Raw genomic sequence first — 114,947 nt, forward strand, 5'->3', positions numbered from 1 at the left:
ATAATTATAATAATTATAATAATAATAATAATAATAATATAGCAGTATTAGCTTCCATTTATATACTTGTTGACAGATAGAGAATACAAATATGTAAATAATGCAATTACACATTAATTCCTTTAATTTAGCAGGGGAAAATAAATATTAAATGCTGTTAAACAAAATACTATTATTGATTAGCATATGCTACAAATGCACCATTTGGCCCACTCATTGGAGCTTTGGCGCCACTAAGTGGTGAATTGATAGAACAGATTCCTAATAATAAAGATAATAATGATTACTGTTTTCATCATTCTTTAGAAGCTTTTGTACGCCTGTTATTTTTAATATGTTCTCCATATTATCGGGTTATACGAGCAGCTTATGAGACCCAGTCATAGATGCTGGTGCATGATTGTGATTTAAATGAGCTGGATGAAAACCTCACATTATTATAACGTTTGTGAGCGTTTTATGTCTCGTAAAACGTTACAGAATACAGAATAGCGCTTCTGCTTGAAAAAAATAAGTCTCCGTCTTCTACGGGAAGTACACTAGGACATTCTTCCGACAGTACGGGGCAAGGTTGCCATGGTAGCAGTTGTTAAACACTGTTGAAGAGTAGCTAACTTTTGCTATTGTAGCTAGTACGCGTTACTTTCACGTGTTTTAAAAATACTTTAGTAATAATAGTAATAGTAATTTCCACAATTTCCTCTGTTTTTCGCGGTCAGGGCATCCATGTCAAAGTATAAGGTAAACAGAAAGAAGCGACATTGTTCCCATAACAAAGATGTGGATGTGGCATTGCCTAGCTGCTAGAGTTATAACTTACTTACGGGATACACAAGCTAATAATTTAATAATAAAAGCAGAAGAGTGCTGTTCAGTGTAGTATTCAGTTGTCTGAAAAACACACTCGTTGACCTTGGGTTATCCCAACTTTGTGGCCTTAACACTGAAATAAAATAGTAACACATGAGAGCCACAAATTAGGAGGAAGTTGGGGTTAGCAACTTGCCAATTCTGAAAAAATGCTTATTGACTACATTTTTCAACATCTTACAACTTCACACTCAATTAGCAATTGAGCTGGAAGTTGTCATGTGTTTGTAAAGCTAAATTTTGTCACTCCTCACAGCCACTGAGTTCTTTTTGCTTCCTTTACCTTTACAGGCATATGGATACAAAGGCTCATATGAAGAGCGGTAAGTGTTGTTCGTAATTTGATTGTACATTTAAAAATACATGTACTGGCAGCATTGACTGTGATGCAATGTTTCCTCAGGGAAGGAAGAAGCTGTGTGCGCTACAAATGTGGCCTGCCTTGTAACACCATACAAGATGTCTTGCACCAAAGACCAAACTGGATTGAAGTTAAAGAGTGAGTAGATTGATATTTTAGAAAGACTGTGGAATTATGTGCAGGATTGCATATATAGAAGGAAATCAGGAACATTCCCCAGAGAATGCTACAGCAGGGATGGATGGCAGTGGTGTCTTTGATCCTGCAGCTTTCTTTTCTCCTCCTCACAGTGATGGTGAGTGGGACTTCAACTGGTGTGATGTGGGATGGCTGAGGGAGAATTTTGATCATACATACATGGAGGAGCATGTAAGGATAAACCACTTTCGCAACCATTATGAGGTGAGTTATCATCAGCCTGTGGTTTCATGTAACTGTTAAATGGACATTTTAGTGGTAAACAAGTCATTTCCTTTGTTTCTATGTTTTGCACTACAGCTGACTCGCAAAAATCTTATGGTGAAAAACCTCAAGAGATACCAGAAACAGCTTGAAAGGGAGGTTGGTCGCATAGAAGCATCCAACTGTGATTTTTTCCCTTGCACTTTTGCAATGCCCAGTGAGTATCATCTCTTTGTAGAAGAATTCAATCGAAGCCCTGGCAGCACCTGGATCATGAAACCGGTTAGTTAAAAAAACAAGCAAAGAAAAAAACAAGTAACCAGGTTCAAAAACAACAAAAAAAAAAGTTTTTATGACCTCAGAAAGTAAAAATAAGTTATAACCATGCTGCTCCGATGCCATGAAAATATCTCTCTTTTGTCTAGGTTGGAAAATCTCAAGGCAAAGGCATTTTTCTGTTCAGAAAACTGAAAGACATCATAGAGTGGAAGAAGGTGGGGTTATGTAAAGAACTGGTTGTAAGCTAAACTGCTAAAAGGAGACATTTTGAGAGTCTGATTGATAATACTCACACAGGATGGTTCCCGCTCAGAGGAACAGAAGGACGGAGTTCAAGTGAAAAGCTATGTGGCACAGCGCTATATAGAGAACCCTTATTTAATCAATGGTAATGAGCATGCTAAAATAATACAATTTAATATAATTAATTTACAGTTTCATTTAACATACAATGAAAATTGACAATACTTTGTTTAGCAATGTTGACTGTTGTTGATGAGAAAATAGAGGCCCATATCCTTGCTTCATTACTTTTTATGCTTTTTTTCCCCAACAGGCAGGAAGTTTGATATGAGGGTCTATGTGCTGGTCACATCAGTATGTACTGATCCCTGTAGCTTGCATAGTTTTATATAAAATGAAAAATCTGCTGCATGTTAAAATCAGTTTGTCTCTCTTTCAGTATGTACCCCTGAAAGCCTGGCTGTATCGAGACGGCTTTGCGCGCTTCTCAGGCATTCGCTTTTCCCTCAGCAGTATTGATGACAAGTGTATCCCTTTTTCTGCTGTTGTTGATTTTTTATTTTTTTTTGCATTAAATTGAATGCTGATACATTTACTAATATACATTTAGCCCTGGGTTATCAGCATAATAAATTTAGGCTCTGTCTAATGAATTGTCATGTAAAAATACATTTTAAATAGCTCAGTTTGGCCACATTTCCGAGACTGTCACATCCTAATTTTCTTTTTTTGCTTTTGTCCATGTTGAATCCCATCAGTAAAGTTTTCTCCTTAGCACCTATTTTCAGATATGCATCTCACCAATGTGTCTGTTCAAAAAACAGCACCTGACTATGATCACGAGAAGGTGTGTAATTCAGGAACCTCAAAGAAAAAGAGCTCGTGTTACTTTTATGTTCTGAAACATGTCTGTTTTAAGCAGCTTTTATCTCTTTATTGCTGCATTGTTTCATCCAACGATAAGCAGGGATGCAAGTGGCAGATGCAACAGCTTCGAAGATACCTGACTGCGAAACACGGCAGAGAGGTGGTAGAAACCCTGTTTAAAGAGATGGACAACATCTTTGTCCGCAGTCTGCAGAGTGTACAAAAGGTCATTATTAATGACAAACACTGCTTTGAGCTCTATGGTTATGACATACTACTGGATCAGAACCTCAAACCGTAAGTCTATAAACACATGCCAACATAGTGCACTATCATATTTACGTGTATTTCTAAACATACACTACTAAACCATGCATGCCTACGCTTAAGAATTTTTGGGTTTCTCAATGGCCTGAAATAACTTGTATTACATATTTATAAAATAAAACTGAAATAAATACCTAAGGTAGGAGAATTCACTAGAAATGCATGAATAACCACAAACGAAATGCTCAGCATATCTGATAAGCTGAGAGCTGGGCTGGGCTAAATTACAGCACACGGATTAATTAAAGCACCTATGTCCACTGCAAATACTAGCCATCCTTAATGAACTGTTTGCTGTACTCGTGGATTGGCCCACAGTGGCATGAAAGTAAATGTTTGCTGAACATAATCAACCCTTCATCTTTTCCGCAGGTGGTTAATTGAGGTGAATGCCTCTCCATCACACACGCCCAGCTGTCAGGAGGATTACGAGATGAAATGCAGACTGCTGGAAGACACTTTGAATGTTGTGGATATGGAGGGAAGGTAAAGACCTCGTTCATATGTTTTTCCGTTTTGTCATTAGGGAGCAGAGTTCGAGGGCTTCCCTTTCCTGCAGTCATTTTATATGGTCTGAACCTGGATTATAGCACATTTAAAAGTTAAGAATGTGGGTGTGAAGAAGCACTTTTGAAAAGCTTACCAATATTAAACATCTTACTTCCATTTCCTTTTTTTGCATACTGCGTTCTAATGGACTGTTTTCTCCTTAGGCTCACTGGGAAGGAGAAAAGAGTGGGTGGCTACGATCTCATGTGGAATGATGGTCCTGTCTACAGAGAGGATGCCAACCTACAAACATTTGGCAGCTCAGGTTTCACAGCCAACACACACCTAGGTAGGCTAAATGTGCTGCTCTTGGGGTTTTTTTGTTCCTTTTCTTTTCGAGGCAACAGTAATTCCCATTCTAAGAACCTCTTCTTTGTTGCAGGGTGTGTAAACGACAGAGAGAAACAGCTTCGCCAGCTTCTAAAACCATTTCCATGCCAAAGGAAGGCATAATCAGATTGAGATTTTCTACTACAATGCTGCTACTCCAGTACTTAGTGTTAAAGATTGAATGATCAGGGTGGCATTGAGGGGTCTAATTAAGCGGCCAGCTACGGGGAAATACATCTCCAATGCTTTATACAGTTATCTGTGCAGATCTGATGCTTAAAATCTACTACAAACCATGTAACAACCCTACATTACATTCAACAAGAAATACACCAGTACAGAGGGTTTTTCTTTTGAATCCAATAATCAATGTGCTTGAATGGCAGCATGTGTTTGCATGCACAATGTCAATGACAAAAACACTTGTGAATCTGGCACCATTTCTTTAGGTGCTTCAAAGAATGACCAACAGACCAGTGCCGCTTGTGTGCAAAACATTTATTTCTATGCCTTACAAATACTCGCATTCAACATTGAGAAAATACTGTACATACCACAATCTTTCTGCGTGCATGTCGATGTAATGTACACATTTAGAACAACACTGCCACTCCAGGCCCCTTATCTATGGCTTTGATAGTTTACATAGATATTTAAGTTAAGAGGTGCAGTCAGAATAAGTAGCACATTTACATTGGTGTCGTGTTTTCATGAATCAAGTGCACATAGTAATCACAAGAAACAGATAAAATACTCATGTAAACACAGTGTCCTACAGACGTCAAGTATGGGATATGGAGGTGATATGTAGAACATTACAGCTTAGTAGCTATGATCCTCTGAACTTCCATTGAATCCTGGGAATGACACAAAGTTACATTCAGCTCTTTTTCTTTGCGTTTTTGTTTTGTGCGTGACAGTGTAAACAGCAATGATGATGGGGGGAAAAAAGAAGAAGAAGAAAGTACAAGTCAACCACAGCACTTCTGATAAATATAACTATGGCATATAAAATTTGGAAAAATATGCATTTACATTCGTAGCAAACATTACACCGTCTTCAATGATAGAAAGAGCTCGGCTCTATGCAAAATACAGTATATTATCATAACTACAATTCAAGCTGTTCAAACATGAAAAGCCCTTGTAACCGAAAATGTAAAACCATATCACAAATATATCTGGAACAGACCACATTACTGCAGTACCCCACCACTTACTGTGCCTCCTTTTCACCTAAACTTGCTTTAACTTAAAATGTGTCTTAAAACATGGAGGCACCAAAGGAACAATAAAAAGCAACACTGAGGAAAAAAAAAAATAAGAACATTGAAAACAAATACATTCCAACATTCAAAAATTGCACTGAAACAGCTATGGTCGTATTTGATGGTTGAAACATAGTGACCTCTGTTTATCTTCACTGTGGATTACTTATGCTGAAAACTGGCCAGCGGGACAATAAATGCTTATTTTAACATTAGAGGATTACTGAGCAATGACTGTGCAGTGCAATAGATTTACTTATTTATTTATTGTACACAAAAGCTTTACTTTTTTGAATAATAGCAGTGTTCAGGCTCATAGTGAGCCATATAACTATAACTGTACATTTGGAATTAAATGCAGCGTATATAGTTCTGCTCTATTTAAATGTCGAGTTATCTTTGCTGTTTATTTTCTGTATTCTAGCTGCACGATTGCTGATGGTTTCGACCTTTAAAGGCTGTACACCACTTACTGATTTAGCTGTACAACAGTTAGAACATGTTAGTATCACACAGTTTACACAGAAAGCAAGCATAGATTCAAGCTCCTGTACCGAGTAACCTCTAAGGAAAGCACTATATTGCAAGTATACAGGGGTTACTTTGCGACAAAGTGCACATTTTTCGCTTTGCCGCACTGCTTACTACTGACTGGGGCTTTGGGGAGAGAGGACAGGTCTTTAGCAGCTCTTTTCATGGCTGTTTTAGAGGCCTGGCCTACTGCCTCTGTCTTCTGCCAGTCCCTCTCCTCTTTCTTGGATGTCATGGTCTCTCTCTTACTTGCAGCAAAAGCACGTTTCTCTGCACCGGTTGCTTTCATGCCACCAGCCTCCTTTTTAACATCTGTCTCAGAGTTAGCTCTGACACGGCTTTTCCTCGCCTGACCTCTGCTGTTTGGGTTAGTGCCTGATTCCTGGGGTAGCTTACGGGCATTGCCTGCAGCCTGCATTTGCCTGTGGTGACTCTTTCCAGCTGAGGGGCTAACTGGGGTGTGAGCCCCTCCCACACTTCCACCTTGCCCTCCTGGGCTCCTACCTTCTGTGGAGGGAGCTCGGGTCTCACTGCTGCTCCTTTTTGTCGGTGCACCGGGTCTGGCTCTGCGCTCAAGCAGTGGGCTGAGTCGTGAGTGGCGCTGGTAGGCGTAAGCAGAGCAGCTTCCATTGCACAATGGGTAGCGAATGTGACAGTGAGGACAGACTGGAAAGCGGGAGACTTGGTGCTGGGTTGAGGCAGGTGATGGGGGGTTGTTGACGGGTGCAAATGGGAATGCTCGCTGGGTGTGCCGCAGCCCTTTTGGGGAGTTGAGTCGGGATGGTGGAGCTGTGTGAGGCCTAGGTTGATGAGCTGTAGTGGCAGAGGAGAAGGCCTGTGGCCTAGGGCGGCTCCCGGGCGCACGGCTGCTCTCTGCTTGCACCGTTTGAATCTGGAGCCACTCCAGCTGGAGGAGCTTCTCCAGGTACTTCTCTAAGGGCCCTACTGGCTTAGGCCGGGGGGCACCACGACCCTCTGTATGCAGAAACACTGCCAGCTGTCTCAGACTCCAACTGTTAAAGGGAGGAGGAAGAAAGTCTGGGTAACTGTAGCTGGGTTTCTCGTTCTCATCTTCATCACCCACTGCCCCATGGGGTCCCGGAAAGTCTGGGGGAAAGTCGCTAGAGTTGATGATCTCTGCCCGGAGGTTGAGATGGGGAGGGGTGCAGGGAGTACATGGGGAGGGCAGAACTGGAAGCCTCTCAGAGTCCGACAGATCACTTGCACTGTCTGTGTCATCATCCTTGTGGTTGTAGTGCTGCTGGAGTGCCTCGGGAGTGGGAGCTGGGGAGTGCATCAGGGGCTGAGCCAGTACTTGCCGTACTCCTGATATCGGAGAGAGAGGCAGTGAGAGGGCTCGCCGATTTTTTCCCATCCCCCCACGGTTTTGCTGGAGCTCGCTGCTGCATTGGGACACACGTTGATTTTCTCGCTTTTCCTCCTTCCTGTGTGCATAAGATTGCTTGCGGAGCTGAGGTCTCAAATCCCCTTCTTCATCGGGGCTGTAAGGAGACAGACGAGGAAAAGCTGTTGGGGATTTAGGGATTTACAAAGTAATCGCAAAGCATGCACACCCCCAACTCCACTCTTACCTGGACACTTTGCTTGTATTGCGTGTAGTGCAAGACTTCACTCTGGCACCTTTTGATTGTGCACCCTGTAAAACAATCTCTCATTACTTCTGCTTTATGTACACAGGTAGGAACTCATGAGGCAACACTATCTTGCTATCAAATAATAAAAATAAGAATGACGTTGTATACATTTACATCCCTTTAATTTATCAGGGTATTGTTTACATACCCTGTGCACTGTTGTCACCGTGTCCTTATCTTGACCTGGTCCTGGGAGACCATTTTTCATTTGGCCCACAGATTTCTTCGTCTTGTTACCCTTCTTTGAACTGCAAAAACATAACACGGGTTTGTTAGGATCGCCTTCGCGTCAAGGATACAAATAAAACGAAATAAAGAAAAAAAAACGTGCAATACCCGTCAGCGTAAACGAGGCCTACCTGGTTACTGTCCCGCTATTTTCGGTATTTTTCACCCGAATCTTCTCTTTGGAAACGACGCGTTTCAGCGTCGTGGATGCTGTGCGCTCCTGCATGATGGGCCCCATGTTGCAGCACAGTGGGGGATGATTGTTGCTTTCGAGTCCGACGCAGTTAAATCACACGGTAGCTAAAGAACCCAACCGACATCTCGGATCACATATTCCAGTCTGATAATGAGGCTAAAAACACCCATTTTCTCAAAAATGCTGCAGTGCATCGTGCGTAGATGTCAAGCGTCCCCTGTATCCGCAGGTTGAAACGCGTCCTCCTAATCTCCGTCGTATGGCCCCGCTGCTCGATCGCAGATCAGCTTTTATTTGAATCGCTTGCTGACAGCCGGCGCGTCTCCTTCTCCGATGTCGTCCTCATCGCCATTACAAATGCGAGACGGTGACACGGCGCAAACGCTTTGTTTGGCTCGCCGTCCCAGTCAGATAGGTTTGTTTACCTGCTGCTGACTGGTTCGCCTGTTCGTGTCGAAGCGAGCGTCAGCGGTGCATCATGGGACTTGCAGTTAAAAGCGCGCTGGCTTCATTTTAAAGCGTTTGCTGAAGCCCCTTTTTTGCAGAGTCTTGCTTGCAGTCGATAAGCAAATGGAGTGCACAAGATGGGATCCGATGAGGACCGTGTCCCAGAGAAGGAGTTAAACAGCGTGAACTCGCACCCGCTTCGTTTAAAGTACTCAATCACCCATGCGACGTCATTCTGGTCCGCGTGTAGTTTCCTGTTAACTGCGAGCACGTCAGCTGATCTGTATAGACCTCACGTTGAATGCATGTATGGGATGTTGGAGAGCGATGAAGGCAGTTAGCAGTTACAAATCAGGCTACGCGGTTGCGACCAATAACAGGCACTACACGCAGCACTGATAATACTACTCTGCATGGAGGATCGAGATTGGGCTGCTTCCTACAGCTTATACGTGACTGACTCTTCGCATCTTCACATGGTGAGGTGATGTCAACGTCTGATTGGAGCAAGTGATGTTAAAGGCAGTTTCAGGAATACTGCAGTCATTTAGAGAGGCAGAAAAAGACCGTATGCATGCATGCGGGCACGTACTCCCCGAGTACACGCCCACTCTCTACTGTTTAAACGTCAAAGTTGCTTTGTTGAAAGTTGCTTCACGGCTTGTTGCATTTAGTAAGCTGATGCTGAAGCTTATGCTTTTACTTCCCAACTTTACAGGTGAACTGAACCCCTGTTCTCACCACACATGGATAAAGGGTGGTTTATTGGACTTGAGAGGATTCCTCCAGCACAGTCTGAACAGAGGAGGTCGTGTGTTACTATTAACCTGACTGAAATGCTCCGGGCTGACAAGCCTAATGCGCAGAAGAAGCCAGTTCCAATCCGCCCCCCGAGCCCCAGAGTTTCGTTCCCAAAACAACAGTTTCACCGCAGTCTCTCCTGTGAACCTACGCCTAAACCCATCATCCGTCAGCGGTCGCACTCGCTGCCTTCTGCCACTGACAAGAAGAAGCAGTGCAGAAGTGTTGGCGTGCGGTTTGTTGACTCTTTGGGACTGGACCTGGAAGACGTCAAGATTTTTAAATCGGGAGAGGATCCACTTGTGCCCCATCATGTTACCTTTAGACTGTTGATGAGTGCAGAGATGGCAGATGGAAGGCATATGGAGATTTCTTTGCCATACCTGAAGCCAGCATTTGCCCAGCAACCTGGAGACCATCCAGGATTCCTGCATCGTCTCTATGAGCAGAAAGTTTGCCTTGAGAGAGTCCTGTGTTTTGAGTTGGGGGTCATCGGAATCACCCAAGTCCTCAATTTGGACTTTGAGAAAGATGTGACGGCTCGTTATTCTTTTACAGGATGGAAGAGTTGTGCAGAAGCTAAGGCCTCTTGGGTGTCCAGCATCACTAAGAACTGTGAGGGCAGAATGGGCCAAATTAGCTGCGATACATTTCGTTTTCATCTGCCTGTACCTCCATTCCTGCAACCAGAAGCAGTGTTAGAGTTTGCCATTCAGTACAAAGTCTGTGGTGCTGAGTACTGGGACAACAATGATGGAAAGAATTATAAATTAATTTGCAAGAACTACAAGCTCTCTGTGCCCAAAGAATGCGAGGATAGCATGGTGCACTTCACTTAGTTAGTATGCACACAAAAAGGAGAAGCGTTTGAGCATTAGAACACTTAATGATTACATGTAGCAATATCTATACAAAAAACACTCGGTAAACACATCATCTGTCAAGGCCGTTTGGGGTCATTTTTGCAATTTTTAACCAATCTGCATAAAAATTACATTTTTGAGCGTGCTACAGCTTGCCATAAAATCCTTTGGGATTTGTCTTTTTGGGGGGTATTTTATGTGTAATGTTAATGGCAATAAGATAAAGAAATGCACTGATGGAGGCATAACCGCACACAGGAAACTGTTCATGCTCTTAGTAGTGCTGGCATAATAGCAGTTTGAATAAAACACACACACACACACAAGTGCACTTACACCTGGTGCCAGCTTTACTGCCACTTGTATTTTTGTTTGTAAAAATTGCACTGAATTGTTATATTTTCCTAATAAAAGTTGCACTTCAGTGTGGGAACATCCCATACAAAATGTTTGGGTGAAAATGAAATTAATGGACTTCACAGTCCAGGCTTTCTACCAGCTGGATGTTGGTCTTCTGGACCGGTTTGCTGAGTTTTTTGGATCTGTATTTGGAAGTAATGCCATTGATACAGTGTACATGTTTCTCATGTGCTAAGCCATATTTAGCTTATGAAATGCAGGAGTCCTGCATCTCAAATGGGCTTGAAGATGCCTTTCTAAAAAAGCTGTTATGTATATTCCTAATTACAGAATACTCTAACAAACATATTTTGTAAATATTTCAGCTATAGGAGAATAAATGACTTTACTCTCGAGGGAAATGTAATGTTTTATATTTGCAAAAGTGGCAGATTCTAAGTAGCAGTAGGCCTACCACACTGTGAAAATACCCACTACCAGCTAAAATCCTGTATTCTAAATCTTACTTAGGTGTGAATATGCAAGTATTATCGCTGGAAACATGCTTCCTGATTGTGTTTTCCTTTTATATGTGTTGTTGTTGTTGAATTGCTGTTGCCCTGATACCTGTGTGTATTGCATTTCACTGCTGTAATGTTGAAAGTGGGGCTAAGTTTAATTGCTGCTGCGTAGTTTATTGCAGAACAATGGGTTCTATAGGAAGATGTTAGTAGGGTTTCCCAAAAATTGATTCTGTTCATCTAGACGTAGCGTTTTCAGTTAGTAGTGTTGTTGTCTTGTCAGAAAAACAACCATGTTTTTAGCTTTGTAAGTTTTTCTTTTTCTTTTTTAAAGGTGTTTAAATACACTATGAAGACAAAAGTATTGGGTCGCATGTCTCACTCTTTGAATTCATGTGTATAAAACCAAGCATCTATAGCCGTGTGTTCAAGCTTAGCAAACATTTGTAAAATAATTGGTAGGTTTGAAGAGCTCAATTTGAATTTGAGCGTTGTATTGTCGGCTTGTATTGAATAGAATGCCACATTTTTAAAGAGTAATTTCCTGGAAATTTTTCCCACCTAGATATTCCAACATTAACCGTAAGAGGTATTTTTGAAAAGTGGAAGTATTTAGAAACCACAGCCACCCACGAAGTGGCAGACCATATAAAGTTACACACCGGGGTTGCTGAGACTTGAGGCACATGGTCCCTAAAAGCTGGCAACGCTCTGCTGACTCAGTAAGTGCAGAACTCCAAAACTCCTCTAGCACTAACATAACACCAGGCGCTTCTTGATATGGATTTCATGGCCAAGCATCTCCTGTAGGTGTAGTTTATCAGGAAGATATCAAGTTAAAAATCACATGGGGAGGATAGTATAACTGGATAGAAAGGCAAGATCCTGAAAAGTAAGTGATAAATAAAGCAGTCAGACAACTGTAGTAGAAAAGAAAGTTTAAAAATGTGAACAAAATTAAGTACAAATACTTACAGTTTACCCTTCAAAATTACTTACTATACCGCAAAACAGAAAAAAATCTAAACATGGTTCTCTTTTCCCTGGTGAATAAGCAGATCTATTTCAAATCAATCAGACTAAAGAGCTGCTGAGAAACAGTGCCTGTATACAGGATTTTTAAAAAATGTATTTAATGTTGTCTTACTGTATTATGAACGGAGTCGACAGTTCCGGCTGGACGTAAACCCTCTCGCGCGTGCGCAAAGAATGCAAAGACTTCGCGCGCGTTGTGGGGATCAACTGAAAAACTTAAAATAAGAAGCAACCTGTCATGTCCTCTTTTTGTGCCAAATTTGACAGCACAGTAAGTAGAGCCGTGTATATAATACACGCCGATATTATCTCCTTAAGGTATGTAGTAATCCCGGGCTAGCTGATGGTTATGGTCTGAAATTATTGTTGGCTAGGAGTTTAGCTTAGAATAGAAGTTTAGCTTTTAGCATCAAAGTTAAGCTAGCTAACTTCAATAAAGCCTGATGAGGTCATAAAGCTTAGCAGCATATCTCCTGACATAGCTCAGATTTCATGTACCACAATACATTTATATAAAGCATCTCACGTAGGTTCATGTGAAGATAACAGATAACTTAGTGTTTAGCTTTTTGATGGCAAATTAATTAAACTTCTGAAAATTACATGTTAATATATAATTTATATAAAGTGAGGCCTTTTCAGATAGGCCTATGATTGGTAGGTTTATGTCTGCTGTTTTTGTTTACAGTCAATTTAAAGAGGCTAAAACCTTTTCTCACAAGGATGGCACCTGCTCAGAACATGCAGGTGGGAAATACATACACTTTCTCCCTTTGTAAATATTCCTATCACTTAATTAATCAATATTCAGGCCTAATGGTGAAAAGTAAATTGTATACTTCAACCTTTTAGTTGGAGCACATAATCAGTGAGGCGGTAAAGTCCGGAGATGTCCGAGCACTGGATGTGTTCTTGCAGAGGGAGATTTATGAAGAGACTCCCATGAAATGCTCTCAACAGTTTCTTAGCAAATTGGATAAACTTATCTGCAGGGTGAGATAAAACTCAAAACACCCAGTTACACAATATGATGCTGCGTTATCAGTGGAATTAATGAAACTATATTTATGTTCCTTAGGGTTTGGTTCAAAAAGACCCCAAATTGGCCAGTCTGGGATTTGCCAGTCTTTACAAGTGTGGAAAACACCTAATACTACCTGGTGGTGGCCAAGGACTTTCGGGGTTAATAGCACAGGGTCTAATAAAAAAGATGAGTATACACGTAATAATACATAAAGGTACATACTATGTGGGTTCTGTAAACTTATGTAGTCTGATTGAACCCTTTTTTGTGCAGATGGTGGAGTGGTTTGAAAAATGCAGACAACTGTGGATTCAGTGTGGGCTGCAGTGGGATGAGAACTTATTAAACCTCTCTGAAGACTTTTTAAATGCTTTAATGGTGAGCTAACTTCTAATAAGAAACACACTTTGTAAAGTCAACCGTTTCAGTATTCTTAATTTGGTTTGTTTTTACTTTCTCTATGTTAAAGGTGGTTCATCTGGCATGCGAAGAGGGTATGGATGTACATATCTCTATGTACTGTAGATAATGACATCTTTTTTATACTGTTTAAAAAAGTAAATGGGGACATATTTAAGTGTAAGATGGATAAGAGTTTCTAACTTAAAAGAGGTTTCTAATAAGTTTACAGCAATTTTATGATGACTCTGTATACAAGAAGAAAGCATTGACTTTGTCTGCTATACCATGTTTTATTTTATTTTTGCAGGGACATACAAAATCACTGAGTCCTTTCTGTATCCTACTGGCCAGTTGGCTGTTGACCCTAGAATCCACGTCCTGATCCAGAAAGAGGTTTACAATAATTTTTCTAATTTTTTTTTAGAGTAACACTGAACCTGAAAGACCTCTGTTTGGTACAGTTGATTAACTGCCTAATAATGTTTTAACAGGCAATTCGGAAATTCAACTTAATTCTGGATAAAATCCCAGTGGAACTTAAAAAAGACACGGAGATCCTAATGTCACAAGAGGCCTCTGATATCATGTATGTCACTGTAGTTTTCTTAAATAATTATTAACATTGAATTTAATACAATTGGAAACATGAATGATCACAATCAAGAATGAATTACCACATTTACTTATTATTAAGAAGTAGATTGCTCATTTGATTACAGGATCAAACTGGCTGATCATATAATGGATGTTGGTGGTAAGCTTTCTTTATACATTTCTCTTTACCCAGAATTACTATTAAAAACAAAATATGTAAAACACTGTTTCTGTTTCCCCCTCAGACTATGACTTTCAGTCCTCCTTGATGGAGGCATTGTGCAGAATGGCCACAACTGACCAGAGGAAGGAACTTGCATATAAATGGTTCAGAATGAGTCTTGTGGCCAGTGCATTTGCCAAAATACGTGATTCTGAATTTGAGACGGTAACATTAGTCTGTTTTGGTTTATTTTATATTTGCTTTTGATTTTTGATGTACTGATGCTGTTGCTGATGTTGTTTATGCTGAAAGGCTGCATAAAATTGAATGCAAGTCTGTGTGATTTCAGGCTTGTCGTACGTTTCTAAACATGGTGAATGGGATGCAGGGAGACAAGAGAAGGTACTTACATAACGGAGCTCAGTGCTATACAACACATGTGGTTTCATTTGTAACTTTCATTCTAAACCTGAGTTAATATGAATTTTCATATGTTTGTCTATTTTTCTAGGAATATTGCATTTTACAAATTCTTTCGCCTGTCAAGCTCTTTTAATAAAAAAATCTCTAATTACATTCTGTATTTGGGCCATCTTGACTGGAAATATTTACTGAAAGTTCTGATGACACAATTCTTTGTGCACTGTAGGGTGTATTCCTACCCTTGTTTGGAAGCTTATCTGGACAGCAGTGAGGTCAGTATCAACAGGGATTCTGTTCTAAAATGTGAAAAACAAAACTGAATTTGAAACAACTCAGTTATTAATTGTCTGAACACACATAAGAAATCTCTCACCACACAGTCCTAGTCTGTTTAATCTAATAACAGCTTATGTCCAAATTCATGCTGTATTGTTAATACTATAAGTTGCTGTTGTAATAAGGTTGTGGATATGTTGTCAGCTGTTGATGCCTTCGGATGAGAAACTTGAGGAATTTTGGATTGACTTCAACCTCGGCAGCCACAGCATCTCTTTTTACTTCTCCTTGGCTGATGAAGAGGTACAGATACCTCAAATCAGTAATATACACACACATACAATCTACACAGTAATATACACATTAAAAAACTCAACTTTTGCTTAGCACCATCAACATCTGCTTAACAAATTTTGGTTTACCCTCAAAGGATAGCCACTGGGAAACTATATGTCTCAATGAGCATGAAGTCCAAAGCTACACTGTAAAAGGTAATGTATACACAAAGGCCAATGCATTTGTGCCTGCTCACATTCACTGAATTTTTATTTGCATGCGACTTTGCCATTTCGTATAAGTATTTGCTCTAATAAAAAAATTCTTAATGTCCAGAGGAGGGTAAGAGGCAGGTCTTGCAGATCAAGCTGTCAGAGGTGGTCATTGTTGGTGCAGCTGAAGGATCCACTCTTACGATCCATTTCAGCTCCTCACTGGACATCCTGCAGGCTGTGCAAAATGTCTATGGACACAGCAAAAATAAAGTAGAGTCCATCTGTCTTTACTGAATTTTCTTGCTACACCACAATAGAGACATGACAAGTAAATTCTAAGGTATACATTAATGTTAAAAAGACTTTCACACCAAGTGGAAAAGTCTATATTTTCCACTGATAGAATGGGGCTCCAAACAGAAGCTAAACTGTGGTCATGATGAATTTAAGCATTTGGATTAAGACTTTCTTCTTCCGTCAGGGCTCATCTGTAGTGAAAGCTACAGCTAGATCTTTAATGGAGAACAACACTCAGGTAAACATTGGTTTGTAATGCTCTTATTGTACTTCTGTAATAATTAGTTCTCATCTCAGATTCCAGTGTTTATTAAACTGTCACTATTTGAGCTGGAGTTGGGTTTAAATGGTAAATTGACTGGTTCCTATAGCGCTTTTGTACTCTGATTCTCAAAGCGCTTTATGCTTCAGTGCTTTCTGTCCGCGTTCAACTTCGGGTTAGTATCTTCTCCAAGGACATTTGGTAGTGTAATATATTGAAATGTATAATATATTGATTCCTGGCTTATTTAAATCGAAATTATAATGGGTGCAAGCCTTTGTGTGTGGGTTTTTTTATTCATGTGGTTTTATTGTATCAGAAATCTTTTGTTAATGTCTAAAAAGATTTTTCATCCTGTATGTTCATCTTTTTTCAGGTTGTTCCAGAGAGCCAGGTGTCTCTTGGTGAAAGTGAAAAAAGTACTGTCAACTACGCTTTACCTGCTACAGCTGCACCAGCACAGGTAGAGATTTAAATTGTAAATTACAGACAGTTTAGACTAGACAGGAAAATGGAGTGGGAGCGGGGGCATACCATGATTGATATCAACATAAAGTTAAGTCCGTGAAGACAGTGTTTTAGCTTACTTTACAAAAGTGTGCATATTTATCCTGGTATTTCTGGGTATGAACAAAATTCTGCTTTATAAATTAAACCCCACTGAAAACGTTGGTTAAAATACTAGCTGCTTCTAGAGATATGCAGGAAAATCCCTGTAATGTGTATAATATTATTCAATGTGGCAATGCAACACATACAGCACATGCAACTACCTGCAAAATAAGAAGGAAAGCAGAAAAAGATCAGTTCAGAGAAAATGAATGTGTCAAAACACAAGTTGGAAGTTAGCGAAGATTGATACAACAAACAATTCCTCAGCTAAAGTCAGTATTTGCAATATCAGATGAAGATAAATATTTATCCATTTATTAATATAAATGCTAACAGCTACACTCTAACATCTTTTTTAAGGCTGGCATCAGTTATATAATGAAAGCGTAGGACAACTCTTGGTTGTGATACTTCAATAGAAAGGCACACCCGAAACTTAACAGCAGGGGGTGCACACAAGCCACCAAATAAATATTGAGCAGTATTTTCCTCACCATGGGTTAAACACTAAATTCCTCTTAAACACAGAAGTTATTCTGTAAAGACTTCTGTGTTATTATTGGTGTGAAATAAAATCTACAAAACAAACCATCATAAAGATTGATAGACATCTGATTTTCCCTCCAGGTGGTCACCCCAGCCAAGATGAAGATTTCTGAGGCCACCGCCTTTTTTAGCAGCGGCGGAGCTGCAAGTGTGCATCGTTCCTTCTCTCTTGCATCAAGTAGGTGACAGTAGAAAGTGTGAAGAACTGCAGCCACACCAATTCCAGTAATTGTACTAAGTTACAGGCTTTATTTTATTGGTGAGAGAAATAAATGGGCTATATCACAAGAATAAACATAATCACAAAAACAACTAAATATACAAGTTGTGAAAGAAGACAAAAAGAACACCCTATACAAGTAATTTTTGCTTTTTTTAATAGACTGTATTATAACTCTTAGGAGAACGGATAGAGTAAACATGTAAAGATACTAGAACTGAATCAGATTCCTCATGTCCTTTGGGGTTAGTTTAGTTCGTATGTAAATACTAAGTAGTCCTTATGTGTCCAGTTGTTTCATTTGTGCTCAGTTGTATCATTCTCAACCACTGAATAAATCCTGAAGGATGAATGAGTATGATATTTTTGTCCTCCTTTTTAGACACTCCAGCCAATGGCATTGGAACAGAAAAGTCATCTCTTGAAGTGGTTAGTTCACATATCAACACTGTTAAGAACTGCAGTCATAGCAGCTAATCTTTAATGTACTCAGTATTAAGTTTTAGTTATACTCTGATTATATTGCTTTATACTGTAAATCCTTGCATACTGCACAAATAGTGTAAAGTAAATGTTCATGTTTTTGTAATGTGTACTGTTTAGCCAAGTTAGAAGTAGTTATACACCAGGTCCAGGAAATTCAGTTATTCAGTTACTATCGATGTGATGCATCTCTACAGAGCACAGCCTCTAAACAGGCCATCAAGAATAAAGGTGACAAATACAAAAAGGTACAGTCTATCTATAAATGATTAAAAAAATTATTATTTTTTTACTACTGTTGCTACTTTTGCATGATCTTTTTAACCTTTTTGATTAAAGGAGACCATAATACGATCCAGCTGTGTAAACAGGTTTTGCTTTTCACGTTTCTTAATAATTCGATGTTTTAACTACCTAGACTTATCTAGACCTCCTCTGGTCACCTAACCATTGAATTTTCATGAATCTGGGTCTTTTTAGATATAATGGTAACTTTCCATCAGGGTACTGGTTTGTTCTTTTTTTGTTTGTTTGGTTAATGCTCATAGCCTGATGTAAAGACATAATTTCCACACAGTCAGAATAAAGTGATGTAAAAATCGTTGCTGTTGGGTTCTTAACAATGCAGTTAGTGCAGCAATTATAAGAAACAGAGGATTTAGTATGAGGCACAAAGTAAATAACTGTGTTCTGCTAAATATGAAATATCATACAGTTTCATTTGCTGTCGTTTGCAGAGCATACCACTGAAAGATGCTGTGAACATGGTTCTGGCTGAACAAGGAGGAGAAAAATCCAGAGGTATGATATAAATATATTTTCATTGTTTTTTGCTTAACTCAGAAATAAACTGTATTATCTTTGTTACATACAGCTTTATTTGTTTAAAGACTCAACCCATTACTGGCTTTTTCACTTGCAGAGGAGAATTTTGTGCCTGACACCCAACCCCAAACTGGGAGTAACATGCAAGTATCATGAAGAACCTCCAGTCTGTTTGCATAGCTCATAGCCAGTGTTCTGATTCATATCTGTATGTAATGGGTCTATCTGAGTATATTTATGTTTTTATTTAAATTACAGGGCTTCTAATTGGCACAAATTTTCAGTTTCAAAAATGCTGATGATGCCAACACAGAAAACGAGTTCCCTGCCAAGATCTGGTAAACTAAGGCAGCAACAAATATCTTCAATATCGCTAAAATTATGAAACTGTCATTGTACATTACAGCTAGTAAAATATACAAAAACCTAGCTAGTTAAAGGTTAATGCCATTAACAATTATCAGGGTTTTGATTACAGTTATTTTCCTCTCTTTAGAACCTTGTTCAGCTATGCTGCGTCCTCAGGAGCGCTCCTTATCATCGAAGTGGTCAGTTTCAGCCTCGAGCTCAGTCTGCCAAAAGCAACTGCATAGCCAGCTCAGTGAGCGACTGCAGCAGGTCTTTAAGGAGAGGAACCAAGAGTCTCCACCTTCTGAAGCATCTGATATCAGAAGGGACTCGAATGAAACAAATGCAGAAGACCAGTATGTTTCCTCATTATGTACTTCCAAGCCGCAACATGCCCAGAGCAATGGCCGTGCAAAAAGGAAGAGCAAGGGCCAGACGTCACTGGAGACTAGTGCTGTTCCAATGAAACCATCAGTGAAGACCTCCACAACTAAAACTCTAAAGGAGAAAAAAACACTGAAATCTGAAACTGAAAGTAAGAGGGCTCAATTAGACAAAGAAAAGGTATGACTTCTGTAAAGTTTATGCAGCTTAATGTCAAGTCCAAAATTGTTGTTAAGAATTAAGGGTTTTTTTGTTTCTTTGGTTTTTGTTTTTTTTATTCCTTGAAATTTCTGCTCTCAGAGAGACTCAGAGGCTGCAGGCAGCATGGTGAAGCTCATCTCTAGCCGCTATAAGGATAATGGCCAATCTAAAGAAAAACACACTTCTGAAAAGCTCACTCAGAACTGGTTTCCTTCGCTTGTCAACAGGTATGAACATTTAGGGCTGTAATTTTTCCACTTTAAATTTCCACTTCAATAATGTCATTAATGGAGTTGTTTTTGTAGTAGACCAATCTTCAATATGAGCTGGTCATCAACTGGAAAAGTAAGTGATCAATATTTGAATTATGTCTAGGATTAATTTGAGTAATTTTTAAAGTATAGTTTTTTAAAAAACGTTGAAAGCACTTTTCTGTATTTATTTTACTAAAGATAATTTATTGATTCATTTGATGTATTTTAGAGAGAAACATCCAGAAACCCAATTACATCCTACAGCAGAACCAAAACAAACTCTGTGAGGCGGAGGTAATCTAAGTCGATTAAAACATTTCAAAGATATTTGAAGATAGATTTGTCTTTCAGTGAATGTAATAGTTTTTTCCCCTGTTGTATAGAGATGACGTTTTTGCATTCAGGACCAATACACCCCTCAGTTCTGAGGTAAGTGTTACTAATGTGAGTCAGTTTTATGTATTGACATGTATCAGCATGAGAACTTAGAAAATTCAGGATTAAAGTTAACAGTCTTGTTTCACTTATTTCATTTTAGAAGGAGAACATAAGCACCTGTGGCATACAGAGCAAGTAGGCCCCATTGAGAATGTTCTGTGACTTTTATTTGTCTTAAATATTAATATTTTGTTACAAATCTATACTTCCCATATTGTTTGACAGTGGCATCCACTCCCCAGTACTCCTCAGCACAACCAAGAAAGAGCAGCCTGTGGCGAAAGTAGGCATTCATTGTATGTCTGTGGAAACATTTTCTTCATGCTTGTGTACTCATGTCTGTCCTCTGCTGTATTCTGTGTTACAGAAGAAGGGGCATGTAAAAAAGCACCTGTTTAGTGACACAGACACAGAAAATGCCACAACAGAGGTCAGCTGGCTGAGAGAGTCAGCCACAAAGTCCAAGCCCAAGGTTATCAAATACTCCAGGCAGGCGCCCATCAAACCTAGACCTGCTTCTGGTAGGCCATTAAAGTTACATTCAGACTCAAAGTCTGAAAATTGTTGCATCACGACTGTATGCCAATAAAATTATTTGAAAACATCAGTAATTGCATACATGTTTTGTTTAATTACAGTTGAATCTCCAGATTTAGTCCCAATCTTTCCAAGAGCTGGACTGGGTAATAACAAACCAACTCAGGTAAGGAATGATTAATGTTTTTGTAAATTGTGTGCTACAAGCTGCACTATTTTAAGTAACCACAGTGTGTCACCGTTGCATCAGAAAAACGGCCGCATGAAAAGGGACCTTGGTCAGCCAAAGGGGAGAGTAAAGCTAGCAGCAGCACCTAGCAGACAACATGCAGCTACTAAGAGGCCCAAGAGAGTTGCAGCCACCTCTGCCAGAAGCTACAAAGAGCCAGATACTGATGACAGTCAGCCAGAAGAACCTGAGGATCCTCCTGCAACCAAGGCAGGAGACAGACTTCTTTTTCTTAAGCATTGTTACTGTTTTTTGTTTTTTTTTTTAAACAGTTAACATGTACCACTTTGCTTTTTTAAGCAATCCTATTGGCAACAGTGTCCAGAGTAAACAAAAGATGAAGCAAACATGTTTATTAAAACATTTTCTAAATATATATAGTGTAAAAAGGCAAACTTCATCCCGCCTCCACACATTATATTGATTATCAAAACGCCTTTTTTCATGGACTTTGGCCATCCTTTCAATACTCTAAAGGCATACAATTTTAAGCTCAGGTGTAGAAAATATATTGCTCAGTCACAGTGTTAATAAACTACTCACTAAACCATAGTGAGTTTTAAAAATACACATTTCATCTGGTGAAAAGACAAAAAAAACAACAACTTTCAAGCCAGTGCAACAATAATAATGTATATTTTGCACCTTTCTTTTCTTTATAAATAGTACTCATTCTCTGAGAAAACTGAGGAAGTTCATGGAATTCAAAAGAAGAAGAAAAAGACTGACAGCACCCAGCAAATGGAAAACAATATAAACCCATGCGCAAAGAAGCCAGCCACTTTACTAAGTGGTTATGTGAGAAATGGCTGGAGCAATATCATATTTGTTTTTCTTCTGAATTTCAACAGAAATATTTTATAGACCAGCAGAGGAAGCATGAGAAAACCTCTGAGCAAGCAGCTGCTACCTACAGGAGAAAACGCAACAACAACCAGTCAGATTTTAAAAAACCTTCTGTACTTAAGGTAGGACATCAGTTCTGCACAGAAATGTTCTTATTACTTGTTGTCTTCAACTCACAGCTTTACATTTTTGCAGATACTAAGTGTTTATACACTTATATAAACACTTAGGTAATTCAGACTTAGATCATGTTTGATTTTTATAGAATTTACACAGCACATGTATAAGCAATCATGAACAAGTGGTAAATTTAAATGAAAAACAATGACATTCATAGGCTATACCTGCTTTACCCCTTTGACTCAACAGGGGAAAGCAATTTATAAAGACGTTAAACTATCAGCTGAGACCAGAAACTCACTAGAAAAACCCCAGATTTTTCTTATCAGACCTGGCAGCTATGTTTATCATATTTATACAGTCTTTGATCTGAATATATTTCAGTAGTTTATTATTTAACGTCAAAAAGAGAAATTTAATAATTAAAACAATTTTTTTTTTTGGGCTGTATTTAGCTGAGACTATGCTGTGGTCTTAAATCTTCATCTGCAGGTTGTGTTTCTGAATGTATTTCACAGTATAATATGTTGTCATAAATAACATACTTTGTTCTCCAGCAGAGGCCTGAAAATGTTCCTCAAGAAACTTCAAAATTGAAAAAGACAAATGCCCAAGAACAGATGAGTTCATTGAAGGATTCCTGGGTTACTTGCCAGACCTCTTTCTGTCCATCCCCTCCTCTCATGGAAAAGATGAGATGTAAGATACAATAAAAAACGACTCTCTGGCGTCAGAGTTAGATAAGAGCCATTTGATCCCTCTGACAGCTGCTAATGTCTATTTAATGTTTAATGTTTGATCAAATGGTTTGTTAATTCCATCACAGTGGTGACATGTATCATGACCCCAATCCCCCCCTGACAACCTTAGACACTGTAAAATGTCAATAAAAACAGAATGCAGTGATTTGTAAATCGTATTAACCCATATTTTGTTCACAATAGAACACAGAAAATAACTTATTAAATGTTTAAACTGAGATATTTTACTATTTCATGAAAAATAATAGCTCATTTTGGATTTGATGGAAGCAATAAAAGGCTGGTAAACTAAGTGTGCTGAAATGAAACCATTGGAGAAAGATTATGCACTTAATTAGATTGATTGGCACAGGTTAGTAACGTGATTTGGGGGTAAAAAGTGCATTTCTCAGAAGTAAAGATGACAGGTTCATCTGAAATACATTTCAAACTGAACTTGAATTTTTTCTTAAAATGATACATTTTTCATTTCTATTCTGAATTAAATATGGGTTTATGAACTTTTCAAATCATTGGATTGTGTTTTTATTTTTCACTGCAATTTTTTCCGAATTCAGGTTGTACTTAATAGCCATTTTAACATTGAAAAAAAAAGTTTTCCTTTAGTGACACATATTTTTCCTTCAGCAGAAGAGTGGATGATAATCTTTGATTTTCATTATTGTGTAGAAACATTGACTGTTTAACTATCTCAAAAGGTGAGATCGTCAGAAACGCTAACTTAACGATGAGTCTCGTTATCTTTCTTAACATTTATATTTGTAAAAAATTATACTCTTCACGCAAAACCCCCTTTTTGTAACGCTGGTTCTTTATCAGCTGTTAGATATTTGTATAAACCCCTGTGAAACAATTTGGTGCCAGCAATGTGTGTTTCCATGGCAGTGAAACCTTTTCACTCTAAACACTTTATGTAAAGCATTGCATAAAGAAACCTTTTGCTCTCCAACCTCTATGTAGAGGAACTTGTGTATATTGACCTTCTACTCTTTGTCCAACTTCTGAAGCCAGCTGTTTGAACATCTGTGCTTATTTTGGATCCCTGCAGCTGCTGATAGGTCAGTCCCAACCTTGGACTTGACCTGCTCCCCTCTTCTCACCCCGCGGGGATCCCCGCTGCCTGCCTCCCCTAAGCCTTCTTTCCAAGACACCCCCTCGCCAGTCCTGCTGCTACCCAAACCTAAAGTCAGAAGTAAAGAAATGTGCAAGTCTTCTTTCTACACTGCAGAAAAGAATCATGGCTCATCCAAGACTCATTCTAAGCAGTCTGTCCCTTCTCTCACTTCACTTGGAGGACAAATCCCTGCACCTCCGACTGAACTTAGTGCAGCAAAGGTACATCACCTTTCTGACATATTATGGCACTGTGGTAAGGTATCTGTCAAGGGTTAAAACAGAAAGAAAGTGTTTTAGGGTAGAAAAATACTTGTTTCACATTCACCCTAAAAAACGACACAGTGCAAAATACGTGAGTATGAGTTTTTTCTAATTTGTTGAGTTGAAAGCATATTTTTTTATTTCTGAACATTGCTTCAGCAAATAGTGGAGTATTCCAGTGTGGGTGGTGTTCTGTTATTAAAGAAAATAAATAACAAAGTAAGAAGATGGAAAGGGTAGTCACACCTAACGAAAAGGCCAGAAGGGAAAGAGTGAGGAAGCCTTATTAATTTTGTCTTTGCTCCTCTTTGTATAAAGTTAGTCCAGTATACTGCACATCTGTAGCGATCTGCCGTGGGCTGTTTGAGTTGTTAAATTCATCTGGACTCACCATAAAGATGTTTATACACTCATTTTGGCATCTTTGTCAGGTCTTTAAGCTATTCATGCACTAACTCTGCATAGATGTTATTGATGTCAGTCAACAGTCTTGTGAGAATCAGTAGCATAACTTGAATAGTAGTGTGAGTTATTATTTCACTGAAGTAAAAACGTAGGCCACTGACTTAAGCCCGACAGGCTGAAATTCCCAGACTGTCCGAGAAAAATGTGGATAGGGATGACTGAAAATATAACTCCCTCCCCTTAAAAACCTTATTTTGAACCTTGTCCTTTATAAGCAACTGGAAAGTTTGATTTGCAAACTGCTAAATTCTTCTCCAGACAGTTATTATCTCTAACATGAGATGGCTACAGCTAAGCTAAGCCATTCTTATGAGTTAGCCATGTGAGGAATTCCTAATAAATAGATCTTTTAATTATGGGGAAATGCACATGATGATTGAAATGACCTACTTAATGCTGTACAGAGCGGATAATGGCTTTGCAGCACTTAATCTGTGCTTCTTCATGCATTGTGTGAAATGTCTTTTTCATTTATTGTCACTTATCTATGGCAGACATGATCATTAGCTAACCACAAAACGAGTTACCATATTTTTTTTTGACATTATTTCTCATCACTTTCTGCCGCCTGCAATCTTCTATTTGTTTCCAGATTAGTACAATCGAACAGCATCTTTCTTCAGCACCTCATTCTCCTTTGTCCACTCGACCCCTGCTGACATCCACACTCCTTGAGCTGGACAAACCACCCTTGCCTTCTCCTGCTCAGTCACCATTTCCAAATGACACAATTAGCCATGGCCACCGCTGTAGTTTGAGTAAAGTGTCTTCAGTATCCCAGATTTCACTAAGCTCATCATCTATTAACTCATCAGTACTCACCAGCAAAGTTAAGGACGGTCCCACTGTTGCCCTGGCTCTATCTGTTAAAGCAGAGGTATTGGCTCTTTACTGATTTTTGGTTACTTTTTTTGATTAATGTAACTTTACAGCTGAAGAACAAAAAAAACTTTAGGAACACTAAATCACTCTAATGTGGGTCTAAGTTGTTGTAAACTAACTCATTACTGTCCTCTGGATAGATGACGCCACTGTCAGACCAAGACTCAAAACTCGCACAGTCTCATGTTTCAGGTAAAATAAACGTTTAACTTGTTTTTTTTGGGGGGGGGGGGGGGGGGTTGCCATAAATTTCCTGGTTGCTACAGTTTAATTCCACTGTTAGGTCCACTCTGCACCAAATTAAAGTTGCGTTTCATTATAAAATGCCATTGTATCTAATTGTCGCATCTGATTTTTGAAACAGGGCCCAGCCGCAAGCGCCACATTTCCTTGTCTAGTCATTCAGAAGACGAGGAGACAGAAGAGAGTATGAGAAGCAAGATGAGAGGGAATCACTCTCCTCATTTGAAGCCACGGAAATTATTCAAGTCGTGTAAGACATATTCAGAGTCTCTTACATAGATAAGCACAGGAAAACCTTAACTACACATGCCTTAATCAGACAAGCTAATATGTGTTTCAACTTTGGCACAGGAAGTTTCTTCATGTGTTTTATTCTTAGATCAGGATTTTACTACATCTAAATCTAATCTAAGGTGATCTATCTGAATGTATTTTTTGGAACTACTTTGTTAAAAATGCCCCTAAAAAGGTTTTTTTTGACGGTGTTAAATTATATGTGATGTAAAACAGATACACAGGAATTTAAAATATTCCTTGCAGCACAGCCAAAACATCTTTGTTTTTTATAACTATATGATTTAGGATGTAGTGAGGATATTTAAGATATCAGTGGAATCTTTAAAAGATCTGGTAAAAAAAAAAACTATGAAACATTCTTGAATCAGAATTTGACTCTAATGTTGTCCTTTCTAATATGTTAATGTTCCTGTTTGTTACCTACAGTTGAGGTGCCTGCTGTGGATGAGTTGAGCCAGGTGAAGTCTTCCTCTGGTCATTGGGAGGGTGAAGTAACAGATGGAGACGTGGACATTGATGAAGGTTTAGATTCACCACAAATTGCTGTAAACCCAAGAAACATGTGTCAGCAGTTGAGCTCGGAGCTCAAGAAGAAGTTCCAGGTTGGAAATGTGTCCAGACATACAACATAGTTAGAGAATAGTGCTGCACACTACATTGCATCTGTCCTGTGTTCACAATTTAAAGGAACACTTCATGTTGTGAGAAATCTAGTATGTGGTAAACATGTATTTGAGACAGCAGCGTGTACTGCTGTTGAATGATTACTTACAAAACTGCTACATAACCATATATATTCATGTTCAGAAACGTTACAGCATGATGGAGCTTTACAACAAGCAGTCTTTGAAGACCGTCCAGCAACACGTCTCTTCCATTAATATGCAAATTACCAAATGCAGGTCAGTTAGTTTGTCAGTGTGTAAATGAACTATAAGTCTGATCTTTTCGGTTAATATGCAACATTTGTTATCGCCAACCTTTAATTAATTTGATGGCCGATAGCACACTAACAGAGAAGTCCTGAAAGGCAAGTGAGAATCTATAGTGATCATTTTCTTATTTTAACCTAAATTATTTTCTCTTGTGTGTTCATAACTGGAGAATATGAAAAAGAAAGATTTGGCAGAATAATCTATTCAAAAAAATGTGTATCTGGGCTTCTTCAGACAGGGGTCCTTAGCAAATGTGAAATCTAGTTAGAAGTCAGTTTGCTGTGTTAATAAATCCTGTTTATGTTTTATAGGCTACAACCCTACAGTGGTCTTTCATGAGTGTGATAGGGCACTGTAGCCTTTGTTTGTGTTTCCTTGTAGATTTCTACTTTACTGGTTAAATGTCTGTCCTCCCTACAGGACTCAGAGGCTTAAACACATTCAGAAGGTCCTCCTGGAGGAGATACACAAATTGGAGCAGGATGACACTGTGCTGAAAACCATGGATAAAGACCTCACTGTAGGTTATTCTGACTCTGTCTGCCACATAGAGAAAATGCAGAAAGTGATATTAAAAACAAAATATCCAGCCATTCAATGTTCTGTTGAATAATACCTGCCGCCAGGATGATCTGTTGTAGATTTGACCAGTGCCAATGGTTTTTCCTTATACAGATGTACTGGAAAAAACAGATGACGGCTTTCCATTCTTACCAGAAGCAGGAAATCACGAGGTGAAATTAAAGCGTGTGTTTGTGTGTGCTTGAGTACTAAAAGAGTCTTATAATTCCTCTTTCCACACTCTGATTAATGGTGTCCTTTCAGGTTTAAAGAAGAATACACAGAATTATATAATGTTTCTGTTGGAAGAAAGATTAAAACTTTTGATTGGAAAAAAGCTTTTTTCATTAAGCTTGAAATCATCAACTAAATACACGTTCTATACATCCTATTCTTCTTCCTATCATTTAGCTGTGGTTATCTTAAGCATTCCCTCCATAGTTACACTGCTAGTAGCTGAAAATAAAAATAAAGCACCCCCATTTATCAACTTTCCAACCATTTGTTAATGGTAATTAACACATATAATCTATACAGTCGTTTCAGATATGTCTGACTTCGTCACTCAGTGAGTATGAGAAACCAATATCAGTATTATTCCTTTGATAAACACATATTTTATTAATTGCCATTTATGCCCTCTGTTTTTAAAAAAATTCCATATGCAGTTTATTATGCTGCTAACTCCTCAAATCTGAGAAGGGATTGTATGGGTCCTTTAGCCACAATACTCTGCAGTCCATACTTGTGTCACTAATTTGTCGTTTGTTCTTTGTTATCTTGGTAGTTCCATCCTGAGTGACACGATTGCCACGAAAATATTTAAAAATGTGTAAAAGAAATCAGATATACAGCTCCATGGTTGTCTGTCTCCTTATTTCCAGAAATGAGCTCCTGAAGAGAGCGCTTCAGAGTAACACGTGCAACAGCTTGGAGTATGAGGAGAGAATATTCACATCTGAGGTGTGATCCTCATCCATAGACTTCACAGTATATCTAACATTTGCTTCATTGTGTTTGAACTCAAAATTCAGCTTTGAATAATCAGTGTTTATATCTTTTAATTTAGAAGAGGTTACCTGCCTGTCAAGCTGTCTATCAAATATGACTTTTGCTGAGTGGCCTTTGTGACATTTTGCTTATCTCTTTTATTCTCCCTTTTATTCTGTGTCATAATCTTTATTACCACTCCCAAAAACCCTGCTGCTGTTTGTGCTGTTTTCAGATGTGCACGATCAGAAAAGACATGAAGTCAGTTCAGGACAAATTCCTCAGTGAGATGGTGAGTATGAACAGGTGAAACTTCAGGAAACACAGAAGAGCTGGGCTTGCATTGTGTCTTGAATGTTGTGTCCATCACTCTGTCAAAAGAACAATGGTTCCGTGAAAGCTTGTGCATAAGCACGTACCATTGAAAGAAAAGTATGACTCAGATGATGTTGTGTAAGATCTCAAATTAAGCGTCTTTCTCGAATGTTTCTTTGTGTCCTTTATAGCTGGAGGGAGAGCTCCAGAGTGTCAAGAAAGGACTGCATGCTTTGTTCTTCCCCTGATGAGGGAGCCGGGTTTGAGTTCAACACTGTCCCGGAACGCAATAAAGCAGGTTGTGTGTTTCGTGCTGTCCTAGGCAGTTCTGCTGTGCTCAAAGTATTTTCATGCAGTGTTTGTTTTTCTGGATTCTGCTTTGATTCCATGCAGATGTGTTTGGTTTATTCTAATGGTGCGTTGTTCCAGTGTTTGGGATTTTATTGGAAATGTTGTGTTCTGGTGTTATTTTATGGCTTTTATAAATTGAATAAGTTTTGGTGTTATTGTAAGCTTTCCCATGCTATTCATTGACTTGACTCTATTTTTAACCCTAATTCTTGATTTATTCATTGAAGCTTGTTAAGTACTAGAAATGGTCAACTAAACTTTCAAGATCTTAATTGTATTGATTGTTTTTTAATAACTCATCTACCATATTGTTAAATGAAAATAAAGTTGTTTTAAAAATAAATGAGGCAGCACAGTTTAAAAAAAAGGCCTTGTATTTTGAAGACAAGTAAGTGCTTACAAAGGTATTTCTCTTTTCAGTGAAGACGTCGACGGTCCCATTCTGATTGACATACTGTATGTACAGTTAATATCAAATTCAACCCCCAATGCCACCTCCCCCACGCTGCACAGTCTTTACACAGTCTTGACACATTATTCATCAGTTAAGAAAAGGTGAAGCTGGTCACATGCACAACTTCTTCCCACTACACAGATTCACACAATCTTGTCAGGAGTCCATGAATTAGTACAAAAAAAAGAAAAAAAAAACAATGACTGAATGACAAGATTGTTTTGTTTTTGTTTTTTTAATACTCTGCTCTTGTCCTGAGAGTCAGAGGCTCCACCAAAGTCTCTTCCACCTGCCAGTTTCCACGTTTGGCACTCAGCAGTCTCCGGGACACGCCAGTGCTAACATTACCATCATCATCTCTCCCATACCCGTGACTTCATACTGATAATATGATGGTCAAGGGTGGCGGAAGATTCTTAAAAAAAGGCGCGCCGAAGACAGAAAGGCTCCGGGCTCTTTGAACTGTCGCCACTGAGCAGCTTCTAGCAGCTTCAGGAAATGTCAAAGCTCAGCATTTCTTCACAGAAGAAACTCCACACTTTCACGGTCGGTGGAACCTGGAGAGACAAACACAGAAAGAAAGGGAATAGAAATAAATGGTGAGAGCCAGAGGGTGCCTTTGTTACCAGATGCCCTTCTGTTATTGCAGCCATTAATCAGTTCTGTGGCTCTATTTTTAGCACAGCCGTTTACAGTGCTGAGAAGCAAGGCACGTACACTCCCTCTAGGTCACTGTTACAACTCACGAGGTCTCGTGCTTTTAAACATGATTAAGCCGAGGACACGGTGGCCTTTCATCATGCTTTGCTACCTGGCAGTGAGAAGTCTCTGGAGGACATTCTCCCCCTCCCCATTATAACACTCCCATCTATCTTTAGCTCCTGCATGCACCTCTGTATGCTCAAGGAGAGCTAAATTTAGACTGCTGCAGCTTAGAATAGAGCATCAACCCATGCATGCATGTTCTTCCAAGCACAGGCAGGCGTTTCCAAATGCTGACCTCGTTAGATGTTTGCTTGAGGCATGCACTTCCATCTCGGTGCTCTTAAACTCGTTCAGCTCTTTCCGGATTGCAGCCTGTTGGGAAGAGGAAAAAAATTGCATCAGTGCATCAAGCTGCAAAGCAACAACAGGAAGAAGGAAATATATATATTTATGTATAAAATCAGGCTAAAAAGTTTAAAGAGGACGGGATTTTGTGAGATAAGCTGATAACAGCAACTTGCAATGCTGGATAGCCTAAGTAACAGGTCAATGGGGAATTTGGGAAAAGATGTTGGGTATTTGTTTAATCCGACTGACTTAAATAGTGAAATTGATTTGGCGATAAGTCCTGAGTGAGTGGTGGCAATAAGACATAGAGATTAACGTGATGTGACTGCACTATCCAATACATACCTTGTCTGCTGCTGACAGACGAGTCCAGGGCTTGTCTGCTCTCCTGTCATAGTCCTGAGCTTTAGCTACCTCCACATAGTCACTGAAGCGGATGAGGATCTTTCTGTCCCGCAGTTCATCTACCGTCGGCCGCTGGTTGAGCTGGAGGAGACAAGAAGGTGCCAAACATTTGTCACCGTCTGTTGTTTACGTTGAAGTAACCAGAGCATCAGAACAGTGTATTTAATAGAAACGGAGTCTCACCTTTCTGTTTAGCCGCTGTTTGATCTCCCTCCTCTCCTCCTGTTCTGTCTGGTCGTTTCTCTCTAAGAAAGTAAAAACAGCTCCTTTAAAAATTCATAATTCAATTTCTTTTAAAAAATGAAGAAAAAAGTGTACTCATGCGTTGTTTACTGCGCTGATTAGTGCACGCGCTTGATGTATTAAATACGGGATGCCTCTGTGAGATACTTCGCTGTGAGTGAAATATTCGGGAGTAGTTTTGCGGTGTTTGAACTCACGTTTCAAAATGTTCCGACTCTCCAGCTCCTCCACATTCGGTCTCTGGCTCAGCCTCCTGCGGAGAAACACCAAAACCACGTTTTGAACCATCGTATCTTCAGATAACCTGTCCGGTCCTCTTTAAACGGGCTGCAGCTTCTTCGCTGTGCGCGTTCTCGAGAGGAATCCCCTATGTTTCCATCTCGCATCCAAACCGCGGCTGTGAGACTTCAGCGGAGGCGCTCCCCACATCTGGAACAATCAGCGAAGCTAATTCTCCTTTTTTGTTGTTGTTATTATTATTTTGAGAAGTCTGCTAATTATTTCTCGGGTGCTGTGTGCTGCATTTCAGATGCGATAGTATCTGCTGCACAACGCCGCAGCAGTGAAGGCTCTCCTCTCTACTACTCGCTACACGCGCTTTTCAACTGGGTCGTGATGAGCTGCTGGGGCGCGACTCCCCCCAGTCTCCCTGGTTACTGCATGCCGAATTAAGGGAGGCGGGGCATAGCGGGCTCCCGCTAAAGGCATCCCCAGCCTCCTGATGTGCGCTGGACTACTGCCACAGTCATCTCTCACCCTCTTTGTTGCACCAGTTGAATTCAGTTTTTCCTATTTTTTTTTGTTTTTTAAATGAGGAAATATTGTTATAAGAAACAGAATTTACTTTGTGATATGATACAATCTCTCAGTGGTGGTGCTCAAATGACTGAGTTTAGGCTCCCACATGCTGACCCATCACCATCAAAGAGCCCAAAAGGTCTTCAAAGTTCAATATTTTTTGCTGCTGCTGACATTTATTGTTTATACAAAGGTCTCAGCTTCAGACAGCGTGCGGCACACATCACAGTGCACCTCTACAGGTGGAAAGGACAGAGAGGTTAGAGCACAGCAGGGCTGTCTTTATCCTTTTGACCAAACCAATATTTGGACTCTTTATAGTTCTTGTTCTGTCACGGATCAAAGTTAAGTCACATAGAACGAGCTGAAGGAGGTTTTGTGTTTATCGCTGGGTAGACGGGCACGTAGCAGCCAATTAAATTGTTGTATTCTAAAAGTCTGTTAATACAATAGAAAACCACATCTGTGAGAGAGCTGTTTTCACCATCCATGCACAAACTATCAAGGTCTCTGTTGCACTGTGTGATGAGCATTAAGCGCAAACTCATTTTCTTTACATGCCTTTTAATTAAGGGACACAAAACTGGCAGAAAAAAAAGATCGCGGAAAAATCTGGTGTGTGATTTTTTTTTTTTTCAGATGCTCTCAAATGCTGTGTTTTTACTCAACGCTGCATAGGATAATGAGTACATCCAAGCAACAAGTCTTTGTTAATTAACATGTGTGACCAGACACGGCACGTGGAGTCACATTAGGAATTATTCAATAGCTTGGCTCCCTTGGTGAGGTCTCCTCTGAGACGTGTGATTAGAATAAAATAAGGATAATAAGGAGAAGGGGAAGGGTGTCTGATTACAGCATTTTGTTCCATCAGAATATGAGGATCCCATCGTTATAAACATACACATGCACACATATATATTTATTAAGCCTTACTTCATTTTTTAATGTAAATTTGTGTGAATGCCACTATCTTAAAACCTCATCGGGGGGAAACAGCCCAACGTGCTGCTTTTCTTTGCCTCATGACTCTTCGATAAACAAAAACAAAGTGTTCCCACAGCTCCGAGGATATTACATTTTAAACACATGGAACAGGAATATCGCTTCCAATGCCCTAGTGGGCACAATATTATTGACCTGGTCGCCTTGTTGCTTAGCAACGATACTTGGTATCCTTAAGACAATACAGTCTTCCTGCACAAATTCTCTCTTCTGCCTAGTAACACAGGGGAGGGGATTTCACTACTCCAGAAAGAGCCCTATGCGCTTTATGCAGAAGCTGTGGCTATTTTTAGAAACAGCCCCTTGACTCTATCTTTTTGGTCTTTGTGGGTGAGTTGAATAAATAACACATTACTGTCAAGATTGGATGCTATTTTGGTGGGCAAATGAGATTTCCTTGTGAGATGTATGAATCACAAAAGCTACGTTACCCCTCTGCTCTCAAGTGAGGAGATTTTATATTTTGGGGAACCCTGAATATCCATGGATGAGGTAACACTCTGACTCATAACTGTAACGCTGCATCACCCACCGCTTTCTGAACGAGAAGAAGTAAGATGTTTAAAAGGGATCCCCCAGAATACTGCAATGACGCATAAACGCCCATCGGTTTAGGGATCTCCATTAGACACTTGAGTTGAGATGTTCGCAGAAAAATGAGTTAAAATAGAAAACCTAACTATGCCTGCCGGGGGAGGAATACAAAAAAAATCAAAACAATAGAAACGCCCATGTGTGGTTGACGGAGGCGCTCGATCTTTTGTTTCAGCTGCCAACTGCAACAAGGAGACGAAATTGGCCATCCCAAGCTTCCTTCATGTTTCAAGTACAGTAGCAAACCCCCCACCCCCTCCTGCTATTATTTCTGCTGCTATAACTCCCCGACATTTATGGAGAGGAGGGACCGCACGGGGAGATGCATTATTGAACAGTGTCAGGAGCTAAGATTGGAAACAGCACAGTATGACTGCAGCACAAGTGCCAGGTGGTGCGATTCTAAAGATAGAAAGGTCATCTATCACTGACAGGATGGATGATCATTCAGCATGAGTACAGAGAGGTCGATTTGTTTTCTCTGCCGCTTAACTCATATGAATTGTATTGAACCCAGATCATTCTACAAACCTGGGCAATGCAGAGGTTCACCCAAATAAGACTGCTTTGGGTATCCCCGCTGATGCTCCTTTGATTTATGGCTGTCTAAATTCTTTACAAAATGAAATCAAGAAGGAGTAGTTCAGCAAAAGCCAGTGCTCTGTATATAAGTCTTTATGTAACAACTGCTGTGCTACAAGTGGAACTTCTCCGTCTTGAAATATAGACCCTGAAGCGCTTGTGTAAGCTACAGCCATGCTCCATCCTCACCTTTGCGTAGAGTGTTTTTGCTCGAGAATGCTTTAAACCTGTTTTCCTCTCCCCCAAATAATAATATATTTTCTTCCAGTAAATCTAAGAAAATGAGGAGGCGGGAGTATTATTAGTTCTCCCGCAGACAGACTGTAGATCTTGTTCTTTAGAAAGTGTGGGTGGCACTCTGCACTTGGCTGGGAGTTATTGCACAGTGGGTTATGCAACACTGTGCCGTGCCCCTGTTTGATACGCCTGCGTTAAAGAGCCCCAGTCTTGTGACACGAGACCTCCGCTGTTAGTCTTTGAACATCAAGTTTCTCACTTGCATTAGAAAAGAAAAGAAAGAAAAAAACAACAACAGTTGTTCTGTTAATGTCCTGGCAGCGCTTTTGTACAGAGACATTTCCTGGAAGCACTGTCTGTCTGTACCCGTTGTATTCCGGAAAGCTGAAGAGTGGCAAGTTTTTAAAGGCATCTAAGAATAAATTAATATTCTTAGATGCGGAATAAATTAAATTGTTTTATTCAGTTTAGCCTTGTTTGAATAGATGTACTATTACCACAATGGGTAACTTCTAAGTTTAAAACTAAGAACATAACAAAACATTCCAAAACTAAGAACTGACCTTTAGTAAGAAAAAAAAAGAACTACACACAAGCAATCTGAGCAGATTGTGCAAGGTAAATCAAGTCTGTGCAAAAGACTCGGATAATCCAGTTAGAGCCAATGTTTATCTCACACCTCCACCTACTCTTAGCTGTTGTGTAACCGAGGCAATTAAGAATATACGTTTACCCTGGAAAGACACTGCCCAGATGTTTTTTGGGCTTACAGTGCATTACATTACATACATAATTCGTTACATAATGAATTACATGGAGACTGCACGACACTAATATGGAACCATGGCTTTAAAACCCCCCAGCAAAGTTGGTGTTACTGAGTTAAAAGATATCTTCACAAGGCAACATACATAAACTAAACTGCTATTTCTAAAATGTCCAAGGTTTTGTTGCAGGTATTATGACAAATTAATCACTAATACTCCACAGACAGCAGTCAAAAGAATATTTCATAGCTTACTTGGCGAGTTTCATCTCAATCTGCTGGCGAATTTCCTGGCGCTCCTGATCACTCCTTGCTGGGAAGATATTCCTGTCTTCCAGCTCCTGCTTGCTGGGCCTGTTTCGTAGTTTGAAAGCCAGCAACTCCTTCCTTAGCCTGCGAGGAAGTGTGCCTACAACCACGCATGCAAGCATTAAAACACAGAGCGCTGTCACTTATTTTTAAACTTTGGAGAACTTTGTAAGGGATTTCTTCCTATTCATATCCTAACAATGGCTGCCAATGGCTACTTTATCTCATCCAAACCTCCACACTAACAGATAATTGTTCACAGTGGCGTTTGGAAATATTTGGGCAGAAACTTGTTGGGTGTTTTGCTGTGTAGTATAAGACAGTGGATGACACGTGGTAAAGTTCATACTTGAAAATGAAGTGTTCAGGTATTTCTTATCACCAATAACCAAGCCCTCATGACTCCTTATCATGCACAACATGTGAATAAGAACAAGTGGAACAGGACAGTGTGGATTAGAAAAAAATGAGAAATGAATTCAAACTTGTGCACCTAATTCTTGTTTTTAAAGCGATTAAAGATGTATACTGTACAATCACTCCGCTCTAGAAAAGAACAATTAAATGAAATCATTAAAAGCCTGAAATGAGCAGAACATTTGTGCCCATAATGAGTGTAAGCTTACTCGAAAATCCTAAAATTGATGCAAATGCAAGACTTTCATCCCGTTGAGTGTAAATGTTTCATTTGTAAAACAAGTGCACCCTGTTCAAAACCAGAACGTGCAAACTCTGCATGCGCTTTTACATTGGCCAACCCACCAGAGATAACAGACTCGTTCCAGCCGTCCAAGTCGGTGGGGAGGCCTGAGGTGTTGGAGAAGCACTGGTCCAGCCGCACATTCTCCTTGTTCTCCTCTGCCTCCTTTTTGGGCCAGTCAGACCCTCCAAACCCCACACAACTTCCCCCCAGAGACGATGTGTGTTGGTTGTCCGAGCTGCAGGAGCGAGAGAGCCGTCCGTCGGAGCACCACATCCGTGGGGGTGAGCCCTGCTCACACCCATCGTGGACACTGAGGAACATGGTGCGGATATGGACAGTGGATTTAAAAGCAACATTTTATTTGAGGAAATTATAGGCCATTATAATTTACAAAATACTATCACAGTATATTAGACGTAGACTATATTACGATGAAGTCATAAATTGACGTAGTAGAATAGTGATAAACCAACAAAAGAGCTCTGTGGCAATCCAGTGGCAATGGTAAAAGGCAAAATCACATGTAAACAGCTGTATGCGTTCACTTCAGACTCACCTCTCCTGTCTGTTCTTAGAAGCGAAAGCTCTTTGCAGTTCCTCCATTATGCAGCTAGGGGGCATGGGAGGGTGTATCATATTGCCTATATGTGGGGACCCTGAGGGGTTGGCCAGAGGCCCTCTTAGTGGCAGGGTCATTGAGGCCAGACTTTCTGTGGCCCTGGGTAGAGGCTCCTTGGGGAGGTAGGAGTTGGGCAGATGAATAGGGAGTGATAGAGGACCTGAATCTGAAAAATGAAGACGAGCAGGTTAATTAATGTCTTCTTATCTATCTTTAGCATATTATTTTATTTCTTTATTATTTGTTTATTTCTTGACATCTGCTAAATATGACAAGAGAATGGCGTGTGTGAAGGAAATGAGGTTTTTGCAAGGATTTCGTGCAAAGAAATGAAATTGATATTTGTGCTCTGCAGTTTTTATTGAACCACACAGTGATGTGAAAAAGAAAGTACACTCTCTTTCAGTGCTAAGGTTTAATTTATCGGGACATAATAAAAAAAATTCATATGGTCCTTAGCAGGCAGGTATAGTGTGTTATTATTCATTTACCAAAAGCTGCACAATACATGCATAAATCCAGAAGCAGTGTGTGAAAAACACTTTTACTGATTAATATAAGTAGCAGCTAGGTTTTGCTAGTCACATGCATTTGATTAACTGCCCATCAGTAAATGTGAGCACCTCTCTTGTATGGAATTATACTTTATGACAAAAGTATACGTTTGAATTCAGGTGAGCATCAGAAAAAAACTAATATTTCAATAGAGAAAAAATGCATTTTTTATTTGTTTGATATGCTTACTTGACATCATCTTTTATATTTGACATTAATATACATGTGAAACTAATATACTGCCAAAGATTAAAGCACTGGTAAGACTGGATTTTTTTTAAACAAATGACTGAGGTAATATAGGGTCTTGATGTCTATGACTAGTTAGCTGTTTCACTAAAGAGACATATTTCTTCAAAATCTCTAAATAGTTTTTAAAACCGAAAGAAGTAATATAATCCGATATTTCAAAGAAACGAAAGACAACATATAGAGAAATGTTCAAATTTGTGTTTAAATGATCTGATGAACCTTCAGATTTTTACTTTGTGAAGGGGCTTGACCCCTTGACACATCACTACTGAACAATTTCTGCCTAAGTACATTCGCAGAGGAGTTCAAGGTCTCCATCATCTCCACCTTGACCACCTAAAACAGCAAAATCCTACTTATACACTTCAATACGCCTTACTACTTAATTTAAAGATCTAGAACTATTACTTTTAATGCAGTATTTTAAAACTGTGGTACTGGTACTTTTACTTAAGGAAAGGAAACAGTTCCTCCACCACTGAGTGGTGTTGACGGTGGAGGAAACACTGTCAAGCACATCTTCCAAAAATAGTCCATTGGTATTTAATTGCATTGCACTGTGTTGACTCTAAAGGGTACATTGATATCACATTTACACTTATTAAAAATAAATGTCTTTGCTTGTTATTTTGTTTTAATTGTATTTACCAGCATACAGTTCAGATAGAGATATGCTTTATACAGCTCTGACAGTGCTGCAAAAAAGTATTTGCACCCTTTCTGATTTCCTAATTTTCTGGTTGCACTTGAATGTTTCAGATCACCAAACATTTTTTATATTTTAATATTAGACAAAAATAACTTAAGTAAATACTAAAAATATGAGCCATACCCTGACCTGCTGAATCTAGAAATCACTTAACTAGAACATGTCTGACAAAGTGAGGTTGGCTAAAAGACTTCAAAAAGCAACCCATCATGCTGTGATCTGGAAACAGATGAGAAAGTCATTGACATCCATCAGAGAGAAAAGGGTTACAATGTCATTTCTAAGGCTTTGGGATTCCACTGAGAGGCATGATCCACAAATGGAGAAAACCTGGAACAGTGGAGAACCTTCCCAGGAGTGACTAGCCTACCAAAATTACTTCAAAAGCCCATCGACAACTTGTGCGGAAGGTCACAAAACAACCCACAACAACATCTGAAGCCCTGCAGGCCTCACTTGCCTCAGTTAATGTCAGTATTCATGATTCAACAATAAGAAAATAGGCAAAACTGGCAGAAGTGTGCTGAGGAGAAACACAGCGCTGCCCAAAAAGAACACAAAGGCTCGTCTCACATTTGCTGAAAACATCTCAATGATCCCCCGGGACTTTTGGGAAAATATTCTCTGGACTGATGAGACAAAAGCTGAACTTTTTGAATTATTTTTTCAGTAAAATCTGGTGTGAACCTAAGACAGCATTTCATAAAAAGAACATCATAACAGCATTCAAACATGGTGGTGGTAGAGTGATGGCCTGGGGCGGCTTTGCTGCTTCAGGACCTGGATGACTTGTTCTAATGGATGGAACCATGAACTCTGTTCTGTACAGGAAATCCTGAAGGAGAATATCCAGCCATCGGTTCATGCCCTGAGGCTAAAACACTTTGGGCTATGCAGCAGGACAATGACCTGAAACACACCAGTGTACCTCTGGACGGCTCAAAAAACACTGACCTAGTCAAAGTCCAGATTTAAATCAGATTGAGATGCTTTGGCATGACCTTAAACAAGCCACTCAAAAACCCTCCAACGTGGCTAAATGCTCCACTCCACTGTGAGAGACTAGTAGCTGTCACAAATGCTCGATTGCTGCAGTTCTTGCAACAAAGGTTGTTTAGGGGGAAATTACTTTTTCACACAGGCTGGATTGCCTTTCTCCCTTAATAAATTAAATTATCCTTTAAAAACTGCATTTTGTATTTGCTCAGGGTATATTTGTCTAATATTAAAATGTATTTGATCATCTAAAACAAATTCTGAAATCAAGAAGAGGGTAAATATGTTTTCACGCCACTACATGTGGATGAAAATGACAGTTATTTACTCAGCACTCACCATCTCCAGTACTCAGCTGGGGCAAAAGTTTTGGAGGTACTTGTGGTGGGGAAGTTCCTGGAGGAATCTCTTCGTCTGATCTCTCTTCCATCTGTTCTCCCATGTCTTGCAGTCCCTCAGGTAAATCCCCTGCAGGGTGCACCTCCTCATCTCCCTCCTCCTCCGGTAGTCGCACATTTTCCTCCACCCGATCACAGTCTTGGAGAGGGGCGGCTACTGAAGAACATTAAAGAAGGAGGAAAAAAGGCATTTATTCAAAGAGTCTCAATCAAAGAGTTTCACAGCAAATAATCAATAAAATGTCATTTTGATTGATTCCAAAAGCTGGAAACAGCTCGTTTATGGACTTTTGTTACAGAGTGATCATACTTAATATGTGTGGAGAAACCATGCAAACTCTCATTTACTTTGGCTAAATACAAAGTAAATGAAAATTAAAAGATTTAAAAACTTAACACTTAAAATCTGTCAAAGCCTCTCTTTAAAAAATTAACAAAATGTGCTTATTTGCTGCACCAGTTCCAAACACATCCAAGCATTCACAAATTTCCTAGTTTTGTAATTATTCCAGCCCTGTGTAGGCTGAGCACGAAGATTAAAATCCCTTTGCCTTTGCTGCCCTCTACTGGTACAAAGTGCCGAAAACGGGTTCATAAACAAGCATCTCAGTTTCATTTGAGAAAGCCAGCACAGTGGATTACACTTGCATTGCAAAATGTTTACATCCAACTCAAGGCTTTCCTTATGATATCTTGCAATACATAAACCAATAATTTAATTCTACAGTCAACATACATTTGTGAGCTTTTGCAAGAAAGTAACAAAATAAAGTTCCTCTCTTCCTTTCGTTTTTCCCTCCAGACAGCATTTTATCAAATTGCAGCAACATTATACCATATTGATCTTTTGATGCTGGGTTAAAGACATCCAGCCACGTCCACTTCACAAATCCATTTCCCCCCTCATCTGTTGCTTTTGCAGTTCCATAATATCCATTGATTAGTTTACATTGAGTACAGCAGGAGATTGTCCTACCTGAAGGGGGATGCTCCTCCTCGGGACCAAGGTATTCCACACTGCTTACTGTGAGGTTTGGATTCAATGGTCCCCCAAATCCTCCAAGTAAGACTGCACCATCCGAGCAGCAGCCTTGGGTGGGGGAGTTTGGGTCGTGGCATAGAAGGCCACTCGATAATGCTACATCTGTGAATGGAGAATGAAACTGAATGTAGTTCATTTGTTGGTGAGAGTAGTTCATCCATAAGAATACACACACGTGATATAAAGCTAGATAGAATTCGTTGTTAAGTTCTTCCAAATTAGCTTTGAATTTATAGAATAACCAATCAGATTGCAGCTCTTAACTAGACATGGTGTCCAGTTAAGAACAGTTAGAGAGCAGTTATCAGCAGGATGGGCTGAAAAACACTGCTGCACACCTCTGATGTGACCAACTGTGATTTCCCTAAATGACATTCACTCTTTCCGTCACCTTCATTCAACATCAGTCTCCATTACAGCAAGGCCATCACATTTAGTCTTGTCTTCAGCAAATATTATGCTGCTTTTAAAAGCAGACACACAAGGTGACTCGGGATAAATCAATATTAAGGTCTGTATACTTTGAGTGGATCCTAACATTATGATCGCATCTAAAAAAAAAATAAATAAAAAATTAATAGAAAAATAAACATTAAATGCATTTTTGCAGCAGCAGCAATCTGATATCGTAGCCATTACATTTTAGCCTCAAAATTTGAAGATGGTTGTCATGCAGCTATTAATTTGCCCTATACAGATTTTGCTCACTCTGCTTATATTTTAAAACAAAATACAATGTTTATAATTAACTTTTTTTTTAAGGAAAAGGAAAAAGAAGTTTAAAATTGTTAATTAAAATTAAAAGTGGGTATCAATTTTTTTAAAATTTAGAAATATTAAATCAAAATATAACAAATATTAAATATTGTTTAATAAATGAAATTTTATACATTTTGTATTTAGCTTTTGGGATTGGTGTAAGGCTGGGATGTCTACATGACTGTAAGTGATTTGCTTTCATAAAGTGTTTATAATTGTAATCTCTGCCCTGAACTTTTAACTATTCTTGTCCGTATTATTAAAAAAAGACTTGAACAAATATCGAGAGTAATAAAAACTAAACTAAAATGAATGATTTTAAAAGATAGAAACTATAACTCTACTAACAAATCAATATATTCAATTATGAAAAAGTTTAAAATCCTTTCTCTTGTACAGCAGGCAAAATATTCCAGCCAGATGGCTACAAGTCTTTGGGGACTCTGGTAATATGTTTTCTAATAACAACATCTGATGTTTACCACTGTGACTAACTGAAAGGTAAAAGTAAAAAAAATGGGATGTAAAAAACAGGAGATTATTGATGTGAAACACTGAAACATAGTTTAAAACATTCAACTTTGACATGTGATGCGATGCAAGAAAAAATATTCTAATTGACATTATGTCACACCTACAGCTTTGCTCTTATAACAATCATCTGATTCAGTGAGAGTAAGATTAAAAGACATGTATCAGGTCTTTCCTTAGTATAAACCATGTTGTGCTTCTCATCTATGTGACTTAAATAAAAAAAAAAAAAAATTATACATTTTTTGCAGGTTTCACGTGTACGAAACCTGGAAATACAAACACATGTTCTCATCTTACCTGTGGAACTCTGCTTGAGCTTCTCGTTTTTCTTTTTCCTCCACTTCCAGGGCTTGAAGATGCGCCCCAGGGTGGCCAGCTTGCTGTTACGTCGGATTGGCGGTGTGTGCACCCCAGTCACCAAGCAACCTGTCCTCAGCACCCTCTGCTGGTCCACCACATCTACTGCATGATGACAGGGGGGTGGAGAGGTTTTACAGTAGGCGAAATGAGTTGAGGACGGAGTGGGTGGGGATTTGAAGGTGAATGAAACAGAAAAAAAGAAGGCAAAGAAAAGTCAAAGGGGAAGAGGGGTGGAGGTGAGAGATGAAACAGAGAGAGAGAGAGGGAAAGAGAGGAGCAAGGGCCCAATTAGTATGCTCACCTTAGTGAATAAACCATGATAGAGTCCAAGTGCTGTGAACAGATTGAATTAGAAAGACTAATTTGATCAAGGCACGCTCCCTGATGGCTGCTATTTCCCTGTGAATCCCCTCCCACCCAGCCGTACGTCATGCATCAAAATAAATCTCTCTCACAGTCCAAGATATGGCAAAATATGAAAGCACAGAGACACAGACAGCCTCACAAAACTACAAAAGAAGCATTTCCCCAAAGACCAACAGGTGTGCCAGTTTTGCTCTTTTCCCAACAACAACAATAGTATCAGAAGCCTTTTAAGGCAGGGCTCATCATTTTATTGTGTCAGCATTCTTATTTCTATTACACCACTCCTGTGCTTCATGTTGATATGTCACTTGTTGTATCTCACACTGCAAAATGTTCCATAATGTCCAAAATACAGCTGAGATGCAGTATATTATGTTTTTTGTTACTACCCAAAATACAGGCTTCTTTAATTACATGTAAATTTTCCATGTAATTCTATTATACAAGTACAGTGTAAAATTTTACATTTTATGAGATCTGGTCAAGTGAAATGAACTTGATTGGTGTACATTTAGTAGCACTGTTGCCTCATCTGGCCGTGGCCTTTCTGGGTGGAGTTCTCTCTAAGCACTCCAGCTTCAGCATGCAGTTAGTAGGATTAGGTCAATTGGTGTTTTTCTAAATTGACCAATAGGTGTGACTGTGAGTGTGAATGGTTTCTTTCTCTCTGTGTCAGCTCTGAGTCAGATTGGCGATCTGTCCAGGGTGTACGCCTCTCACCCTATGGTAGCTGGGATATGCTCCAGCACCCCTCGCAACCCTGATAAGGAGAAGATGAATGAGAATGGATGGATGGTGTACATTCAATTTATACCAAGCACATTTTCCTTAAGATCGTTTATCTGGATAAATAAACCTTTGATTTCATATATTTCAGTTGCATTTTAAAAAAATGCTTCATTTGTAGTTTGTACATCTGTATTTTGTCTTGATCGTCCTATAAACACACGATACTTTAATACTATGTAGACTCTTGTCTGTTTACATTGTGTCTGAGGCTGGTGAACCATGAGCTTGTGTGTTTGTGTTGAGTACTGCAAGCTGTAAAAATGATACTGAATGAAACAAACAAACAAACATCTCATTTTTAAAAGAAAAAAAAACAGTTTTAGAAACAAATTAAAACATATGGTAGCAATCGACACGGTCCATGACTGTAACGATTTATTTATTGTGGTAAATGAGTTGTCCCTATTGACTGTGGCGCTCTGCGCATCCTTCGTAAAGGAAGTTTGTATTTTGAATGAACGGCGGCGGCTATGACTCATGTCTGGAAAAGTGTGGGTCTACAGATTCATGTGCGCATATTGCTGCTGGCTTGCCTGCATTTTCTTACAAAGAGAGCCAAGAAAGCAGAAATATGCTATATGTGCTACGTGTTTAAGAGCTACATGCGTCATTGTGACAAAAATGAAGCAATATCTGCCTTCGCAATGCCGGGAGTGTTGTTCAAACAATCAGCTGAGGAGGAGGCAAGGATTTGTGATAAAGGAGGTTTGGGGGGGAAGAGGGGGGATTTGGAGAGTGGCTCAGGGTGTGATGTGGAGTACAGTGATGGAGGAGGGTGGATACAGCTGACTCTGTTTCAAGCCTCTTTTTTTTTTGCAGCCCTTGCTTCTTTCTTGAAGCACATGGGTAGGGAGAAGAAAGTGAAAAGCAGGCCGTGGTTGGGGGAAGGAAAATAGAAGAGGAGAGGCAAAATAATGAGAATAAGAAGCAAGAGAAGACCAATAAAAAAAGAAAAAGAAGAGAAGGAGGTTAGAAAAACAGTAAAAGAACAGATTTAAAAACTGAACACCGACAGAACAGGGGTCGTAAAAAGGCAATGGTGAGGGACATATGAAAGAAGCAAATTTCTAGTTTGGCATCTTGTCCCTAAAAGTTCCTGGAAACAGGTCAGTTGACCATGCATCTCAGCATATCATCATCACCACTGTCACACATGCAGCGTTGCAAATGTGGTGCCGCACGCAAAATCCAGGTCAAGCTGGAAGGAAACGCACCCAGTCGCTCAGAGAGAGAGAGAAAAAAGCTTAAGAGAAGGAGAGGGGGAGTAGGAGGGGTATGTCTGCGTTAGGGGGAGAGTGCGTGTGTGTTTGAGGAGAGAGAAGAGAAGGGGAGAGGAGGTGGGGTCAGGCCCGCTGCTGTTGCTATGGCGACCACATCCAGATGCTGCCGCAGCAGTGGGTGCCGGGTGGACAGGGGAGGAGCGAGTCAGGCCGAAGCAGAGGAGAGGAGGAGAGAGAAGAGGGGAGAGGAGCCCCCTATACAGACACCGCCACATCTAAAGCCAGTGGCGGCACCCAGTGCATTGTGGGTAGATGGTGAAGCCACATGGAGGACGAGATGTGTCTGCATTTTGAAAGAGGGAAGGAGATGGAGGGGAGGAGGAGAGAGGGGTGGTGGGGGGTGGGGATTCCAGGGAGAAGAAGAGGCGAAAAGAAGAGATGGGAGGGGGGAGAGGGGGGTCTGTTGCTATACGGAAGAGCTTGCAGTAGAACCCGGCCTCGTCCAATCACAGAGCAGCTATTTATAATGCATATCAAGTAACTGTTCATTTTTCATAGAGGGGGTGGTTATTCAGGGAAAATGACAGGAGTCTGGCGAAAGCGCGAGAATTAGGTGAAAACACATGCGTGCACGTTGAGATTTCCTTTATCCGCTGAATGGGGATGCATCGAAATGTGTGTCAGATAAGCATGAATGGACGACATGCACCGTGTGGGGATGATGCGCGATTTTAATTACTATGCTAATGTAAATAGGATTTATTAAATCCATGTGTCATGCTCATGCAGGGGACCAGTCAGTCGTTTGCTCTGCGCCTGCCTGCAACTTCAGGCTGCACACAGTGTAATTCCAATCATGTGCCGGCATCTCATAAACCTCCTGACCTTAGGAGTACAGGTAAATATAACCTACAAATGGTAGACTCTAAACAGCATCAGTGAAGTCTGAACTCAGAAATGATTTCGGAGTGGAAAAAGGAAGGCAATATGATAATGTCACTTGGAAAGGAAACTAAAAAACAGCGCTTTAGTGTGTCACTGGGGACTACACCCCACTTAACCAGTTTGTCAGCACATTCTGGAGCAAAAGATGTCACCCACCCACCCATACACAAACACACACACATCTCTATGTGTACACACACATAGAGTCCCTAGTTGAGAAGAACCAATTATTTTAAAATAGAAAGTAAAAAAATTAAAGTGCAACTATAAATAAATCCCAAACATTTAATGTTATGTTGTCACACTGATAACCACGAAGCAAAAGAGCATCAGTGAGCAATAAATACAACTCTGAAGCTTTTTGTGAGCTATTGAATGAAACTGATTCATTCTGGGTAGTAAGATAATATCAATGACATAGTTTCGGCAGTGAGGTTACATAAGGCAAAGCCTTGCTTTGCTAAATACACCCGATCTGCTCACTCAGTGACACTGACACAAATCAAAATAGAAGTGCACTGCACAATTAAGGCAACAGTAACTAAGAATCAAACTGTGCCAATAATAGTTTGCGTTATTTCACTGCCTTACAGCTAAGACTGCTTATTTTACAGGCAGGTGTTTAAACCTGGAATGCCAATGCTGAAAAGGCCTTGAAGTGAGGGAGAAAATACGGTTTGTCCATCATGTTACAATTTTAAGTTACAACTCAAACAGCAAAATGTGTGTGTCTGATATTTGGGCCACAATGTTGGTCCAGACTACATCAGAATCAGAATTTTTTTTACCATGTATCCATCAGAAGGTAGATACACTGTGCTCATAACTGGATATACGTGGTCAGCAACAATAACCAGGTCAGATGTGACATTTAAATGATGCCCATTTTTGACCCAAAGTATGTCAAGATAATATCTCCGAACCCATTACACAACCACCACTAGCCTGAACCGTTCATACAAGAAAGATAGATCCATGCTTTCATGTTGCTGACAGTAAATGCTGACACTACCATCTGAATGTTGCAGCAGAACTCGAGGCTCATCAGACCAGGCAACAAAAGGTACCTTGGTTGTAAGTGGTTATTTTTGTTATATTTGCCTTCCTATAACCTCAAAGCAGTCTAGCCATTCTCCTTTGACCTCCAACATCAACAAGAAATTTTCACACCGAGAACTGCTGCTCACAATAATTTTTTTCCTCGGTAAATCCCAGACATGGTTGTGCATGAAAATCCCAGTAGATCAGCAGCTTCTGAAACACTCAGACTAACCTGACTAGAACCAACAACATTCAAAGTCACTTAAATCAAGTTTCTTCCCCATTTATGACTCTCAATTATAACTTAAACAGGTTGTCTTGACCATGTCTACATGCATAAATGCTCCTGCCATGTGATTGGTTGTTTAAATACTTGCACTAATGAGAAGCTAAAAAAGTGTCCTTTGAGTGTTCAATACAATGACTAAAGGCCCAATACCAACCCCACCAAATGCTATTTTAATTAGAAAAACTTGATAGTCTGCATTTTAGTATGTTGGCATGTTTATGATTGAAACATTATGACTCTCATTAGTACACTGCTCAAAATACTGTGAACATCTCAGAACCAAATCTTTAGCATTGGTTGTCAGCAAACAACTATAATATATGTGAGCTTCACTGGCCTTATCACATACATCAAACCTCCCCCTTGGTGTCTATCATCCCTGCAGACCATACAGAGTCTCATTGTGAACGGACAGTGTGCCCTTGAATGGAGCACCTCCTTACCACGCCAGCTAACCTCATCGCTTTACCCCCCTGGCTTTACAACTGTGCTGCCATCTGTTTGTAGCCCCTCTGCCTCAGGGGCCCGGCCACAGTCAGGGCACACAGCTATCATCTCGCAGGGAGAAAGTGAGGAGCAGAAGGGCTGAAGCAACATACAATGACCAGAGTGTGAATGAGAGGGAAAGGCTGAGACCAAGAATGGCAGCGGTCAGCTATACTGAAAGAGGAAAAAAGGAAAGAATTATGAACATGTCCAGAAGATGACTCCATTCATGCTTCCCCAGGCATGCCACAGACAGATTAAAGCCTTATTTCTTAGCTCTCTTTATTCTACGAAACATATTTTTCGTCTACATTGACCCCTGACTCAAAGGAAATGGCACAATGTGCAGATTTACAACATTAGTATCCTCCTGATTGACCTACAGCAGTACTAAATTATACATTTAGAAATGATCAAAACAACATTCTTGCTTTGCCGATAGCTTCAACAGTGAGCACATTTTGCACCCCGACCACCACTAAGGACACAGAGGTCATGTCTTTGTTATCTTCTTCTTTTTCATTTTTCATACAATACACTTCATTAGACATGACAGAGTCATCATTTCCGTAATGAAAGCCATATCTAAGAAGCAGCATTCTCATTTTTACCAACTAATAAATTATTAGCATGTTTATGCTCTACTGATTGATCCATTTTAACCCTGATAAATATGTTCTGGCCTAAACGTTTAATTAGATAAAAGCGTCAGTCTGACGCGTATGTGGTGTACTGTAACTTGTTTGGGAATATAACTTGCGTCTGGGGAAACGGGGTATCGTGGTGCAAGGCTGCAAAGGTCAAGTCTCTAGATCATCAAAGCAATTATAGCCAAAGTGTGAAACACCAGCGTGTGGGCATCAAGCGAGCGAAATGATGTCAGCGAGTCCAGGAGCCAATAGAAAATGCCCGAGGCCCTTCTTTATTACCATATGGTAGAGCTGAGAATGGGGACTGGTGGGTGGCTTTGCTTGTAAGCCGTTGCTGCATCATCAACAAGGAACTAAGAGTTTAGTTTATTTTCACTTTCTGATGAAAGGCTGCTCCTCTGTTTTCACTGTTTCTACTTCCATCTGTTTAGATTTACACGAGCGCTATCAGGCGCACAGATGTTAGGCACAAACGTACTGGCATTTTGGTGCTGATTGCTGTAAGGTTCCCTGTCGCGTCTGATTACCAGTGAGTATATGCTAATATCTGTGTGACATTATATTATTTAAAAAAACCCTTTAAATAAAGGTGCATTCCCTCAGTGTTAGGACTACTAAGCATAAACTCTGTCATAGATCGTCTTTTCATTGTCCCACAGGAACCTTTGTCAAGTGTGAAAACAAAGACTCCTAGTGACATCATCAGGGTTATGTGGGTTCAGCTTGGAGCCTCAAAAGCGATGTGTATCAGTGATGCCTAGTTCATTTTAACAGTATCTGAGACTCTGCTGCATAGCTGAGCATTTCCAATAAAATCAGTGCACACAGGGCTGAAAACTTTACTAAAATATTGTATCACTATAACGCACCTTTGAAACTGTGTCCCATGTTCTGAGAACACAAGCAAATGACACAACATACACTGACAATTATCAAGCGTGAACATATTTGTTGTCATTAAGGAGTAAAGTTAGAGAGAATGTAGAAACTGCAACCCAAAAAAACAAACCAGGCTATCTTTGACTGTGAAAACCTCCATGTATCTATCGCATCCACCCAGTGGGCTGAAAATGTCCCTGCTAAAAGTGTTTCCTGTTGCCCACACAACAGGGGGAGCCTCAGAAAATTTCATGCCAACCTTCACTCCAGAGAACTACCAAATAAAGGAGGAGAACCCATCCAGGCATGCTTCACATTCATATTTAAGTTTTGGGCCACGTTCTCTATACCGATCCCAAGAAACGTTACTTCAGCTTTCTGAAGTGACGTGTTCAGAAAGCTTCCCTCCAATCACGTAATGGAAGTCTTGGTTCACCCTTTGCACCTTGGGCTGCTCCTTCAGTCTACCACATTAATCTAACAAACTGGGAAATTCATATTGACTCTTTAGCTCCTTTTATATCTTCATAGGTGCTGCTTGGAAAAGACTTTCCTCTTCACAGGGTGATGATTTAATTATAAAATTAAACTTCCCCTTCCTGCTGAATGCTTCAAATTCTCAGAAAGACTCGTGTTTAAAAAGGTCACCGTTTCAGTACAGAGTGCGTCTCTCAAGTGCTTTACGCAAACTTGAACAATAACTTGAGTAATCGCTTACTCAATGATGTAACACTTTTCGCCACAAAAGTTTTTGCGCAGGTGTGTCAGAGGAGGTGCAGTTAGTTAGCGACTCGAGCAGCAGACACAGGCGGGTGAACTTTATTGCCATTATTTCCACAGATTTGGGCTCTGTTCATGAAAATGTAATACAAAGCATGTCGAGTGTGTCATTGAGATGGAGAGCCCAAAGTTTTTCTGTCTGCACTTGCTGTTAGCCCGTCTCCGCTGGGCTCTCATTGCTCTGCTGGGAGGAGAGCACAAGCATGAAAGACAATGGGAGGTGCACAGAGGAACAGCACAATTCACCACTGTTAGCACTGTAATTTCCAAACACGTCCCACAGCAAGGATACACCTCGCATTCGGTTCCCTCGTGTGTGTGTGTGGGATGGTTTGGGCTTAAATGGAAAGCAGAACAGGGAACCACAGTATACAATAGTGTGCCCAAAGCAGCAACTTTTCAAGGGAAGCACCGAATTAAACACAGAACACTTCCTACCATGTTATTGATGGGAAAGCAGGTTTACATCCCATGCTCTGGACTTCATAAAGGGTTTTGCAGGCAAAGGATCAACAGTAGAAAAACAGCACTTTTTTGTGACGACAGATTGTGCAGACACGAGTCAATGTGCTAACTGTCCTGTAGCCCCATTTGCCATGGACATATGGACTACTTAAACAGGCCAGACATTAAATGCATGTTCACATTTTTCATTATTCCAAGAAATAGCCATGTCAACAATCATTTCATGCATGTTATGGAAAACTATTCAAGGGCACATTGCATTCAATAAATGCATTGCCTTTTGGTTGTGAAGAGAGAGATGAGGGTATGAAATATGCACATTAAAATAATAATTAAGCAGCAACCCTATAACCTTAGCAGATTAAACCTCTACTCCTTTCTTGGTTTTTGAGAAGATTTCATGCGTTGTTTTGTTTTGCAGGCTCACCATATAGAAAGATAGTTTCTAAATTTCCCATGATATAATACAAGAAGAAAAAAGCAGCATGGTTGTAGCAAAAAGTAATCAAATCTGCAGTACAGTCTGGTCGGAGAGTTGTATGGGACTGGCAGCATAGGAAAACTGTCAACAAAAGATTTTGTCCAGTTACTGAAACACATTCATTAGTGTGATCACACAAGCTTCACAGCAGTTGCTCTGTGCCACAGGGATGCTGTGGTGGTGTAAAAAAGGCATTACTGTATCTGGTAGCTAAAAAGGTGTGGGCTCAATGACGAATCTGTGTTTATTAAGAAATTGCTAGAAGCCACTCAGTTATCAATAACAGCCAAGTCACCGTACTGGGCTGGCCACAGTTCTAATAGTGGTTTTAATGGGATTGGATTTGAGCTTTTGGCTTGCAAACTGTAGATGTATCCGATGATTACATTAAGTGGAATTTGTCCCTCAAACTGCACAATGTGCTTTCCTCATTAATGTGTCGCTGCAAAAAGTATATATATAAAATTTTAAAAAGAGGAAAGAAAGAAAAACTGGTAAAAAAACAAAACATGCTGGGCTTCTTTCCCAGCAGATCAAGGGCTCAGTTGAGTCAAAGCATTTGAGATCCAGGACAGACTTATCAGCACACAGAACACGGCTCTGCTCAGTTCAGCAGCCTGCCGCAATGCAAAGACTGGCTCTGTCCGTGGTGCTGAAACTCACCCTGGTGTAATACAGCAGAGTCAAGTTTGAGATCTCTCGCCATTTGTCTTTTTGCATCATACTGTTTGACAGTTTGAATTCTTAGTCTGAAAATTAGTCACCGCTATCCCGTAAAAATCACTAACACTGTAACAAAAGTAGAAAGCCTTGTTTTCAGCTGTCACTCAACAAATGATTTCCATTTTTTTTCTTATTTAATCAGTTTGCCAGAATAAACGCCTGCCAGTTGACTAACCGATTAAACCTTTCTGCGTCATAGATGGAAATGACAGTTTTGCGAGAATCATCAGTCAGTAATGACAACAATTATGATCACGCATAAGCGCTAAACTATAAACTGCTCATGCTGCTTTGGGCTGCTGATATTTCCATTCATGATGACGATTGGCTAGGAAATGTGTAACCATGGGCTTTGGAAATTTCTAGAAGGTAGACGTTTAAGGCGTGACGTCTACTGTCACTATCAGCTAGATTACATGTCATCGTAGTTACGTCTACATTTAGATGGCTTCCCAATGCGAGGGTGCAGACCTGAGCGGCGTCTGAAGTAGTTAATTTACACACTCCATAAAGTTGTCACAGTACTGAATAGAAAATAGTAAATATGGATTTCAGTCAAATGGATTTTGACTGTGTGACGAGTGTCACTTATATATACGGCTTTGCTCAAAGTCACAGGGTGCAGTTTCTGAACTTCAAACCTTTTCAAAATAACCAAAACTTGAATTTACCTCAATCCCTGACAGATAACCTCAGTATAAATAAATGTGTGAAACCTTTTGTTCACTGGAACTCAAAACAGAGTATAAATGGGATCTTCTTTAGCTTTAGGCCAATTTAAAACAAATTATAAAGAGTAATCATTGACTTGTGAAACTTTCATTTTGTGTTTCATCTGGTATGTTTATGTGTTTGTATTAAAGCCCATCACAGAAACGAGGTAAAGTTCAACATCGTGGTATTAAAAAGTGACAAATGGAAAAGCGAGTAACCTGTGAACCAAAGTACCAAAGTGGATAAACATACAGTCAGACTCTCTAACCTCCACTCGCTTTTTTTTATACTCACTCACTGTCTGTCTGACAGCACAATGAAATGCTTTAATTCATTTTCTTTTTATGACTGTATTCCTTCTAGTACAGTTATCTGATCTGGCTATGCATTTAATTTACCATCTCCTGAGTGGCCCTGGCAGAGAGTGTTCAATAATGCTGTACTGTAAGTGGCTATCAAACAGCCTCAAACCACTTTCCCTCCTCTCTGTGGTGGTTCAATGTCTGTCGCTTTGCCATAACATCATACCTCCATTGTGTTAGGTACACGAGCTTTACCTACTTTTAGTTTATCTTTGCACTTCCCTACTCCATCACATGTGCTTAGTTTCTTCCTGCTTTCTGTGCTTCTCTGTCACAGACAAGAGCTTTTTTGTGTTGTTGACGGGGCCCAGGACTCGCCTCTTCTCACTTCACTGATCTCAGACTGAGTCTGGCAAATTTGATAGGGAAGAAAGAAGCTGGGGATATGAGCAGGTGTGACGGGTGCAATGCATGACTTTATGTCTGTGTGTGTGTAAGAGAGAGAGGGGGCTCTGATGTGAATGCTGCCAATTCAGTGATGCTGAAACAAGCCAGACAAGACTTTATAGAACAGCTTTCTTTTTTGTGTCATCCAGTGTTGCTTAAAAGGGACACCCTAACAATTTAATCACTCACTTCCTGACATGGCTGACAACAGTGTGAGACAGACTTTAAAAGAACAGATCTGACTGATGAGTAGTCCAATAGATCTTCACTTTTACCCTCCATCAGGGGTGACGCATGTCCACGTTACTATTACTGATCATTCCTCAGAGCAGAGACGTTTCAAGTTCACCACATCAATCAATTATCAATCGATGAGAAAATGTAAACATTTATAAAGCCTTAAACCCGACTCTCCTCTTGTTTTGTGTCTTTAATATAAATGTTTTTAGGTTTTCAATGGCTTCTCACACTAAACAATCAACTTTATATTTGCCATTGTGGGCTCTGGGAAGCAACAATGAGAATGATTTTTAGTGTTTTGTTAAATTTTATTCATTTAAAAAAAATGATTGAAAAATAGATTAAGATCAGTGATGAGAACCATTAGCCGCAGTCCTGAAGAAAGATGAAACCTAAATTACATTTTTGATTTTCGAGCTTGATAACTGAACATACTGGCAAAGAGTTTCCAGACAAGTGACTGTAACTAGATTTAATAAATTCAGTCAAAAGCTTTTGAAGTCTTTGCAAGTTCATTTTTATGTCTGTCGAAATGAACGTTTAACTAAAAGGAACAGTTCAATTAACTAAATTGGCTTAAACGTCTGAGGTAATTATCAACGAGGAAAATGATAGAGGAAAAAAAATCTGGCATATCAGCATTCTTGGTTTAACTGCATCACTTTAGGGTCTGTATAGGATCTGTGGAACGCTGTAGAGGTCTTCCAGCCAGAGCCACACAGTCACTGCCTGCAACTGGTCTCTTACAGCCTATCCATCATCTCGCTGTGGCCAGTTTGCAATTAGGATAACATCTTGGCTTTCTTTCAATAAAAGCTGCCACCTCCTCCTTTCTTTCTCTCTCCTCCATCTCCTCTCTGCCTCACTAGTTTAGCCTCCTTCTCCTTTTCTCCCCAGCATTTTTTTTCCTTTTTCTGCTTTCTTGCAAAATGTATTTCCACTGCTCCACAGAGTCGATGCCAAAAGGAGTTGTGTCTCTTAGATTTTTTACCCTTCACAACATAGTGCATGCAACTTCCTGAACTCAATTTAACCCCAGCCTTTAGAGGCTTAATAGCTCCATTACATGCTGCCTTTACCCTGGGGTCTCTGAAAGGTGCGCGGGGCTTTTCGAGTCTTTGTTCTCCAAAGGGTGACTGTCTTTTCTAGCACACACTGTGATTTTTTTTTTCTTTCCACGTCTGCGCAAACCTGCTACATCTTCTGCAAATGAATGCATACATGGATTGACTTGCCAAAAAAAACACAGAGGCACACGGGTGTCAGCCATAGCAACACATGGCCCAAACAACAGCCGCACTAACACATGGCTCAAACATTGTCAAATGCCTAATCTGGTCCCGCATCCACAGGGAGCATGCATGATGTAGGACTTCTGCTGCTGTCGTCATTTAATGCGCTCCATTTTCGGGGGCAACTGGGAGACTGTAAAGGCATCTACGGAGGGCAGAGCTCAACAAAGCATCTGCATGCAACATATCTCCTTAGCTCACCACTCAGCAGTTGTGGATCATAAATGTGACAGAATTGTTAGCACAGTGTTCATTTTGGTTCCAAATGAAGAAAGGACTTTTGTTTTCTTTTACATAGGGCTAACATGACTTTTTTGTGGCCTGATTTGGTTTGAAGGAGAAAAAGCAATGAATTTAGTTGGTATACTGTGATGACTTGGTATAAGCATGAGATCCCATCATCATCGTTTTTTAACACAAAGAGACTAAATGACTAATAGACTTCTCAGTTTTTTAGGCGGGAGTGTTGAGTGATATGATACCTAGGGATGGGAATTGAGAACCGGTTCTTGGTAGCCATTATGGACATTACTTTTATTTTTATCTTACACATGGACAAGAGCGTGATGGTAAAGTGTAAACTGCATCTAGGACAGAAACAGCTGCATTATGCTGCTAACATAACGTCAGCGCAAGCACCTGCACAGACAGCATGCTAACACCAAGCTAGCCAAACAGCAAGCTAACACTAAGCTAGCCAAGAACCCAGAGTGCTGATAAAGCTCAGTAAAGGCTGACCCCAACCCAGCAGCCAGACCCTGAACTTTAACAGGTAACAAACTCATGTTTCAGTAGAATCACGGTGGCAATTGTTTTAAAGTGTCTTTTTGCTGGTTTTCATCTTTGCTTTTTGCTGTCAGCTTTGTGTTCTACTAAGAGAAAGATCATGTGTGTGTCCTTGTTGGGATAGGGATTTGTGTTGAGTTACTTTCTTGAGTAATGACCCCAACACTGATCACAACAAAGAGGGGAAATACCTGCGCAAATATCTGACCACACAGCATACATTAACGTGAACAGATGTAATGTCTTTGATATTCTGCTTAGAGATTGTGTTGACTCTCAAAGCCGAGCTAATGATATCCCAAAGAGAATCGATAGGTCACTCTGATAATGGAGTCGCAATCGCTAAATTCTTATGAATTCCCATCCTTAATGATACCCAATACTAAATGTTGATGATAGTAATTCATGATAGTAAGAATCATTATTTTAATTTTAAAACTGGTGAAAAACATTTGAATATATGAAGCCCACGGTTTCTACAGTGACTGTGCTGAGAGCCTGAGAGTTTTCTGTGTTTAAGGCAGCAAAGCTTTTTTTCCCCCTCCATAGGGATTTATAGTGAAATCTTTGTGAGGGCCACAGGTCTTCGGATTTCTGATGTACAAAGTTTCTTTCAACAGGTGGATGTTGCCACTGTAAGTAAAAAACAGCTCCCGACTTTGATGTTCCCACATCTGATCTTTACTTTATGCTCAGTGCAGTCTGGTTGGAATTTTCCCGTGGTTTTATTTACACAAATTTGATGCCATTAGATCCATGTCAGTTGAATTATTATTTGACAAAGATGGATCTCAAGAACCGCTATCATGCTGTAGATGTTTCTTTGATAATCTAATTATGTCTCATTCTTTGAATGGATTTACTTTGCCAAATGGATCATCGCGGCCTTGCCATATCGGTCCATTTGATCGACCTTTGTTGTTATTATTTATTTTATTTTATTTTCAGTTGTTACAGACGGGACAGACATGACTGAGGGATAGGAAAGGGAGAAAGAAAGATGAAGGAAAAGAAAAACAGAAGGGAAGAGGGACAGTGAGAAAGGGCACTTAAAAAGAGGAAGAAGAGAAAAAAAATCTCCTGAATCACCTGTTGAGAGAAAAAGAAGAGAAAACAAGAAAAAAAAAAACAGGGCAACATACTAAACACAGTGGTGAGGGGAGATAGGCCTTTGGAGGGCCTGGGAGTTCCCAGAGAGGTGGAGTGTAAGACCCGACCTGACGTATAGACACAAACAAACAGGCACACACAGACACAAACATGCATTCCCCCCCTCATGCACACATATACAAATACTCAGCACTCACCCAACGTAGGGATAGACATACATGGACACTGTACACACAATCACACTCCCCAAACAAACTCTATACCCCAGGTCCAGGTACCCTCGCCCCGGGGAAACGGCACATAGACCCAGGAGATGTTACCCTTTCCCCCGGGGTGGAGGCAAGCAGACCACCCCAGGCTCCGCAGCAGCAGGGAGGCCCCGCATCCCAGATCCCAATTGGACGGCCAACACCTCCTCCCAGCCCCCCCGCCCCGATGCCCAGCAGAGAACAGGGGTGTGTGTACCCGTTAGTTTTCATTTTACTCAAGACAAATTCTTCCCTTTTTATCGTTTTTTAAAACAAAATTGTGGAATGTTAACTTTTCTTTTTGTACAGCCAAATGATGCTTGACCCTTTCCCCTGAGCTCATTTCACTTGTATTGGCCATGTTGCAGTTGCCTATGACTAACTTGTTCTGAAGTAATTTATAGAGAATGAAAAGCCAGTTACGCTCAAGTTCACACAAGTGCCCCTAGCAGAGTAGTTCATCACATTAACAGCGGGCATGATCCATTAGGTTTGACAATCAGAAATGTCTGAACATTTTACATACAAAGGATAAGTTAGCCTTGAGGGCGTTCTGCCTGAAAACTTGAGAACTTGGCATGTTAGCATGTTACTGTGACAATACATATATATATATATATATATATATATATATATATATATATATATATATACATATATATATATATATGACATGTGGGCACTAACAGTGCTCCTGGGTGAAAGTCTGACTCAATATTTGTTGAGATTCTGAATATGACAGATACCTTTTATGGCAACCAGAAGGCTCCTCTCAACTTGACATTAGATGTACTTTTTCTCTTGGCCTCTGAAGGGACCTCTGTGCATCGTGGAGGGAAGAATGAATAGCTCTCCAGTGGCTACTACTAACAGGTGGCCTTGACTGACTCACAGTCCCTTAAGGCTCACCGTGATGAATGAGTCGTGACTTCAGCGTGAATTACAGCTTTCCTGGCTGAGTCTGATAAAGTTGCAGGTTCTAAACAAAGAGCAAATCTATAACAATATGTTCTCGTTGTCCATCCAGATCCCTTGAACTTGTTTATGTCAGCCATACGTGTGCATGTAGTTTGCTAGATTCTCGGGTTTTACAGTTTTCAACTTGACCGCAGCTAAAAAACAAACAAATAAACAAACAAAATTCAAAAATGAGAGACCAGTATTGAGCTGCATGTGCATGATGAAGTTTATGTCCTGTTTAAATTAAAAGTCTCCACAAAAAACCAACCACATGAATAAAACTCGAGGTTGTGTTTTGCATACTGGCGACCTATCTAAGCACAGACAGCATGGTGTCACGGGCTAAACTGTAACAGAGGGATCGTTTTCTGTTTTCTGACTTGTATCCACTTCATGGTCACCGTCGCTCTCTCTTTTGTTTTAACCACTTAACACGTACGACCCGCAGCAGAATACAACAACTTCACACCCTTTTCTCTGCACTCTTGAGGATGTTGACAATCACTCGGTGGGGAAAAAATAGACTCACAGGAAGACAGAATGTGTGGCTGTAATGGCATCACATACCGCTGAGCGCCTGCCTCTTAATCTGTCTTAAATGAAAACTGCAATTTCAAACAGTTTAATTTACAGTTAATTACTCGGAATAGAAAATAATTATAAAACTGCCCCAGATACTGGTGGAGTTTTGCTCATCACAAAACCTGTCAACACGGGCAAGCCCAACAACTCGTCCCAACAACTTGATGAACTACCAGTAGTTTGGATTGATAGCTAGATAGTTACTGTGTGCCGTGTAATTATCTGTTTAGAGCCAGCGCCAGTTGAAGGCCACACCAAATGCTGTGCCACATCCACCGTTTCTTTATCTCCCTCTTCCACACCATCAAGATACTTGACTGCCTCATTACAGTTGAACGAAAAACATTCTTCAAATGTGCCGCCTGCCAGCACCGGGTTGTCTCCTTTTAAGAGTGTCTTTTAAACTTCTAAGGAGTCCATGTTCTTGCATCTTTAACCCTCTCTTCACCTGAAAACGTCAAAGTTCCTTTTTTTTAATTGAAGCAGGGCTGTTTCTGAAGGTAGGGTCATATATATCTCTGTTTGTTACGTAATTACAGTTTCTTTATTCCGCCGCAACTCGCTGAAATCTGAAACTGGGTCTTAAACCATTGTTATGTAAGGAATTCCTGTGGAAATAATACCTTTTTGTTTACATTATTACTTTCAAACAATGTTGTGTTAATTGCGAGAACATTATATAAGACCTGCTGACTCATAATTTCCCATATTTGCTCACCAAGCCCTGAATATAAGAGGGATTATGTATGACACAGCGCTCGGGTTTGGGGTGAGTCATTGTCATGGCTCAATATCAGCTTCCGCAGGGTTTGACATATCGTCTTGTTCATTAGGCAGGTCCCCGCCTTTTACCTGAATTCTTCAGTTGTTCTTTTTTTTGACAGATCTGAGAGGATTATTCTTGTACCAGTAAGACCAGGAGAGAAGGATAAAACAAAACGAGAGAAAAAAAACACAGATCAGCAGGTACTTATTGGATAAGTCATCATGTGAGCGGAGACCAGAAGTGGTCTTGAGCAATGTGGTATATAGCTGCAGGTGGGGAGGGGTTGCAAGTGAAAGTGATTTCACCATGAATTATTACAGTCTTTTGCCAAAGGATGATGTTTAGTGAAGGGGCAGTTGGCTAATCAATGAAATGTCAAACAAACTGAGAAATTATTTAAAAGATTAAAAACATCTGAATATATTTTTTTATTTTTAGAATTTACTGTGGATATGTGACGTGATTTCTTCATGAGGAGGATATTCTTCTTTTCTGTGTTTTGTAACTTTGTGAACTGAATTTAACAGTCTGAAGATAACTACTTTGGAAACTGTAATGTGCATTGTATTCTTTGTAATAAAAAAAAAGTAATAAAAAAGTGCAACTTAATCAATAACAGAAATAGTCTCTAACTGCAGATTTATGTGCACTATAGATCTGCTTGTGCTGATATTTGTGTGATTCAACTCATCTCCACTGTTTCTCCAGCTTTGCATCTTTCTACAGGGGAAAAGAATTATTTTGAGGAACGAAGCCATAGGGACAACCCTGCTTGGACAAGCTCCCTGTCCGCAAAGCGTCAAGGTGTCCTCTCCACACCATTACCTTGGTCGACATTCTGCAATGACTAAGTGGAACTTTGAGCGAAAGTGACATTTTATTAGCAGGGGAATCTAAGGGCTCCTTGTCCAAATGAACTGATTAAACGTGTTTATACTGCTGCTCCTGTTCCTGGACTTATGCTCCTGTAACTTTGAATCATTCTTGTAAATCTGCTGCTCAAAGAGGTTGCCTTAATTTAGATAAACTCCCAACAGAGCAATGCAATGTCACTCTGTGCGCTTTATTAAAAGACAGTAGGATTTGCATTGTTGGACACTTGCAATGTGACCGATCGACTTGCCCTTCTCTGAGAGGGTGAGTCTGTATTGTAGTATTACTGCAGCCTCATTCAAAAAGGAAACACTACTCTGATTTTCTGAGATGGTCAGCTGTAACTGTTGTCTCTATTGACTCTCCTCCCAGTATTGAGTAAGTGTATGAACACATTGTAAGCCTCTGCAGCTGCGAGATCTACTGTATTGGGAGGAGAAAAAAAAGGCAGTCTTTGCCAAAGGATTACTTTGGCAAAGACTAGTGCCCCAGACATTAGTGCAGTGGTGATCCACGCAGAGAAGGGGTGGGCGATGCTGTGTACTTTGGGCCACCAGACACCGATATTGTCCTTGCTGTTACAACTGTATTTACTCCGTCTTTCATGTAGCATACTCGTGTCTGAAACTGTGATGCAGTTGTGCATACTCCAGGGATGGAGGCTGACATTCAGCGTTCCCTGACAGCTTTAGCTCTCATCACTGGCCTGGCTGATCCGCCAAACTGCTGCGTTGTTTATTCAGGTGTGTCAAAGACCCAGTGTGACATCATCACATTCACCTATGTGTGAATTAAATCATCCCTGGGAGGGTTGAATTCAGCAAGGCTCCATTATAAACGTGCTATGGCCAGTTGATGAGTGCAGGCAGGTGTGATTTTGGAAATGTGAAAAAGCGAGTCTCGTTAGTGATAAGTTGAAAGGTGAACTACTCTGCTTTTTTTTTCTGAATCATTCAGTCAAGCATTCATGTGCGTAAAACTCGCCATGTGTGGGTGTAAGCAATGACTCTTTCTAAACCCACACAGTATGACCATAAATAGTCTCACTTACGTAAAAAAAAAAAAGAAAATACATCAGTGTATTTTAGGTGAATGCATAGGCTACTAGTGCTTCCAGCACAACAACAACCAAATTCACTTCCAGGAGCTCACCAGAGGAGAGCACGGCATGAGTGCTCCCTGGTGTTCTGTCATTAATGAAAGTTTAATTCATTATCCTCTTCCATAAAGCAGAAAGATGAGTAACATTAGATGACTAACCCACAGAGAAACAAACAAGGACTCCATATTGGAAAGATCACCTGAAGGATCAATAACTGGCCAGTCCGATTGTACCAGTACAAGGCTGTGATGATAAGTTGGGTACATTTCCACCTATAGCCTATATCACGTGGATTGTCGGCTATTGATCACAGCAGTGATCAGTTCAGTATGGGGTGGGGATTCAGTGCTGTCAATACAGGGACAGAGCTCTAGGCATAGGCCTACAATAAGAGAAGCATGTGCTTTTTTTTTTTTCTTTTTTAATGCAACACGTCAAAACATGAATCCCTCCATGGATCTCTCTTAATAACAACGCTATAGCAGTGGATCAGACAGGACAACACATTCGTTAAGCTTGGATCATGGACCACACATGCATGCAGATTTTGTGATGCTAAATAGCATGGGTTCACTATAAAGGGGTTGGGATAGCATGGAAGGGAATAGATAGGCAATAGAGTAAAAGTTGCACACGGTAATATCACATTAAACGGCCAACACGCGGATTCCCAAATACTACTTGCATCCATATCAGCCAAAAGGGCTACAGGCGTCTTTGTAAGGCGCAAATCTGGTGGGGAATGCAGCCATTCACAGACGCTGAGATGGCATTCGTCTTCAACATGCAGCTCCACGATTCAGCGTTACAGTTATATTCTACATCCAGTGTCGGGAGCATATGCGCTAATTGTGCCTTAGTGTTCTGACATCCCACTAGGCAAACAAGGAGGTCTGCAACGCCAAAGAAGCGGCAACCTTAGAAAAATAAAATAAAATAAAAATAAAAACTCGCATATGGAGCGGATGAATGTAGACAAAATAACGCCTATCTTACCTGTGCCGTGAGCCAACTCGATGCCCGGTTCGGTGAGTATGTTCGGGTCACTTTGAGATCTGCCTCGCTGCAGACAGCCGTCTAGTCCATCCGATGTAGCCATGGGGAGGCAGCGCAGGAATCCTAAATAAAATATTAAAAACCCAACCGGAGGCAGGCAAGGTCAGGAGGAAAGCAGCGAGCGAGAGTAGATTTAATTCGCTCTGACAACAGCCGCTTTGAGCATCTAACAGGGAGCCATGGCTGAGCCGAAATTCCGTGTGTGTTTGTGTATGTGCGTGTATGTGCGTGTGTGTGTGTGCGTGCGTGTGAGTCTGGGCTGTGTGCGCGATGATGTGTGGATGAGGGAGGGGTGATTTGCCCCCGATGATGCCAACGGGTTGATGATGCCCATCCCTGTCCAGCAACGCGACCAAATATGCAACAGAGCACCATGCTTATTCGCACACCGATAACCTGAATTTATGGCCTTTATTAATTATTAATGTAGCTTTTTATGAGTTTTGGCAACACACCAGTAGCACCATTTATTCAGGGTCTATAAGGTTTAATATATTTGCAAGCAGCATTGGTAATGCTGCAAAATGACAGATTAAGATGAGCAGACGTTTGATAGGCTAAATTAATTGAGAATTTTCAGGCCTGTAATTGGTTGATTGGTTACAATTCACAAATTGACATATGATATATTATGTGCATTTACTGTAGTTTACATTTATCTATGGATTCATTTATTGTCTTCACATGGATATAAATATAATTTATCTAATCTACATATAAATTATAATTTGTCATACCGCTTCCTTACCGCCTTCACATGTAACTAATCGCTTTTAAAATGTATTTTTTTTTATTTTAGAATTTGCTTAAAATAAATCAGCAACATATTCCATATTAGCATATATATATATATATATATATATATATATATATGAGATACATGCTAATTTATTTTTATGTTTTTTTTTAAGAAAATATTTTTGGCTTAAAACAAAGCAGCCTCATGTCAGTGCCAAGAATGGCTCCATGGCTCCATGGCTCCATATGGAAGCAGCTCATTGGCTGATTCTACTCATGACGCGTTAACGCGGAAGTCAACCACCGCCTCGAGAGAAATGGCTGCTCACAGGTGCAGCTGCTGGTCTTGGCTGCTTATTCTTTTTAGTTTGTCCGTGTTTGTTGTCGCAGACATTCATGAAACGACGCCAGTTAATGACCACCACGGTGGGGTTGACCATAATGCACAAACAGCGGAACAAACGGCTGACCAGCCCGCGGTGGAGGAGAGACGGTGGGAAGCAACCGAGGTTAAAGAAGCCGCTACGGTTGATGCTGCAGCCGACATTCAGGGCACTTCTGCCCCTGAAACAGTGGTACCTTCGTCGGTACCACAGCCTAAAGATGACTTCCAAGAAGAGCTGGTCATCAGACCTCTGCACTCCGGAGATATTTATGCCAGCTTCCAGTTCCGCACCCTGTGGGACACAGACTTCATGAGAGAAAACAAAGGTAAGCTAACTGCTAGTAGGGAGATAACACTCTGTTAGGCACGAATAAGAAAATATACACATGTAAATGTTTTATCTTCTTATAGAAGTAACTCATGAATATACTTGAGTCTGTCGAATAGCTGACAGAAAAGCTGTAAATGTATAAAATGACAAGCATTTAAATGTTTCGGAATGAGGGTTCATATTTTGCTTCTCGATGCTCCTATAATCTGTCAGATTGAAACATTAAAAAGATTACCACGTGATAGGGCATCTGTATTTTCCGTCAGTTGACTTTCTTTTATAAATCACCATATTTTTGTTGATTTATTGATATCCACTTCCTGTTAAAATCTGCGTCTGTTCCTGTTTAGTTGGTTTCAGGAGTGTTTATACATTATTGGAAATATTATACGAGTTTAATACACTCCACATTAATTCAATAAGATTTTCTTTCTCCTGTTCTCAAAATTACAACAATGTTTGGTCTTTCTAACGCTAAACCACGTTGTTACATTTCTCAGTGTCCCACTACCGGCTTTTTCCCAAGTCTCTGGGCCAGGTCATCTCCAAGTTCTCAGTCAGAGAGCTGCACATCTCTTTTACACAAGGTTACTGGAGGACCATGCAGTGGGGGCAACCCTTTATACCATCCCCACCTGGGGCTGAGCTCTGGGTCTGGTTCCAAGACTCAGTGACAGAGTGAGTACAACAGAGATGAAATGAATGAAACAGACCCGTACTTATATAGTGTTTTTCTACTCTGAGCATTTAAAGCCCCATCTTGCTACGAGCCTCATTCACTTATTCACAAACACATTCATTAACCTGCTTTCGTAAACATTTTTTCTACACCTTAGCATTTTTAACCTACCATGCACACATGACACTCCAATGGATGCATCAACGGCAACTGGGAGTTCAGTATGTGGACCAAGGATACATTGACATGCAGACTAGACAAGTAGAGGATAGAACCACCAACCCACCAGTTTTGCTCATCCATAACCGTCCTTGCTGTTTTTTGCTTTTGTGTTATTCCTTTCCAGTTCTTATAATGACAGTGATGTTTCTCAAGCGTATGCCGAACTAGCAGACAGTTGAGGTAGTTTTTTTCCTGCAGTAAAAAGTTATGCAGTAAAATTACTCTCAGTAAAAACTGGCCATAAACTTGTTTCATTAAGACGGAGATAATCTGTCATCAGTCTGCGATTGAATTACATTCAATCTGCTTCAGATGATACATCAATTAAATGGGAATTTTATTGAATTTAATGCAAGTTTGCTCAGCTAACATCATCTCAGGATGGTGGTGCATGTGATGAACCCTCTTGTTCGTTATATTCCCAGAGTATCAATATTTGGTGACCCTGTATCCATACAATATCACCATACAAAGTATCGTAATGGTTTGCTGTATTGATTTTTTTCCCCCCACCCATATAAAACTGCCAGAAATTCTACTCCCACAACTTTTGACAACAGTTTGTTTTGATATAGTTGCTGCCTAACCTACTTTTGCTAAATCATGTTAACATTTCCACATGCCTTTTTTCTGCCTTTCCCAGTGTCGATGCTACATGGAAGGAGCTAACCAATGTTTTGTCAGGCATCTTCTGTGCATCACTGAACTTCATTGACTCCACCAACACTGTTCAGCCCAGTGCCTCCTTCAAACCCCTGGGAATAGGCAACGGTACAGTCAGTCTCCTTTTTGCATTTAGAGTAGCATCTCTAGTAATGAACCTCTGCAAAAGCTAATTGTGTCATCAGCCACCATTGAACTGTCTAATATCCCGTTATTATACAGAATTAGTGCTAGAGAAAATCCTCTTGCAGTAATCCTCTTCTCACCCTGTTCCATCACTGGTCAGTTATGATTCATACAACTTTAGCAGCATCAGCTGCCATAAAGTGCTTCAGATTACTGGAGATCAGTCTGTCATTTTTACCTTGATTCTGTCAGAGTCACAAACACTGTGGTAGCTTGAATATTTTGCTCAAAACTTTGTTAACCTCACTGATGAGTGTTCAAAGTGCTCTTAGAGGAATTCTGAAAGGTTGGCAGACTCTAGGAAGATTCTCATTTGTTCCAAACGACCATGTGTAACAAATTTCTTTCAATATTGAGTCTCAGAGATTTAGTGCAATAACCTTCTTCCTCATCTAACCTAGACATGTGCTTTGTTTTTTTGTTTTGTTTTTTAAACTATTGTTTCTAGTAGAGCAGGGCGATATGGCCAAAAATATTAATCACGATATAGATTTGAAAATTTGCGATAACGATATAACTGACGATATAATTAATGCAAGACAAAATACAACTCCACAACTTTACTAGCGCAAAAAAAACCCCATCCATTTATTTTCACTTAAACAAGCAGCTGTTTTTTATGTGCATTAAAGCTGTATAAAAATTTAATAGTGCAAATGCAAATTCCCTGCTGAAAGTTTAACCAAAAGGCCTTTCCAGTAGAAATCTGGTGACATATCCTGAGCATAACCATGTATAATAGCCACTGAAGTTAAAAAGAGGTGCTTTGCATGTTCTACAAAAAAAATGTGCTTTGGTGGGTGTCTGACGGACAAACACCAAACCAGTTCCACATCACTGAAGTTGCACCATTTTTACAAACCAATTGTGGTTCATCCGTTTCACTCAATGATCTGCTTTCTCCCTTCTCATTCTCTGTTGCCGCCATGCTTTTTCGGCCATGTGCGAAAAAAAAGGCACTGCGCATGTGCGTTTTACCCATATTCTATCGCGATATTTTATTTTCTTATTGTTGCCTATCATTGTATTATTGTATTACTGTCAACGGTACAATATGGCCCAGCCCTAATTTCTAGTGATTTTACACCTCATGCTACTGCAAATGGTCGACTTTACAGGTGATATGATTGTCAGGCTTGTCAGGTAGGCTGCACCCTGTTAGAAACTTGGTTTAGTTGTGTTTTTGTTGTTGTTGTTTTGTTTGGGAATAAGTAAACAGATGAACACTTTTTACACAGGTCCTGTTTGCATTAAAGAAACCTTTTGCAATAAAATGCGTGCTTTACCTGTACTCAGGTGCCTCTTTTTTTAATATATATATTAGATTTTATTTGAGCATGTGATATTCTTATTCTGAGGTGCATGTTAGACAGTTGAATACCCATTACAGCACTGCAGATGCCCCAGGACTCACTGTACTGCATATGCAATATTTGTGTGTGTGTGTGTTAAAGTGACAGACCACAGCTTCCTTCGCTATGCCACCCTCCCACGAGAAATTGTTTGCACAGAGAATTTGACACCTTGGAAGAAACTCTTGCCATGTGGATCCAAGGTAAATGTCTCTCTCTCTCTCTCTCTCTCCACCCCCCCCTTTTACATGTGCATTTTTCTTCCTAAAAAAACACGGGACATCAATGCCGTCTGTTAGCGTACTAAGTTTTCTTCTCACTATGTTTTCCGAACAGGCTGGTCTCGCTGTCCTTTTGAAGTCAGAGAAACTCTTCCACAGCAGTTTTCATTCCCAGGCAGTGCACATCAGGTCCGTGTGTCAGGACTGGCAGTGCAAAACCACATCCTGGGAGCTGAGACAGACGTTGAATTCAGTCTTTGACCTGCACAACTCTGGACAGACCAAACGAGGTGAACGAAAGCACATTTTTTTTGTTCTCTGTCCCATATTTGGGTTTTGGTAATATTCCCCTGGCTTTTGTTAATTCAAGCTGTCTCTTCCCTCAGAGTGGTCTTTGTTCAAGATGTTCTCTCGGACCCTGACAGAAGCTTGTCCGTTGGCCTCCTCCAGTAAACTATATATTGACATCACAGACAACCCTCAGGTTTGCTTTTCCTTTAATATAAAATATGCAAATCTAAATCATTAGATAATTCAAACCTTAGAATACAAAACATCAAATTGTGACAGCTATATGAACATGGAGGTGTTGCTGATCTAGTGGATTATCTGTTGATAAATGGCACTACTTGTATGTATAGATAATGTCAAATTTATTATTGAAACTCTGTAAGAGTTATGATTGGAACAAACCTGTTTTTATTTTGCAGGGGGAGCAGTTTGAGCTCAGCCCAGCCACTTCCCTGCTGAGCCAGGCAGTGGTGCTGGGAGACAGACGGACCTTCTCTGTGTACGATCTGACCCAAGAAACAACCTTTGGTTCTGTGCGCTCCCTCAACCTGCTGATTCGATGGAAGTCCAATGAGGGTGAGCCAGAAGAGTAGAGACTGTATAATGTATAAAGCTGTGTATAATAGTCAGAATATTGTTTTGAAGAATGTATGATGAAACAAGAACAAGATAATAAAATGCACACACATTCACACATTTTTAAGGCATTTCTTTGATTGTCACATTAGTTTTACACCCAGTGAATTATTAAAATCAGTCTTACTTTCTGTCCTCAGGTGAAATGCTGCGTCCCTTGCTCCATGCTGAGCGTTATGTGGCTGGATACGGGCTGCAGACAGGAGAGATTCACACATTAATGTACAACAACCACCCATACAGGTCTTTCCCTGTACTGCTGCTGGACTCGGTGCCTTGGTATCTTCGTCTCTACATCCACACGCTCAGTGTGACGAGCAAGGGAAAGGACAACAAGCCCAGTGAGTATTTTTAGAAAGCAGTAAATGATGTGTGCACTGTTAATTTGCAATCAGAATAATAAATTTACATAGTCCCAAAAACAATTTACCTTTGAAAGACGACCAATATCCTGTACAGTGAGTACACAGTGTAGTACAGGATATTGGTCCGGTACAATGTCCTTAACTTCACTTAAGGCCACTGTGGAAATAAGAATATCATGGAGCAGCTGACTTGTGAATTATTAATTAAATCAAAAATGTATGTCTTATATGGCCTTCACATGTACAGTTTGGTCCACATATAAACCTCAACCATCCATCCATCCATCCATCCATCCATCTTCATCCGCTTTATCCGGGGCCGGGTTGCGGCCCCGGATAAAGCAGCCTAAGCAGAGAAGCCCAGACCTCCCTCTCCCCAGCCACCTCCTCCAGCTTATCCGGGGGAACACCAAGACGTTCCCAGGCCAGCCGAGAGATATAATCTCTCCAGCGTGTCCTGGATCTGCCCCGGGGCCTCCTCCTGGTGGGACATGCCCGGAACACTAACCCCAGGAGGCGCCCAGCAGGCATCCTTGTCAGATGCCTAAACCACCTCAGCTGGCTCCTTTTGATGTGGAGGAGCAGCGGCTCTACTCTGAGTCCCTCCCGGATGGCCGAACTTCTCACCCTATCTCTAAGGGAGAGGCCAGCCACCCTTCGGAGGAAACGCATTTCCGCCGCTTTTATCCACATCTCGTCCTTTCGGTGAATACCCACAGCTCATGGCCATAGGTGAGGGTAGGGACGTAGATCGACCGGTAAATTGAGAGCTTCACTTTTACACTCAGCTCCCTCTTCACCACGATGGACCGGTGCAGCGTCCACATCTCTGCAGCCGCCACACCAATCCGTCTGTCAATCTCCAGCTCCCTTCTCCCCTCACTCGCGAACAAGACCCCGAGGTACTTGAACTCCTCCACTTGGGGCAGGAACTCATCCCCGACCCGGAGTGGGCACTCCACCCTTTTCCGGCTGAGAACCATGATTTGGAGGTGCTGATCCTCATTCCCGCTGCTTCACACTCGGCTGTGAACCGTTCCAGTGCGAACTGGAGGCCTTCACCCAATGAAGCCAACAGAACCACATCATCCGCGAAAAGCAGAGATGAGATTCTGAGGCCACCGAAGTGAAAGCCCTCCGCCACTTGGCTGCGCCTAGAAATCCTGTCCATAAAAATTACGAACAGAATCGGTGACAAAGGGCAGCCGTGGCGGAGCCCATCACCCACCGGGAACGAGTCCGACTTATTGCCGGTAATGCGAACCAAGCTCTTGCAACGGTTGTATAGGGATCGAATGGCCCGTAGCAATGGGCCAGACACCCCATACTCCCGCAGCACCTCCCACAGGACAACCAGAGGGACATGGTCGAATGCCTTCTCCAAGTCCACAAAACACATGTAGACTGGTTGGGCAAACTCCCATGCACCCTCAAGTATCCTTGAGAGGATAAAGAGCTGGTCCAGTGTTCCGCGACCAGGACGAAAACCGCATTGTTCCGCCTGTATCCGAGGTTCAACTAGCGGACAAACTCTCCTTTCCAGACCCTGGCAGTGTAATCCCCCTGTAGTTGGAACACACCCTCCGGTCGCCCTTCTTAAAGATGGGGACCACCACCCCGGTCTGCCAGTCCAGGGGTACTGCCCCTGATTTCCATTGACATTGTAGAGGCGTGTCAACCAGGACAGCCCTACAACGTCCAGAGCCTTCAGGAACTCGGGGCGGACCTCATCAACACCAGGGGCTCTGCCACTAAGGAGTTGTTTAACTGCCTCAGTGACCTCGCCTCGGAAATTGGCGGGTCATTCCCCTCATCCCCAGACTCTGCTTCCTCCTCGGAAGACGTGTCAGTGGGATTAAGGAGGTCCTCGAAGTATTCCTTCCACCGCCTGACAATTTTCTCAGTCGAAGTCAGCAGCGCTCCGCCAGCACTATACACAGTGCAGGTAGAGCACCGCTTTCCCCTGCTGAGACGCCTGACGGTTTGCCAGAATCTCTTCGATGGCAGTCTGAAAGTCTTTTTCCTTGGCCTCTCCGAACTCCTCCCACACCCCCGAGTTTTTGCTTCAGCCACTGCCCGAGCCGCATTCCGCTTGGCCTTTCGATACCTGTCCCACAGGCTAACCAAGCCCAATAGGACTCCTTCTTCAGCCTGGTGGCTCCCCTCACCTCTGGTGTCCACCAGACACCAGAGGTGTGGGGTTCGGGGATTACCACCACGGCAGGCACCAACCACCTTGCAGCCACAGCTTAATGCAGCAGCTTCGGCAATGGAGACGCTGAACATGATCCATTTGGACTCAATGTCCCCAGTCTCCCTCGGAATGCTGTTGAAGCTCTGCTGGAGGTGTGCGTTGAAGATCTTGTGGACTGGGGCCTCTGCTAGACGTTCCCAGCACACCTTCAATACGCGTTTAGGTGTACCAGGTCTGTCCAGCGTCCTCCCCCGCCACCTGATCCAACTCACCACCAGGTGGTGATCAGTTGACAGCTCAGCCCCTCTCTTTACCCGAGTGTCCAGAACATATGGTCGCAGGTCTGGTGATACGATTACACAATCGATCATCGACCTGCGGCCTAGAGCGTCCTGGTGCCACGTGCACTTATGGACACTCTTATGTTCGAGCAAGGTGTTCGTTATGGCCAAACTGTGATTTGCACAGAAGTCCAATAACAAAACACCGCTCAGGTTCAGATCAGGGAGGCCGTTCCTCCCAATCACGCCCCTCCAGGTCTCGCTGTCATTACCCACGTGAGCATTGAAGTCTCCCAGCAGGACAACAGAGTCTCCAGGTGGAGCACCTTCCAGCACCCCACCCAGGGACTCTAAGAAGGCTGGGTACTCTGAACTGCCACTCGCCGCATAAGCACAGATGACAGTCAGGACCCGTTCTCCGACCCTAAGGTGCAGGGAAGAAACCCTCTCATCTATCGGGGAAAACCCCAACGTACCGGCAGCAAGCCGAGGGGATATTAGAATACCCACCCCAGCCCGCCGCCTCTCACCAGGGGCAACTCCAGACTGAGACAGAGTCCAAGCCATGCGTAGAGGTGAGCCCGACTATATCTAGCCGGTACCTCTCAACCTCACGCACTAACTCAGGCTCCTTCCCCACCAGAGAGGTGACATTCCATGTCCCAATTGCCAGTCTTGACAGCCGGGGATCAGTCCGCCAGGGCCTCCGCTCCTGGCCGCCGCCCGGCACACAATGCACCCGACCCCTATGGCGCCTCCTGCGGGTGGTGGGCCTGCAGGAGGATGGGTCCATGTCCCCTTTTCGGGCTGTGCCCGGCCGGGCCCCATAGACTAAGGCCCGGCCACCAGACGCTCAAAAAGGGAACATGGCCTGGCTCCAGGGCGGGGCCCCGGTAACCCTATCCCGGGCAGGGTAAACTGTTCCCTCGATGTTTTCTTCATAAGGGTCTTCTGAATCGTTCTTTGTCTGGTCCCTCACCCAGGACCAATTTGCCATGGGAGACCCTACCAGGGGGCAAAAGCCCCCAGACAAAGATAGCCCCCGGAATCCCTGGGACACACAAACCCCTCCACCACGATAAGGTAGCGATTCACGGAGAGGACCTCAACCAGTCTACAAAAAAATCTTATTAGCCTTTGCGCTGTTTAGCATTAGCATATCACAAATTCAACTAGAAGACTATCACACAGCCACCTCCCCGCAACCTATTTAACAAGCCTGATTTGGTAGAATAGATCTAAAGGTAAAGCAATACATCTTTATTTTTTTGTTTCTATGTCTGCAAGTCTTACTTGGACTGTTTCATGGATCTGAATATGACCACTGAATCATTTCTTAGGAAGTTTAATTAAATAAAAGAAGAAAAATAGAAGATCTTACATCATGTTGTTTAGTTGACTCTTGCAGCTTTGTCTTTTGCCATGAAACACCTACACATAAAAATGAAAGTTGCACTTACAGCTCAAAGAAACAGTCCATGAGTGCATATTTTCAGTTCAGTGCTGTCCCCTGTCTCTGACCCCCATACCTTGATTCAAACATCAACATGATGATGCTAATTATGTTCTTTAAAAGCACAAATTGTCAGTGGCAAATGAATACACAGCCTTCTCTTTACACTTTGTAGAGGTGCACAATAGTCAGACTCCCACTTGAGCTGAACTTGTGTGCCTTCAACTTGATTTCATTTTCATTTTTGTTGCCTTCTGTTAGTTAGCTTAAATGTCCTGTGGACATGTGAGCATCTTTGCAGGCTTTGATTTTTGATGTTGACTTCTTCAACGATGGATATTATTATTTAGTCTTTTACTTAACCCTGTAAAATCTGAACCATGAAATAATTGCCAGAAAAATCACATTTTCTTGAGGCTGGAGTTTTTATTGAACCTGTCATGAATTATGAGTTTTGACTTGTATGATTTTTGCTACACCAGCATTTCTATGCAATTTATTGATGACTATTCATCTTCAGCAAAAATGTGTAAAGGGTTTAAGGTTAAATAAATCACACTAACGATGTAAAGGTCTCAAAAACTCATGTTTCAAATATGATACATTTGACCTTACAGGGGTAAGTCGGTCATGCTGTTCACAGCCCACTGTAAGATACTTGACTTCCCACATTAACCCACAGGAATGGTTAGTAAGGGTTCATGCAGTTGCCTCTTTTTGCCACAAGGTGGAGAACATGAGTCATGTTTTCTGTAAGAAACGATTATCAAATACATATGTTGGTGTTCATTTCTAACTTGAATAACATGCTGTTATTGATTAAATATTGTCCCATTATGTAATTTATATAAACCAATGATCTGTGTCGAAACTAGGGATTCACTGACTGTAAAAACTCTGGGTTGATAGCTGTTTAAAATATAATTTTCTTGACAGCAGATGCCAGAGCCTTTGTGTTTGTGCAGTTCTAGTTTGAACATTTAATCAGTGTATTATTGGTCACTTGTTTTTTTCTTCCTCTGCTAGGCTACATCCACTACGAGCCATCTAAGGACCGTGTGAAGCCCCACCTGCTGGAGATGCTGATCCAGCTTCCTCCAAACTCTGTGACTGAGGTTACAGTGCAGTTTGAGAGGGCTCTGCTCAAATGGACTGAATACCCACCCGATCCCAACCACGGTTTCTATGTCGGGTATGCACATAGGATTGCATGTGTGACATGTGTTGCTTCTCAAATGATTTTTGCTTTTTATTTTTTAGGATTTTAAATTAATGTCAGACTTTTATTGACTAAAGTCCTTGTCCTTGTCTTTAACATTTAGATCTTCAGTTATTAGTTCTCTTGTACCAAGCACTGTCGCCATGCATACAAACAGCACTCAGGAACGACCACTTTTCAGCAGCTTGTAAGTACACAGCCCCCATTGCCCACCCACCTTGATGAAAATGACATTTATTGTGTTTTATTCACGGACTGTTTGAGTTTCTGCACAGACACGTTTATCTAGAAAATGGGATGATCAAATTTTCCTCTCTCACCAGTTTTCCCTGTAAAGAAGAGTCCAGCTACTTTGTCCGCATCTACACAGAGCCTCTGCTTGTCAATCTGCCCACTCCAGACTTCAGCATGCCTTACAATGTCATCTGCCTGACATGCACTGTAGTGGCTGTGGGCTACGGCTCTCTATACAACTTACTAACGCGGAGCTTCCAGATCGAAGAGCCCAACCCAGGACTGGCCAAGCGGATCGCTAACGTCATCCGAAGGATGAGGGGCGTTCCGCCACTCTGAGGCTTTGTGAGCATGCCAAGTGGCATCTTTTAGAAAGGAAGTTTTCCTTTTGTTGAAACTACTGGAAAATATATAATATACAGGGAAGAACTGGGACAAATACTGCTATGAATGTTTTAAAACCTGTCAACTTGAGGATTTGGTTGTTGAATGGAATAAGATGAATACATTTGTGTTTTAAAGCAATTTCTTGCTGCCTAAGGACAAAAAAAGTAGACAGGAAGTTGAAGATTTGTTCTTGTTTGATAAATATCAGGAACCAAAGCTGAGCAATGGGCTGCAGTGTTTTAATACCCCTTCGTTTTGGGGGATTTGGGGTAGGGTTGTTTTTTTTTTTTGTTTGTTTTGTTTGTTTGTTTGTTTGTTTGTTTTCTGGATTTTTAAAACTATAACCCATTACATCATAATGCCACACTGTCATTAAGGCATACTGATACTTTGAGGAAACAGTGATGTCATATCTCACTGCACTCTGAAGCCTCTGGGCTCACTTAGAAATATAATCGCTTTTGGTCTCTAAGTGGTCTTAAGACTTATTTGGCATCTCCGCCACTATGAGGTACACCAAGTCAAAGTCACTTCAGGATGTCATAACGTTTTTCTTTTTAGGCTGCTTATCTTAATTGAAACTTCATTCATGACAGCGCATTAAAAACTCTAAAACTCATTCCAGTATGATGTCATATATTGTGTGAAACAAATTCTAAAAAGTTTAGACTTAAAAGTGATAAAATGAACTTTTTTCATGTTTCTACGCAGGATATCAATCGTTGTCAAGTAAAACCGAGCTGCCCTTTACCAAATATTTATTTGGCACTGATTTTGGTTACAGTTTTGAACGTTGAATGCAATTGTCTGAGCATAATAAAAACCTTTATTTGTTGAATTATTAAGTCATCAGTTTTGAGCACTTTCGTTGTCTTACAACAAATACACTATGGACAAAAGTACAGAGCCACACTTCCTCTTCTCCAAATTCAGGTGCTTTCACTCCTGTTGCTGCAGGTAACAGCTAAGCAGCCTGCCTTTATTTGTTAAAGGTTGTTCTAAAGAGCTCACTAAATTTGAGTATGGTAGTGTAATAGGATGCCACCACCGCAACAAGTCAGTTCATGAAATTTCTTCCCTCTTAGATATTTAATGATCAGGTGAAGTGGTGATATAGCAAAGTGGACGCATCTAGGAGCCACAACAACTCGGCCTCTAATTGTTGGACATGTAGATCTTCAGAGGGGTGTCACCAAGGGCTAAGGTGTACAGTTTAAAAGTCACCAAAACTGCTGACTCAACTGCAGAACTCCAAACACCGCTGGGATTAACATCAGCACTAAAACTGCGCCTGGAGCTTTGTGGTCCTGGGTTCTATGGCTGAGCAGCTCCTGTAGATGTTAAATACTAAATAAAATACTGCCATGCATTTACTTTTGTTTAAGCCTTTTACACACATTTTTTGTTTGTTTTCCTTCCTAGAAAAATATTTCTGTAAAACAGTGAGCTCCATTTGAATGTTTGACTATGTTCTGTATTGTTATTACTGTCACTGCCTTTTCAATAAACTGCCAAACATAATTTTTCAAATTACTAGACATGAACGTTCCCAACTCTAAATTAAACAGGAGTTGGAACATTATTACTTCCCATTGAGTGCCCACATTTTTGTGTAAACATAGTTGGCCTCACTGATGACAGACTCTGAAGGAACAAACACAGACGTCTCTCTGTATTTGACAGGTCAGCAATTCTTACCCCTGTGTGTTTGCCAACAGTGTGGAACAAAAACAAAGCAAAAAGCAGCTTTCCACATGTAGAATTTGATGTTCATATGTGATCTGCTACAAACTGCAAGTTTTCTCCTTGGACATGATATAGTAAAGGAACTTGTCACTGATTGTTGCAACTTTCTTTGGTCAAACTAGTAATTTATAAAAAACTAAAATGTTCTTTAAATAACATACAGCAAAATACAGTTTGAGACACAAGTGTGCAACAATGCTGAAAACTAAGAACATTTTCATTGTCCGTCTGAATCATTTTGTGTTCTGCCAGGAAACACTTTCCATTCTTGCTACATTTCATCATTTGTTTTTGCAGGGAAACGGACTCAAAAAAAACCCGACAGGCTTGTGAATTCCAGGATCTATTAAAAACACATTTATAGCAAGGTTATACAGGATTGGGCTATTTTTATTGGTCATACAAAAACAATGCATCATACTCTAAGGCTTTAATTAGAAATGGAACAGATATACTGTTTTTCACACTGAAGTAAGAATACACCCGGTAAAAAAGAGAACAAGGAATAAATGCAAACAGGCCACTTTTTCTTTGTGGGAAAAATGTGTCCGTTTAAACAAAAGGAGAGATGCTTAATGTAGATGATGGACTTCCTTAGCAGGGCTCACTGCATGCATGACCACAGGTAGTCCTGCAGCACTTTTGATCTCCTGGACACTGACCATCGTGATAGCAGTACTCAGCACACATGGGGGTGGTCTCAGGCAGAGGACAGCCGCCAGGCTTCACTGATCACAGCGAAGTCAAAAAAAAATATGATTAGTTACAAAATACCTTTAAACACTTGGGATGCATATGGGGGTGTTTTCTACTTTGTTGATCTCTCACCTACGTACGGTGCCATGCACTCATGTCCACATCCGTTGGAGCAGCACTTTTCCTTGTCGGGGCAGTCACTGTCATTAGAGCAAAATTCAGCACACCGTCCGTAGCCAAGGCGCCTGCGAGGACACACTCCTGGCTTTACTGAAAGAAAAGAGAAATCAGTATAGACAAAGAGATAGAACGGGAGAGTGTGGTACACAGGGCTTTTGACTGGAAGAAACCTTTTAGACAGCTGAGACTTGAAAGAAAAGAGCAGAAAAGCATTACGGATCAGCCGTGCCAAATGAGACATGAGTTATGATTTTGAGTGGTTACCAATTTGGTTGCTAAACAAACAAGCACGCGCATTTCAAAAAGAATCCGTAAGCAGTCAGATAATGGGTTGAAGAAATTTGAGTCAAAAGAAACTTGCCTCTTATTTCGCAACAAGCTCTCGCTGAAAGAACAGTGTCAAAGTGCGCTAATGCGCAAAATGCTAAAATCAAGGCGCAAATTGTCCACCAGTGTTTGTCCATGTTCACTTCTTGCTCAAAACATGTACTGCTGTATGCAAAAATACTGTACACTAGTCCATAGCCACATGCTGAGCAGGCCACTTAGAGGATGCTGGGTCCTTGTGCCTGTAGAGTTACAGATAAAATGTGGCATGTACTGTGGTATGAATCTTCTAATATTGTTTACATGTTAGTAATAAAACTAGACAGCTGAAAAATGTTAAGATGACCAATAGTTTTTGTCATGTGACCTCATTTTACCTTCACTTTATTTTAGCGCTTCCAGCAAATGAATCAATTTCTCCTCCAACAGTATCTGACATGTGCGAAGCGGTTTATTTTCTTTTTAACCAGTGAACCAGCCCGCATTTCCATCTAGCATTATTAGACTCCATAGACAAAAAACCAAAAACAATATGCGGTTGGATTATTTACACACTTCAGAAACAAATTTGATACAATAGATCAGATGAGGAGTTTTAAAGTAATTTCAGAGGTTTTTTTTAAGAGACTGGCACCAGTTTGTGAAGTTAAATGAATTCTTGCTCATATATTAGAGAAGGAAGTTATGCTTCTGGTGTCCCCCAGGGGTCAGTGTTGGGCCCTAAATTGTTTAAATCACACATCAATTACATACATAAGGTGTCCACAATATTAATAATGATTCTGTTTAAGACTAATAATTTATGCTCTGGTGATGATTTACAGCATTTATTGGATGAGATGACTTTATGACTCTACAAAAATAACTATTGTTTAGCGTGTAAGCTTAAGGGTTATGTGGAGGATGGCCTCTCTGTTCAGTTTAGTTGGGTGTGTATACCACTGTGCAGACCACACAGTCCATTGCAGAATATTTTACTTCCCACAGAAATTCTACAAGAAGTGTTGGTAAGTCTCAAGCAGCTACTTCTTCTTTTCTCCACAAGGTGGAGAACATGTCTTAGTCTTCCAATCTAACTTGTTTATTAGGTTTGTTCCAACATTACATACTGTTATTGACTGAATATTGTCACATAGTATCATATTTATGTAAATTAGTAGGCTGTGCTAAAACTAGGGATGCACTGATAAAATGGTAAATGGCCTGCATTTGTATAGCGCTTTACTCAGTCCCTAAGGACCCCAAAGCGCTTGGGTTCAAAGTTCAAAGACTTATTAAACTTTGAAACCATGAAATCCAGGAAATTTGATGCTCGTAAATGTACGAGACCCTCTTTATGGCTAGTATCCCCAAATATCTAATAATCCTTTCTAAAAGTACACAAACTTTGTTCTTTTCAATTAAATAGTGCATTTTTAATGTATTCTGGAGCAGGTAAAAATTCCACTAAATTAGCTTTTGCATATTTTTAAGTATAATCAAATTGTTATAGTTTGCGAGTACTTTTAATTTGGAGATTTTGGCACTTGTTTTTGAAGTTTGGATAGTGCTTTATAGTAATTTAGTAAATGTTTTGAAGTCATCTGGCTTCTTAATAATTTAATTAAAAAAAATAACAAGCCATGTAATAATTTGAAAACCACTAGGGACCACTTATTACTATGTCACCAATTTTTTACTTAAAGGAAATTTAGGATTTATGTCTGTCAAGTCATTTGTTCTGGCACAAGTCACCATTTTGATATATATTCATGTGACTTTAAAGTCTGTCAGCTAGTTAGATACATTTTTGCACTGCTAGTGTTTGCTGCTTGAATTAGTCAGTTTACCATATAAACACATGCAGTGCCTTTCAGACTTTTAATTACACTGTTCATTTTTTTAGTAAGAGAATCTTTTATATTGAATTATCCTGGGAAAAAACAAAAATGTTTGTATTTATTTTCCTCACGCACTTTCTTTCATTTCCTTATCACGTTTAGATTCTTCAAGATCACAAACACCATCTTTGACTTGTAAGTAACTTTCATATTATTTGTATTACTGATTATTATTATTATTTTGAAAAGTGATGGTCTTTGGGGCATCCTTGAAAGGAGTGCATTACTTCATTTTTTTTTTTTACTGGTATTCAGTATATATATATATTCATTTAGACACAGGAGGCAATGATCAATTTTAAAATTTAACATTTATTTAAATTTCCATCTTTTATGCTAACAATAATACCAACAGTGTTCTCTTCACTTGCCCCACAACTCTTAGAGTTTTGGTCCTCTGCTCCCCTCACAATTGGCTGATTTCCATCTGAGCTGCTACTGTCAACTGCATTAAACTGATTTTACATTGCCTTGTTATTCTAATCTTTATCTGCGTTTTGGACTCCAAACATTCACACCTGCTGTTAGTAACCAGAGTTTACAAGAGTGTAAGGCGTGTAGTTCAATAAAGTGATTGATGTGTTCACTAGCTGATTTCAATATACCAGTAACTTATCAAATATATATTTTATAGGAAGTACATTACTGATAAAAGTGGTAATAAACACGGTAACCAATAAAAAATTAAATTTCCTGTTATAAAAAAATACTGCTGTGAGCTTGGTTTTCTAACAACAGGTGTGAACATCTACAGTCTTTAAGCTCTGGTAAAGATTTAAAAATAAAAGGTGTTGACTGCAGCAGCTCAATGTTAATCAGCTGATGGTGATGGAAGCAGATGAGCGTTTTTCATCATGGTTGTTGGTGATGTGTTGGTCGAAACAAGACGGCTCTTAGAGCCGACTCTTTGCTCCTTATCCGGTCGTTAAGTCTGACGTAGTGATGCGCGAATCATGAACGAATCGTTCAATACTCGAGAATCACTTTACTGACTCATGAATCATGATTCACAAGTCCAACTGACTCACTGACTCATCCCCGTTGCTGTTAGCAGCAATGTATCTAGCTTGTAATTAAAATTGTGGAGAAAAACACAACATCCAGTATCGTAACAAAACAATTCTGCTCTGAACTGGAAGAAAAAACCCTGAGTAGAAGCTCACATCAAGAAAATAGCTCCTCCGTTTACAGTAGCATCGCTCTGCTAACATGCTAACAGCACATTTGAGCTACTCACCCCCTCCCTTCCTGTGCTGAATCATAAGCGAATCACTCAGGACTCGCTAACCCCCTCCCTCCTGTGCTGAATCATAGAGCAAACGAATCACTCACTCACTCACTCACTCACCCCCTCCCTCCTGGCTAACAGCTTCTTCTTCTTCTTGGTTGGCAACCAATGTTAAGGCGCATTACCGCCCCCAGGCTCACATTTCAGTGGACATTTAGATGAGAAAATATATATTTAACACATTTAAGGAAAATACTAATAAAACTAGAAAAATTTGCATTTCCTGCGAAAATGCAGTGTGGATGCTTTAAAGTTTAAGCTGTCTGCAAAAACTAGCTGAAAAAGCTGAAAAGTTGCAGAAATTGTAAAACCTTTGCAGAAGCAAAGGAACTTTGCTAAAAAGTAATAACTTAGCAGAACTGTAATATCTTAGAGGAAACATAATACTTGGCAGAAATACAATAGCATAGCAGAACTTGGCAGAAATATTGTAACTTACCAGAAACATGATAACTTCTCAAATATACAAGAATTTAGGAGAAATAGTATAAGATAACAGAAAGAATATATTTAGCCAAAAATACTTAAACATTACAGAAACACTATGATTTAGAAAAATAGTACAACATAGCAGAAATACTGTGATTTACCAGAGACACTGTGATCAACTATGAATATTGTAATTTTAAATTAATACTTTGTTTTAGCACAAATACTATAATTTGAAAGAAATACTATCATTTGGGAGAAATACTATGTTTCAGCACAAATACTCTGGTTTAGCACAAATATTATAACATAGCAGAAATACAATTATATAGCAGAAATGCTATATTTAGAAAGAAAAATATAATATAGTAGAAATACTATGATTTAGCAGAAATACTGTAATCAGCACATATACTGTAACATGACAGAAATTCCTCCACTTAGTAGTAATACTATAACATAGCTGGTAACAAAGCTGGTAAAATGATAAAAGTTTGCAGAATTGTAATAAATGATGAATATGAATTACTGGTCTGTGATAGTGTATTAATTTGTAGGGGAAAAAAACATGTTGACCAAGTTGGGATTGAACCCACGACCTTTGGCTTGCAGACCCGTGTCATTACCAACTACGCCACTGGGAAAGAGAGCGGGCGCCTGGAAAACAGGGTGATGAGCAGTCAGAATTAGATCGCGGTGAGAGGCGAAAAATGCAGTTTTTTGGAGTTACAAAACGTCGTGTAACTCAAAAACTAGGTGGACTAGAAGCATAATTCTTGTACTGGGTGAATCAGCGGACTTTGGTGTACCTTGACTGCGATTTTCATTGCTCTTTGTACAACCGTCGCGGAGATATGACAAGAGAAGAAACGGCACACCTCAGATATGATTGGCTGTCTGGGAAGCCGTGCAGGCCCTGATATGTAAATTTCAGGGCTAAATGTCTAAGTCGTCACAGAGGATTGGCTGCCTGGGGACCTGGCAGTAATATATAGAAATAGTATGATTAAGCATAAATACTACATTTAGTAGAAATACTATGTTTTAGCAGAAATACTATAAAAAGCAGAAATACTATAAAAAGAAGAAATACTCTAATTTAGCAGAAATACTATATTAAGCAGAAATAGTACAAAAAGCAGTAATACTATAAAACGCAGAAATACTATAATTTAGCAGAAATACTATAAAAAGCAGAAATACTACAATTTAGCAGAAATACTATATTAAGCAGAAATAGTACAAAAAGCAGTAATACTATAAAAAGCAGAAATACTATAATTTAGCAGAAATCCTATATTAAGCACAAATCGTATAAAAAGCAGAAATACTACAATTTAGCAGAAATACTATATTAAGCAGAAATACTATATTAAGCACAAATCCTATATAAAGCAGAAATACTATAATTTAGCAGAAATCCTATATTAAGCACAAATCGTATAAAAAGCAGAAATACTACAATTTAGCAGAAATACTATATTAAGCAGAAATACTATATTAAGCACAAATCCTATATAAAGCAGAAATACTATAATTTAGCAGAAATACTATATTAAGCAGACATACTATAAAAAGCAGAAATACTACAATTTAGCAGAAATACTATATTAAGCAGAAATACTATATTAAGCACAAATACTATGAAAAGCAGAAATACTATAATTTAGCAGAAATACTATATTAAGCACAAATCCTATAAAAAGCAGAAATACTATAATTTAGCAGAAATCCTATATTAAGCACAAATACTATAAAAAGTAGAAATACTATAAAAAGCAGAAATGCTATAATTTAGCAGAAATACTATATTAAGCACAAATCCTATAAAAAGCAGAAATACTATAATTTAGCAGAAATCCTATATTAAGCACAAATACTATAAAAAGTAGAAATACTATAAAAAGCAGAAATGCTATAATTTAGCAGAAATACTATAACAAGCAGAAATACTATAATTTAGAAATATTATAACACACACAGAAAGAGAGAGAAGCAACTTTGTAGATCAGTCAAGCAGCCTGAGAGCTGCTGGATTTGAATCCACCAATCAGAGATGCTGTGTACATTTTCCCGCCAAAACAGGTGCAGCCGTTTTTACACAGGCAGCAGAGAGACAGGATTTTGCAGTCTATTTCTCATTGTGACGACTACCCTCCAAACAAATGGCCATAATTTCCTAACCGTAGGGGCTAGAATGGTCATTCTTACACCGTTTTGTTCAGAAGAGATGGGGGAATCTTCAAGTGTTGACAATTTATCATTAAAATATGAATTATTAAAGATATTTGACTTGTAATGCACCATAACTGAGTAGAGGCTAAGCGAAAACTGCCTTGACTTGCCCTCAAACAACGCTTTGTAACTCTAAATCTATTTGGAGTATCGATATCATTTTTTCACCGTAAGAGACAGCAGGCTTTGGTGAACAGTCATGGAAATTTTCAGGTCTTTGTGGAAATCTATCAAAAAGATATGACGAGAGAAAAAAGTGGCTCATTTCCAGAGTTTGAAATCTGAAGAAATCTGAGCGAAGAACGAATTACCTACCCTCAAACAAGTCTAACTCATCTCAGAACGGTAATAGGTGAGAAAAAAATTCTTGAATTGTGAGCGTCAGGAGTGCCTGAAGATATACTGGGACAAGCCCCGTGTTTTAACTTCGCTTCGTTAAGGAGATATGACGATTCGAATATGCCTCTCATTAGAGAAATCCAGCGGTGATTTTGAACAAACTCTCCATTGACTTTCTATGGAGAGTTTTCAGACTTTGTGTTGGTCTGAGGAGATTTGCCAAAATTCTATAAATTCCACAACAATGATAGTGACATTTTCTGAAAGCCAGCAAAAATACCTACATTTTGATGTATAATTTGTGGGAGTTGAGTGAAAATTGAGCAAGTAGCCAGAAGTTGTTCGGACATGAAGAGAAAATTGCCAAAGGTGCAGCGGCTCACTTAGAACCAACAGCATAGCAACCATAACAACCCATGTATTTTGTGAAAAATCACAAAGATGAAACTCAAAACTTGAAGAGGGATAAGATGAAAATGGTAACAGATATGAAAAAGCTGAATCATACATGAATAGCCCAATAATTTGTGAACATTTTAAAGTTTGAATGGTTGTTCTAGGTGAAAGTATGAGGAAGTAGTTAAGTTTCAAAAACAAGCAAGTTTTAGCAGAATTGTGGAAGTTTTCCATTCATTTCAATGGGACAAATTAAAGGAAAAAAGCTTAATATTTTAAAAAGTATAATAGCAAAAAATAGCAAAAGTCATAGCTGGAATTAGCAGAAATAGCAGAATAGTTTAAAATTTGAACGGTGAAAATCGGCTGAAAATTGTGGAAGTAGTTAAGTGCCAAAAAACGTACAAAAATTGGCAACTAGAATAACTAGAAAAATTTGCATTTCCTGCGAAAATGCAGTGTGGATGCTTTAAAGCTGAAGCTGTCTGCAAAAACTAGCTGAAAAAGCTGAAAAGTTGCAGAAATTGTAAAAACTTTGCAGAAGCAAAAGAACTTTGCTAAAAAGTAATAACTTAGCAGAACTGCAATATCTTAGAGGAAACATAATACTTGGCAGAAATACAATAGCATAGCAGAACTTGGCAGAAATATTGTAACTTAGCAGAAACATGATAACTTCTCAAATATAGAAGAATTTAGGAGAAATAGTATAAGATAACAGAAAGAATATATTTAGCCAAAAATACTTAAACATTACAGAAACTCTATGATTTAGAAAAATAGTACAACATAGCAGAAATACTGTGTTTCAGCACAAATACTCTGGTTTAGCACAAATATTATAACATAGCAGAAATACAATTATATAGCAGAAATGCTATATTTAGAAAGAAAAATATAATATAGTAGAAATAATATGATTTAGCAGAAATACTGTAATCACCACATATACTGTAACATGACAGAAATTCCTTCACTTAGTAGTAATACTATAACATAATACAAATGTTATGATTTGGCAAAAATACTATGATTTAGCAGAAATACTATGATTGAGCAGAAGTACTAAGATGTAGTAAAAGTCGTTTGATTTAACAGAAATACAATTATGGAGGAGTAATACTTTAAAATGGGAAAAATATTGATACACACACACATACACAGAGCCTAAAGGGAACAGTATTTGTGACATGGAGTGTTAACAAGAATGTGAGGTCCATATTAGAAAAGCTGGTAAGATGATAAAAGTTTGCAGAATTGTAATAAATGATGAATATGAATTACTGGTCTGTGATAGTGTATTAATTTGTAGGGAAAAAAACATGTTGACCAAGGTGGATTTGAACCCACGACCTTTGGGTTGAAGACCCGTGTCACTACCAACTGCGCCACTGGGAAAGAGAGCAAGCGCCTGGAAAACAGGGTGATGAGCAGTCAGAATTAGATCGCGGTGAGAAGCGAAAAACACAGTTTTTTGGAGTTACAAAACGTAGTGTAACTCAAAAACTAGGTGGACTAGAAGCATAATTCTTGTACTGGGTGAATCAGCGGACTTTGGTGTACTTTGACTGCGATTTTCATTGCTCTTTGTACAACCGTCGCTGAGATATGACGAGAGAAGAAACGGAAGACCTCAGATATGATTTGCTGGCTGGGAAGCCATGCAGGCCCTGATTTGTAAATTTGAATGAGTCAGTCCTCACAGAGGATTGGCTACCTGGGGACCTGGCAGTAATATATAGAAATAGTATGATTAAGCATAAATACTACATTTAGTAGAAATACTATGTTTTAGCACAAATACTATAAAAAGCGGAAATACTATAATTTAGCAGAAATACTATAAAAAGCAGAAATACTATGATTTAGCAGAAATACTATATAAAGCACAAATACTATATTAAGCAGAAATAGTATAAAAAGCAGAAATACTATGATTTAGCAGAAATACTATATTAAGCAGAAATACTATAAAAAGCAGAAATACTATAATTTAGCACAAATACTATATTAAGCACAAATACTATAATTTAGCAGAAATACTATGAAAAGCAGAAATACTATAATTTAGCAGAAATACTATAATTTAGCAGAAATACTATAAAAAGAACAAATACTATAAAAAGCAGAAATACTATAATTTAGCAGAAATACTATATTAAGCACAAATACTATAAAAAGCAGAAATACTATAAAAAGCAGAAATACTATAATTTAGCAGAAATACTATAAAAAGCAGACATACCTTAAAAAGTAGAAATACTATAATTTAGCAGAAATACTATATTAAGCAGAAATACTATATTAAGCAGAAATACTATAAAAAGCAGAAATACTATATTAAGCACAAATCCTATTAAAAGCAGAAGTACTATATTAAGCAGAAATATTATAAAAAGCAGAAATATTATAATTTAGCAGAAATACTATAATTTAGCAGAAATACTATAAAAAGCAGAAATACCTTAAAAAGCAGAAATACTATAATTTAGCAGAAATACTATAATTTAGCAGAAATACTATATTAAGCAGAAATACTATAAAAAGCAGAAATACTATATTAAGCACAAATACTATGAAAAGCAGAAATACTATAATTTAGCAGAAATCCTATATTAAGCACAAATCCTATAAAAAGCAGAAATGCTATAATTTAGCAGAAATACTATAAAAAGCAGAAATACTATAATTTAGAAATACTATAACACACATAGAAAGAGAGAGAAGCAACTTTGTAGATCAGTCAAGCTGCCTGGGAGCTGCTGGATTTGAATCCACCAATCAGAGAGGCTGTGTACATTTTCCCGCCAAAACAGCTGCAGCCGTTTTTACACACGCAGCAGAGAGACAGGATTTTGCAGTCTATTTCTCATTGTGACGACTACCCTCCAAACAAATGGCCATAATTTCCTAACCGTAGGGGCTAGAATGGTCATTCTTACACCGTTTTGTTCAGAAGAGATGGGGGAATCTTCAAGTGTTGACAATTTATCATTAAAATATGAATTATTAAAGATATTTGACTTGTAATGCACCATAACTGAGTAGAGGCTAAGCGAAAACTGCCTTGACTTGCCCTCAAACAGCGCTTTCTAACTCTAAATCTATTTGGAGTATCGATATCATTTTTTCACCGTAAGAGACAGCAGGCTTTGGTGAACAACCATGGAAATTTTCAGGTCTTTGTGGAAATCTATCAAAAAGATATGACGAGACAAAAAAGTGGCTCATTTCCAGAGTTTGAAATCTGAAGAAATCTGAGCGAAGAACGAATTTCCTACCCCCAAACAAGTCTAACTCATCTCAGAACGGTAATAGGTGAGAAAAAAATTCTTGAATTGTGAGCGTCAGGAGTGTCTGAAGATATACTGGGACAAGCCTCATGTTTTAACTTCGCTTCGTTAAGGAGATATGATGATTCGAATATGCCTCTCATTAGAGAAATCCAGCGGTGATTTTGAACAAACTCTCCATTGACTTTCTATGGAGAGTTTTCAGACTTTGTGTTGGTCTGAGGAGATTTGCCAAAATTCTATAAATTCCACAACAATGATAGTGACATTTTCTGAAAGCCAGCAAAAATACCTACATTTTGATGTATAATTTGTGGGAGTTGAGTGAAAATTGAGCAAGTAGCAAGAAGTTGTTCGGACATGAAGAGAAGACTGCAAAACTTACAGTGCCTCACTTAGAACCAACTGCATAGCAACCATAACAACCCATGTATTTTGTGAAAAATCACAAAGATGAAACTCAAAACTTGAAGAGGGATAAGATGAAAATGGTAACAGATATGAAAAAGCTGAATCATACATGAATAGCCCAATAATTTGTGAACATTTTAAAGTTTGAATGGTTGTTCTAGGTGAAAGTATGAGGAAGTAGTTAAGTTTCAAAAACAAGCAAGTTTTAGCAGAATTGCGGAAGTTTTCCATTCATTTCAATGGGACAAATTAAAGGAAAAAAGCTTAATATTTTAAAAAGTATAATAGCAAAAAATAGCAAAAGTCATAGCCGGAATTAGCAGAAATAGCAGAATAGTTTAAAATTTGAATGGTGAAAATCGGCTGAAAATTGTGGAAGTAGTTAAGTGCCAAAAAACGTACAAAAATTGGCAACTAGAATAATAAAGTATAAAGAATAAAGAGAAACAGGAAAACAATAGTGTGGATGCCTTAAAGCATCCACACAATAATAAAGTATAAAGAATAAAGAGAAACAGGAAAACAATAGTGTGGATGCCTTAAAGCATCCACACAATAATAAAGAATAAAGAGAAACAGGAACTCAATAGTGTGGATGCCTTTGAGGGCATCCACACAATAAAATAAAATAAATGTTTATTAAGCAATTTTGATAGGAAATTGCTTAATTTTAGAAATGTTTTTGCTCTTTTTTGCTCTATAAAATAGTTGTTTTCTTTTAGAATCATTCATCTTAGCAGTAGGATTTACATGAAAAGAGAAACAAATTAAGTTTGAGTGAAAATGTACATTTTTTACACTCTCTGGTTAACTGACTCAGTGAATCAAATGATTCAAAAAAGCCGAGTCACTTTGGTGAGTGACTCATTAAAACTCGATTCAGTAAAAATAATCAAATTTACCATCACTAATGACGACAGTTGGTCCAGTGATGGGTTAAAAACAGATGAGGCGTTCAGGTAGTGCTTGGAAATTTGAGCATTGAACATGTCTGTGTGTTGGTCTCTGTGTGTGAGAGACATATGTCGTGTCCAAATTCATGGGCTGCATCCTCCTGAGGACCCGGCCTTCGCGGTCTACGTGGGCCGGAAGTAAACGGCTGGGGAAATTGGACGGTCTAGCCTTCTGATTAGCGTCACCGCTGTCTCGGTGGAGTTTAGTAAACTCGGCCGTCTGCTCCTTGCTATCTAAAATATAACAGGACACTGGCGTAAATTCTCGACCGTCTCACACTTCTGTTTAATCAGTTTTCTGTTTGACGTTTATTCAGCTGTGTGAAAATCCCAGAGGAACCCACCCGGGGGATTAATAAAGTTTTATTTTATCTGATCTAATAACTTTAATCTCGGCCAAACCGATTTACTCACGAACAAATAAAACACAACCAACAATATCATTTTTACGTTGTCTAAGTGACTTATATATTACGTTTAACCTGAGTAGCAAAACTCCGCAGTGATCTGAAAATGATGTGCCGGGAGTTGTGCCGGGAGTTTTGCCGGGAGTTGTGCTGTTCTCGGCGGCTTCAGTGACCCTCGAGCTCCCGGCTTGTTATCGAGCTGGTGGGTAGCAGATGCTCCGAAAACGTCGAAGCACTTTTGCAAATATGCGATATCTTGATAAACCGAGCAGATATTTGATGTTTACACAGCTACTTTCTCGCCTAAAAATATGTTAAAAGTTTATTTTGTGACCCAGAAAGATTAGTAAGAGTAATTTTAAAACTTAGTAGTGGCCGCCATTATTGGAAACTGGAGTTTGGCTGGGCCGCGCTATGAATTCTGGGATATGGTAGGCCACGAAGGACACACCCGACCCATCCTTCAAATTCGGGGAAAAGGGGGACGCATTTGTTGGCTGCATTCGGAGGAGTCTACTAATTTGGACAGCCTTCGGCGCGTCGCTGTGACGTAATCGGTCTACAAATGCGGCCTCAGGAGGATGCAGCCCATGAATTTGGACACGACCATAGAGAGACAGAGGGAAAAAATACACTAGACTAGTGTACAAATTGGTACTTTTTGCCCGAGTATAAGCGAATGAGTGACATACAGAAAAACACGGCAACTGGCATTACATGAGCAAATAAAAAGTATTTCATCTTGAACTGTTTTGTGGGTTTCATTTTAAGACTACTTTAAGTGTGTTAGTGGGGAGATAAACTATACAAACTATAAACAGAGACATTAAATGAGATTAGATTAGTTAAACGTTAATTAAAATGTGGGAAAATCAACTACAGACAGGTAGATGCTGTGAGCTTTAATTATCCAGTCAGAAAGGATGATTTTAAAGTCATCAACTGACTCCAACTGCCCAGATCTGAAAAACCTGTGTGCCAATCACAATGCTCTACTTAGTTGGCATATACTAACTGCTGACAAACTATTAATCTGTGGCAGAACCCTGTCAAATCTTTTTTATGGTACCTATTGAAAAAGTTCATCTTACTACAACTGCTTAGCTGCAGCAGACATTTTTAGGTTTAACCTTGGGAGAGTGAGAGAGAGCTCGTTAAGCAGGCAGGTGTGAGCCTGGTTGCTATAGTGACTGCACCCAATGGCACGCACACAGACATGCGCCTCACTTCTGCTGCTTAAAATGAACAGAAAAGTCAGCCCAAAACAAATCGTTCCCAAATGAAAAGTACAAGTCGTATTGACAAAATTCTTTCACCGTGAGCACCAGCAATGTCTAGTCTACTGATTTCTCAGTTTTCATGCCTGTGGAGTTTATTATATAGACATGGTGACAGTGTAAAGACAGCCTGTACATTTGATTTTCAAACAAACTTTCTGAGCCATTTTAACATTGGAGTCTATGGAAGAGTTGGAGGGAGGAGGCTGTGCATTGGTGACATTTATGAAAGAATCATAACACTTATTACAATAATACACACATTGGATGAAAGAAGACAGCGATGGCTACGTTTTGAGGGTAAAATGATGGCTGTAGAGCGAACATTGTGGACACAGCAGCAGTTTTAAGAAAAGATTTTAAGATTAATTCCCCCCCTCCTCTCACTCTGGCAGTTGAGCTGTCTCACTCTAGCGCCAACATTCCGTCCCATACACACCCATTATAAACTCTGAAAAGTCTGGAAAAAAAGGATGACATTTAAACTGGAACTGAAGAAAAAGTATAATAGATATTGAAAATATAAATGCAAGTTGAATAGTTGAATGTTTTGGCTTTGTTTTAAAGTTTGAATGGTGGCTCTATGTCAATGTATGTGGAAGTGGTAAGAGTTTAAAGAGGAGTAAGTTGAATGAGAATTTGAAGGGTCTTTCCACTAAAATACATGGGAAATTTTTGTTGAATAAAGTTGAATAATTTTAAAAATATAAATGTTAAAAATGAGAAAAATAGAAGCTAAAAGCTAAAAATAACAGAATAAAACTTGACTCACCTAAAAAAAAAAGAATCCTCATTCAGTTATGTCATGTGACAGCCTAATTCCTATGACATCATACTACGATCAAAGGCACATATATGCCTTTGATCTGAAAGCCTTAAATAGGGGTGCGAATCCTAAACATTTAGTCAGTTTATTCGCAGCACTCGTGTTCGCAGCATTCAAACGTACGCCTTAGAAACATTTTGAAACAGTCATTTTATCAAGACTACAACATGTCTGAAAGAAAACACAGCAAAAAACAACAAGCTTACGCTGGCTGTCCTCTCGAGGGTGCACAGCCAAATTCCCCATCAGCTGAAAGTAGGAAGGTAAACGAAAATCTAGAGGACAGGATTAAACAAATCCAAGCAGAGAAGATTCAACTTGAAGAGCAGTGCAGACAAATGGAGACCCATAATAAACAGCTGGAAGAAAGGCACAATGGGTTTGTCAAGAACCAACAAGTCTTGCAAGTAAAGCTTAATGAAGCACTGCACAGAAATGCAGAAATGGTTCATGAGAATAAACAATTGGACACTAAATACAGAGAACTGGAGGCCCGAAATAAAGACTTGGAAGAAAGGCACAAGGAAAGTCTCATGAACCAACAGAAGCAGCCCAACGTGGATAACATAAATGAGGGCTGGGGAATAATGTTTAATCAAGCAAAGCAGCGCATTGCAAGTCTGATGACAGAAAAGAAGCAGAACAGGCATGAGTTAAGAACAATGTCCTGCCAGCTTCAACAAGCGCAAGCTGTTAATCTGGAGATCTATGCGAAACTCCAAGACGCTGTCAACTTGAAACAGCAGCTGGAAGTACAGCTTGATGAAGCCCTGGCGGAAAACCAAGAGCTTCTTCAAGAGAAGAAACAGCAGGACATAAAGGAGAAAGAGATGGAATGCAAACTTCACAACATGAAAAAACAAAATGATGTCTTGCAAGTAAAGATTAATGAAGCACTGCACAGAAATGCACAAGTGCTTCATGAGAAGAAACAACTGGACACTAAATACAGAGAACTGGAAGGCCGAAATAAAGACTTGGAAGAAAGACACAAGGAAATGCTGGTGAACCAACAGAAGCAGCCCAACGTGGATAACATAAATGAGGGCTGGGGAATAATGTTTAATCAAGCAAAGCAGCGCATTGCAAGTCTGATGACAGAAAAGAAGCAGAACAGGCATGAGTTAAGAACAATGTCCTGCCAGCTTCAACAAGCGCAAGCTGTTAATCTGGAGATCTATGGGAAACTCCAAGACGCTGTCAACTTGAAACAGCAGCTGCAAGTACAGCTTGATGAAGCCCTGGAGGAAAACCAACAGCTTCTTCAAGAGAAGAAACAGCAGGACATAAAGGAGAAAGAGATGGAATGCAAACTTCTCAACATGAAGAAACAAAATGATGTCTTGCAAGTAAAGATTAATGAAGCACTGCACAGAAATGCACAAGTGCTTCATGAGAAGAAACAACTGGACACTGAATACAGAGAACTGGAAGGCCGAAATAAAGACTTGGAAGAAAGACACAAGGAAATGCTGGTGAACCAACAGAAGCAGCCCAACGTGGATAACATAAATGAGGGCTGGGGAATAATGTTCAATCAAGCAAAGCAGCGCATTGTAAACCTGATGACAGAAAAGAAGCAGAACAGGCATGAGTTAAGAACAATGTCCTGCCAGCTTCAACAAGCGCAAGCTGTTAATCTGGAGATCTATGGGAAACTCCAAGACGCTGTCAACTTGAAACAGCAGCTGCAAGTACAGCTTGATGAAGCCCTGGAGGAAAACCAAGAGTTTCTTCAAGAGAAGAAACAGCAGGACATAAAGGAGAAAGAGATGGAATGCAAACTTCACAACATGAAGAAACAAAATGATGTCTTGCAAGTAAAGATTAATGAAGCACTGCACAGAAATGCACAAGTGCTTCATGAGAAGAAACAACTGGACACTGAATACAGAGAACTGGAAGGCCGAAATAAAGACTTGGAAGAAAGACACAAGGAAATGCTGGTGAACCAACAGAAGCAGCCCAACGTGGATAACATAAATGAGGGCTGGGGAATAATGTTTAATCAAGCAAAGCAGCGCATTGCAAGTCTGATGACAGAAAAGAAGCAGAACAGGCATGAGTTAAGAACAATGTCCTGCCAGCTTCAACAAGCGCAAGCTGTTAATCTGGAGATCTATGGGAAACTCCAAGACGCTGTCAACTTGAAACAGCAGCTGCAAGTACAGCTCGATGAAGCCCTGGAGAAAAACCAAGAGTTTCTTCAGGAAAAAGAGCAACTGGAAAAAATACAGGAGAAGAAAAACAAGCACAATTAGAAGAACTGGAGAAAAAATGCAAGATACTTGAGGAGGAAATTACAGTAACAACCGAAGAACTGAAAACCCTCATCCTACAGAAAAAAAGAGCTCCAGGAACAGTGCCTGAAAAAGAAGAAGGAACGCTTCTGGTTTTTCAGGAGGAGGGACCCTCCTGCTTCCTCACTGATCATGAGGTGGCATAGCCTGGTCTTCCTCCACCGCTTTTCTCATCTCCTCACCCCTATACCTCCCCTCTTGCCCTTTCTCTCCTTCCACCTCTCCATCATTCTCCATTTTTTCTTTCTCCCCTCCCTTCTTCATCCTTTTTCTTTTCTTTTTTCCCCCTCACCCCCCCCCAACTAGTCAAGGCAGATGACCCTCCCTGAGCCTGGTTCTGCAATAGGTTTCTTCCTTTAAAGGGAGTTTTTCCTATCCACCGTCGCCGAGTGGATTTACTCCCCCCACCCCCCACACACTACAATGCTTCTTTAAAGATCTTGAAGCATTTAATAATTTATTCAAAAACAATGTAATTGGCCAACAGAAGTATATTTCATCTTGTCTCCCTATATTGTCTCTCCATCACCCCCAACCGGTCGCAGCAGATGGCCGCCCCTTCTTGAGCCTGGTTCTGCTGGAGGTTTCTCCTTATAAAAGGAGTTTTTCCTCCCCACTGTCGCCTAGTGCTTGCTCAAAGGGGATCTTTTGATTGTTGGGTATTTTCCTGCTAATACTGTAGGGTTTTCACCTTACATTATAAAGCACCTTGAGGAGACTCTTGTTTTGCTGCGATGCTATATAATCTTAGATTTAACTGAATTTTAAAATTATCTATTATAGCATCAAAGTAAAACAAAATGAAATGTAAAAAAAACCTGACATAAAAAAATAGATTTACCATCAAATAAAGATCCTAATCTCAAACATATTCTGATTTTTCTTGTGTTTTATTGTGTTGTCAAGTATGAAAAAACAATGTTGCATTTGTGCACTCTTGTCATGAGTACTGGTATTGTATTAGAGCAGAATTTAGAGTAGAATTTGATAAAGGTGGTTTGGGTATGAGATGAACACAATTCATGAAACTATTAAATGTTGTTATTATAGACACTAAGTGAATATCTGTGGTAAGTTTAACAGTTTTCAGGGTTTTAGGCACATTTCTGCACATAGATTGGTCCAGAATGGAAAGTCTAAAGCAAAAAGCCTGAGTGAGGTGGACATTCTCATCATGGTCTCCAAGGCCTCCTTTGTGACTTGCCATTTTCTGTCCCTCTCCTCCTTGTTGCGGTTTCCTGGGTCCTCACCCTCCAAACTCCATGGACCTTTCAATTAATCTTTAGGAAATGAAAAATAATAGTAATTTTAAAAAAACACTTGGGAGGTTTAATTTGTTTATTTGAATTTGTTTTTCACCTGTTGTACTTGTAGTGGAAAATGATTCTTTGCACAAACTGACAATGCTGAAAAAGCCTGGAGGTTGTGTTCTTTTGCAGGAAAAAATTAATGCTTTCTGAATTAGGGTCATGATCAAATTGTAATGCTTTTTAAATCTTGCTTGAGACAATACCTACTAGACTGCAGTACTCTAAACCTTCATTTGTGTAATTTAAAGTACCACATGGGTTGACACACTGAATCAAAACATTGATTTGAGGAGAAATGTACAGCTTTCACACAAATTAACCGATCCGCTGTACAAAAACCACTAAAAGATCCCGCCACATATCATTTTGGGGTGCAATAAGACACCACATGCACGTCTTTGTACCAGATCTCTTGATTCTACAAATGCTATGTGATCTGCTCTGTGACCTTTGAGAGTGACATCATAATGAAATGGCTACAACCCTGCTTCTTAAACAAACTGACATAATGTGCTTTAAGTGACGCAAATTCTAGAAAAGTTCATGTGGAATGCTTAAAATCACTTTGTTTCAAGCCTGTTTTAAAACAGCATTTTTAAAGCTAATACTCCAATACAATAGTAATACTGGGAAAATGTCGGTAGCTGTAAACATATGCTTGTCCATACCTGCTGTGAAAACATCCATTCTACACTCATCATAATGTAAGTAAGCAGGGGGCTTCTTTCGTTCTAAATTGTTTAGTTAGTAGGGAAGTTACGTCTGTGTCGAGGCCTTTGTCGTTCTTCAGAATGTCATTTAACCAAATACAGCCCAAGCCCCCTTTCTCTTAAACAACGTTACTCCCTCGTTATGTGATTCAAGCTTTTGAAAACACCAGTAGGCAAACATGGTGGTGCCTTCTTCATCATTTCATAAAATGAAATGATAAACAAAGTAAAGAATAAATAAATAAAGATTTGGCTTGATAAAAACAAATCATTACATTTGATTAAAACTGAAATATTTTTTATTTGGAAATAGGACTGAAAGATGTCAATGATTGATTTTAACTGGTTGTTTCAACAGAGCTTTCCAAATTGAGTGTGTGAAATCCTACATATGGCCACTCTGACAAACTCATTTTTCTGCAGTTTTTGTGTGCTCACAAACTGTGAAATGTTCGTGCTATTTAATTCTGATTTTCCGCTTTTAGCACTTAAATTCCTCCCCTGCACAGAACGGGGAGCAATAATGGAAACAGCCGTGTGTTTTGCTTTAGCAGCAGGTATCATTTATACAAATCTATGACAGTGTTAAACATCCTCAGCACAAAATTACCCTTAATAATGTTGGATGCTGTTAACTGCTGCCAATTACAGAAGAAAAAATGTTACATTTGCTTTGAATGTGTTAATAATGTATTTTATCTGTGGTGTAAAGGTGCACCATAGTCAGTCTCCCACTTAAGCTTTCATTTTTGTTGCCTTCTATTAATTAGCTTGTTAGCTTGAGGCTGCTGTGGAGGAGGGCCCACAGCTTGACGGGCCAAAATCTATATCACTCACAGCCTAATTTAAGATACTTTACTTCCCAGAGGAATCACACGAGAACGGTATAGTAAGGGTTGATGCCGCTGCTTCCTTTCTTTCTTTTTTTTTCTTTTTTTTTTTCGCTGCTTCCTTTCACCACAAAGTGATAAACATGAGTCATGTTTTCTGTAAGAAAGGAGGTTGTCAGATACATATTTTTGTGTTCCTATCTTGACTTGTTTCTTAGCTTATGCTCAAACGTTATATGCGACTATAAATGGAATATCGTCATATTATATCTGTTTATGTAAACCAATGGGCAGTGTCTAAACCAAGCATGCACTGACTATAAAAACTCGATAGCTGTGCTTAAAATACCATTTTTGTTGATAGCAGTGTTGGTGTTTTTATTTTATTTTTATTTTTTGCAGCTCTAGTTTGAACATTGATTTGTTTTCTGGAAGTTTGAAACTGTAACTCCATTAAATCATAGTGCATGATGTTACTGTGAGGAAACTGTAATAAAATACAAATCAGGTTATTCTGATTTGATATCTCACTGCCCTCTGAAGCCTCTGAGCTCACATGGACAGATTATTGCTTCTTTTCAATCTCCCTACTAGGAACAATCAGATACAGAGATACATTATGTCAGAGTGAATTCAACATGCTTTCTTTTTTGTTTTTAAATGCAAACTTTGTCCAAAACACGATATCCAAATACTCTCACAAACAAACAAATACAAAGAAAGATACTTAAAAGTAATGAATATTATCTTTAATGGGACAGGAAATCACTTGTTTCGAAGTAGATTTAAGTAAAAGCAGCAGGTCTGGAGCAACACTTCCTGTACAGTCTCATACAAAATTACAGCAGTAAGTCTCTGTTCTGCAGTACACAAAGAAACACATGGTCATAAAGAAGAGTAACAAGCTTTTTTTTTTTAAAGTTCTCACTCTTTCATGTTTCATACAGTCTCATGTAAATGTGTATGAAATTAAACATTTTCTTTTTTTTTTGCACAATTGTTAGAGACAGCCTTTTCTGACTTCTACCGATTGTAGATGACATGATAACAGATAACCTGTAGATCAGCGGTCCCCAACCCCCGGGCCACAGACTGGTACAGGTCCATGAGTCGTTTGGTTCTGGGCTGCGAGAGTTGAGGCTCGGTTGTGAAATTTATAGTTTTTAAGGGTTTCGTTATTTTTTATCGTTTTTATCATTAACTCGGTTTCCCTGGCTCTTTTCCCGTGTGTTATGAATAAATTTTCTTTTTTGGGTACCGGTACTGGTTTTATTTTGTTGTATTTATCCGCGACACCTTAAAGGCTGGTCCGTGAAAATACTGTCAGACATAAACCGGTCCGTGAGGCAAAAAAGGTTGGGGGCCGCTGCTTTAGATAACTGTCACTTTGTTCGTATCTCACCTATGTCTGGTACCATGCACTCATGTCCACATCCATTGTAGCAACACTTCAGAATAAAGGGACAGTCTCTGTCATCAGAGCAAGATTTAGCACAATTGTTATGTGCAAAGTGCCTGCGAGGACACGCTCCAGGCTTTCCTGAAAGGAAGGAGAAATTAGTGCAGACAAATAACCAGAAAGTGTGGTAAATGTGGCCTTTACCTGAAGGAACTTTATTTTTAAACTACTGGTCATTTTATTAACTGAGAAGATTTAACCAAATATTTAATCCACACCCTTTTCAGAAGACATTAAACATAGTGACACGTACTGGGAGCAGGAGGGACGCAGACTTCTTCACCATCACAGATACAGCATATGTGGCCTCTAGGACAGTCCTCACACCCCTTACGTGACAGAGCAAGATTAAGATGGCTTGGGCATTCTGGTTTTGGAGGAAGCAGTAAAGTAGAAAAGGACATGGATGAGCTGTGGTAAATGAAGTCAGTCTTATAAAGCTGTCTGATTGCCAGTTTGGCTGTTTAACAAAACAAACCAAACATGCACATTTTAGAAAGAAACCGTGAGCAGTAGATTATAAACTGATCAAATCTGAGTCAAAAGAAACTTGGTTGTTAAAATGTCACTTTGTTTAATCTCACCTGACAATGGAGCCATGCACACATGTCCACATCCATTGGAGCAGCACTTCTCATTATTAGGACAGTCTCTGTCTTTAGAGCAAGATTCAGTACAACGCCTGTCGTGCAAGCGCCGGCGAGGACACACTCCTGGCTTTGCTGGAAGGAAAGAGAAATTAGTGCAGACAAAGAACTCTAATCAGAAAGTGCATTAAATGTGGATTTTACTGGGATTTATTAGATTTTTATGCTCTCTCTCATTCTACTGACTGAGAAGACTCAATGAAAAATTTACCACACCCTCTTAAGGAGAAATTAAACATTGTGACACATACTGGAAACAGGAGGGACACAGACTTCTTCACCATCGTAGACACAGCATATGTGGTCTTTAGGACAGTCCTCACACCCCTTACATGACAGATCAAGATTAAGATGGCGTGGGCATTCTGGGTTTGAAAGAAGCAGAAAAGCAAAAAAGGACATGGATGAGCTGTGAGGAATAAGAGTTATGATGCTTTGCAGTCACCAAATTGGCTGTTTGACAAAATCAAACATGCACAGTTCAGAAAGGATCCGTAAACAGGCAGATTATAAATTGAACACATCTGGCTTCTTAATAATTTAATAAAAAAAATTAACAAGCCATGTAATAATTTGAAAACCACTAGGGACTACTTATAACTATGTCACCAATTTTTTACTTAAAGGAAATTTAGGATTTATGTCTGTCAAGTCATTTGTTCTGGCACAAGTCACCATTTTGATATATCTTCATGTGACTTTAAAGTCTGTCAGCTAGTTAGATACATTTTTGCACTGCTAGTGTTTGCTGCTTGAATTAGTCAGTTTACCATATAAACACATGCAGTGCCTTTCAGACTTTTAATTACATTGTTCATTTTTTTAGTAAGAGAATCTTTTATATTGAATTATCCTGGGAAAAACAAAAATGTTTGTATTTATTTTCCTCACGCACTTTCTTTCATTTCCTTATCACGTTTAGATTCTTCAAGATCACAAACACCATCTTTGACATGTAAGTAACTTTCATATTATTTGTATTACTGATTATTATTATTATTATTTTGAAAAGTGATGGTCTTTGGGGCATCCTTGAAAGGAGTGCATTACTTCATTTTTTTTTTACTGGTATTCAGTATATATATATATTCATTTAGACACAGGAGGCAATGATCAATTTTAAAATTTAACATTTATTTAAATTTCCATCTTTTATGCTAACAATAATGCCAACAGTGTTCTCTTCACTTGTCCCACAACTCTTAGAGTTTTGGTCCTCTGCTCCCCTCACAATTGGCTGATTTCCATCTGAGCTGCTACTGTCAACTGCATTAAACTGATTTTACATTGCCTTGTTATTCTAATCTTTATCTGCGTTTTGGACTCCAAACATTCACACCTGCTGTTAGTAACCAGAGTTCACAAGAGTGTAAGGCGTGTAGTTCAATAAAGTGATCGATGTGTTCACTAGCTGATTTCAATAAACCGGTAACTTATCAAATCTATATTTTATAGGAAGTACATTACTGATAAAAGTGGTAATAAACACGGTAAACAATAAAAAATTAAATTTCCTGTTATAAAAAAAATACTGCTGTGAGCTTGGTTTCCTAACAACAGGTGTGAACATCTACAGTCTTTAAGCTCTGGTAAAGATTTAAAAATAAAAGCATTAAATAACATAACATTAAACACTAAATTAGTTTGATGGTGTTGACTGCAGCAGCTCGATGTTAATCAGCTGATGGTGATGGAAGCAGATGAGCGTTTTTCATCATGGTTGTTGGTGATGTGTTGGTCAAAACAAGACGGCTCTTAGAGCCGACTCTTTGCTCCTTATCCGGTCGTTAAGTCTGACGTAGTGATGCGCGAATCATGAACAAATCGTTCAATACTTGAGAATCACTTTACTGACTCATGAATCATGATTCACAAGTCCAACGAACTCACTGACTCATCCCCGTTGCTGTTAGCAGCAATGTATCTAGCTTATAATTAAAATTGTGGAGAAAAACACAACATCCAGTATCGTAACAAAAAAATTTCTGCTCTGAACCGGAAGAAAAAACCCTGAGTAGAAGCTCACATGAGAAAATAGCTCCTCCGTTCACAGTAGCATCACTCTGCTAACATGCTAATAGCACATTTGAGCTACTCACCCCCTCCCTTCCTGTGCTGAATCATAGAGCAAAGGAATCACTCACTCACTCACTCACTCACCCCCTCCCTCCTGGCTAACAGCTTCTTCTTCTTCTTGGTTGGCAACCAATGTTAAGGCGCATTACTGCCCCCAGGCTCACATTTCAGTGAACATTTAGATGAGAAAATATATATTTAACACATTTAAGGAAAATACTAATAAAATAAAATAAAATAAATGTTTATTAAGCAATTTTGATAGGAAATTGCTTAATTTTAGAAATGTTTTTGCTCTTTTTTGCTCTATAAAATAGTTGTTTTCTTTTAGAATCATTCATCTTAGCAGTAGGATTTACATGAAAAGAGAAACAAATTAAGTTTGAGTGAAAATGTACATTTTTTGCACTCTCTGGTCAACTGACTCAGTGAATCAAATGATTCAAAAAATCAGAGTCACTTTGGTGAGTGACTCATTAAAACTCGATTCAGTAAAAAGAATCAAATTTACCATCACTAATGATTACAGTTGGTCCAGTGATGGGTTAAAAACAGATGAGGCGTTCAGGTAGTGCTTGGAAATTTGAGCATTGAACATGTCTGTGTGTTGGTCTCTGTGTGTGAGAGACATATGTCGTGTCCAAATTCATGGGCTGCATCCTCCTGAGGACCCGGCCTTCGCGGTCTACGTGGGCCGGGTCCTCAGAAGGTCGGGTAGGCCGGAAGTAAACGGCTGGGGAAATTGGACAGTCTAGCCTTCTGATTAGCGTCACCGCTGTCTCGGTGGAGTTTAGTAAACTCGGCCGTCTGCTCCTTGCTATCTAAAATATAACAGGACACTGGTGTAAATTCTCGACGGTCTCACACTTCTGTTTAATCAGTTTTCTGTTTGACATTTATTCAGCTGTGTGAAAATCCCAGAGGAACCCACCCGGGGGATTAATAAAGTTTTATTTTATCTAATCTAATAACTTTAATCTCAGCCGAACCGATTTACTCACGAACAAATAAAACACTGAAAAAAGCCCAACAATATCATTTTTACGTTATCTAAGTGACTTATATATTACGTTTAACCTGAGTAGCGAAACTCCGCGGTGATCTGAAAATGATGTGCCGGGAGTTGTGCCGTTCTCGGCGGCTTCAGTGACCCTCGAGCTCCCGGCTTGTTATCGAGCTGGTGGGTAGCAGATGCTCCGAAAACGTCGAAGCACTTTTGCAAATATGCGATATCTTGATAAACCGAGCAGATATTTGATGTTTACACAGCTACTTTCTCGCCTAAAAATATGTTAAAAGTTTATTTTGTGACCCAGAAAGATTAGTAAGAGTAATTTTAAAACTTAGTAGCGGCCGCCATTATTGGAAACTGGAGTTTGGCTGGGCCGCGCTATGAATTCTGGGATATGGTAGGCCACGAAGGACACACCCGACCCATCCTTCAAATTCGGGGAAAAGGGGGACGCATTTGTCGGCTGCATTCGGAGGAGTCTACTAATTTGGACAGCCTTCGGCGCGTCGCTGTGACGTAATCGGTCTACAAATGCGGCCTCAGGAGGATGCAGCCCATGAATTTGGACACGACCATAGAGAGATAGAGGGAAAAAATACACTAGACTAGTGTACAAATTGGTACTTTTTGCCCGAGTATAAGCGAATGAGTGACATACAGAAAAACACGGCAACAGGCATTACATGAGCAAATAAAAAGTATTTCATCTTGAACTGTTTTGTGGGTTTCATTTTAAGACTACTTTAAGTGTGTTAGTGGGGAGATAAACTATACAGACTATAAACAGAGACATTAAATGAGATTAGATTAGTTAAACGTTAATTAAAATGTGGGAAAATCAACTACAGACAGGTAGATGCTGTGAGCTTTAATTATCCAGTCAGAAAGGATGATTTTAAAGTCATCAACTGACTCCAACTGCCCAGATCTGAAAAACCTGTGTGCCAATCACAATGCTCTACTTAGTTGGCATATAGTAACTACTGACAAACTATTAATCTGTGGCAAAACCCTGTCAAATCTGTTTTATTGTACCTATTGAAAAAGTTCATCTTACTACAACTGCTTAGCTGCAGCAGACATTTTTAGGTTTAACCTTGGCAGCGTGAGAGAGAGCTCGTTAAGCAGGCAGGTGTGAGCCTGGTTTCTATAGTGACTGCACCCAATGGCACACACACAGACATGCGCCTCACTTCTGCTGCTTAAAATGAACAGAAAAGTCAGCCCAAAACAAATCGTTCCCAAATGAAAAGTACAAGTCGTATTGACAAAATTCTTTCACCGTGAGCACCAGCAATGTCTAGTCTACTGATTTCTCAGTTTTCATGCCTGTGGAGTTTATTATATAGACATGGTGACAGTGTAAAGACAGCCTGTACCTCTGATTTTCAAACAAACTTTCTGAGCCATTTTAACATTGGAGTCTATGGAAGAGATGGAGGGAGGAGGCTGTGCATTGGTGACATTGATGAAAGAACCATAACACCTATTACAATAATACACACATTGGATGAAAGAAGACAGCGATGGCTACGTTTTGAGGGTAAAATGATGGCTGTAGAGCGAACATTGTGGACACAGCAGCAGTTTTAAGAAAAGATTTTAAGATTAATTCCCCCCCTCCTCTCACTCTGGCAGTTGAGCTGTCTCACTCTAGCGCCAACATTCCGTCCCATACACACCCATTATAAACTATAAAAAAAGGATGACATTTAAACTGGAACTGAAGAAAAAGTATAATAGATATTGAAAACATAAATGCAAGTTGAATAGTTGAATGTTTTGGCTTCGTTTTAAAGTTTGAATGGTGGCTCTATGTCAATGTATGTGGAAGTGGTAAGAGTTTAAAGAGGAGTAAGTTTATTGGGAATTTGAAGGGTCTTTCCACTGAAATACATGGGAAATTTTTGTTGAATAAAGTTGAATAATTTTAAAAATATAAATGTTAAAAATGAGAAAAATAGAAGCTAAAAGCTAAAAATAACAGAATAAAACTTGACTCACCTAAAAAAAAAAAGAATCCTCATTCAATTATGTCATGTGACAGCCTAATTCCTATGACATCATACTACGATCAAAGTATGATGTCATCAAAGTATCAATATGCCTTTGATCTGAAAGCCTTAAATAGGGGTGCGAATCCTAAACATTTAGTCAGTTTATTCGCAGCACTCGTGTTCGCAGCATTCAAACGTACGCCTTAGAAACATTTTGAAACAGTCATTTTATCAAGACTACAACATGTCTGAAAGAAAACACAGCAAAAAACAACAAGCTTACGCTGGCTGTCCTCTCGAGGGTGCACAGCCAAATTCCCCATCAGCTGAAAGTAGGAAGGTAAACGAAAATCTAGAGGACAGGATTAAACAAATCCAAGCAGAGAAGATTCAACTTGAAGAGCAGTGCAGACAAATGGAGACCCATAATAAACAGCTGGAAGAAAGGCACAATGGGTTTGTCAAGAACCAACAAGTCTTGCAAGTAAAGCTTAATGAAGCACTGCACAGAAATGCAGAAATGGTTCATGAGAATAAACAATTGGACACTAAATACAGAGAACTGGAGGCCCGAAATAAAGACTTGGAAGAAAGGCACAAGGAAAGTCTCATGAACCAACAGAAGCAGCCCAACGTGGATAACATAAATGAGGGCTGGGGAATAATGTTTAATCAAGCAAAGCAGCGCATTGCAAGTCTGATGACAGAAAAGAAGCAGAACAGGCATGAGTTAAGAACAATGTCCTGCCAGCTTCAACAAGCGCAAGCTGTTAATCTGGAGATCTATGGGAAACTCCAAGACGCTGTCAACTTGAAACAGCAGCTGCAAGTACAGCTTGATGAAGCCCTGGAGGAAAACCAACAGCTTCTTCAAGAGAAGAAACAGCAGGACATAAAGGAGAAAGAGATGGAATGCAAACTTCACAACATGAAGAAACAAAATGATGTCTTGCAAGTAAAGATTAATGAAGCACTGCACAGAAATGCACAAGTGCTTCATGAGAAGAAACAACTGGACACTAAATACAGAGAAGTGGAAGGCCGAAATAAAGACTTGGAAGAAATTCACAAGGAAATGCTGGTGAACCAACAGAAGCAGCCCAATGTGGATAACATAAATGAGGGCTGGGGAATCATGTTTAATCAAGCAAAGCAGCGCATTGCAAGTCTGATGACAGAAAAGAAGCAGAACAGGCATGAGTTAAGAACAATGTCCTGCCAGCTTCAACAAGCGCAAGCTGTTAATCGGGAGATCTATGCGAAACTCCAAGACGCTGTCAACTTGAAACAGCAACTGCAAGTACAGCTTGATGAAGCCCTGGAGGAAAACCAAGAGCTTCTTCAAGAGAAGAAACAGCAGGACATAAAGGAGAAAGAGATGGAATGCAAACTTCACAACATGAAGAAACAAAATGATGTCTTGCAAGTAAAGATTAATGAAGCACTGCACAGAAATGCACAAGTGCTTCATGAGAAGAAACAACTGGACACTGAATACAGAGAACTGGAAGGCCGAAATAAAGACTTGGAAGAAAGGCACAAGGAAATGCTGGTGAACCAACAGAAGCAGCCCAACGTGGATAACATAAATGAGGGCTGGGGAATTATGTTTAATCAAGCAAAGCAGCGCATTGCAAGTCTGATGACAGAAAAGAAGCAGAACAGGCATGAGTTAAGAACAATGTCCTGCCAGCTTCAACAAGCGCAAGCTGTTAATCTGGAGATCTATGGGAAACTCCAAGACGCTGTCAACTTGAAACAGCAGCTGCAAGTACAGCTTGATGAAGCCCTGGAGAAAAACCAAGAGCTTCTTCAAGAGAAGAAACAGCAGGACATAAAGGAGAAAGAGATGGAATGCAAACTTCACAACATGAAGAAACAAAATGATGTCTTGCAAGTAAAGATTAATGAAGCACTGCACAGAAATGCACAAGTGCTTCATGAGAAGAAACAACTGGACACTAAATACAGAGAAGTCGAAGGCCGAAATAAAGACTTGGAAGAAAGGCACAAGGAAAGTCTCATGAACCAACAGAAGCAGCCCAACGTGGATAACATAAATGAGGGCTGGGGAATAATGTTTAATCAAGCAAAGCAGCGCATTGCAAGTCTGATGACAGAAAAGAAGCAGAACAGGCATGAGTTAAGAACAATGTCCTGCCAGCTTCAACAAGCGCAAGCTGTTAATCTGGAGATCTATGGGAAACTCCAAGACGCTGTCAACTTGAAACAGCAGCTGCAAGTACAGCTTGATGAAGCCCTGGAGGAAAACCAAGAGTTTCTTCAAGAGAAGAAACAGCAGGACATAAAGGAGAAAGAGATGGAATGCCAACTTCACAACATGAAGAAACAAAATGATGTCTTGCAAGTAAAGATTAATGAAGCACTGCACAGAAATGCACAAGTGCTTCATGAGAAGAAACAACTGGACACTAAATACAGAGAACTGGAAGGCCGAAATAAAGACTTGGAAGAAAGGCACAAGGAAAGTCTCATGAACCAACAGAAGCAGCCCAACGTGGATAACATAAATGAGGGCTGGGGAATAATGTTCAATCAAGCAAAGCAGCGCATTGCAAGTCTGATGACAGAAAAGAAGCAGAACAGGCATGAGTTAAGAACAATGTCCTGCCAGCTTCAACAAGCGCAAGCTGTTAGTCTGGAGATCTATGGGAAACTCCAAGACGCTGTCAACTTGAAACAGCAGCTGCAAGTACAGCTTGATGAAGCCCTGGAGAAAAACCAAGAGCTTCTTCAGGAAAAAGAGCAACTGGAAAAAAGACAGGAGAAGAAAAACAAGCACAATTAGAAGAACTGGAGAAAAAATGCAAGAAACTTGAGGAGGAAATTACAGTAACAACCGAAGAACTGAAAACCCTCATCCTACAGAAAAAAAAGAGCTCCAGGAACAGTGCCTGAAAAAGAAGAAGGAACGCTGCTTCCTCACTGATCATGAGGTGGCATAGCCTGGTCTTCCTCCACCGCTTTTCTCATCTCCTCACCCCTATACCTCCCCTCTTGCCCTTTCTCTCCTTCCACCTCTCCATCATTCTCCATTTTTTCTTTCTCCCCTCCCTTCTTCATCCTTTTTCTTTTCTTCCCCCCCCCCAACTAGTCAAGGCAGATGACCCCCCCTGAGCCTGGTTCTGCAATAGGTTTCTTCCTTTAAAGGGAGTTTTTCCTATCCACCGTCGCCGAGTGGATTTACCCCCCCCCCCCCCCCCCACACACACACACACTACAATGCTTCTTTAAAGATCTTGAAGCATTTAATAATTTATTCAAAAACAATGTAATTGGCCAACAGAAGTATATTTCATCTTGTCTCCCTATATTGTCTCTCCATCACCCCCAACCGGTCGCAGCAGATGGCCGCCCCTTCTTGAGCCCGGTTCTGCTGGAGGCTTCTCCTTATAAAAGGAGTTTTTCCTCCCCACTGTCGCCTAGTGCTTGCTCAAAGGGGATCTTTTGATTGTTGGGTATTTTCCTGCTAATACTGTAGGGTTTTCACCTTACATTATAAAGCACCTTGAGGAGACTCTTGTTTTGCTGCGATGCTATATAATCTTAGATTTAACTGAATTTTAAAATCATCTATTATAGCATCAAAGTAAAACAAAATGAAATGTAAAAAAAACCTGACATAAAAAATTAGATTTACCATCAAATAAAAATCCTAATCTCAAACAAATTCTGATTTTTCTTGTGTTTTATTGTGTTGTCAAGTATGAAAAAACAATGTTGCATTTGTGCACTCTGGTCATGAGTACTGGTATTGTATTAGAGCAGAATTTAGAGTAGAATTTGATAAAGGTGGTTTGGGTATGAGATGAACACAATTCATGAAACTATTAAATGTTGTTATTATAGACACTAAGTGAATATCTGTGGTAAGTTTAACAGTTTTCAGGGTTTTAGGCACATTTCTGCACATAGATTGGTCCAGAATGGAAAGTCTAAAGCAAAAAGCCTGAGTGAGGTGGACATTCTCATCATGGTCTCCAAGGCCTCCTTTGTGACTTGCCATTTTCTGTCCCTCTCCTCCTTGTTGCGGTTTCCTGGGTCCTCACCCTGTGGAAAATGATTCTTTGCACAAACTGACAATGCTGAAAAAGCCTGGAGGTTGTGTTCTTTTGCAGGAAAAAATTAAGGCTTTCTGAATTAGGGTCATGATCAAATTGTAATGCTTTTTAAATCTTGCTTGAGACAATACCTACTAGACTGCAGTACTCTAAACCTTCATTTGTGTAATTTAAAGTACCACATGGGTTGACACACTGAATCAAAACATTGATTTGAGGAGAAATGTACAGCTTTCACACACATACAATGCCACCTGACATAAGTCTCACGTTATTTAAATCTTTCTTGCATTCAACCAAGATCTCAAACAGTTCTTTCTTGAATACAAGGTACATTTGGGGTGGTATGCGCACACAAATTAACCGATCCGCTGTACAAAAACCACTAAAAGATCCCGCCTCATATCATGTGGTGCAATAAGACACCACATGCACGTCTTTGTACCAGATCTCTTGATTCTACAAATGCTATGTGATCTGCTCTATGACCTTTGAGAGTGACATCATAATGAAATGGCTACAACCCTGCTTCTTAAACAAACTGACATAATGTGCTTTAAGTGACGCAAATTCTAGAAAAGTTCATGTGGAATGCTTAAAACATCCATTCTACACTCATCATAATGTAAGTAAGCAGGGGGCTTCTTTCGTTCTAAATTGTTTAGTTAGTAGGGAAGTTACGTCTGTGTCGAGGCCTTTGTCGTTCTTCAGAATGTCATTTAACCAAATACAGCCCAAGCCCCCTTTCTCTTAAACAACGTTACTCCCTCGTTATGTGATTCAAGCTTTTGAAAACACCAGTAGGCAAACATGGTGGTGCCTTGTTCATCATTTCATAAAATGAAATGATAAACAAAGTAAAGAATAAATAAATAAAGATTTGGCTTGATAAAAACAAATCATTACATTTGATTAAAACTGAAATATTTTTTATTTGGAAATAGGACTGAAAGATGTCAATGATTGATTTTAACTGGTTGTTTCAACAGAGCTTTCCAAATTGGGTGTGTGAAATCCTACATATGGCCACTCTGACAAACTCATTTTTCTGCAGTTTTTGTGTGCTCACAAACTGTGAAATGTTTGTGCTATTTAATTCTGATTTTCCGCTTTTAGCACTTAAATTCCTCCCCTGCACGGAACGGGGAGCAATAATGGAAACAGTCGTGTGTTTTGCTTTAGCAGCAGGTATCATTTATACAAATCTATGACAGTGTTAAACATCCTCAGCACAAAATTACCCTTAATAATGTTGGATGCTGTTAACTGCTGCCAATTACAGAAGAAAAAATGTTACATTTGCTTTGAATGTGTTAATAATGTATTTTATCTGTGGTGTAAAGGTGCACCATAGTCAGTCTCCCACTTAAGCTTTCATTTTTGTTGCCTTCTATTAATTAGCTTGTTAGCTTGAGGCTGCTGTGGAGGAGGGCCCACAGCTTGACGGGCCAAAATCTATATCACTCACAGCCTAATTTAAGATACTTTACTTCCCAGAGGAATCACACGAGAACGGTATAGTAAGGGTTGATGCCGCTGCTTCCTTTCTTTCTTTTTTTTTCTTTTTTTTTTTCGCTGCTTCCTTTCACCACAAAGTGATAAACATGAGTCATGTTTTCTGTAAGAAAGGAGGTTGTCAGATACATATTTTTGTGTTCCTATCTTGACTTGTTTCTTAGCTTATGCTCAAACGTTATATGCGACTATAAATGGAATATCGTCATATTATATCTGTTTATGTAAACCAATGGGCAGTGTCTAAACCAAGCATGCACTGACTATAAAAACTCGATAGCTGTGCTTAAAATACCATTTTTGTTGATAGCAGTGTTGGTGTTTTTATTTTATTTTTATTTTTTGCAGCTCTAGTTTGAACATTGATTTGTTTTCTGGAAGTTTGAAACTGTAACTCCATTAAATCATAGTGCATGATGTTACTGTGAGGAAACTGTAATAAAATACAAATCAGGTTATTCTGATTTGATATCTCACTGCCCTCTGAAGCCTCTGAGCTCACATGGACAGATTATTGCTTCTTTTCAATCTCCCTACTAGGAACAATCAGATACAGAGATACATTATGTCAGAGTGAATTCAACATGCTTTCTTTTTTGTTTTTAAATGCAAACTTTGTCCAAAACACGATATCCAAATACTCTCACAAACAAACAAATACAAAGAAAGATACCTAAAAGTAATGAATATTATCTTTAATGGGACAGGAAATCATTTGTTTTGAAGTAGATTTAAGTAAAAGCAGCAGGTCTGGAGCAACACTTCCTGTTCTCTGAATTGAGGTGTTTTTTTCAGTGCTGTTGTCACAGACATATATAATCAAGTGCCTAGCCATGCAGTCTGCCTTTACAAAAACATTTGTCATCATCAGAAAAAGAAAGTCTTAATAATATTACAGAAAGAAAAAAAGTATTGCATTAAAGAGAAGGCCACAGTAAATGTGTAAAGATGTTTAATGTAGATTGACTTGGTACTTTCTAATCAGCGGGGCTCATTGCACGCATGACCGCAGGATGTCCTGCAGCACTTCTGCTCTCCTGGACACTGACCAGCACACATGGAGGTGGTTTCAGGCAGAGGGCAGCAGCCAGCCTTCACAGACATGCCAAAGACAAAAATATGATTAGTTACAAAATACCGTTAACCACTTGGTGAATTATTTAAAGAGTCTTGCCTGCTTTGTGCATCTATCACCTTTGTAGGGAGCCATGCACTCATGTCCGCATCCATTGAAGCAACACTTCTCAAAAAAGGGACAATCTCTGTCATTAGAGCAAAATTCAAGGCAACGTCCGTGGCCAAAATGTCTGTGAGGACACACTCCTGGCTTTACTGAAATGAAAGAGAAATGAGTATAGACCAAGAACTCCAGAGAGTGTGGTGGGTTGTCCCTCTGAAAGATCTCCTTTGACCTTATTGAACCCTGAATTGCAATAAATTAATAAAAATCTCTTCTAAGAGTTTCTGGAAATTGTGAAACATTTGATTGTGTTTTAGGCTGTGGCCACCCCGTTTCTCTGAAGGATGCTTACTGCACTTCCTCCAGTTCCCAAATATCAGGCAAAACTTATACAGTCTCATACAAAATTACAGTAGTAAGTCCCTGGTCTGCAGTACACAAAGAAACACATGGTCATAAAGAAGTTCTCTTTCATGTTTCATACAATCTCAAGTAAATGTGTATGAAATTAAACATTTTCTCTTTTTTTTGCACAATTGTTAGAGACAGCCTTTTCTGACTTCTACCGATTGTAGATGACATGATAACAGATAACCTGTAGATCAGCGGTCCCCAACCCCCGGGCCACAGACTGGTACAGGTCCGTGAGTCGTTTGGTTCTGGGCTGCGAGAGTTGAGGCTCGGTTGTGAAATTTATAGTTTTTAAGAGTTTCGTTATTTTTTATCGTTTTTATCATTAACTCGGTTTCCCTGGCTCTTTTCCCGTGTGTTATGAATAAATTTTCTTTTTTGGGTACCGGTACTGGTTTTATTTTGTTGTATTTATCCGCGACACCTTAAAGGCTGGTCTGTGAAAATACTGTCAGACATAAACCGGTCCGTGAGGCAAAAAAGGTTGGGGTTCGCTGCTTTAGATAACTGTCACTTTGTTCGTATCTCACCTATGTCTGGTACCATGCACTCATGTCCACATCCATTGTAGCAACACTTCAGAATAAAGGGACAGTTTCTGTCATCAGAGCAAAATTTAGCACAATTGTTGTGTGCAAAGTGCCTGCGAGGACACACTCCAGGCTTTCCTGAAAGGAAGGAGAAATTAGTGCAGACAAATAACCAGAAAGTGTGGTAAATGTGCCCTTTACCCGAAGGAACTTTATTTTTAAACTACTGGTCATTTTATTAACTGAGAAGATTTAACCAAATATTTAATCCACACCCTTTTCAGAAGACATTAAACATAGTGACACGTACTGGGAGCAGGAGGGACGCAGACTTCTTCACCATCACAGATACAGCATATGTGGCCTCTAGGACAGTCCTCACACCCCTTACGTGACAGAGCAAGATTAAGATGACGTGGGCATTCTGGTTTTGGAGGAAGCAGAAAAGCAAAAAAGGACATGGATGAGCTGTGAGGAATAAGAGTTATGATGCTTTGCAGTCACCAAATTGGCTGTTTGACAAAATCAAACATGCACATTTCAGAAAGGATCCGTAAGCAGCCAGATTATAAATTGAGCACATCTGAGCCCCTAACCCCCCCCCCAAAAAACTTGCCTGTTAATTTGCAGTAAGTTCTAGCAGAACAAACAAAATACTGACAAAGTCTATCAGTGTTTGTCCACGTTCATCTTTTGCTCAAAGGAATGTGCTCCTATGTGCAAAAATACTGTCTGTGTACTAGTGCACAACCACAGGCGGAGAAGGCCAGTTAGTGGATGCCGGGTCATTGTGCTCACAGATTTGCAGTCTCTCTGATAACATGTCATTTAAGACACACTTTCATTGCACGGGGGCTCAGCCCTGGCGCAGGGGGCCTCTTGTGCATCGGCCTAACCGGGGGGCTCTTCAACTGGCAGGGAGGTTGTTCCATCTTTGCAGGAGTCCACTCTGCAGGTGGGGGAGAGACATAGGAGAGGTGGAGAATAAACTTAACCTGGGTGTCTGTGTCTTGTGTAGTCTGGGAGATGATTGAATGTTGGGGTGGGTACAGTTTCCTCTGCGGTGGGGTAGGGTGGGCTGCCCCGGGTCCTGTGGGGCTTGGCGGTGCTGCTGCCGTAGGCCCCGGTCTGGATGGGCCTGGGCTCCCTTGCCTTGGTGGATACCAGAGGACGGGGGTGCCTATTGGGGTCAGCGGGGGAGCTGGCCCTAGGGAGGGACACCCTCCCCTCCCTTCTTTTCCTCCCCATCCCCGGCTGCCTCCCTCTTCCCGCTCCACCACACCCACCCACACAGGTAGGGCTTTGGGGTGCGGGTGTGTCACCAGGGTGCAGGGGAGACATTCCCCCCCCCCCCCTCTGTCCTCTTCTGGCCACCTGTGCCTCAATTTTATCTCACAACTTAGACATCCACATTACTTACACTCTCATAACACACACACACACACATATATATATATATATATATATATATATATATATATATATATATATATATATATATATATATATATATATAGGGCCTTGAGGGTGGGCACGTTAACGGCGTCCAGTAGACGGTCTGTGTATTCAACCCTACCTCTGGCGCCGGTGCCCACCTCTCAATTTTAAATCCATGTAGACATTGAGGGTTCTCGGGAGGGGCCGTGCTAACACCTGCTGCTCTCTGGCAGCAGCACCATGCTCTCCCTTGTTTTAAACACACTTTAGAGCAACACGCAGCAACACTACACTTGAGCGGGAGGAGGAGGGTATGGGGTCTTAACACACCCCCGTTCTCTGCTAGCCATCGGGGCGGGGGGGCTGGGAAGAGATGCTGGCTGTCCGATTGGCCTCCCTGCTGCTGCGGAGCCTGGGGCGGTCTGCTAGCCTCCACCCCAGAGGGAAGGGTAACATCTCTTGGGTCTGGGTGCCGTTTCCCCCTCTGGGGGCGAGGATACCTGGACCCGGGGTATAGAGTATGTTTGGGGAGTGTGATTGTGTGTACATGTCCATTTACGTTTATTCCTACGTTGGGTGAGTGCTGAGTGTTTGTATATGTGTGCATGAGGGTGGGAATGCATGTCTGTGTCTGTGTGTGCCTGTTTGTCTGTGTCTATATGTCAGGTCGGGTCTTAGACTCCACCTCTCTGGGAACTCCCAGGCCCTCCAAGTGTGGAGGCCTATCTCCCCTCACCACACTCCCTGCCGGTGACTGATGCCCTCAGGGGTCGGTGCATTGTTGGTTCTTGGTGTCCGGGGCTGGGCGCTCAGGTCATGTGCCAGCTCACTCCTGGTGGCTACTTGGCGGGGCCTGGCGCCTGCTGCTCAGTCAGGCCTCTTCCGGGGCGCGGAGGGCCCTCGGGCCTCCGGCCTCTGTGCCTGCGGCTCGGTTCACTCTGGCACAGCTGGCTGCCGGCGGAGCCGACGGGCACGCCGGTGCAGCCCCCTCTAGTTTCTGCCCGGTGGCTACTGGGTGACCCCTCGCCTGGGTATCCTCAGCCCTTCCCATGAAGGTGGCACGGATGCCTCTCCGGTGGTCCTCCTTGGGCTCTTGCACTCTGGGACCTCTGGATGTCTGGGGCCTGGATCTCCTCCATGCCTGCTTCATGCCCTGAGGGACAGGGCTATGGCTCTCTACATCCTCTTGCAGACCATTACATAGGGAAACCATTTGAATACAAGCGCGCCGATCCACACAGGTGTGCACACAGGTGTTCACTGTTTGTAGACTTAAATCACACCTTTCTTGGCTGCTACTTCAAAGCACATTGTGCGCTGTCTGTCCTGCGTGCTGCACAACAACATTCAATATTTAGTGTTTACTGCTGTTTACACTTAGGTAGATTAATGCGATGGTGTTGTGTATAGTATGTTGCTTTGTTTTGTTTTGTTTTTTTTGCTTGTTTTCTATTCTTTTTCTCTCAACAGGTGATCCCGGAGATATTTTTTTTTTCCCCCCTTTCTCACTGTCCCTCTCCCCTTCTGTTTTTCTTTTCCTTCCTCTTTCTTTCTCCCTTTCCTATCCCTCACTCATGTCTGTCCCGTCTGTAACAACTGAAAATAAAATAAAATAAATAATAAAAACAAAGGTCGATCAAATGGACCAATACGGCAATGCCATGATGATCCATTTGGCAAAATAAATCCATTGGGTATCCTTGTTGGTCTTCAGACAACAATTCTGACGGCTAAAGAACCAAATGGGACAGGCAAAAAAAAAAAAAAAAAAAAAAAGACACACTTTCATTTTCAACCATGCTCCAATAGTGGTGTGTTTGGTACATAGCTTGTGTTTAATATTAGTAATGAAACCAGACAACTGAAAAATGTTATAATGAGCAGCAGTGTTTGTGTTTGATCTCACTTTCCTTTCACTTTACTTTAGTGCTGTGTTTCATTTTTGTGGTCAAAGATTGCATGCTGTTATATTGTCTGCATGCATTGACCCTGCCAGTCACTATCACAGTATTTTGTTGTGCAGCAGCTATTCCCGAAGTGCAGCAAATTCCTCTCTCCTCTTCCTCTTCTGTTTTTCTTGAATTCTGTTTCACGGAATGATGCTATTGGACCTCTTTCTTCCTGCTAAGGAATGAGTTTCCCGGAGAAGTCTAGTTTAAATTCATATTACCACCCCACATTTACACTCTAATTCCCATATATCAGACAAGACTTGTGCAGTCTGATGCTGCATCATTACAAGAGTCTTAATGGTTTTTGTTGTTCAGTACCCAACTTACCCCCAAGCCAAAAAAAGAGATTAACACAAGTTTTCACCTTCTCAAATTTCATGTAGTCCCAAGTATACATATATTAAATTATTAATCTTAATATATATATTTTCCTATATTTAATTATGTCTGCACAAATTAATGGTCAGTGACAGCCTTTTTGCAACTTACAACGTGATATGTGTTGCAGCAGTTGAAATCTTTTGGATAACTGTCACGTTGTTTATATCTCACCTATGACAGGAGCCATGCACTCATGTCCACATCCGTTGGAGCAGCACTTCTCATTATTGGGGCATTCTCTGTCTTTAGAGCAAATTTCAGCACAATGTCCAAAGTCTAAGTGCCAGCGAGGACACACTCCTGGCTTTGCTGGAAGGAAAGAGAAATTAGTGCAGACAAAGAACTCTGACCAGAGAGGGTGGTAAATGT

General features: G+C 40.0%; 9 protein-coding genes across 11 annotated transcripts; 6 read left to right on the forward strand and 3 right to left on the reverse strand.

Moving 5' to 3' along the window:
- The first annotated feature begins 575 nt into the window (after positions 1–575).
- Positions 576–4,560, forward strand: ttll9 (tubulin tyrosine ligase-like family, member 9). 2 transcript variants are annotated; one of them, XM_006785509.2, is made up of 14 exons: positions 576–741; positions 1,162–1,193; positions 1,274–1,369; positions 1,522–1,633; positions 1,730–1,915; positions 2,059–2,127; positions 2,210–2,300; positions 2,469–2,509; positions 2,595–2,682; positions 2,944–3,002; positions 3,123–3,319; positions 3,722–3,835; positions 4,063–4,187; positions 4,281–4,560. In XM_006785509.2, the coding sequence occupies exons 1-14, from the start codon at positions 727–729 to the stop codon at positions 4,349–4,351; spliced, it is 1,296 nt and encodes a 431-aa protein (XP_006785572.1). In that variant the 5' UTR covers positions 576–726; the 3' UTR covers positions 4,352–4,560. The 2 variants fall into 2 exon arrangements, with proteins under 2 accessions (XP_006785572.1, XP_087689799.1); XM_087833673.1 differs by having other exon boundaries at positions 2,944–3,319.
- A 151-nt stretch (positions 4,561–4,711) lies between these two features.
- fam217ba (family with sequence similarity 217 member Ba) lies at positions 4,712–8,752 on the reverse strand. Its single transcript, XM_006785508.3, has 4 exons — positions 8,042–8,752; positions 7,831–7,930; positions 7,620–7,684; positions 4,712–7,529 (listed from the first exon to the last, which is right to left on the reverse strand). Exons 1-4 carry the CDS (start codon positions 8,146–8,148, stop codon positions 6,095–6,097), a joined length of 1,707 nt encoding a protein of 568 aa, XP_006785571.2. The 5' UTR covers positions 8,149–8,752; the 3' UTR covers positions 4,712–6,094.
- On the forward strand, positions 8,745–11,426 carry ppp1r3da (protein phosphatase 1, regulatory subunit 3Da). The gene is made up of 2 exons (XM_006785507.3): positions 8,745–9,032; positions 9,272–11,426. The coding sequence occupies exon 2, from the start codon at positions 9,300–9,302 to the stop codon at positions 10,191–10,193; it is 894 nt and encodes a 297-aa protein (XP_006785570.1). The 5' UTR covers positions 8,745–9,032; positions 9,272–9,299; the 3' UTR covers positions 10,194–11,426.
- Positions 11,427–12,293: 867 nt separating this feature from the next.
- On the forward strand, positions 12,294–29,607 carry sycp2 (synaptonemal complex protein 2). Its single transcript, XM_087833631.1, has 46 exons — positions 12,294–12,383; positions 12,801–12,859; positions 12,965–13,105; positions 13,191–13,514; positions 13,606–13,630; positions 13,846–13,931; positions 14,030–14,124; positions 14,258–14,292; positions 14,378–14,520; positions 14,645–14,697; positions 14,945–14,990; positions 15,199–15,297; positions 15,425–15,485; positions 15,607–15,755; positions 15,967–16,020; positions 16,421–16,507; positions 17,284–17,380; positions 17,805–17,851; positions 18,103–18,153; positions 18,643–18,706; positions 18,828–18,873; positions 18,989–19,068; positions 19,227–19,642; positions 19,763–19,890; positions 19,969–20,008; positions 20,147–20,211; positions 20,301–20,346; positions 20,456–20,490; positions 20,581–20,638; positions 20,723–20,876; positions 20,994–21,058; positions 21,143–21,331; positions 21,788–21,919; positions 21,973–22,089; positions 22,645–22,786; positions 23,897–24,183; positions 25,283–25,567; positions 25,713–25,764; positions 25,937–26,065; positions 26,539–26,714; positions 26,920–27,014; positions 27,468–27,567; positions 27,723–27,781; positions 28,493–28,571; positions 28,834–28,890; positions 29,105–29,607. The coding sequence occupies exons 2-46, from the start codon at positions 12,836–12,838 to the stop codon at positions 29,159–29,161; spliced, it is 4,770 nt and encodes a 1,589-aa protein (XP_087689757.1). The 5' UTR covers positions 12,294–12,383; positions 12,801–12,835; the 3' UTR covers positions 29,162–29,607.
- Positions 29,608–29,620: 13 nt separating this feature from the next.
- phactr3a (phosphatase and actin regulator 3a) lies at positions 29,621–62,523 on the reverse strand. Of its 2 annotated transcripts, none has more exons than XM_035905613.2 (12): positions 62,170–62,523; positions 42,575–42,739; positions 40,919–41,086; positions 39,884–40,096; positions 36,970–37,198; positions 36,473–36,723; positions 35,657–35,810; positions 31,617–31,672; positions 31,360–31,421; positions 31,117–31,257; positions 30,719–30,795; positions 29,621–30,275 (listed from the first exon to the last, which is right to left on the reverse strand). In XM_035905613.2, exons 1-12 carry the CDS (start codon positions 62,270–62,272, stop codon positions 30,260–30,262), a joined length of 1,635 nt encoding a protein of 544 aa, XP_035761506.1. In that variant the 5' UTR covers positions 62,273–62,523; the 3' UTR covers positions 29,621–30,259. The 2 variants fall into 2 exon arrangements, with proteins under 2 accessions (XP_035761506.1, XP_006785568.1); XM_006785505.3 differs by having other exon boundaries at positions 39,884–40,099; positions 62,170–62,522.
- Positions 62,524–63,203: 680 nt separating this feature from the next.
- On the forward strand, positions 63,204–74,904 carry pigt (phosphatidylinositol glycan anchor biosynthesis, class T). The gene is made up of 11 exons (XM_006785504.3): positions 63,204–63,678; positions 64,184–64,361; positions 65,228–65,355; positions 66,888–66,988; positions 67,122–67,296; positions 67,393–67,490; positions 67,717–67,873; positions 68,074–68,274; positions 73,253–73,418; positions 73,549–73,632; positions 73,769–74,904. The coding sequence occupies exons 1-11, from the start codon at positions 63,204–63,206 to the stop codon at positions 74,016–74,018; spliced, it is 2,013 nt and encodes a 670-aa protein (XP_006785567.3). The 3' UTR covers positions 74,019–74,904.
- A 1,250-nt stretch (positions 74,905–76,154) lies between these two features.
- wfdc2 (WAP four-disulfide core domain 2) lies at positions 76,155–98,407 on the reverse strand. Its single transcript, XM_087833516.1, has 6 exons — positions 98,257–98,407; positions 97,943–98,080; positions 97,612–97,725; positions 97,302–97,439; positions 76,641–76,778; positions 76,155–76,540 (listed from the first exon to the last, which is right to left on the reverse strand). Exons 1-6 carry the CDS (start codon positions 98,405–98,407, stop codon positions 76,407–76,409), a joined length of 813 nt encoding a protein of 270 aa, XP_087689642.1. The 3' UTR covers positions 76,155–76,406.
- On the forward strand, positions 90,787–93,343 carry LOC148096889 (uncharacterized). The gene is made up of 2 exons (XM_087833712.1): positions 90,787–91,866; positions 92,338–93,343. The coding sequence occupies exons 1-2, from the start codon at positions 90,917–90,919 to the stop codon at positions 93,008–93,010; spliced, it is 1,623 nt and encodes a 540-aa protein (XP_087689838.1). The 5' UTR covers positions 90,787–90,916; the 3' UTR covers positions 93,011–93,343.
- A 4,712-nt stretch (positions 98,408–103,119) lies between the features above and the next one.
- Positions 103,120–105,980, forward strand: LOC148096890 (uncharacterized). The gene is made up of 2 exons (XM_087833713.1): positions 103,120–104,755; positions 105,698–105,980. The coding sequence occupies exons 1-2, from the start codon at positions 103,335–103,337 to the stop codon at positions 105,897–105,899; spliced, it is 1,623 nt and encodes a 540-aa protein (XP_087689839.1). The 5' UTR covers positions 103,120–103,334; the 3' UTR covers positions 105,900–105,980.
- Positions 105,981–114,947: the final 8,967 nt, after the last annotated feature.

Source organism: Neolamprologus brichardi, chromosome 20, assembly GCF_056152115.1.
Source record: "Neolamprologus brichardi isolate AB-2024 chromosome 20, ASM5615211v1, whole genome shotgun sequence".
NCBI classification, from domain to species: domain Eukaryota; kingdom Metazoa; phylum Chordata; class Actinopteri; order Cichliformes; family Cichlidae; genus Neolamprologus; species Neolamprologus brichardi.

What these genes read in the sequence shown, in the direction of transcription:
- LOC148096890 (XM_087833713.1), top strand. Translation starts at nt 103,335, where the DNA reads ATGTCTGAAAGAAAACACAGCAAAAAACAACAAGCTTACGCTGGCTGT. An exon ending in ACAGAAAAGAAGCAGAACAG is followed by an intron (nt 104,756 to 105,697) that starts GCATGAGTTAAG and finishes GAAGCAGAACAG; the next exon opens with GCATGAGTTAAGAACAATGT.
- pigt (XM_006785504.3), top strand. Translation starts at nt 63,204, where the DNA reads ATGGCTCCATATGGAAGCAGCTCATTGGCTGATTCTACTCATGACGCG. An exon ending in TTCCAAGACTCAGTGACAGA is followed by an intron (nt 64,362 to 65,227) that starts GTGAGTACAACA and finishes TGCCTTTCCCAG; the next exon opens with TGTCGATGCTACATGGAAGG. An exon ending in CGACCACTTTTCAGCAGCTT is followed by an intron (nt 73,633 to 73,768) that starts GTAAGTACACAG and finishes CTCTCTCACCAG; the next exon opens with TTTTCCCTGTAAAGAAGAGT.
- ppp1r3da (XM_006785507.3), top strand. Translation starts at nt 9,300, where the DNA reads ATGGATAAAGGGTGGTTTATTGGACTTGAGAGGATTCCTCCAGCACAG.
- fam217ba (XM_006785508.3), bottom strand. Translation starts at nt 8,148, where the DNA reads ATGGGGCCCATCATGCAGGAGCGCACAGCATCCACGACGCTGAAACGC. An exon ending in AATAGCGGGACAGTAACCAG is followed by an intron (nt 7,931 to 8,041) that starts GTAGGCCTCGTT and finishes ATGTTTTTGCAG; the next exon opens with TTCAAAGAAGGGTAACAAGA. An exon ending in AATACAAGCAAAGTGTCCAG is followed by an intron (nt 7,530 to 7,619) that starts GTAAGAGTGGAG and finishes GTCTCCTTACAG; the next exon opens with CCCCGATGAAGAAGGGGATT.
- ttll9 (XM_087833673.1), top strand. An exon ending in AAAGGCTCATATGAAGAGCG is followed by an intron (nt 1,194 to 1,273) that starts GTAAGTGTTGTT and finishes ATGTTTCCTCAG; the next exon opens with GGAAGGAAGAAGCTGTGTGC. An exon ending in CTGGATCAGAACCTCAAACC is followed by an intron (nt 3,320 to 3,721) that starts GTAAGTCTATAA and finishes TCTTTTCCGCAG; the next exon opens with GTGGTTAATTGAGGTGAATG.
- wfdc2 (XM_087833516.1), bottom strand. Translation starts at nt 98,407, where the DNA reads ATGTCCTTTTTTGCTTTTCTGCTTCTTTCAAACCCAGAATGCCCACGC. An exon ending in CTGCGTCCCTCCTGCTCCCA is followed by an intron (nt 97,440 to 97,611) that starts GTACGTGTCACT and finishes CCTTCCTTTCAG; the next exon opens with GAAAGCCTGGAGCGTGTCCT. An exon ending in GTGCATGGTACCAGACATAG is followed by an intron (nt 76,779 to 97,301) that starts GTGAGATACGAA and finishes CTTTTCTTTCAG; the next exon opens with TAAAGCCAGGAGTGTGTCCT.
- sycp2 (XM_087833631.1), top strand. Translation starts at nt 12,836, where the DNA reads ATGGCACCTGCTCAGAACATGCAG. An exon ending in CTTATCTGGACAGCAGTGAG is followed by an intron (nt 14,991 to 15,198) that starts GTCAGTATCAAC and finishes ATATGTTGTCAG; the next exon opens with CTGTTGATGCCTTCGGATGA. An exon ending in ACGGAAATTATTCAAGTCGT is followed by an intron (nt 26,066 to 26,538) that starts GTAAGACATATT and finishes TGTTACCTACAG; the next exon opens with TTGAGGTGCCTGCTGTGGAT.
- phactr3a (XM_006785505.3), bottom strand. Translation starts at nt 62,272, where the DNA reads ATGGCTACATCGGATGGACTAGACGGCTGTCTGCAGCGAGGCAGATCT. An exon ending in GAACGAGTCTGTTATCTCTG is followed by an intron (nt 35,811 to 36,472) that starts GTGGGTTGGCCA and finishes GCGTGGTTGTAG; the next exon opens with GCACACTTCCTCGCAGGCTA. An exon ending in AACAGCGGCTAAACAGAAAG is followed by an intron (nt 31,258 to 31,359) that starts GTGAGACTCCGT and finishes TGTCTCCTCCAG; the next exon opens with CTCAACCAGCGGCCGACGGT.
- LOC148096889 (XM_087833712.1), top strand. Translation starts at nt 90,917, where the DNA reads ATGTCTGAAAGAAAACACAGCAAAAAACAACAAGCTTACGCTGGCTGT. An exon ending in ACAGAAAAGAAGCAGAACAG is followed by an intron (nt 91,867 to 92,337) that starts GCATGAGTTAAG and finishes GAAGCAGAACAG; the next exon opens with GCATGAGTTAAGAACAATGT.